This window comes from Gymnoscopelus microlampas (genome assembly GCF_963454915.1).
Source record: "Gymnoscopelus microlampas genome assembly, chromosome: 7".
Lineage (NCBI taxonomy): Eukaryota > Metazoa > Chordata > Actinopteri > Myctophiformes > Myctophidae > Gymnoscopelus > Gymnoscopelus microlampas.
Genome location: NC_139944.1, coordinates 38,231,945 through 38,353,840, shown reverse-complemented (window position 1 = coordinate 38,353,840; position 121,896 = coordinate 38,231,945). Strand labels below are relative to the sequence as shown.

General features: G+C 41.1%; 1 protein-coding gene across 1 annotated transcript; it reads left to right on the top strand.

Annotated features, from left to right (window-relative positions):
• Positions 1–231: 231 nt before the first annotated feature.
• Positions 232–73,021, top strand: cntn6 (contactin 6; the record flags this gene model as incomplete). Its single annotated transcript, XM_084062998.1, has 22 exons — positions 232–292; positions 15,515–15,641; positions 16,757–16,932; positions 17,746–17,841; positions 22,383–22,586; positions 24,578–24,680; positions 25,495–25,679; positions 33,555–33,697; positions 34,406–34,535; positions 35,670–35,820; positions 51,491–51,618; positions 54,045–54,217; positions 56,226–56,343; positions 57,187–57,345; positions 60,046–60,195; positions 61,820–61,890; positions 62,841–63,075; positions 63,917–64,032; positions 69,880–70,060; positions 71,027–71,139; positions 71,966–72,134; positions 72,936–73,021. The coding sequence occupies 22 exons, from the start codon at positions 232–234 to the stop codon at positions 73,019–73,021; spliced, it is 3,075 nt and encodes a 1,024-aa protein (XP_083919124.1).
• Between the last annotated feature and the right edge of the window lie 48,875 nt (positions 73,022–121,896).

The window sequence follows — 121,896 nt, the reverse complement described above, 5'->3', positions numbered from 1 at the left end:
AGGCCCGGGATCTTGGCAATGCTTATTTAGATGAATGAATTATTAATGGCTCACTGATTCTCCTCCAGTTCCAGCCCAGCACAGTTCCAGCAGCAGGCTTATTGTACAGTGAGCATTTTCCACGTTTTTGCTCATCTATGCCTTCTCTTTCTTCCGCAGCCAAAGAAGAACTACACACACACACTCTTTGGCAACTGGATGGGAAGAAACGGAAATCTTTGACCTTGGAAAATGAAGATGTTGTTACCATGGGAACTGCTAATCCTTCTGTCACTCAGCGGATGCCTGGCTGGTAAGAACGAACGTCCCCCAAGTGGCCTTTGATGACACACCTGATCTGCATACGTATATCTCTCACAGGGAGAGTTTGACATCTTCCTCTGCATGTCTGAGTTATCATTTCATTATATCCTCCTCAAGAAGGGGATCATGTCGGAATCACATTTTTTTTTTTGCGGTATGGAGTCATACGATTATACAGTCACACAGGAGATCATAAGAAAAACATTCCCCCCAACTTCTGTAGGCAAAGTTCTTTTAACCCTCTAAGACCAGGAACGCATCTGTGTAACCACTTTAACCATTATATTACACTTTGGCTATTCATTTAAACATTTAAAGCATTTAAAAATCGTGAAAATGTGTGCAAATCTTTAAATATATATTTTTAAAGTGAACATTTATAACTCAAATCTTTACTTCATGGGGGTCCCTGGAACAACATATTTTGAGATGGGGGTCTGCGGCCAAATACATATCATTTTGGGGGTCCTTGACATGGAAAAAGTTTGAGAACCACTGATATAGCAACAGTAGTTTTTCAGAAAAATTAAGACATTTGACAGTCACAAATGTTCGCTTTAAAAAAATAAATATTCAAAGATTTGCACCAATGTTCACGATTTAAAAAAAATAGCAGATCTACAAGCTCATAGCGCGGCACTCGGTGCCGCGCTATGAGCTTGTATATCTGCTATTCTTTAAAGTATAAAATAGTGTTTTTTAGCTCAAATCTAAAATGACACAGATGCGTTCCCGGTCTTAATGGGTTAACAGTAGACGCCTGTCACAAAAGCTATGCAAGCTTTACACAATCCCTTTAAAGACGTTGCTCAGTATCTACACAGTATGTCATCACAATGCCACATTTGGGAACCATCAATTTTGACGTGTTACTTACCCTTTCTTTTAATTATAGAAAAATAAACCTAGAAACAAGTATTAAATTCCATACTTGTAAAATGTAAAGCAACACTTCCATTTGTTATTTAATAAAGAGATCACCACTTTGAACAATACCCATCATCTTCACCTAGCCACTTGCTCCAAATGATCAAATATGTGAGATAATGTAGACATTATTTAAGGATACCTGAGATATGATTCTGCATACAACACTAGAAAGACCAACAGCAAAACAAATTGCACTTCATGCGGTAAATATCAACACATACTGTATAAAATGAATATGTATATGTCATTGATATTTATATTCTGATGCGATCTATGCATACCTCTTTTAATTTGGAACGCATCTGTGTCACTTTTCGATTTGAGCTCAAAAGCATTATTTTACACTTTGGCTATTCAAAAATAGCAGATATACAAGGTCATAGCGCGGCACCGAGTGCCGCGCTACGAGCTTGTAGCTATTTTTGAAAAATCGTGAAAATGTGTGCACATCTTTGAATATATATTCTTTTAAAGCGAGCATTTTTTAATTCAAATCTTTGCTTCGGGGGGTCCCTGGAACAAAAGGTTTTTGAGATGGGGGTCCGCGGCCAAATTCATATCATTTTGGGGGTCCTTGACATGAAAAGGTTTGAGCACCACTGATATAGAAACGTATGTTTTTCAGAATACTGTAGGGATTTAGATGACACTTCTAGAATCAGCTTCATGTCTCAATGGGTTAAAGTGGACCTGTAATAGGAAATGATTTTCTGTTATTTCACGTGTGATATCAGTGCAGTGAGGATTTCAAGTTTCAGTGGGAGTTTTGATAGTGCTCAGGATATGGAGAGAGAATTTGACATGTGGTGTCGTATACTGCCCCAATGTGCCCCATACTGATTAGATCTAGAGTGGCTCTTATGTCCAAGCAGATACTAAAAATAAGGATCTGCTTTGGCTTGTTAAAATTTAATAACGCCAGCAGAAATATACTCTCATCATTGCTAACCTTGTCACAGTATACTGTATCAAGCTGCTCCCTCTCAGCGCTGTCTAGCCAGAAAAACACCATGCAAAGTTGCAATTATTGAGTAATATTTTTCGTAGTCACAAAGGCTGAAAACAATACTGATTCAAGATTCAAGACAAGAGGTTTTATTCATTACATGCTCATTAAAGATTCAAGACGAGAGGTTTTTATTCATTACATGCTCATTCAAGTACAGTATGTGTTGTGAAATAGTGTGGCATACTCTGCCAGACTGCTAACAAATGCCCAACGTAATAAAAACAACCTAGAATACAAGTAGAAAATATAGCTGCAAGCAGCGATAATATGGGGCCAGGAGAGAGAAATGATAATTCCTTTAACAGGTCAGTTCATGAAAGTCCTTGCGGTCTTGTTTCCAATGAGTGCCTGTGAGCAATTAGGGGTTAAGAGTCTTGCTCAGGGACAACCCGGGGCAACCAGAGTCTCTGGCTCCCTAGGCGGGCTCACTAACCACTCAGCTATGGCCACCCCTCAGAGAGAGAGAGAGAGAGAGAGAGAGAGAGAGAGAGAGAGAGAGAGAGAGAGAGAGAGAGAGAGAGAGAGAGAGAGAGAGAGAGAGAGAGAGAGAGAGAGAGAGAGAGAGAGAGAGAGAGAGAGAGAGAGAGAGAGAGAGAGAGAGAGAGAGAGAGAGACAAAGAGAGAGAGAGAGAGAGAGAGAGAGAGAGAGAGAGAGAGAGAGAGAGAGAGAGAGAGATAGAGAGAGAGAGAGATAGAGAGATAGATACGGAATAGATTGAAGAGACATAGAGAGAGACAAATGGAATAGATTGAAGAGACAGAGAGAGAGACATGGAAACGGAATAGATTGAAGAGAAAGACATGGAAATGGAATAGATTGAAGAGAGAGAGAGAGCGCCATGGAAACGGAATAGATTGAGTCATGTTTTTTGCATTTCAACTTAAATGAGTCTGCATCAAGTGAGGCTTGAACCGGCAACCTTACGGTCATGAAGCACTCTTAGGTAGCTGCAACACTACCTATAGTGCTATATCTTTGTCCAGGATGATATTGTCTGTTGAGGATCACAAACTCTTGCCTTCTGTCATGACCCAAGCCCCTGTTTCACTAACACTAAGATCACTCGTTCACAAACCATTTACCAATGAAGAAATTGTACATCTCCTCAGAACCAAAATTAGTGAAAGTAGCCGATCTACAAGCTCACAAACCATTAAAAGTTGTCAGATTGTACATTGGCTATTTTCACAATGAAGTATGTTATACATTGAAAAAACATACTCTCATTGCTATCTGAAAAGTTGTGAGATTGTAGATCAGCTGTATGTAAAAAACACTCAATTAAGTATTTCATGTTATCTTTAACAATTGCAGATGTATTCATTGATAGTCATGTTGTGTGAAATGCACAACTTAGATGAAGTCTGCACCAAGTGAGACTTGAACTGGTGACCTTCAGGTTGTGGGGCACACATTTAAGCGAGAAGCCACCAACAGACAAGAACCTGTGAAAAAGGAGATCACACAGATCATACAGTTTCACGCAAATAGCTGAAAAATCCTGGGTTTAAGTGTTTTTCAAACTGCTCAAGATTGCGGACAATCTAAGGGCGGTGCTTACTGGTCAACGTGATAGATGTGTTCCTCATTAGTCAAGGCACATGTGTAAGCAGGTCTAATGGCTGTCGGCCAAACGAGGCATGACTTTTGCCTGTTTAAAGTTTCAATTTTCAAAAATTGCTATAGCGCCCCCGTTTGACCAATTGGAGTAAGATTGGTTTCAGTGATATTTGGAATGGCCCTTTACATTTCTGCAAAGTTTCAAAGAATGGTAAGTCTGCATGTATGTGTTAGGGGCAGATGAATAATTGTCATAAAACTGCAATATTCATTGGCTCATTAAAGCTTCATTTTTTCACTTATGGAAGATATTTTGCAAACGTTTTTTGGTATAGGTCCAAAGTTCATGTGTAAAAAGTTTCGTGCAGATTACTCAAAAATCCCAGGAGGAGATAGGTTTTAACTGTTTTTCATATAATTCAAAATGGTGGGAGATCTAAAGGTCAGAGGTCAAAAGTCAGAGTGTGAAAGTTGTTCAGCATGAGGAGACGCATGTGTGCATCGAAGTTTCATGGCTGTAGGTGAAACAGGGCATGAGTTGTACCTGTTCAAAGTTGTCATTTTCAACTGAGTGCTATAGCGCCACCTTTTGACGAAAGATTGTGAGATTTATATTTTGATCGTTTTTTCATGACCATCTATCATATGGCCGAGTTTCATAAAAAGCGACTGCACGGTTCAGCCAGAACTGGCAGAAGAAGAAGAAGAAGAAGAAATGGAAATATAGCTGCAAGCAGCGATAATATGGGACCAGGAGAGAGAAATGATAATTCCTTTAACAGGTCAGTTCATGAAAGTCCTTGCGGTCTTGTTTCCAATGAGTGCCTGTGAGCAATTAGGGGTTAAGAGTCTTGCTCAGGGACAAATTTCATTTCATCGACACATTTGCTGACCTGGCCTGGAATCGTACCTGGGGCAACCAGAGTCTCTGGCTCCCTAGGCGGGCTCACTAACCACTCAGCTATGGCCACCCCTCAGAGAGAGAGAGAGAGAGAGAGAGAGAGAGAGAGAGAGAGAGAGAGAGAGAGAGAGAGAGAGAGAGAGAGAGAGAGAGAGAGAGAGAGAGAGAGAGAGAGAGAGAGAGAGAGAGAGAGAGAGAGAGAGAGAGAGAGAGAGAGAGAGAGAGAGAGAGAGAGAGAGAGAGAGAGAGAGAGAGACAGACAGACAGACAGACAGACAGACAGACAGACAGACAGACAGACAGACAGACAGACAGACAGACAGACAGACAGACAGACAGACAGACAGACAGACAGAAGACAGACAGACAGACAGACAGACAGACAGACAGACAGACAGACAGACAGACAGACAGAATAGATTGAAGAGACAGAGAGAGAGACATGGAAACGGAATAGATTGAAGAGAAAGACATGGAAATGGAATAGATTGAAGAGAGAGAGAGAGAGCGCCATGGAAACGGAATAGATTGAGTCATGTTTTTTGCATTTCAACTTAAATGAGTCTGCATCAAGTGAGGCTTGAACCGGCAACCTTACGGTCATGAAGCACTCTTAGGTAGCTGCAACCACTACCTATAGTGCTATATCTTTGTCCAGGCTGATATTGTCTGTTGAGGATCACAAACTCTTGCCTTCTGTCATGACCCAAGCCCCTGTTTCACTAACACTAAGATCACTCGTTCACAAACCATTTACCAATGAAGAAATTGTACATCTCCTCAGAACCAAAATTAGTGAAAGTAGCCGATCTACAAGCTCACAAACCATTAAAAGTTGTCAGATTGTACATTGGCTATTTTCACAATGAAGTATGTTATACATTGAAAAAACATACTCTCATTGCTATCTGAAAAGTTGTGAGATTGTAGATCAGCTGTATGTAAAAAACACTCAATTAAGTATTTCATGTTATCTTTAACAATTGCAGATGTATTCATTGATAGTCATGTTGTGTGAAATGCAACTCAGATGAAGTCTGCACCAAGTGAGGCTTGAACTGGTGACCTTCAGGTTGTGGGGCACACATTTAAGCGAGAAGCCACCAACAAACAAGAACCTGTGAAAAAGGAGATCACACAGATCATACAGTTTCACGCAAATAGCTGAAAAATCCTGGGTTTAAGTGTTTTTCAAACTGCTCAAGATTGCGGACAATCTAAGGGCGGTGCTTACTGGTCAACGTGATAGATGTGTTCCTCATTAGTCAAGGCACATGTGTAAGCAGGTCTAATGGCTGTCGGCCAAACGAGGCATGACTTTTGCCTGTTTAAAGTTTCAATTTCAAAAAATTGCTATAGCGCCCCCGTTTGACCAATTGGAGTAAGATTGGTTTCAGTGATATTTGGAATGGCCCTTTACATTTCTGCAAAGTTTCAAAGAATGGTAAGTCTGCATGTATGTGTTAGGGGCAGATGAATAATTGTCATAAAACTGCAATATTCATTGGCTCATTAAAGCTTCATTTTTTCACTTATGGAAGATATTTTGCAAACGTTTTTTGGTATAGGTCCAAAGTTCATGTGTAAAAAGTTTCGTGCAGATTACTCAAAAATCCCAGGAGGAGATAGGTTTTAACTGTTTTTCATATAATTCAAATGGTGGGAGATCTAAAGGTCAGAGGTCAAAAGTCAGAGTGTGAAAGTTGTTCAGCATGAGGAGACGCATGTGTGCATCGAAGTTTCATGGCTGTAGGTGAAACAGGGCATGAGTTGTACCTGTTCAAAGTTGTCATTTTCAACTGAGTGCTATAGCGCCACCTTTTGACGAAAGATTGTGAGATTTATATTTTGATCGTTTTTCATGACCATCTATCATATGGCCGAGTTTCATAAAAAGCGACTGCACGGTTCAGCCAGAACTGGCAGAAGAAGAAGAAGAAGAAGAAATGGAAATATAGCTGCAAGCAGCGATAATATGGGACCAGGAGAGAGAAATGATAATTCCTTTAACAGGTCAGTTCATGAAAGTCCTTGCGGTCTTGTTTCCAATGAGTGCCTGTGAGCAATTAGGGGTTAAGAGTCTTGCTCAGGGACAAATTTCATTTCATCGACACATTTGCTGACCTGGCCTGGAATCGTACCTGGGGCAACCAGAGTCTCTGGCTCCCTAGGCGGGCTCACTAACCACTCAGCTATGGCCACCCCTCAGAGAGAGAGAGAGAGAGAGAGAGAGAGAGAGAGAGAGAGAGAGAGAGAGAGAGAGAGAGAGAGAGAGAGAGAGAGAGAGAGAGAGAGAGAGAGAGAGAGAGAGAGAGAGAGAGAGAGAGAGAGAGAGAGAGAGAGAGAGAGAGAGAGAAGAGAGAGAGAGAGAGAGAGAGAGAGAGAGAGAGACACAGACAGACAGACAGACAGACAGACAGACAGACAGACAGACAGACAGACAGACAGACAGACAGACAGACAGACAGACAGACAGACAGACAAATGGAATAGATTGAAGAGACAGAGAGAGAGACATGGAAACGGAATAGATTGAAGAGAAAGACATGGAAATGGAATAGATTGAAGAGAGAGAGAGAGAGCGCCATGGAAACGGAATAGATTGAGTCATGTTTTTTGCATTTCAACTTAAATGAGTCTGCATCAAGTGAGCTTGAACCGGCAACCTTACGGTCATGAAGCACTCTTAGGTAGCTGCAACACTACCTATAGTGCTATATCTTTGTCCAGGCTGATATTGTCTGTTGAGGATCACAAACTCTTGCCTTCTGTCATGACCCAAGCCCCTGTTTCACTAACACTAAGATCACTCGTTCACAAACCATTTACCAATGAAGAAATTGTACATCTCCTCAGAACCAAAATTAGTGAAAGTAGCCGATCTACAAGCTCACAAACCATTAAAAGTTGTCAGATTGTACATTGGCTATTTTCACAATGAAGTATGTTATACATTGAAAAAACATACTCTCATTGCTATCTGAAAAGTTGTGAGATTGTAGATCAGCTGTATGTAAAAAACACTCAATTAAGTATTTCATGTTATCTTTAACAATTGCAGATGTATTCATTGATAGTCATGTTGTGTGAAATGCAACTCAGATGAAGTCTGCACCAAGTGAGGCTTGAACTGGTGACCTTCAGGTTGTGGGGCACACATTTAAGCGAGAAGCCACCAACAAACAAGAACCTGTGAAAAAGGAGATCACACAGATCATACAGTTTCACGCAAATAGCTGAAAAATCCTGGGTTTAAGTGTTTTTCAAACTGCTCAAGATTGCGGACAATCTAAGGGCGGTGCTTACTGGTCAACGTGATAGATGTGTTCCTCATTAGTCAAGGCACATGTGTAAGCAGGTCTAATGGCTGTCGGCCAAACGAGGCATGACTTTTGCCTGTTTAAAGTTTCAATTTTCAAAAAATTGCTATAGCGCCCCCGTTTGACCAATTGGAGTAAGATTGGTTTCAGTGATATTTGGAATGGCCCTTTACATTTCTGCAAAGTTTCAAAGAATGGTAAGTCTGCATGTATGTGTTAGGGGCAGATGAATAATTGTCATAAAACTGCAATATTCATTGGCTCATTAAAGCTTCATTTTTTCACTTATGGAAGATATTTTGCAAACGTTTTTTGGTATAGGTCCAAAGTTCATGTGTAAAAAGTTTCGTGCAGATTACTCAAAAATCCCAGGAGGAGATAGGTTTTAACTGTTTTTCATATAATTCAAAATGGTGGGAGATCTAAAGGTCAGAGGTCAAAAGTCAGAGTGTGAAAGTTGTTCAGCATGAGGAGACGCATGTGTGCATCGAAGTTTCATGGCTGTAGGTCAAACACGGCATGAGTTGTACCTGTTCAAAGTTGGCATTTTTCAATTGAGTGCTATAGCGCCACCTTTTGACGAAAGATTGTGAGAATTATTTCTTGATCGTTTTTCATGACCATCTATCATATGGCCGAGTTTCATAAAAAGCGACTGCACGGTTCAGCCAGAACTGCCAAAAGTGGCAGAAGAAGAAGAAACGGAAATAATGCGAATAACAATATGGGTCCATGCTGGAAGCCTGGCCCCATAATAATGCGAATAACAATATGGGTCCATGCTGGAAGCCTGGCCCCATAAATAAAGTTATAATACAAGGTAAATATAACAAGTAATACAGTGTGAATGTGTTTAAGTGTGTGAAGTGTATAACATGTAAATACTCTTATACTGTAGGTGTGCAACAAACAGCATCAAAATGCACCGCAATTGATGTAGAGACTGACCATACTGTGAAGTACGCTAGCATATTATACAGTATATACAATCTTCCCTGGGTTACCGAGGTAGGATACAGTATATACTGTACTGTAGCTACATAAATTATTTTGCAGCCAAATACAAAAATACAGAATATAGAATAGACACAGAATATCAATGGCTGAATAAGTTAGCAACCAGTATAGAATATGGGGCAACCAAGAGGTTAGAGCAGTGATATTCAACTGGCGGCCCGCAGGTCAAATCCGGCCCCAGCAGAGCTTTCTTGTGGCCCCTGGAACACATTCCATATTCCAATGAAAAAATACATTTAACTAATTATTATTGGATGGTTGGTTGACCATTTTGAATGTTTTTCATAACGTTAACCGAATCTCGTTAATGGTTCATCAACCATTAACCGATAAGAATAAAATGTATGCTACTATTTAGAATTGAGGAATGTCCCTCACTCAGCCCCAAATTAAAAGCCATGAGTACTGCATTTGCAGTAAAAACACTGATACAAGAACCCAAATGCGGGTAAATGTAATCTTTGGTGGGTAAGTCACCCATAAGAAAATACACCTCAATTCATATGTACAGTACTCAAGTAAAGTATCTGCCTATCTGGTGTTAAAGTGTATTTAAGTATCAAAAGTACAAGTACAAGTTTCAAAAGCAAAAGTATGAGTATAACAGATGAGTTCTGTGTGCAGTTCATCCATCACAAACAATCCACTTGTAACTATGTCTGGGTCTTACAAAACAACAATTTATTTTGTCAATGATACATCTTCTCCATCTCCATCCACTTCAAAACCCATCATCTGGGTGCACAAAAAAAAGCAGAATCCTTTCATTCATACAAACATGTAAGCACTTATCCTTGCCAGCCTGCCTCCAAAAATACACTTCCATTCCAATGACCCGTCCACAGCAAAAGTTAACATATTGGACATAATATCCATTGCTGTGTCCTATCGGACCTAAGCATTAACCACTAACATTTTGTTAATTTCTGTTGTTCTGTCTTGTGGCCCCCGACTTCAAGTTATTTTACAATGCCTAATCTAGTTGAATACCGCTGGGTTAGAGCATACATGGGCAATTTGCGGCCCGGGGGCCACATGCGGCCCCCACCTTCCGCAGGTTAATATCAGAATACTGATATATTATTGATTTCAGCTGTTACAATTGCAAACATGCAAACATGACCCACTTTAATTACTTCGCATTTGCGGTGTGTTATTCCCTTACTCTCTCTACACATTCCCTCCAATATCACTGTCAAACAAAAGCTTAAAAAAGAAAAGTAAAAATGTATATACATTCATCATGCAGCAGAAGGATGACCATAACTGTAGTATAGTGCAAATAGCAATATTATGTGGTGAACTATAGAAACACTTGAGCTAGATACAATCCAACACAAACGTACCATTTGTGCAAGAGATGTGCAAAAAGATAAAAATACGACAGTGTCTGCTCTGCTGGTGAAAGAGTATTTATAGGTTAAAGACAGTTGACCTGACGGTTGGGTCATTGTTCAGGGCTCGGACAGCCTGAGGCAAAAAGCTCTTCTTTCTGTGTCTCTCTGTAGTGGCTTTGTGTCAGCGCGGAGGTAAAGGCATTTGAAGGGTTCATCCAGACAGAATACCGCCACCCCCGAAATGTGCATTCGCTGGCTGTCCATGATGTTGTTTATACCCTTCCTCATGTTGTCCAGTAGTTCTCAAACTTTTCAGGCCCCCCAAGATAATCGCATTTGTACTGTGTGGACCAACCACCCTGGCAAGCACTTGGAATTGTAGGAGTTGAGGCATTACATTCGGTTCCACAGATACAAATTGTGAAAATAACTGCTCTACATACAGTACATGCTCACAACGCCTCACGTTGCGAGGTGTTATGAGCATGCAGATCAGATATATTGTCAAAATGTTTGCCTCTTTCTTAGCTAATATTTTACTATTTGATTTTTTTTGAATAATTTGTAGTTTGTTGATCACTTTTGATGCAGTAATGGTCTTATTTTCTTATGTTCTTTTTCTTTTTACATGCAAGCTAAAAAGCTAAAAAGCATTATTTTACACTTTGGCTATTCAAAAATAGCAGATATACAAGCTCAAGTGCCGCGCTATGGGCTTGTACATCTGCTATTTTTGAAAAATCGTGAAAATGTGTGCAAATCTTTGAATATATATATATATTTTTTAAAGCGAACATTTTTAACTCAAATCTTTGCTTAGAAATGTGCAGATGCCCTGTATACATTTATACTGTATGTTGGTTTGTTTACTGTTGAGTGAGAGTGTGTGTACATGAAGCAAGTCATCTGGGGACCCCCCGAACTCATCTGGACCCCCCCAAAAATTATTTGGGGACCCCCCTGGGGTCCCGACCCTCAGTTTGCGAACCACTGACTGATGTTGTCAATATCTAGCTTGACGTTAAGCTCCTCCTACTGTAAAGCCTGATTTATAAAGTTGTGTACTCAATATAGCAGACAAAAGCTCACTATGTGTTTTGATGTAACACAACGTGAGCTTGTAGATCACCTATTTTCGTGCGATTTTTTGGCTCCCTCCTAGAACTCCTGCTAGATTTGTTGAAATAACTTTAAGGTCTGCTTGTCATACCCACGCTCGCCACTACTGTGCTAAATGTCAGATTTAGCACAGTAAGATGACTTCTATAGCCTACTGCAATTTGTCTGAATGGCTGTTAAACGATCGGCAAATTTCTGTGTAAGCAGACATCAGTGCAAAGAGTAATAACCAATGTAATTACTAGGTATATTTAAACCACTTACTTCCTCATTTAACGTGGCAACAAAACTGAAACAGCCAACCGAACCGCTAGTAGCAAAGTTTGTCACATTTTGGCTGCTGTAATTTATTAGGTGCATGTGAAGTTGGATGGGGAGGAGGTACTGTATAAGTGCCACCTGGCTGACAGAGAAGGGAGAGAGATTTTTTTTTATTGTATGTTGTTTGTAGATTTTAGGCATACTTCCTGTTGTTCACCATGATGGCTATGTATCGCACATTTGCAGCTTTAAGCTCTGGCTCAGTGTACAGAACAGTATACTGTGTATTGTAACCTGTGTAGCTTTAAGGGTATGGAGAGAGATTTCAAGTTGACAGCCCCCATTGACAGATATAAATTGAAGTCAAGCCAACTGTTTACAAGTCATCAGACAAATGTATTTAAATTTATACAGTATATGGAGTGTTAGAGGGGGGCGGGTGGTATTGTATTGTTATTTATGCCTCCATTTCCATTGATTTAGCATTTCATCTTAAGTCAGCAGTTTCACAGAGGTATACACAGCTAAGCAGCCCAGTAACAGTAAACACAGGGAGTGGAGTGGCATATCGTAGCTGTAGGGCACAAACCTCTTACTGTATCTCCATATTTCTTTTTTACTTTTTATGGGTTTTTACATGAATTAATGCCATTCTTTGTGAAGTGTCACACAAAAGTAGCAAGAATAGCTGATCTACAAGCTCAAAACGCATCACGTCACGACACATTTTGAGCTGGTTGATGTGCTTTCTTTGAAATGTAACTGTTTTGGACATACAGGGCCCTATCGTGCATTCCCACGCTATCCCTTGGCAGTTGGCGCTATGCAATATCCGTTAATTATGCACGTTAACTCATTGACTGCCAGAGTTAAAACATCGTCTATAGCTGCCCTTGCCAGCGATTCCGAGAGTTTTCACTAGCCTTTGAAAAATCATAGAATATTTTTCTTCACAAAGATCCACCCGCCGATCGCTTTATAGACGAGTCTCGTAGAATCGGAGAAAAAACAAATTGTGCCGCCGCGATAATCCATTCCATAGTTGTGGGCAATTGAATGAGGCTTGTTTTCGCCAAATCCTTTAACATTAGATGGGACGGGGCTGGTTTGTTGTGATCACGTTATTTCCGGGTCTGCTGTTCTCCAGAAGTCATAGGATCACTCATAGGTTGGCAAACAGCGGCCTCTAGCGTAAACCATTGAAAACACCACACACTCCGTCAACTCGTCATTGGCAGTGTGGACCTCGGGCCAACTAACGAGTATACTCGTCAGTTGCAGTCAATGAGTCAATGGCGCTCGCCATAAACGATATTGTGCGGCTGCGTTACCGGTTAACCCATTAAGAAAAACTAACTGTTTTTTGAAAAAACGTATGTTACTATGTCAGTGGTGCTCAAACTTTTTCATGTCAAGGACCCTCAAAATGATATGTATTTGACCGTGGACCCCCATCTCAAAATATTTTGTTCCAGGGACCCCCAGAAGCAAAGATTTGAGTTACACATGTTCGCTTTAAAAAATGTATATTCAAAGATTTGCACACATTTTCTCGATTTTTCAAAAATAGCCAAAGAAATCTAAAAATGACACAGATGCATCCCAGGTCTTAATGGGTTAAACATTATGCCGACTCCCTTATTCGCGCCTGGAGGTGTGGCTGATGGGCGTGTAGTTGCGCTATCCGTGAAATTGCTATCGTGCCCAACGCAAAGGCAATCAAAGGCTAGAGCTTATGATCCAAACGTCGGGAGATGTCCGACATTACATAGGCGCCTCAGTGCGGCTGCAGAGCTGAACACCAGCTCTTCTGAATTAAGTGATATGATAGTGAATGTGATTGTCTTTACAATTTTATAGTAATCCACATGAGTGTGACTGTTAATTCCTCGTGTCAATAAGTTGTATTTTTTTATCAGCAGTTGCCAGTTAAGCTGATAAAAGAAAAAAAAAACAATGTTGTTTGATCTGTGTTTGCTATAACACACCAGACCATACAGTTTAATTAATCCAGAACACAATCGATTGCTGTAATTTTAAAGTTCTCTATAACCAGCAATGTGTGAGTGATAATATTAGTATCAAATCAAATATCATTTTATTCCAAGGCAATTGATGTCGGACTGCCTCTTCCATGGGCAGAGAGGGAGCGAGTGTGCGATGGCACTTGGGGTATAATGCATTGCGTGGCCTGCTCTTAAAGGCAATGGCACCTGGCACGCTGGTTGGTTTTATTAATGTACGTCCAAGCCACACCTATGCATAATGTAAGGGGTAGCGCGGGTGTTTTAGGTACAAGGCTGGAGGTTTCCAACCGAACAAGCAGCAACGATATGTCAAAGGCTGTGGCAGTGGCTGTGAACGTACCTACTATAGCCTTTATTAAACCTTCATTTGCATGCAACTTAATTAAATGTGGTATGTGCGAGTTCTAAGTCTGTGTATGATTCTGGGCTTTGTGTGGCACGTGTTTGTATGCGATGCATGCGTCATAGCGTTTGCATTCATGTGCCGTTCTTTTCACGGACTCTTACAATTGGTATGCCTACGTTTACAGTGCAAGACTCACGCGTGCGCGCGCACACACACACACACACACACACACACACACACACACACACACGAGCGCACACACTCACATGCATGCACACTCACAAACTATCCAGGCATCTCCCAAGTGAAATAGCCCAGCTATAAAAGGTTCATTAATTTGTTTAATTTAAAGGACATAGCGAGCAGGGTAAAAATGAAGCACCTCCCTTGGAGGCTGTGGGGAGGGAAGGCTCTCACCTGAGGCAAAGATCTCTCCCACTCTCATTAGGATGATGATGATGATGATGATGGTGCGGGAGGGAACACTTCTCTTTGTCCCCGTCAAGGTTAGAGACTTGTAAAAAACATCTCATCCACAAAATGGGGGGAGAAAAAAAGATACACTCAATTTTCATAGGGCATAAGACTGACTAGCTGTAAGAGAGATACTAGTGTGTGTAGTACACTATAACATCCTGAGTGTCAACGTGTGTGTGTGTGTGTGTGTGTGTGTGTGTGTGTGTGTGTGTGTGTGTGTGTGTGTGTGTGTGTGTGTGTGTGTGTGTGTGTGTGTGTGTGTGTGTGTGTGTGTGTGTGTGTGTGTGTGTGTGTGTGTGTGTGTGTGTGTGTGTGTGTGTGTGTGCGCGAGTGAGTGCGTGCGTGCCTGTGTGAGTGTATGCGTGCATGTGTGTGTGTGCGTGAGCGAGTTTGCTTGGCATGTATTGAAAAAATTAAATTTCACAGGAGTAATTAGTGCAACATCATTTAATTACTCTAGTGTATTGATATTTTGGCTAGAGCTAACCAAAACAATGGGCTTGACTGAGCAGCCATGCGTTCCAAAACAACCTGGATGTTGGTGGGAGTGTAAACGAGCAGAGGGGAAATAAAAGGCAAGCTTATGACTACTGAGTTTATTGTAAATAGCCTATGGCTCAGAAATGTGTGGAGAAAACCACGGGGTCGTGATCAGTTAATTGCTCTCTCATGTAAGTATATTATCTGATTCACTGAAAAGGTTCATGAATTGCAGGCAGGCTGCATACTAAGAGCCATGTTGGCAGATAATTGCATGGGAAACGTACGGTGCTCAGCGCATAATACTGTAACCTTTGAGCAACTTTATGAATAGACAGCCATTTGTTCATGTGTTGATTTGTTTTGTCCTGTCTTGGCTTGTCCCCGACACTATGGTACATTCAATGTTGGTCTTTATTCACACAGACAGGAAGACACGGCACGGCCCCGTCTTCACCCAAGAGCCCAGCGACAGCATATTTCCATTTTCCTCCGATGATAACCAGGTGTTCATCAATTGCAAAGCCAAGGGAAACCCACCGCCACATTATACGTAAGTTTGCCCTCATGGTCGACTATGTGTTTTCGTTTGTGCATTACAATATTTGGATCTACAGTACATGATGATTTATGTAGAAATAGAGACGGGTGTCAGAAAAAATCGATTTGAATACGAATAGCAATTCTACTGTTGGACGATTCAGAATTTATTCTCATTTTCAAAAAATCGATTTAAAAAAATTATAATTATAAAAATTTTTTTTGGGCGGGGGGGATCTTGGATTTACCTTTGTGTGTTTACATTATTATCAGTTGATAAAACCTTTATAATTATAAAAGCTACATAAAGGTACTCTGCTCTCATGCCAGCAGACTGGAGTAGATCCTGAAATCCTATGTTTTCAATCAAGAATCGTTTTGAATGGAGAATCGTTTTGAATGGACAATCGTTTCAATCGTTTTGTTTTTTTTAAGTTGGAATCGTGACCCCAAGAATCGGAATCGAATCGTGAGCTAGCAGAAGATTCACAGCCCTACTAATAAAAATAATAAAAAATAATAATAATAATAATAATAAGTTTAGGGATAAGGGGTAAGGCGGCGCCCAAGATAGGGCCCTTATTTTATGTCCTGTAAGTAAGGCGTTATTACTGTGACAGTATGCCATTAAGTGCTGTTTTCTCTGTGAAGTCATTTGTCTAGAAATAAAAGTACAGTTCCCATTCTTCAACTGTTCCCATTCTATATGTGGAGGTGAAATGGAAGTAATAATGGGTATGTCTCTGTCAATCTCAAATCTTTATAGTCACAGGAAATAATTGGCATAAATCAAGGATGATATTTCCAAACTGACAGCTGAATAGACACAGATAGCGTTAAAAAGGCCTAGATGTGAATGCTATGTGGAAAAAGTGGCTAGTCACCATTAACAGTGGCTGCTATGTTCTTATGAAGAAGGCTAACAACGTATCAAACAAATAAAGATATGTACTTAACGTGGTCTGAAAAGAAGTGTTCTTCCATCAGACAAACCTCTACAGAATCTTCAATGTCCCAAAACCCCTCTATTTCAGAGGAGTTTGCATTAACAACGTTGTTCCCTCCAAACCACCTCCAGAAATGCAGAAAGTGCTCCATGTAAGTAACTTTTCTCTATCCTGTGTGCAGGTGGAAAATGAACGGAAGAGATATAAATATAGAGTTGGGTCCTAACTACAGCCTTGTAGAGGGAAACCTGTTGATCAATAACCCTCATGCTATCAACCATGGAGGAGTGTATCAGTGTATATCCACTAACGCATTTGGGACCATCGTCAGCAGGGAGGCTAAAGTTCAGTTTGCATGTGAGTAGATTCTTACCTTTATTTTGCAATGCATCTCTTCCACAGCTATTTGACACATACAATCTGTCATTCTGAAATTAAAACAAGCTAACCATTCAGGTTGTACACAGCTGTTGAGCTCTGTTTTAAGGCCATCATTACAAAAGAGATGTTTGTTGTTCTGATGTCAATTAAGCAGCTTGCATTGAAAACATCTTTAAAAGAAAACATTTAGAAAATGTGGTCTGGAATTCCCATGTGTTATGAAGCTATATTTCAAATATCTGGTCTTTGTTGCATCATGTCATTTACTACAAACTAAAACAATTATATATATATATATATATATATATATATATATATATATATATATATATATATATATATTCATAGCACAATTATAATTCATCAACTGATAAATGATTTATCTCTGTCTTCATTTTGAGAGGGCTTTTAATCATGTTGTGATTTTATCACCGCTGATATTTTCCTTACTCCTCTTGGGATTCGGTTGGTATTTCCAAGTATTCCGGGTTGTGTTTCTCACTGTTTATTTTCCCTGACAATAAACAGCAGGCTTAGCGTCTAATGAAAAATGAAGGTAATCTCTCCGAGAGGGTCATTTCTTGGTCACCTGGTCCCAGATCTCTCATTTACTTTGTGATATTAATAAGGGACTCAAGGGCTTGACTTCCCCTTAATGTGAACAAATGGGCGGAAAGTTTCTGCCCAGAAACGAATGCCCTCACCTAGAGTATTATCTTCAAGTGTAAAAGTGGGTTAGCTGAAAGTTAACAGAAAGCCCTGCTGTCCTTTATATATCCGCACATACAGTTCTGCAGAACTTCAGCAGGAAGCCACGGAACACGGTGTCAGTGAGAGAAGGTCAAGCTGTGGTTCTGCTGTGTGGACCTCCACCACATAATGGAGGTACTGTATGACACTTTGTCTCAACACTTACTGTCCTCCGCTGATCCAGATTCCTTCTCGCCTGAGTAAACTTTATTGTGCCTCACTGATTGTGTCATTGATTTTGACAGCAAATTTAGTTTTAGTTTTAGTCATAGTCTTTTGAATAAAATTCCATTTAGTTTTAGTCATATTTTAGTCATCTGAAATGTTTTTGATTTTGTCTAGTTTAAGTCGACTAAATATCATAAGATTACAGTCGATTTAGTCGACTAAAATGTATTTTGGTGGTGCCTTGCTGGCGTCGTAATGGCTGATTTTACACTTGGTTGCATGCTGAAAATAGCCGATCTTCAAGCTCACAAGCTTGTGAGCTTGTAGATCTGCTATTTTCAGAGCGCAACACCCGAGCGCAACCAACCATAAAATGACTCGTCTTTTAGTTCTACTGGATCTCCCACCCTAACATTTTAGTCTAGTTTTTATTCATTGACGAAATTGTCAATATATTTATTCTTAGTTTTAGTTATCGTAGCTTAGTTTATATTTAGTTTTTGTTTAGTTTTCGTCAGTGAAAAAAGGTAGTCGACGAACATTTTTCGTCATAGTTTTAGTCGACGAAATCAACACTGCTCCGCTGATCCAGATTCCTCCTCGCCTGAGTAAACTTGATCGTGCCTCACCGTGCCACATTCAATTCTATCTCCCTAAAGCACTTGTGTTGTACCCTCTCTTTGTTTTTATTTACCTCACAGCCCCTTCCATTCCCAGACTCTTAACAATGTCTTCCATTTTCCTCCTCCTTATCTGTGAGACAAAGAACTTTTATGATTGTTTCTGTCAGATCAGCCACTGTTAGCGCACCTGAAACCTATCCAAACCCAGATCGTTCTTTCCTAGCTATAGTTTGTTGCTTCACACTCCTTAACCCATTAAGACCGGGAACGCATCTGTGTGTCATTTTTAGATTTATTTGGGCTATTCAAAAATAGCAGATATACAAGCCGAGATACCGAGTGCCGTGCTACGAGCTTGTAGATCTGCTATATTTGAAAAATTGTGAAAATGTGTGCAAATATTGAATATACAGTATATATTTTTTGAAGCGAACATTTTTAACTCAAATCTTTGCTACTGGGGGGTCCATAGAACAACATATTTTGAGATGGGGGGTCCGTGGCCAAATACATATCATTTTGGGTGGTCCTTGACATGAAAAAGTTTGGGAACCACTGATTATAGCTTTTTTCAAAAAACTGTTAGGATTTACAAGACATTTGTAGAATCCCCCAGAAGCTAAGATTTGAGTTAAAAATATATATATTCAAAGATTTGTACAAATGTTCACGTTTTTTTCAAAAATAGCAGATCTACAAGCTCGGTGCCGCGCTATGAGCTTGTAGATCTGCTATTTTTCGTATAGCCAAAGAAGAAAAAAAAAGATACACAAAAGATGCGTTCCCGGTCTTGATGGGTTAACCTTGAGCCCACTTTTTCTTCCATCCAATCCACATGATCTGTGACCACGCTGTCATCCATAAAGCCTTGAGTGCTCTACTACCCAAACTGTCATTCCTCTCAGTGTGGGCAGGTTATCAGTGGGTAATAAAGGCTTGCTGGTGGCCGAGGCAGCATTTATCCCTCGGCGCAGCTGTGAGTCGGCCGTGGTGTCTGTATGCCGCTGATTAGCAGACTCTCAAAGTGGCCCTGCACACTCCTCTAGCCCTTTAAGACCGGGAAGGCATCTGTGTGTCATTTTTAGAGTTCTTTGGCTATTCAAAAATAGCAGATATACAAGCTCATAGCGCGGCACCGAGTGCCGTGCTATGATCTGCTATTTTTTTTTAATCGTGAAAATTCGTGCCAAAATCTTGGATTATCTATTTTTTAAAGGAACATTTGTCAAATATTTAGTTCCAAGAAACCACAGAAGCAAAGATTTGAGTTACAAATGTCCGGGGGAAAAAATAAGAAAAAAATAATATTTGCATAACTTTTCATGATTTTTCAAAAATAGCAGATTTTCAAGCTCATAGCGTGGTGCCGCGCTATGAGCGTGTATATTTGCTATTTTTGCATAGCCCAACGAAATAAAAAAAAATCACACAGATGCGTTCCCGGTCTTAAAGAGCTAGACATAGCTGTGGCCACCGGCACAATTTCACGCCGGCATACCAAGCCTTTCTCGGCTTTCTTTCGAACGAATCGTATATGGCCACAAGGGATTTCTGATGGCACACTTTGCAGTTTGCCCTCCTAATGCACCCCAGAAAAAGCCTCCATCTATTTATTTTTTACAATCCAAATGTTTTTTTTTTTGTACTGGGTGTTGCCCCGAAGATGCAAGCTGTTAATTTTGCCCAAATGGAGTTCCACACAGACTGGCCCCCCAAGCACAGAAGCCACGCCATTATGAGAATGTCTTGTATTATTCTTAAATTGACATTTGTTGACAGTTCTCACATATTTTATGTGATTTTCACGGGGTAGAACATTTTATATTTAATAAGAGCAGTTAGTGTTTGTTGTCATGAGGTTTAAACCATGTCGGATATCTTTGATGTGTTACATGTCGCAATACCGTGCATCAAAAGGAGGATTCATATGAATCTTCTGTGAGCGATCAATACGTAAGTGGTCCAAAAATTGAGAGCCACATGGAGAGTTAAACTCTGTCAGAGGATGTACGATTATGTGCCTGCAAGTCCTCTGCTGCTTTGAGACTGCAGCTTTTAAGCAGAACCAGCCTGTGATACTCCCTAATCATGAAAGGTCTGTCATTTTTCTGCCCTGACTTTCTCGGTAACGATTTTAATTCCCTGTTTTCCCTCAAGGAAGCAAGTGGGATTGTTAAGTATCTGTCTGCCCAGTCAAGAGGGCTGACTGCACTATGTCATCTGCTCATCTGTTACTGAAGCAGCTCTTCGTGTGTGTGTGTGTGTGTGTGTGTGTGTGTGTGTGTGTGTGTGTGTGTGTGTGTGTGTGTGTGTGTGTGTGTGTGTGTGTGTGTGTGTGTGTGTGTGTGTGTGTGTGTGTGTGTGTGTGTTAGGGCTTTCACGACTAGAGATTTTTACAGGTCGACTAATTTGACCCAGTGGTAGTCGACTAGTCGACTAGTCGAAATTTAAATTACAAAAAAAAAATTACAAAAAAAAAAAAAAAAAAAAATTTTTTTTTTTTTTTTTTTTTTTTTTGGGTGGCACTGTTTTAATACCATCCTACTACTATATTACTATTATTATTATCCTCCTGCCCTTATTTTTATGGCGTTTTAAGGGAAGCGCTTCTGGCACAGCAGCACAGCACCACAGCAGCGCCTCCAAGGATCCCCATTGCCCAATAATAGGCTTTTATTGGGCATGCTTTTGACCCCCTTTTGATAAAAAAATAAAGTCAGGAGGATAATAATAATAGTAAGATGGGCCATTACTATAGCATTAAAAATTAAAAAAAAAAAAAAAAAAAAAAAAAAAGTTTTTTTTTTTTTTTTTTTTTTCAACTATTCGACTAGTACCAACAAGGTCGACTAGTGGTTATACTAGTCGACTAGTCGACTAGTCGACTTGTTGGTGAAAGCCCTAGTGTGTGTGTGTGTGTGTGTGTGTGTGTGTGTGTGTGTGTGCGTGCGTGCGTGCGTGCGTGCGTGCGTCATGTGAGCGCGATGACAGCGCGTGTGGCTGTCATCAAAATAGAATACAACTAGAAAAGTGTGCTCCTCGGAGCACAGGTCTCCGCCAGGCCGGGTTGCCTACCCAGGGACCGCAAACTTTGGAAGGCAGTCATAGCCACTTGGAATGGGATCTAAAATAAATCTAACTTATACATCTTGATCACATGACCCCAGAGATAATGTTCACCGGTTTGTGTGTGTTTTGGGCCGAATCTGTAGGAGTAGTAGCAAAACTTCGGTTTTGAAGACAACGCAAAAAGGCGGAAAATGTAATCCGGCCGGGGCCTACAGTATATGGGTGAGAATGTAAGGACTCCAGGGGGTAAATATTTTGATTGTACCAGCTATTGTTCAAGGGTTATTGTCCAAGACGTTTAATGGACTGTTGTAGCGCCACCATGAGGGGTGGAGGTTCTTCCTTGGCCTACTGTGCGTGTGCGTGCAAAGTTGCACAGCAATCGAGAGCTGCGTTCATGATTTGTGGCATTTTGTGCAAAACTAGCCACTCCTGCAAAGTTTGGAAGGCAATTATAGCCAATTGGAAAGGAATATGAGAAATCTGACAGCTGCATCTTGATCACATGACCACAGAGATATGGTGTTCCAATTTGAGTGAGAGTTTGGACAAAATCTGACTCCTGGTGGCGCTATAACAGGCGGATGTGAACGATTTGTGGCAGTGGTTTTGCTCTGGCCTCCCGGGAGTGTGCGCGCAAAGTTTTACGCCTGATCTAGATAGATAGATAGATAGATAGATAGATAGATTTTAATATTTAGTCCTCGTCTCCACATGCAGGCATATTTGGGAACGTCACTGGAGAGAGTATGATTTTTACTCATAATTCTTTGTGGTCAGTCTCTGCTCTTCTGTTGTTTTGTTTTTTTCAAATAGAGATCAAATATTCATGGATTTTCAATGGACAACGCAGTTTCCTGCTACAGGACACCCGGCGCTTTGTGTCCCAGAGGACGGGCAACTTGTATATTGCTAAAGTGGAGGCTTCAGATGTGGGGAACTACACATGTGTGGTGAGAAACATGATGACCAATGCCAGCGTGTTCAGCTCGCCAACCCCTGTGGTCCTACGGAGAGATGGTGAGCATTCTCCTTGGCAGTGGTGGACACAAATACACAACAATTCAAAAAGTACAAATTATCAAGTGAATTTTATGTTAAATATCGTGTATTGCTGTATTGAAATTTCACCCAAAATATAATAGTAATAATAATAAGAAAACCTAACAAAAAAAATTGTGAAGATAGCACATTTACAAGCTTGCAACGTATTGGCTTGTTAATTGGCTATTTTCACTATATTTGAAATAGGGCTTAGGTGGCTAATTCATAATGGCAACCCGTAACCGTGGCGACTACATAAAAGCGCGAATAAACAGCTGAGATTTGGTGAAATCGAAAAACGGGCTTCGCTGTTAGGTGCATATGGTAATGGTCAATGGCTGTGTGCAATTTCGGATCAATTGCTCCAGCCGCTGAGGAGAACCCGGCAGAGCAATTTTGGCCTCACCACCGACCGTGACAGAGGTTTGTCAAATTATAGGAGGATTTTAAGAAATCCCCAAAATGTACTTGAGTACGTACAGTACTCAAGTAAATGTAGTTGTTACTGTCCACCACTGCTGCTTTGGCCCCCAGCCTGCCGGGTCCTGTCTAGCCTGCCACCTCCTGCTTATCTTGTCTTTGTGCGCTGAACTGACTTGTACTGCAGCAAAGAGGCCAAGTTAAAGAGATAAAGTCTTGAGCGTAACACTGTTTGTTTTTGCTTCTGCTCTCACAATGATGACTTTTTCAGTGTTAACAATCTCTGCACTATACAGAGTTATCTGTGCATGAAAAAAGAAAAAAACACTGTCTGCACGAAAGCACACATACATAGCCAGAATTGCATTTCTTTCGACAAACACTGATGCACGGAACGCACCCTCTATCGCACAAACAAACAGCACTAGGCTTGCCTCACATAAACCCCCATCAGGACTAGTTACAGAACATGTACCACTTAAGACTTGAGCCAAGGCACATGTGTAATCCAAACCCATCCACGCACTAAGCCAAATGCTGTTGTAAACGGCATCGAGATACAATGTTCACAGCTCTGTACGGCTCTGTCGCACCACAGCGCTTAGCCCATTAAGACCGGGGGCGCATCTATGTCATTTTTAGATTTCTTTGGCGATTTCTCATAGAGCTCATAGCGCGGCACCGAGTGCCGTGCTATGAGCTCTATGAGCTTGTATATCTGCTATTTTTGAAAAGAAATCGTGAAAATGTGTTCCAATCTTTGAATATATATACATCTGTTGTTGTTTTTTTTAACACATTGGGTGCCAAAACCGTATATATACGTTTTTTGCAATACTTACATGGAGTGCCAAAACCGTATATATACGTTTTTTGAAAAAAAAAAATATTTGGAAAAAAAAAAAAAAAAATCAAAAAAATCTTTTTTCAATTTTTTTTTTTTTTTACCTTCTAAGCACCAGGAGATATCATTTTCCGAAGATTTTGACTCCAATCCACTTTCTGGTTAACTTATGACTTCAAAAGCCTGTATCTCGGCTCCTAAAAAATGGTTAAAAATCCTGGCACTCAGTGTAGGCCTACTCTGTTTTAAAAAAAACCTGGCACCCAATGTGTTAAGCAAACATTTTTAACTCAATTTTTTTCTTCTGGAGGGGTCCTTGACATGAAAAAAGTTTGAGAACCACTGATATTATAACAACATAAGTCTTTAAAAAAAAAGCTGTTAGGATTTAGAAGACATTTGTAGAATCCCCCAGAAGAGAAGATTTGAGTTAAAAATGTTAAAAAATGTATATATTCAAAAGATTTGCAAAAGAAATCAAGATTTTTCAAAAATAGCAGATCTACAAGCTTGTAGTGCGGCACTTGGTGCCGCACTACAAGCTTGTATGTCTGCTATTTTTGAATAGACCAAAGAAATCTGAAAATCACATGAATGCGTTCCCGGTCTTAATGGGTTAACTTCTAATATGAAATGTACAGGAAATGTAATGTACGTGTGTCGTGCTTGGAGTGACGTGGTTTCTCATCTATTCCTCATGTAGCGGTGATGGGCGAATATGAGCCAAAGATTGAAGTGCAGTTTCCTGAAACCCTTAATGTCTCTAAAGGATCGTCGGTGAGACTGGAGTGCTTTGCCTTAGGAAAGTAAGTGTCAAAATCAGCGCGGATAAGCTGTTCGCCCCTCTCACGTTGAAGTGTCAAATTAGTAAACTGGCCAGACATCTTCTCTTACACTATACATCAGGGGTGATGCAACTTTGATGATGGAGAGGGCCACTATATTTCCACACTCACTCCAGAGGGCCACATTGCATATACTGTCGGGCCATTCTATGTCACACAAAAATAGCAAAAATAGCAGATCTACAAGCTCAAAACGCGTCGTGCTGTGAGCTTGTAGATCAGATGTTTTCAGCGAAGATATTAGTGGGCCTAGAGGGTTTAGGTTTAAAGGACAACTTCGTTTTTTTACAACCAAGGTTTATGTTTTAGCTTGTTATTAAAGTAAATAAAAGATGAGTGTTAAACATTTTTCATTTACTGCTTTCTACAGTTTTAGCAATTTTCGCAATCTTTTTTACAGTGGGGCATTCGGGCAGGTGGCTAAAATATGTATGTTTTACACAATAACCCGCATTTCTTTATTATTATTTACAGTAGCTCTTCTAGCCCCCAATAACTCACATCTGGCCATCAAAGACCACGGGACCCTTTTTATTGTGTAAAAAATACATATTTTAGCCACCTGCCCGAATGCCCCCACCTACTGTAAAAAGAAAATCACAAAAATTGCTAAAACTACGGAAAGCATTAAATGAAAAATGTTTAACACTCATCTTTTATTTACTTTAATTACAAGCTAAAACATAAACCTTGGTTGTAAAAAACAAACAAAGTTGTCCTTTAAGTTGTTAATAAGCATGTGGCTGACATGATGTTTCTTCCCTGACCTCCGCAGCCCGGTGCCTTCCATCTCGTGGAGGAGAGCTGATGGAAATCCACTCCCTGGCAAGATCAAAATCAACCACTCCAACGGAGTTCTCGAAATACCATATTTCCGCCCGGAGGATGCAGGGCTGTACGAGTGTGTAGCTGAGAACTCCCGGGGAAAAAATGTTGCCAGAGGACAACTCATGTTCCAGAGTAAGAATCCCTTTATTTATTTATTTATTTATTTTATTCCATTCCTGAGTTTATGACTGGTAATCCATTTCATTTGCCTGTGTATAGTATAGAGTAGAATAGAATTCAATGTAATACAATGAACCCATTAAGACCTGAGGCGATTCTTAAAAATGTTTTCTAAATCCTAACAGTTTTTTGAAAAAAATCTAAAAAAAAAGCTTGTATATCTGCTATTTTTGAATAGCCAAAATATCTAAAGTGACACAGATGCGTTCCAGGTCTTAATGGGATAGAATAAAGCAGTAGTACTATTACTGTTACTGTAGTAGTAGCATAGTAGTAGTATTTGGGGGACACGCTACAGTAATACATACATTTATTTTATTGGTGTTACAAGCATGAATCCAAAACGTGTGTACTGCCACTGCTAGTTCTTAATTGCTCTACAATTAACTACATAATTCCTTGTTAAAATAATGTTTTGCCTATAGCGTGAATCGGATTAATGGTGTTTGATTTCCTGCATCTGATACAGTCATGTGTAACTTCTGTTATGTGAAAGTTAAATGTCTATGTTGGTAAAGTGACTACTATTTCTAAACTCTGGAGCAAAACAAAGCAGAATAGTAATCTCTTTTAGTAATTCCACAATCAAAGATATTTCAGAAAGTTTTACCAATAACTCCACCGGAGTTTTCCTTACTGTCTTCAGTCATGTTTTTGGCTTTTTGGGGTGATTTCATGTGTCTCTCAGTTCGGCACACTAGAGTGTCCAGGTCGTTGCCATTCCTTGTTTTGCGACTGGAGATCTCCTTCCTGAGGCGGGGTTGCCAGTTTCTGAAGTTGGACTTTAAACAGCTTCCTGGCAAAGTCAAGACACAGTTGAGTGCGCCTCTCTGCTAGGGTGCACAAAGTGAGGGTACGGAGAGCCTCTGTGTATCCCGACTACCTCCGGCCAAGTATGAATTTGCAAGCCTGTTTCTGAACTCTTTCCAGTCTTTTAGTCTGGCCGGCAGTCAAGGAACTGTGCCAGACTGGGACTGCATATACTCCAGCACCGGGCGCACACATAGCCTGTGTAGATCGAAACTTATTCAGGGTCTTAGAACCCAAATGTCTTCAGGCGACATAGGACAAAAAGCTTTCTATTGGCTGAGGTCAACATATGGTCCACCTGGCTGTCCCATTTCAAGCCAGCTTGAATGGTGACCCCCCCAGAACCTCTACTGTGTCATAGACTTCTAGTATGTTTTGGTCAATGGAAAGTGTTGGCAGGGCCGTTTTTTGTCTCATGCCAGTGACATGTACAACTTTTGCATTTTCTTGGATTGAGTGTCATTTTGTGCTCGTTTACCCAGATGTCAAGACCGTTCAGGGTCTGTTGGAGGGTGCAAGGTACCTTGGGCCTCCACGACGGGGCCATATAGTCATATCATCCACATATTTCCAGTGGTGTGGTCCATCCTGGAGGGTGCTGTTAACCCATTAAGACCTGAAGCCGATTCTACAAACGTCTTCTAAATCCCAACAGTATTATTAAAAAAATAGTATGTTTCTATATCAGTGGTGGTCAAACAGTTTCATGTCAAGGACCCCCAAAATTATTTGTATTTGTCCGAGGACTGCCATCTGAAAATATTTTGTTCCAGGGACCCCCAGAAGCAAAGATTTGAGATAAAAATGTTCGCTTAAAAATATATATATATTCAAAGATTTGCACACATTTTCGCGATTTTTCAAAAATAGCAGATCTACAAGCTCGTAGCGCGGCACTCGGTGCCGCGCTACGAGCTTGTATATCTGCTATTTTTGAATAGCCAAAGTGTAAAATAATGCTTTTTAGCTCAAATCAAAAAATGACACAGATGCGTTCCTGGTCTCAATGTTAATCAGTGCTAGGAAGATAGGCCCTAATACAGTCCCCTGTGCAACTCAACATGTGGGATATTCCCAATCAGACAGATGTCCCTCGTAGTTCACCTTTTGCTGCCGATCAGTCATGAAGCTGCAGATCCATGGAATCAGCCCTGAGGCTCAGAAACTGAGCCTGAAACATCACTGGTCCTATACACAAAGTCCATTAAGCTGATTGTTTGTTGTGGAGCGGTTCAGTCGGCTGACAAACTGCATGGGGTCTATAGGTTTGGCGTGATGTCATTAAGAATCCAGTTCCCAGGAAAATGTTCACATATTTGTGAGAGTTGAACTGTTAATGAGGTCGGCCTCAATTCATCTATGTTGCATGGGGAAGATTTTGGTATAGACCAATTATTTGTTTACCAACATTGAGACTGGACGCACAGGTAATTGTTTCACGCAATCAATTCTCAACCTGTTGTTTCGGGGTGCGCTGGTTTCAGCACACCCCAACCCCCTCTTGTGTGTTGGCTAGTGAGGCGCGTCCTAGCGAGACCTGACAGAATGGGTTTCATTGCACGCATACTGGTTGTCTAGGAACGACCCCTTCATCAAATGAACTGTTGACGATGTCAGAAAGAGGAACACTGATCTCACATGCAAAGTCTTTCAAAATGTTGAGGGGTATCCTGTCTGGACCAGGGGGGATTGATGAGATTTGATGGAAGACAATCTATTATATACATCCCACACTGGTGTAGTGTGCAAAGGGGGGTATGGTAGGAAGGAAGGTAAAGCTGATCGTTCCAGAGGTTCAAGTGACTGGGACACCGTGACAAATTTTGCATTGATTGGATTGGCAATTGTCCTGGGGGTTAATTCCTGGGACATCATTTCTGGCCTCCATCATTGGAAAGGTATGAGCAATGGCTCATGGGAGAAGTATTTACTTCATTCTTAAAATATACAGTCTTCCACCTTTGCCGTTTTTGTGTTTTCCAATTATTTTTATGAACAGAATAAAATGTTTTATGGTCATTATTCGCCAGGAGCCTGGCTGGCTTGATTCCAGGCTTAACACTCTTTAATATAAGGGTTTTCTGAAATGTCTATGGAGAAAATAATGGGATTTCTATTGCAGCATACGGTATGCTGCAATAAATGTTTATTTGTTTTACATGTCTCGAAACGCGCCTATAGCGTTTTTACCTACGCCGCAATAAAGGTTTCTTAGTTTCACGTCTCTCTCCTCCTGATGATTTGTCGAGTGCTGGGATTTCCTTTTTGTTTCTTCAATAAAGATATTTATTATAGATTACCTGGGTGCCATTGACTGAGGTTGGATACCGAGGGTAACAACAATTGCCATTCGATAATATGTTTACTACTGTACGTAAGCATAGCTTATTTATTAACAAAACAACAAAGAGAAAATTCACTTTAATTCATATATTAATATTACTGCCAGTGAGGAACTGCCCTGGCAAACAAAACCACTGTGATTTCCCTACAGTCTGGGGAGGGAGTTGGGTGAAAACGCAACAGTTGTTGATGACATATGGCCTCAGGTTTATGCAGCCAATCTGTAAACCAGTGGTTCTTAAAAGTCCAGGGTCTAGGGACTCTCGCAGGGTTCCTTTGGGGGGGTCTAAATTGACCCTTACAAGTCTGTAACTCTGACAGTATACAAATGGAACCAAATGGACCCTAAGGGGTCCATTTGGTTCCATTTGTACACTGTCAGAGTTAAGGTGGGTCCTTGAAATGTAAAAGTTTGAGAACCACTGCTGTAAACCATCGAATGTCACTGTGTTGTCTGCTGTGTTTTGGTTCCTTTGCACCTAGCCCATTGAGACCTGAAGCCGATTCTACATGTCTCCTAAATCTCAACAGTATTCTGAAAAAACGTATGTTTCTATATCAGTGGTGCTCAATCTTTTTCATGTCAAGGACCCCCAAAATGATATGTATTTGGCCGCCGACCCCCATCAAAATGTTTTGTTCCAGGGACCCCCCAGAAGCAAAGATTTGAGTTAAAAATGTTCGCTTTAAAAAAATATATATTCAAAGATTTGCACACATTTTCACGATTTTTTAAAAATAGCAGATCTACAAGCTCGTAGCGCGGCACTCGGTGCCGCGCTATGAGCTTGTATGTCTGCTATTTTTGAATAGCCAAAGTGTAAAATAATGCTTTTTAGCTCAAATCTAAAAATGACACAGTTCCAGGTCTTAATGGGCTAATTAAACTCCAGTGTCTCCTCAGCAGTGGTAGTTCTATCACGTTTTCCATTGGGTGGCAAAGGGGGTGCCAGGATGCTTTGGCAGGGTGGCGTGGCGTGGGGATAAGTGGGGGGTCTGGGAAATTGAGTTTCATAGAATTAATTTCCTGCATAAATCATAAAAAAAAACCTGGGGGCTATTTTGTTTCTGGGTAAAAGCTATTATTTTAACCACTGAAACCCTTACTTAGCAAAACAGACCAGAGTTGGCTCTGTACTTGGTTTCCTTCTACACAAATCTCATAGCCAGAAATAGCCGATCTATAAGTTCACAAGACGTTACAACGTGACGTGTTGTGAGCTTGTAGATTGCCTATTTCTGGAAAATCTTCTCCAGAAGAGCGGGCACTTGGGTTCAAGTGGTTAAGATATCTTTGCAAATAATTGTATTTAGCATATTTATTAACAGTGAAATTGAATGATACACATCCAATGAAACTGGTTCTGAGCTATTGATGGAATTTATTGATGGAAATAAATCTAAGAATAAGCACATTCAATAAAAAAGTGTAATTACTGCATATAATTCAATCCAATGGGTTTATCAACAAATGCTTGTATTTACATCCCCACCCAGCTTTTCCCCTTTCATGTCAACACGCACGCACGCACGCACGCACGCACGCACGCACGCACGCACGCACGCACGCACGCACGCACACACACACACACACACACACACACACACACACACACACACACACACACGCACACACACACGCACACACAGTCATGTAAAGTACCTAAGTACATTTACTTAAGTACTGTACTTAAATGCAATTTTGAGGTACTTTTACTTTACTGGAGTATTTCCAATTTTCAATACTTTTTATTCTACTCCACTACAATCTCAGAGGCAAATATTGTACTTTTACTCCACTACAATTATTTGAAAATGTTTAGTTACTAGTTACTTATAGATTTTTATTATTATTACAAAACATACATTAACCACTTCAGCCCTATATACATTTCGACCATTTGAAAATAGCCGATATACAAGCTCACACATTGTGAGCTTGTAAATCTGCTATTTTCAAAAGGTTTTTTATACATTTTATGCATTTGAAAACTTGGGACATTCTGCGTAATGAGTGTATAAGTATATTTTGATACCAACACTTTTGTACTTTTACACAAGTACATTTTGAATTCTGGACTTTTACTATACTGAGTATTTCTACATTTCAGTATTGATACTTTTACTTAAGTAAAAAAAAAAGGAGTACTTTATCCACCACTGCACACACACAAACACAAACACAAACATACATAGCCGGTCCTGACCTCCCTGGAGCGCTAAGCTAAATTGTGCTAAGCGGCCGTCCTAGCTGACCTGTGAGCCATGTGAACCATTTGCCACACAGTCACACCTGGCTGAGTCTCAGTACAGGCTGATGATCCAGCATCTCCTCTACTGACAAACTTAAAGGACGACTTCACCGATTTTCAACCTATCTTCATATAATTGGTCCTCACTAATACTCATGATAAAATGGTACAATTTTTTCTACTTGGTCTGTGTCTCATAGGAGGGCTGTGGACAGTCCAAAAACCTGTCACCAGTGACATCATCGTTAGGCATGATTTTTTTTCCCAACAAGATTTCACATTTTTCATTTAGATTTTTATTAACACGAGAGAAATGGCTTCTTTTATTGCATTGCAACTTTCCAGGAATAGAAAGCCTGCAGTTTCTATTAGCTTGGATTCCTCATTGATGATGTCACTGGTGACTTGTTTCTGAACTGTCCACAGCCCTCCTCTGAGACACAGACCGAGTAGATTTTTTTTTTACAATTTTATCATGAGTATTAGTGAGGACCAATTATATGAAGATAGGTTGAAAATCGGTGAAGTTTCCCTTTAAGCAAAGCACCAATACATTATGGATAATGTTATTATTATTTTATCAGCTGCATCAGGCCCATTGAAAACCCCCGGATTTCATTTTATATAAATTACATTTTCAAATATGAAACAGTATTTATTCGACACTTGAATGTTACTAATTTTACTGAGAGATGTGCATCCATAATGCCGGGCTAATCATCATTTTAAATTCAATATTTAATCAATAGTCATTTTAAATCCATTGCTTTCCATCTTTGAGTTGTAACCAAACCCTGACTGAGAGACTAGATAATCATTGCCTCCTTTCAAAATGATGCGCCTATGAGTAGTGCCATCCTTCCCATTATATGTCCTGACTGGTCCCTTGTCCCCACAGAGGTTGCTTGTTAGTTTCATATCATGCCAGCGCATATGGACACGGCCCTGGAAGTGGCTGGCAAGCAAGCAAGTCACAGATAGACCAACAGACACACTGCCCAGCTCAGTTAGTAAGAACAGACAGACTAGAAAGAGATGCACTGCAAGCTGGGCACATCAACATTTACTGTTATTCGCTGACATCAAACTTGGACAGGAGCAAACACAAGTTTATGTGATTGCTGTCCCTACAATACAGTGCACTCTCATGGTGTTTTTTCTTTTATTTCCATTACCAGATGATAGTTCCACTAAACCCTCTCGTGAAAGTTGTAAACATTGACACCTGCTTTGACTTGAGGGGGAGGCATAATTTGCAACGCAACTTGCATAGGGAGTGTACTGAATTAGACTGCCTGACTCTACTGTAGTCGTGTCCATCACGGACACAACCTTTATTTTATATGTTGAGGGCAGCGGTGGCATGGTGATTTTTTTTACTGGCAGGACGGTGTTTTAATGACGTCACGTGCGCGCACGCGCACACCGCACGCATTTTATTTTACCTTACATTAGGAAACAAGTTTGTATAGGAAATGTTTTTTAGCTTAGTTTTAGTCTTTTTAAACTAATACAAATTCAAGGAATGCCATGAATTATAGAGCTGAAACTAAAAAAAGTTTGCTTTGAATCTTTCTCTTTCTCTTCAACGGTGGCCGAGGCATTGCTGCGTGCAGATAGGATACTGGTAGCAGCCCAACTGAAGCCAACACGCTGTGTTGCTTACCGTGTAGCCTATAGATGTGAGGAATCTGAGGAAACATTTTCACACTCACTTGTAAACTTGTTATGCAAAGTAGCCATTTGGGTACTTGGCTCGTGAATCTACGGGGGGGGGGGGGGGGGGCACGTTCTAGCGTGCACGTGCATGAACGCGTGTGCACTGTACCGTGCCGTAACTTGCGCGTGAAAAAAAACTGGCCACACGCCGTCCTACTCCGTGTGGCCTCCATGACACCACTGGTTGAGGGTAGCACAAAAAATTGGGGCGATTTACAGAACCTTTGAAGAAAACATGAATTTTCATCACAATTTATTGTCTTTAGTTTATAATAATACATCTACACTTGGGGTTGCATTTGGGGTAGTACTTGCTCTCTTGTAAAACAGCTCACGAATCTTAACTGCTTTGTTTGCCCATTCTGTTTTATTTATCTAATACATTTCACAGATACATATCTTTATCACCTGAACGAATGCCCGGTGATAATCTATACTTATAGACAGGTTTCCTGTTAGTAAACATGAGAGGAATATGACCGCGCAGAGGAGGGGGAAGCCTATGGGTGCGTTTGGAAATTACGCACCGGAGCACACTCGCCTATTAGTTTGTATTGGCCAGTGCGCTCACTGCCGCTCAGGGCTGTATTTTCGAACGCGCCTTTCACCCGGGCATGCGCAGATTGCGCATTCTGCTCTGTGATGACGTCGCGCGGAAATCCGTCTATTACCTGAATAATGTTTTATCTGTTCCATTCTACAGATGTTGAACATCTGCACTGGGTCCAGACACTGAAAGATGCACATATGGCTATTGAGGCTAATCTGCATTGGGAATGTAGAGCCCGTGGTAAGCCTAAGCCGACATACAGATGGCTAAAGAATGGCCAGCCACTCGCAACAGAGGCAAGTCAACTTAACTGACATTGAGAATATCCTGTCAAGTCTAGAGTTTCCTGTAATAAATAGCCACTGCACCTGTCTGTCTGAAGCCATTTTCATCTCAAAATCACAAACACAACACGAAATGTGACCCGCTCCATAGAAATCAATCAATTGGCTGTTGCTTAAGCTTGTATGCCTGTTTTATCTGATTGTGATATTAAGGCCTCTGATGTGTAATATCAAAGCCTCAAGTTAGATTATAAAGATCACCAGCACTCAGTTTAACCCATTAAGACCTGAGGCCGATTCTAAAAATGTTTTCTAAATCCTAACACTTTAAAAATATATGTGTATTCAAATATGTAATCTTCACAGGTGACTTTGATACTGTATGTTATGGCACATTTGTTGCTGGTTACTGCAGATAGCCTATAGCATTGGGAACATTGTGAAATCAAGAAAATCCCGAACTGGTAGAACAGGTCATAGATGTTAAGACAGTTTTGATAATTAACCAAACCAACTGATTCATTTGCTTTTAAGAAGCTTTATTTATTATCAAAAATACACTGGCACATACTCTGGTAAACAATAATAAAATAGTTTGATATACAAAATAGATGTTAATGTTAATGTTAGATTATTTATATTGACGTTGAATCCTTGCAAATACATGAAGTAATTCGAAAGGCGTCATCAAACATGAATCAAAATTGTAATATTTTGCAGGGAAGGGTGCATGTGGAAGATGGGAGATTGGCCATATCCAGCATCGGTCTGACAGATTCCAGCATGTATCAGTGCCTAGCAGAGAATGAACATGGATCCATCTATGCCAGCGCCGAGCTCAAGGTTGTGGGTAAGCGCTTTGTTTTGCTTTGCCTGGTTTACAAAGAAATGAACCACAGACATGGCCATCATCCTGTACACACCCATCATCATGCTGCCAATGGAATGAAAACACTTGACAGAACTGTTACAATGAAACACAAATTAGGTTAGAAGCCTCATCGAGCCATGGTCACAGTTTTAATTTACACGATCGTTCCATGTAATAGACAGGTCAGTGGTGTGCTGATGATTTTCTTCTTATTTTTTGTCCTAATTGCCAGTGATGTGTCTGGCATTTTGGCTTGATGCATAATCGCTGCCCCTCCACAAAGCAAAGCATTAAAGATGGAGTGCCATGATATTTTTCAACCCTAAAACCTGATCATAAGGTATTATTATTATGTAAGGATTTTTTTCAAAAAAAAAAAAGTGTACAGAAATTGTTAAAAAAAATGTTTTTATGTGGACACGCCTCCAGTTCATTAAGTATGCCTGGTTCTCACCTTAGCACCTCCTCCACCACCTTAGCACCACCCACCTGTCCTAGTCCCTCCTCCTCCTCATGCCCACACCTGTTGTGTTATGATAATGAGGGGGAGGGTATGTTTTTTGGGGGCTCTGTGATGTCACTATGCCCTTGTTTTTGGATTGGCACGTTTGACTCTCAAGGTTTCAGCCTCCAGGAAAAAAATCCAAATAGTCAGAGAAGACATGAAACACCATAAAACCACCAGCGGGGGCCTTAATGAAGTTCTATCAACCTCATAGACACATGAAAAACAGAAAAAGTGCAAAACCATGGCACCACCTCTTTAAAGGCTTAGTTCACCCAAAAAACACGTTTTTTTCCTATCAATTAGTCACCGCAGGGAGACTTGAATTCATGGATATTTTTTTGTTTTTGTCGCATTCCTAAGCCAATAATTTGATGACCAGCGGACCGGTAGGCAGCGGTTCCGATATAGGAGACACAAAGGAGGACTCCTTGTGTCTCCTACCGGAACCGCTGCCGGTCATCAAATTATTGGCTTAGGAATGCGACAAATAAATAAATAAATACATGAATTCAAGTCTCCATGGGGTGACTTATCGATAGGAAAAAAAAGTAATTTTGGGGGTGAACTATCCCTTTAATGGGCCTTATGGGTATGTTGTTTCTCAGCCTCCCAGCCGGACTTCAGCAGAAGCCCCGTAAAGAAGTCCACTCTGATCCAGCGGGGGGGCGAGGTGGTCATGGAATGCCGTCCCCACGCGTCCCCCAGGGCCACCGTCTCCTGGCGGAGGGGAGGCGAAGTCCTGAAGGACAGCAAGAGGTAGGGTACAGTGTTGTATTGTATGCATCGCTGCTCGTGCCTTTGTTAGCCTTTGGTTAACTCATTTAGACCGGGAAAGAATCTGTGTCATTTTTAAGATTTCTTTGGCTATTCAAAAATAGCAGATCTACAAGCTCATAGCGCGGCACCGAGTGCCGCGCTATGAGCTTGTAGATCTGCTATTTTCCAAAAATCGTGAAAATGTTTGCAAATCTTTGAATACATATATATATATATTTTTAGCGAACATTTTTAACTCAAATCTTTGCTTCTGGGGGTCCTTGGAACAACATATTTTGAGATGGGGGTCCGTGGCCAAATACATAGAATTTTGGGGGTCCTTGACATGAAATTGTTTGAGAACCACTGATTATAGCAACATAAGTTTTTTCAAAAAACTGTTTAGAATACATTTGTAGAATCCCCAGAAGCAGAGATTTGAGTTATAAATGTATACATTGAACATATATTCAAAGATTTGCACACATTTTCAAGATTTTTCAAAAATAGCAGATTTACAAGCTCATAGCGCGGCACTCTGTGCCGCACTATGAGCTTGTATATCTGCTATTTTTGAATAGCCAAGGAAGTCTAAAAATGACACACAGATGCGTTCCCGGTCTTAATTAGTTAAAAGGGGCTTCCTTTTGTATTTATGCTTATCTCTGGGGCTCATTGTTATTTATGGATCTCCTCAAGGGTATGTTGGATGTCATTGTTGTATAAAGTGCCCCCTGTTGGCCTAAGTTTAGATGGATTTCTAAGAAAAGCACAATGTTACATGGATGTATGGAAGATTTAATCTTAGTACATTCGCACGGCTGGATGTAACATTAACACTACATTCACATGAACTACAAGAAGTTCCACCTGTCTTACTATATATGGAAGATATATGATGAGGAAGGAAACTTGTAGCCCTGCCTGTATCTCATCTTGTAGTTCCCCCCAGTTCTTCAGGCCAGTCAAAGAGCTGGATGCAGAACAGAGATCCAGCAGAGACATTTCTGTCTGCTGAAACGTCAGCTCTCCTCCGTGAGGCAGGATCTGACAGTTACCCCTGAGTCAACATCGTGAGGCTACGATATATGACAGACCACTCATTAGGATTTAAGGCCTAATCTCAGGCAGCAGCTGTGCGCGGCTTGTCTGTGAGTTTCCGTATGCCGTGTGGGGATGCCTGGCCATGCAAGAAGAAGTAATAGTTCAAGTTCACTACAAAAACAAGTCACTTCATGTGTGTATAGCGAAAGAGGAGGGGGAGTAATTGAAGCCACGCTTCACCCTGTTTCGTCGTGGTAACATTGTGTGGGTTCAGGCAGCTAGCTGCCTGGGGAGAGAAAAACAGTATAGGCGATGCTTGGCTGTGTCACTGCAGGCATTCCATATCTCAGGTGCGAGCTCCCAAGCTGTGAGCGCAAAATGTCTGCAGAGAAAATCAACAGTAAACCTCCAGACTTATCGGTTTCGAGACAACGAGGCGATAAACAGAAGCTTCCATTTTTGCCCCACAATTAGAAAGGGAACGCACCTTGCTAGCTCGAGGCCAGTTCTGCCCTGTTGAGTGTCCCTGTACACGATGCTCCAAGACTCCTCAGGTTCCCTCCATTTAAAGAGCTTGAAGTAGGTCAGTGGAAATTAGGGAGCGCGAGCACCTGTGATTTTACTCCCATGTGCAGAGAAGATCAAGTGGGGTAACACCCGCTATCAATCACCCTCCCCAGTGGACCATGCTGAGAGAATAGCTATTGTCCCTGATGCTGGCATTGTGTAGTTCCCTTGTCCCAGTGGGGTAATGTTGGGGAATTGGGGTGCCAGAATGCATGCGTGAATGCGTGCGCACTCACATATTGCACATACGCACATGCATGCTTGCGTGTGTTTGTGTGAGTGCGTTTGTGTTTGTGCATTCACACCCGTGCAAGGAAATGAACTAAATATTGCTAATTGATTTTTTTTTGCAAATAATGGCCTTAAAGTCATACTGCAACCTTTTCAGTTAAACAAAACATTGTAGTTTAGAAAATTATTATTATTAGAATTATTCTAATTACTATTATTTCATTTTTTGTAAGAGAATGCCTGTACAATATATTTTAGTTATCAGCATCAAACTCCTGCTTGCCATCTTGGTGGTGTTCACAAAAGAAAATACAACTGTGCAAGTTGCATATGGTAAGCATGATGGTGAGCAATATATTTAACCACTTTCAACCTGGTTTCCCTATTTTGGGCATGTCATTATTATACTGTAGGCAAAATCAATTCAAACAGTGCAAAAATGTCTAAATAAAAAATAAAATGCAGAAAGAAAAATTCTATTATTCAGTTAGCCGGCTTCTCTCTTGATTAATTTAGATTTAAGAAAACAGACAACTCTGTTGGGTTCAAGCTAAATTAAACTTGACTATCTCAATAGTTTCTCTGTAGATAAAAAGCTCGGTTGATAATCCAAAATAGTCTCCCCCGGTCTCCCCCCAAGGGGATTCTGCATGTACAAAATCCCAAAACCCGGTTCAGCATTGGTTGGAAAAAAACAAAAGTCAATTGTGTGTTGATTTTGCTGTTTTAATTAGTAGGTAGAAGATTTGGAAGGTATGCTATGACCGAATCACCTTGTCTGTTATTGTGCATGTGTCACGCCCACGCCCAAGGGAGCTCACACACTCACACACCTGTGACCACTTCCACACCTGTGCCTGTTTCCACTGAGTAGCCAAGGTTATTTAAGGCCTCACTCTGCCATTATTCTCTGCCTGCTGATCAGACCAGTTTACCCTAGTCTAGCTCGCTCTAACCCAGTATTCGGAATCTGTATTCTCTGCCTGTTTTGACCCCTGCCTGTATCTGGATTTTCCTCTGCCTAACCCTTCTGTACTTCAGCCTACTAGGACGGATTACCTGTGTTTGGATTTGGATTGGACCCTCGGACTACGGCTAAGCTTTACCCCTTTTGGACTAGACGCCTCGCTGACTGACTTCTCTGGATTCCGACCCACGCTTTCCCCTTTGACTACTCTCTGCCTGGCCCTCTTTGCCCCTGGTTGCCTATTCCCCCCCCCCAGCTTTGTTTGAATAAAACCCGTTGAACCTGTGCCTGCTTTTGAGTCCTCTTCTGTTTGGTGCCTGACAGATCAGCAGGCCAGACATGGACTCAGCGGGCGGTTCCGACCAGAACCCGTCACCCCTGGAATTACAGGGCCAACTGCTTGGTACGCACGATCAGAACATTAAGGAGATGCAAACAACAATTCACAACCTTTCTGCTGCGGTAACACAGCTACTTGATACTCAACGAGCCCAGGCCGGCCTGCCACCCGTCGCAGCAGAACCGCCTCCCGCAGCAGCGCCTCCCGCACCTCCAGGCATGGAGCCGCGGTCCAACGAACCGAGAATTCCCACTCCAGCTAAATACTCCGGTGATCCGGGGGGATTTCGTCAGTTCATGGTTCAGTGTGAGTTTACGTTTGTTGCTCAGCCGTCCCGTTATTCCTCTGACCATAACAAATTGGCGTTCATTATGAATCTCCTTGTGGATAGCCCACTGAACTGGGCTGTAGCTCACCTCAGTGTTCTCCCCGCGGCCGATCGGACTTATGATGGTTTTGTGGCGGAGTTCCAGCGTGTGTTTGACCACCCGGGTACGGGCCAGACGGCGGCTCGGAGGCTTTATGGCGTTCGGCAAGGAAGACGGGAGGTGACCGCCTACAACATTGAATTCCTCACTCTGGCAGCCGGTACACGATGGAATGATGACGCTCTGCTAACCGCTTACCACCACGGCCTCTCGCCTGAGTTGCGGGACGAACTCGCCACCCGTGATGACGCTGCCGACCTGAACTCTCTCATGAAGTTGACGGTGAAGATTGACGAGCGTCTCCGTGAGCGGCGCAGAGAACGGTCCTTCCGCCTTCCCAGCGTGGACCGAAACACTACGGAGGCGGGGCCGTCATTCACCAGTGCCAGCCGCGTCACAGCCACGCCCCCATCCCCTGCTCCCTCCAGAGCTGAGCCCATGGAGATAGGACGGGCCAGTTTGAGTTACGAGGAGCGCAAGAGACGGATCCGGGACAACGCCTGTCTCTATTGTGGCCGTCAGGGCCACTTTGCGGCGGTCTGTCCATTAAAAGACAACGCTCGCCAGTAGCCAGGGAATTATTGGTGAGCAATGTTCATTTCCCTAACTCCTCTACTAAATTTCAGTCTGTTATTATAAGCTGCAATAATACAGAGTTGGAAACTCAGGCTCTAATTGATTCTGGTGCTGATGCTAATTTGATTGATGCTAATTTAGTCCACCAATTAAATATTCCTGTCACTTCTGTTGATAAACCCTGTCAGGCCAGTGCTCTCGATGGGAGGTCCATTGGGTTGGTAACTCAGGCTACAGTCCCTATTAAGCTCCGTATCTCTGGCAACCATTGTGAGACTATTTCACTGCATCTTATTAATTCACCTCATGTCCCAGTCATTTTAGGACGTCCCTGGCTTGCTTTGCATAACCCTTCCATAGACTGGTCGAATCGCAAGATCACCTCCTGGGGGCAGTATTGTCTCGCTAACTGCCTAAGGTCGGCTCAACCCCCATCCTCCCCAAGGCCTGCTCCTTCCAACTACTCCCCAGACCTGTCAGGGGTCCCGCCCGAATACTGGGACTTGAGGGAGGTCTTCAACAAGTCTCGGGCCACGTCGTTACCTCCACATCGCCCCTATGACTGCCCGATCAACCTGCTGCCAGACACTTCTCCCCCCCGTGGTCGTCTGTACTCACTGTCTGCCCCTGAGACCGACACTATGGAGAAGTACATCTCTGAGTCCCTGGCCTCTGGGATCATCCTTCCCTCGTCTTCACCTGCTGGAGCTGGGTTCTTCTTTGTGGGGAAGAAGGACGGGGGGCTACGACCCTGCATCGATTACCGGGGCCTGAATGACATCACGATCAAGAACCGCTACCCACTACCCCTCATCTCCTCTGCTTTTGAGCGTGTCCAGAGAGCCTCCATCTTCACCAAACTCGACCTTCGCAATGCCTACCACTTGGTCCGAATCCGAGAAGGAGACGAGTGGAAGACCGCATTCAACACCCCCAGCGGCCATTACGAGTATCTGGTCATGCCCTTCGGCCTCACGAACGCTCCTGCCGTCTTTCAAGCTCTGGTGAACGATGTCCTCCGGGACATGTTGAACCGGTTTGTTTTTGTCTACTTAGACGACATCTTGGTCTTTTCCAGTAACCCACAAGAGCACTCTCATCACGTACAACAGGTACTCCAGCGCCTCCTTGAGAATCGCCTCTTTGTGAAAGCGGAGAAGTGTGCGTTCCACCAGACCACTGTCCCTTTCTTGGGCTACATTCTGTCTGCTGACAGTCTCCGTATGGACCCAGAGAAGATTAGAGCGGTGGTCGAGTGGCCCCAGCCCTGTAACCGGAAGGGTCTTCAGGGCTTCCTCGGGTTCGCCAACTTTTATAGGGGTTTCGTGCGGAACTACAGCACGGTGGCGGCTCCTCTCACTGCCCTCACATCTTCCAAGGTGCCCTTCGTCTGGTCGCCTGAGGTGGAGAGGGCGTTTCAGTACCTCAAGAACCGGTTCACGTCCGCCCCTGTCCTGATCCATCCGGAGCCAACCCGACAGTTCATCGTTGAGGTGGACGCCTCTGATGTGGGAGTAGGAGCAGTGCTGTCCCAGCGCTCCTCTGAAGACCACAGAATCCATCCCTGTGCCTTTTTCTCCTGTAAGCTGGACCCTGCAGAGAGAAATTATGACATTGGGAACCGGGAACTGTTGGCCGTGAAGCTGGCCCTTGAAGAGTGGAGACATTGGCTGGAGGGCGCCGAGCAACCGTTTATTGTCTGGACGGATCACAAGAACCTGGAGTACATTAAAACAGCTAAGCGGCTCAACTCCCGCCAGGCTCGGTGGGCTTTATTCTTCTCCAGGTTCAACTTCACTCTGTCTTATCGCCCTGGATCCAAAAACACTAAGCCTGATGCTCTGTCTCGCATGTTCAGCCCCAGCCCGGAGAACCGCAGTCCGGAGCCCATCCTTCCTTCCAACTACATTGTGGGAGTCTTGTCCTGGGAGGTGGAAGCGGTGGTTCGTGACGCCCAACGTCAGCACCCCGACCCTGGTAATGGACCTCCAAACCGTCTGTTCGTGCCCGCACCAGTTAGGTCTCGTGTGCTACAGTGGGGGCACTCATCTAACCTCACCTGTCATCCTGGTATGAATCGCACCCTTTCCTTTTTGAAACAAGGTTTCTGGTGGCCTTCCATGAGGAGAGATGTCCATTCGTTTGTGGCAGCCTGCCCAGTCTGTGCCCAGAATAAGACGTCTCGCCGGCCCCCATCTGGCCTTCTGCTACCACTCCCCGTTCCGCACCGCCCTTGGTCTCACATCTCGTTGGACTTTGTCACCGGCCTTCCAGCATCGGACGGTAACACGGCCATTCTGACCATTGTGGACCGGTTCTCAAAGTCGGCCCACTTCATTGCCCTCCCCAAGCTCCCTACTGCCAAGGAGACTGCAGAGTTACTGGTGCAGCATGTAGTCCGCCTTCATGGCTTCCCTATTGATGTGGTCTCGGATCGGGGACCCCAGTTCACCTCTGGGTTCTGGAGGGCCTTCTGCACCCTGGTGGGTGCCTCAGTCAGCCTCTCGTCCGGTTTCCACCCCGAGTCCAATGGTCAGACTGAGAGAATGAACCAGGAGATGGAGACCACTCTACGCTGTCTGACCACTGACAACCCGTCCACCTGGAGTCGTAAGTTGTTGTGGGTGGAATATGCACATAATTCTTTGCCTACCTCTGCTACTGGCCTGTCTCCTTTCCAATGTGCTCTAGGGTACCAGCCTCCTTTGTTCCCTGACCAGGAGAGGGAGGTCTCCGTTCCCTCTGCCCAGGAGTTTGTGCGCCGCTGTCGGGGGACCTGGAAGAGAGCCCGCTCCAAGCTGCTCCGCACGGTCTCCCGATACCAGCATCACGCAGACCGTCACCGCGTGCCGGCGCCTAACTACCGTCCTGGGCAGAGGGTATGGCTGTCAGCCCAAGACCTTCCTCTCCGCGTCGAGTCCCGTAAGTTGGCACCCCGTTTCATTGGTCCTTTCCCCATTGTGAAAGTTGTTAACCGCTCTGCTCTTCGCCTCAAGTTACCCCGGACCATGCGCATCCACCCTACCTTCCACGTCTCCCGAGTCAAGCCCGTGGTGACTAGCCCCCTGTCCCCAGCCGCACTGTTGCCTCCTCCTCCCCGCTCTATTGACGGCTCACCGGCGTACACTGTGCGTCGGCTCCTGAAGTCCAGGCTGCGAGGTCGGGGTGTTCAGTACCTGGTGGACTGGGAGGGCTATGGTCCGGAAGAGCGGTGTTGGGTTCCTACCCGTAACATCTTGGATCCCACCATCATCCGTGACTTTCATCAGCAGCATCCAGACCAACCTCGGAGGACGCCAGGAGGCGCCCGTGGGAGGGGGGGCTCCTGTCACGCCCACGCCCAAGGGAGCTCACACACTCACACACCTGTGACCACTTCCACACCTGTGCCTGTTTCCACTGAGTAGCCAAGGTTATTTAAGGCCTCACTCTGCCATTATTCTCTGCCTGCTGATCAGACCAGTTTACCCTAGTCTAGCTCGCTCTAACCCAGTATTCGGAATCTGTATTCTCTGCCTGTTTTGACCCCTGCCTGTATCTGGATTTTCCTCTGCCTAACCCTTCTGTACTTCAGCCTACTAGGACGGATTACCTGTGTTTGGATTTGGATTGGACCCTCGGACTACGGCTAAGCTTTACCCCTTTTGGACTAGACGCCTCGCTGACTGACTTCTCTGGATTCCGACCCACGCTTTCCCCTTTGACTACTCTCTGCCTGGCCCTCTTTGCCCCTGGTTGCCTATTCCCCCCCCCCAGCTTTGTTTGAATAAAACCCGTTGAACCTGTGCCTGCTTTTGAGTCCTCTTCTGTTTGGTGCCTGACAGCATGCAAGAATGACTAGTATCTTTATCAAACAAGACAAAAAAGAAAACGATGAACCAGGTTTTGTCATTTAATACATTGTCAAAATCCACTTTGCTCACGTTCATTTATCTGCTAAGAATGTCACTTTGAGACCTGTTTCACCATGCAATATAGGACTAACCCATAAAGTCAATCGGGAGAATATGTTGTATCAACAACTTTTTTCCCCCCACTGGAGCAACTATTAACCAAAGTTAAATAGTGCCACACAATGTTCTTCAAGGGAATGATGCTCTCCAACAGACCTACTGTTGGTTGTTTTTTGTTTTATCCTTTTGACCTGTACCATTTTAATCGGGTGTTCTTTGATAAGAACAATATATGTGAATAATAAATCACAAAATAATATCAATAATGTTCACTGGTAATGTATGTGTTAGCCATGTTTATGTAGTGTGGCCTGAGATCTTAATAACTTGTCTGTGACCTCATTGTAACGCTGTCATTCTCATTCTCAAACACTATTTTATCGAAAAAACCATAGGGTGCCCTACTGTACTGTAAAGTCTGTCAATTGAAGAGGATCGTGTGCATCCTCACTTGACTTGAAACTTGTCATCACAGACTTGAGACTTAACTTGATACTTGTGCCAAAAGACTTCAAAGCAGCTCTGGTAAATAGAAACATTTAATAGTCAAATTCTCTCCAACAGCCATCCATCATAGTCAAACGCCCAGATGTTATTTTTCTCTCAGTACACCAGTGTTTGCACCGTGTGTGTTCAACTGCAACGCTGAAAACGCTTCCAAGACAGCAATATTTCTTCATAACACGTTACAAATAGAGCCCAGTCAGATGCATTAGGATCAGCCATTATGATTGGGCATTAGCTATAACTTTATAGGATAATAAACAATAACCTCGATGCTGAAAAGGATTGACGTGCGTAGCAGTTATTGTGCACTGTGCAAATTGTGTTGCATGCAGAAATCATTAGAGTGTCATGCACTTTAATTTTGCACATGCACTTTCATTTTCCTTGAGCTTGTTTTAGGCAGCAGTGAGTGTGTTCAGTATTCAAGGAGCACATGACCATGTTTCCAGCCAGGCATTTTTAAATATATTCATTTAACCCATTAAGACCTGAGGCCGCGTCTAAAAAAATCTAAATCCTAAAAAAAAATTGGAAAAAAATAAAAAATAATAATTTTCATGATTTTTCAAAAATAGCAGATCTACATGCTCGTAGCGTGGCACTCTGTGCCGCGCTATGAGCTTGTATATCTGCTATTTTTGAATAGCCAAAGACATCTAAAGTGACACAGATACGTTCCAGGTATCAATGGGTTAAAATCCCCTGCCACAGATAAGACGAATTCCAAAATCATATTGGATGAAGAATCCCATATTGCATTGAAATGCAACTTTCGGCATTTTTAAGCTGATTGCCTTTAAACATAATTTTCAGTATGTGTATGTTGGACAAATTGCCATGCTATCTAATTGCAGAATGATATTTGGATAGAACATCCAAATGCCCATAGCCCATATGTTCTTTTATAAATAACATGCCAAATGATCATCGAAGTGATTCTCATTATCTAGCCTGCATGTTCACTTAAAGTGATCTTATCCCATTTTCAGCTGGAATCCCTAAAGGGCCACCGCCCCTTAAAAAATAGAGTTGCAGTATATATTGATGTTCACTGTCTATAACCTATTTATTTGGTAAACATTTGTCACCTTGCTAAACTAATGGTTTTTCAGAAAAATAAATAAAACTGATCCAAAACAAAACTATGATATTTCTTAATCATTTTACCCAAAACGTTTATAACAAATTATGACTAAAAATACAAATAAAGTCACAAAACCATGTGACTTAGGCCCAAAAAAATCATATTTTGGCCTAAGTCACACTAGGGAGATTAGGGACACCAGGGAGCCATTATACGAAAAGGGGAGGGAACAGCATGATCTTTTTCATTTAGGAGATAGGCCATTTTACCAGAGGAGCTGACTTGGGCAAAAATATAAATTTCCTCATACAATGACTTAGGCCATTAGTTTAGCAAGGTGACGCATTTCCGTCTTTGAATGCACAAAGACTAATTCTGGATAATAAACATTGATGATGGGGTGAATACTGGTATAGTTATACTAGAAAATTTTTGTTGGCACAAAAACCCACAAGAAAAACCCATGACATTTTCTTATTTTTATTCTGACAATGGTGATGCTGAAGTAAAGCCTCACATGGAAAACAGCAACAGGTCACTAGATATACACGTCAGTGCCTGTCCTTCAGTATGGCTTGAATTCATACTGTGAAAATGACAATAATTATGGCAAATTGACTGCACCCAACCACATCACAGGTAATGCAGATTGCACCCACTGTTAGCACTGGAGGGAAAGAACAATCTTCAGTCTTGGCAGCTCCCAAGTTGCTGAAACGCTCCCAATATAAGTCTTATTTTTCTTCTTTTTTTATACTTTATTGAGTCAAAACATGTGAAGACAATACCTCATTAAGTATTTTTTTTTTAATTCTCATGTTTTATGTTCAATATAAGTCTTCTTTGTCAACTAAGATACTAATTTGTTGTGATGAATGGGATCTTACATTGAAAGCAGACACATATGTTAATAATACAGATGGCACCATTATTATGAATGTCACCCTCAAACCAACATTATAATGATTGCTTGTACCAGAGACCAATTAGGTGTTACTTACTACTAGGCATGCTGTGAACTTCCAAACGCACTTCCAAACGCACACACACAGACACACACGCTTTCCCAAATGTAATTATAGCAGTCCATTTCGTAAGTGGAACATGTGATCTCCGGGTTCTCCACAGGTGTAATGTTTTTGTCTGCTGCACGTTATATCTTTTCTGTTAAGCAAAACTTGATTTAGATCCAAAATGGAAAGGTGCGTTCAGTAGAGTGCAAACCTCCGCCAGGAGGAAAGCCCCAACCTCCCTTCATTGTTGTCTCTTGTGGTGCATGTGATATAGTGATGTGCGTATCGATACTGGTATCGATATATCGATCGATTGTCTGAGTATCGCTTGGGTATCGATACTTAAAAAAAAATATCGATACTTTTTTGATATACTTCCGTTTACGGTTTACGGTCATTTCTGGTTCCGTTTTGTACTTCCGTTTCCGGTTTACGACCATTCCCGGTCCCGTGTCAGGTACTTCCATTTCCGGTTTAACGGCATTTCCGTTTCCGGTTTGGTTATGTTTCCGGTTCCGGTATCGGTATCGGAAAATCTGCCCCAGAGTTGTGCGCTTGTATGGATGCTAATAGTTAATGCCTTGTGTCAATTATGTTTGCACAGGGCCAGACTCGGAACACAAATCAGTCCGGGAATGTAAATGACAGCGGCCCAAGTGTGTCCAAATTGACATACAAAAGTAGTAAAGTAGTAAAGAGCAGGCCCCCCCTGCACGCACCCCGTCGCGTCGCCGCTAATAAACAGCTGAGATATTGTGAAATCGAAAAACGGGCTTCGCTGTTAGGTGCACATGGTAATGGCCAATGGCTGTGTGCAAATTCAGATCAATTGCTCCAGCCACTGAGGAGAACCAGGCAGAACAATTTTGGCCTCACCATGACGACAGAGGTTTGTCAAATTATAGGAGGATGGTTAAATATTTCACATTTTTGGTGCCCCTTATGTTCAAAAGTGGAAGTGCTTTTGGAGGTGCACTCTAGATGCCGTGCAATTCAAGTTTGGGGTTGATTGGACATTGTCAGGGCCGGCGCACCCAGTAAGGCGACATAGGCGGCCGCCTAGAGCGGCAGTTTGGAGAGGCGGCAAAAACAGTCAGGAAAAAATAATAATAATGATAATAAATCGGTAAAATCTGAATTAAATAACACAACCCTAACCTAACCCTAACCCTAACCCTAAAACCGAAATAAAGTAACCAAAGACACAAAAAAAAGTATCATAATCCGCCCAGAACCGCAAAAAAAATCGCATGCGCGCGGGGGCGCATCAAAGGAATCTCGCCTAGAGCGGCGATCAGCCCTCCACCGGCCCTGGACATCGTGTTTATGATATGCCTTTTTTTAATGCTTATATTGTCACATGACTGCCGAGAAAAAGTCGAGAAAAAGCTAAGAGTAGAAAAAAATCACCAGAAACTTTTCACAAATTTGAAGAATTTTGTGAAAAACCTACCCATTAGTGGGGGAAAAAAGAGTCAAGGCGTGTCGTGTGCATATAGATAGTTAAAATACATATGAATGAATCAGAAGTGAAAGATCTGTGTCACTCACAGTTCAATATCCTTATATAGTTAACACCCTTGCAACACACAGACTACGCTGTCTGTCTTAGTGTTAACAGACAGCATTGTGCTATATGACTCGTCATTCTCACCAGTCTCCCCACTCTTTTGGAGACTGTGTCTCAAATCAATATGTGCCGCCACGTCTCCATAGCCTTTCCGTAACTCAGTGGACCTTCCTCAACATGTGAGCGATGTGGGATTGATTAGTTATCATATTTTCCAAGGGTTGGTCATGGGGAAAAGGAGAAAGAAGTGATTACACAGGCAGTGCGCCTGGGACGAGAATAGAAATGCTCGTTGGTGGAACGGGATTTGTACCGCCAAGCAGATAGTTCTTTACGTTTCTATTTGTTTTGCAGCTCATTGCCCCGCAGGTCATGTTCTCAGTGCGCCTCCATCACTCAGCGTTTGATATTTTTGTCAATAAATCAGTGCAAAGCACCCAGTGTCAGACATGCTTCTCTGGGTCTCCGCTCGGGCCGAGTGAATACATATATATCCCTTTAAGACCTGAGGCCGAATCTACCAACTAATGTCTTCTAAATCCCAACAGTATTCTGAAAAACGTATGTTTCTATATCAGTGATGCTCAAACTTTTTCATGTCAAGGACCCCCAAAAAGATATGTATTTGGCCGCCGAACGCCCCATCTCAAAATGTTTTGTTCCAGGGACCCCCCAGAAGCAAAGATTTGAGTTAAAAATGTTCGCTTTAAAACAATATGTATAGATTTGCACACAAAAATAGCAGATCTACAAGCTCGTATGAGCTTGTATATCTGCTATTTTTGAATAGCCAAAGTGTAAAATAATGCTTTTTTAGCTCAAATCTAAAAGTGACACAGATGCGTTCCAGGTCTCAATGGGATATTCTGAGGAGCAGCTAAAGGGAAATTGTTTGATTTCTAAGCTGGCTGCTCATAGCTTGCGGCGTTTGCGTTTGATTTGCCGCGGCCAAAAGGTCACATGGGAACGCATTATATCTGCATCATTTATGCATATGTTCACATGCTATCTCACTTGTCTTTTTTGAAAGTAGCGTGCCAAAATAAGTCTTCATGTACTTGCTTGCTGCTTGCTTCTGGAATATAGATTATACATTGCCATCCAGTGAAATGCCTGCTGGTTTCTTCCTTGTTTTTCACACTTGAACAAAGCGCTATCTCATTTAGTCTCTTTTACTACATTTCCACAGGATGAATCCCTTCATAACAACAGGAAACAGGAGGGAAGAAACAATATGATGCATTGTACATTATAACAATGAGGTCAACGTGCGTTACTGTTTTGAGTGCAGCTTTGCAGTTATGCACTGTTCCATTAGATTCAACATCTCAATCCCCCAAAACCTCCCTTCCTGGGACCAGAGAGTGCTTTTCAGTGAGATGCGGTTCTATCTGACTATCTCAGTTTATTGCCTTTCAGGGAGGTCTTTTACTGTGTTCATAGTGACTCTGTACTGTAGAATGATGAAGCCACTGGTGAATATATTCCATTCAAATGCTCTCTCGTCTACAGCGCACTGTAGTTCTGTCCTTATACTGGAGATTGTCTACCGCTGTGTATCCAATTAATAGAAACGTTCAAGCTTTTGTGCCGTCGATTCCATGCAAATATGTTGGTGCTCTGACGATGACAATTATGTTCTGTGTGCAAACGTGCTTCTATTGAAGATGGTGGTGTCTCTGAAGCGGCCATTCAAATAAATCAGAGGGGGAAAAAGTGAAAAAGCTGTGAACGTAATGAATATCATCCTGGCCGGTTTCTTCAATTACTTAAAGAACAAAGCGTACAGTTAAATCCTCAGTGTTCATTTTACACTGAGTGTATAAATGTAACCAAATGGACCGATAAGGGCACGGTCACACCAAAGTTTAATTCTACATATGAGGGTGGATTCTGCCTAATGCTTTTCAATGGGAACGGAGCGGTTTTGTTGCCATTTGCGGATTTCTGCAAAGAAACGCTCTGTTCCCATTGAAAAGCATTGGCAGAATCCGCCCTCATAGCAGTGGTGTGTTCTAGATGTTTTTGGAGTGTATACTATGATTATTGCCTGCCTCCCACACACACGGCACGCGCACATGCACACGTCTATAATTAATTAAATGTAAAACATTTGCACGCGAGCTTTGCGCGCGTGTGTGGCCCCCACGCAATATGCTTTGTACTGATTTTTGGTTTAGCAGCAATATTAAAGAAATACAAATAACTGAAGAAAAAATGCATGTGCAAAAAAAGTGGCCATATGTACAGTCCAAAAAATGATCAGTCTTAGTATCTTTTGTTTTGTCTCCTCACACATTTCAGCAGCATTAACAAACAGTAAGAAAAATGTTTGCATTTGCAAAAAAAAGTGCCCTAGCATAAATGGCAGTTATGGCACTTATAAACATCATCAAATGATGCATACTCGTGCATAGTGTTTAACCCACAAGCCTGATGTAATACTACATGCCTATAGCTTTCCAAACTTTTCTTTCTACAGGTTTCATTGGTGTACATCACAGTGCATGGCTTCTTTACTTGTGTGGCAGAACGATGCCTTGTCACCCATGTTTTGACAAACTGTGTTGGGTTGAAACGATTTGCAGTTCTATGCTGTGCTATGACGCGCATACGCCAATACTAATGAAGTACTCACTGAATGGCAGGTCGTTCAGTTAATGTGTGAATTCCTTCGCCAGCAGCCATTAATTATCACCTCAAGAACAATAGCCACACACATGATAAGCCTTCACATCAGACAGTCAGACCACATTCTTGCTGATTGTATTGCTGCCCCCCCCAGCCCAGCCCCTTCCTGCGTGCAGCGTATCAGATGTGTATCAACCAGTAGCGTCCCCAGGAATTACATTTAGGGCAGGCGAGATTTTTGCGAAAATCGGTGATCGGAAACCGGCGAAAGTGGCCGTTTTCAAGATGTTTTGGCCATTATCTATGGAACGGAAGGTCCAATCTGCTCAGTTCAAAGCTTGTTGGGTGCGTGACTTTGAGGACATTAAGCACGCTATGACACCTTTTCGGGTTATTTGGGTTTTCTAGGGGAGGCGAGATCGTAGTTGGGCAGGCGACCGCCTGCCCTGCCTCTACAGTGGGTACGCCACTGGTATCAACGTATCCGATACGACATCTCCAACGTTTTTTTGGATGTATACGATGGCACCGAAAAAAAATTGCATATACTGCGTACCACGGTAGAACACACCACTGCCTCATAGGTAGAATTAAACTTCGGTGTGACCGCGTCCTTAAGGGTCCATTCTGTTCAATTTGTACACCTCCTCAGTGTTAAATTAACACTAAGGATTTTTTACTGTGGGGCTGATTGGCTAGTGGCTGTGATATTGAATCATGTGTCATGGGTTTCTGTGTTTTCTCGATCTCTCCATCCAGACAGACCATCATGGACGACGGCACCCTGCGTATCACCAACATCAGTCAGACGGACGCAGGGAGGTACACCTGCGTGGCCAGGAACCAGTTCGGAACGTCCAGCAGCACGGGCTCGCTGGTGGTGAAAGGTACTTTTCTGCCCGCAAGGTTTTACTAGCATTTAAGCAGATGGTTTAAACCTTTGTTAACCCATTAAGACCGCATCTGTGCGTAACTTTTTAGATTTCTTTGGCTAATCAAAAATAGCAGATATACAAGCTCATAGCGCGGCACCGAGTGCCGCGCTGTGAGCTTGTAGATCTGCTATTTTTGGAAAAATCAAGATTTCTTTGCAAATCTTTGAATATATATTTTTTTAAAGCGAACATGTGTAACTCAAATCTTTGCTTCTGGGGGGTCCCTGGAACAAAATATTTTGAGATGGGGGTCCGCGGCCAAATACATATAATTTTGGGGGTCCTTGACATGAAAAGGTTTGAGAACCACTGATATAGAAACATTTATTTTTTTTCAAAAAACTTTTAGGATTTAGAAGATATTTGTTGAATCCAATACAAATGTTCGCTTTAAAAAATATATATATTCAAAGATCTGCACAAATTCTCATGATTTTTCACTCGGTGCCACGATATGAGCTTGTATATCTGCTATTTTTGAATAGCCAAAGAAATCTTAAAAATGACACACACGCCCTCCCGGTCTTAACGGATTAAGGGGGGGAGAAAAAATACTAACCCAAGCATGAAATTGATAATAAAATATATAGTCATTTTATGTTCCTGCTGGTTTGACAGAAATATAAGTCATCCATGGTTTTGTCAGCTGTGAGTTATGGTCCAGGCTGCAGAGTGGGGCTCCAACCGTTGGCATCTATATTACTGAGAGAAGATCTTTCTTTCTGTCTGTTTCTTTCCTTTTTTTTTTTTGCCACCAACATTTTAATTTGAAAAGAGCTTGCTTTTGCAGTTTTGGATTTGAATGTTTAAATAATGGGTGATGATTATTCACAGAGAGAGAGAAATGTTTTTTTCCCCGTTGAGAGTTGACATTGTGATAGCGTGTGTTTAATTATTCATTGTTGGATTTAGGCTAAAATGTTCTCTTCCAGATGGAAGTTAAGTGGAGGTCACTTTATTACGCCTTCTCCCACCTTCCATTACCACAGTAGACAAATTAAGATTTATTATGTTCTCTACTTATCTACTTTTTACATTGACACACAGTGCCACATACAGCAATAAATAATATGTTGTAACTGATAATGTGTACGAGGTAAGATAGAACTGTTTATCCCCAAGGGGAATTTCACCAACATTTTGCTTAAACCCCATGTGTATAACTAATTATAAACATACATATAATGCATTATAATCTGCTTACAACACTGTATAATTATAAGCATGCATATAACTACTCATAATGCCTTAGATTACAATAATCATAATACATTATAAAGCATTTCATAATGATTTATAAGGTCAAGTATCATAACACTTCATGATTCCTAGTAACCTTTTTTCTTTAATCCATTAAGACCGGGAACTCATCTGTGCCATTTTAATATTTATTTGGCTATTCAAAAAAAGCTGTGCTATGAGCTTGTAGATCTGCTTTTTTGTATTTTTAATCGTGGAAAATGTGTGCAAATATTTGAATTTGGGAGGGTCCCTGGAACAACATATTTTGAGATGACATGGAAAAGTTGGACATCCTAACATACTGTTAGGATTTAGAAAACATTTTTAGATATGTATTTGGCTGCGGACCCCCATCTCAAAGTCATATATTCCAGCCATCCCCCCCCAGAAGCAAAGATTTGAGTTACAAATGTTTGCTTTAAAAAATATATATACTAAAAAATTTGCACACATTTTCAAGATCTTTCAAAAATAGCAGATCTACAAGCTCATAGCGCTATGAGCTTGTAGATCTGCTATTTTTTAATAGCCAAAAAAAATGTAAATGACACAGATGGGTTAACATTGCTATAGTGCTCTTCAGGTCTCCTCTGGGTCTGTCACCCCCAGCGTGCCCAAGGCTTTTGGGCCTCGCTTGGAACTGTCCTGGGATTCTTTCTATCTTGTTGTCTGCATTTTCGGTCTAATTTGTTAACTCGTATGAAGGAAGAAGCATCCCAAATACAAGTCATATTGAGTGTATTACACAAAGAGTAGCTGCTTTTGTTTCAACCACTTACAGTTAACCCCATTATGGGTAACCGGAGTCCCTCAGGGCTCAATACTAGTATATTTTCTGTTTTCTGCTATTTTCAGCGAAAGCTTTCCCCACAATAACCGATGCTGGGGTTCAAGTGGTTAATGTAGTTTTCTTATGAAAACTGCACAAGCTATTGAGAAGCGCGTCTTATCTCCTCATCGATCGACGACAGTGCCCCCATCCAATTGTCAGCCTTTGTGTGTGTGTGTGTGTGTGTGTGTGTGTGTGTGTGTGTGTGTGTGTGTGTGTGTGTGTGTGTGTGTGTGTGTGTGTGTGTGTGTGTGTGTGTGTGTGTGTGCGTGTGCATGTGTGTCTGCGTGCGCCAATTATGTAACAGAGCCAACCAAGATCATAGTTCCTCCTCTGAGTTTGGACGCCACAGTGGGACAGAGCATCGTGTTGCCATGTGAGGTATTCACTGATTCCTCCCTGGACCCCGTCTTCAAATGGTTCTTCAACGGCAAGCCCATTGATTTCAGCAGGCAGGATCATTTTGAGATGATCGGAGGGGTACGTACTGGACAGTTTCTAATACCAGTTGATAATTACCTGATGTGGCTATAGGCCTCTCACAATTAATACATAATCGTCATAATCAATTCCATGTTAAAAAATGTAATATTTTTTTTTTAAAGGCAAAAATAGTGGAAATAGCAGATCTACAAGCTCAAAACGCGTCGCGATGCGACGCGTTTTGAGCTTGTAGATCGGCTATTTCCACTATTAATGTTCATTTTTAAGTATAAAGTAATTAAATATGTGTTATTTGTCATATCTGCCCTGTGCAACTTTTGTTTACGAAAGCTAAAAGCCAAACAGAAATGAACATTTTATTCATAATGTTCCATTAATTTTCAACGACAGAAACACAATTAAATCGTTAATTATTTGAGTGATAATTAATCGTCTACTTAAATTTGTAATCGTGACAGCCCTAGATGTGGCTTGACATGATCTCACATGAACTGTACAAGATTTATGTCAAATATATATATGTGTGTGTGTGTGTGTGTGTGTGTGTGTGTGTGTGTGTGTGTGTGTGTGTGTGTGTGTGTATATATATATATATACATATACACACACACACACACACACACACACACACACACACACACACACACACACACACACACACACACACACACTAGGGGTGGGACGATATGGGTATCTCACGATACGATATCTATTGCGATATTAGGCCCTCGATAACGATAATGTCACAATATTTGCTATATTGCGATATATTGCGGTATCACGATACTGTATATTGCATGAAATTTCACCAACGATATATCACGATAGTCCTTGTATTCAATTCATAAACACTTAAAATAGCACCAAACAGTTCAAAATCATCATTACACAAATACAGAGTCGGAAAAACAACGTGTCACAAACTTTTAATATCGATTTGTTTTCGGCAGTATATCGATTATTTATCGCGGGAGAAAGTATCGCGATATATCGCGATATCGATATATCGTCCCACCCCTAACACACACACACACACACACACACACACACACACACACACACACACACTATATGGCCTTTTCCCCCTCAACACCAGACACTGTATCAGAGCCTTCCCCAAAGTCGAGCAGTGGAAGAGTATTGTAAATAATCAGAAATTGTGACAAAACTGTGAAAGCCCTAAACTGGGGACATTCTATTTGAAGTTGGATTTCTATCCTTAAGCTCATGTGCTATAAAACTTCATGACAGGAGAGACTAGGCTTTGGGTGAAAAACCTGCAGACAGAGATGAAATCTCCACCGGCGGTGTAGAGGTGATCTTGTGAGTAAATCATCTGACAGGCTCTCCTCCCAACAAAGGAGCGCCACCCTGCTTGATTACAGGATTTATGCTTCTCTAGGAGACAGACACAGACGCGCTAAAAAAGCCTGTATCACACTGAGTGTCATCACTTTCACCTTTAACTCTTTAAGACCGGGAACGCAACTGTGTGTCATTTTTTGATTTCGTTGGGCTATTCAAAAATAGCAAATAGCAGATTGTAGATCTGCTATTTTTGAAAAATCATGAAAAGCTGTGCAAATATTATTTTTTTTCCCCTTTTTTTTGGCGGACATTTGTAACTCAAATCTTTGCTTCTGGGGGTTCCTGGAACTAAATATTTTACAAATGTTCGCTTTAAAAAATATATATTCCAAGATTTTTTCCACGAATTTTCACGATTTTTCAAAAATAGCAGATCTACAAGCTCGTAGCGCGGCACTCGGTGCCGCGCTACGAGCTTGTAGATCTGCTATTTTTGAATAGCCCAAAGAAATCAAAAAGTGACACACAGATGCGTTCCCGGTCTTAATGGGTTAAACTTCAGTGAGCCATTCTTTTTTACACAAAAGGCTCGTGGAAATCGAGCAACATTGTGCTATTTGACTTACAGTACAAAGGGCCAAAAGTCTCTTATATAAGACCCACACTGCAATGCACCAGTGATTCAAAGTAGCTAGTCACCCACCTAGTGATGAAATATGGTCTTCTTTCTCATTAGGGATCCGCTGGTGACCTGATGGTGAGGAACATTCAACTGAAGCATTCTGGGAAGTATGTGTGTATGGTGCACACTGCGGTCGACTCCGTCTCGGCAGCAGCAGACCTGATCGTCAGAGGTACAGTATGCTCTTTTGAAGGAAGTAGGGACTTTGCACATTTCATATTTTCTACTTAATGTATCTTGGTGTGTTTATTGGAAACTCCCTTCAGATGAGAACTGTCTCTGTAGACAGCTGTAGAGTACTGTAGGTTTTTAAGCAGCAGGGCTCTAAGGATGGCAAAGTCCAACACTTTGGTCCCCAAAATAAGATATTTTGAAGACTACCGTACTGACTGGATTGCCATGGAATTGTATTGCGTTTTTATTCAGTCCTATCCTATCCAGTCAACATGGTTCTCCGAATAAGGGAGAAGAGGGATGTAAGATTGTTTTGGCCACCTAGAAATGGCTGTCAATAGTCAAACTTGCACATTGACAGCAGAGAATTGCTGACACACCGACACATCAGGAATGTCATACAGTATACACGGCAACAGTTTCGGCTCCCAATACGCTGACGGGAGATTCCGTCAGTGCCTGCATGGAGTTCGGACAAAACACTGCGCTGAGTAGCTGTCGGCCAAGTGCACCAGTTAACCACCCTCAAACTAGAGGCCTTGTATGAGGAGGCTTGGCCTGTGGCCTCGTGCCTACGACCGAATCACAGTCGTGCCTCTTGTGTGATATGGCTTAATTAATGTGACACCTCTTCTTCCAACAGGCAGTGTATTTTCTCCTAGTGATCGGGTTGATGCATATTTAGCCGGAGTTATGAAGCGCTAAATGCCTTTTCTTTGGAGCCTGCCATGCGTGAAACTAACCTTGATTGATTGCATTTCGCTGTTTACGGTGCTGCCGTGGTAACATAAAGCCTGATGAGTGTTGTTGTTGTCTCTGGGGGTATATTGGGGTGTGGCAGGGCCTCCCGGTGCCCCAGAGAGTCTGCTTGTGAGCGGGATCACTGACACCACGGTCCGGCTGTCCTGGGGGTCTGGAGCTGACAACCACAGCCCCGTCACCATGTACATGCTGCAGGCCAGAACGCCCTTCTCCATAGGGTGGCAAAACGTCCGAACAGGTAGCACGCCAATGTTCAACCTTCAAACATTCACTGGCAGTGGTGTAAAGTAAACTAAATACATTTACTCAAGTACTGTACTTAAGTACACTTTTGAGGATTTTTTTTACTTTACTGAAGTATTTCCCATTTCCCTGTACTTTTTACTTCTACTCCACTACATCTCAGAGGCAAATATTGTACTTTTATTCCACTGCAATTATATGAAAACTTTAGTTACTAGTTACTTTTCAGTTAAATTATGATATTATAAAACATACATTAACCACTTCAGCCCTATTTTATACCTAGGCTATTTGAAAATAGCCGATCTACAAGCTCACAACGTTGTGAGCTCACAACGTTGTGAGCTTGTTGATCTGCTATTTTCAAACATTTTTGTACTTTTACTTTTGGTACTTGAAGTACATTTGGATACCAATACTTGTGTACTTTTACTCAAGCACATTTTTAATTCCGGACTTTTACTAAGTAACTTTTACTAAGTAACAGAGTACTTCTACATTGCGGTGTTGATACTTTTACTTATGTGAAACATTTGAGTACTTTTTCCACCACTGTTCACTGGGTACTGCAATTTTTGCTGATATTTTGTAGTACTTTGTTTGTCATAGTAAAATAGTGTAATGTAAGAAATGTCACAGCGACACTGTACTGTACTGTATGTCTCTAGGGAATTATGTGAAAGGGGTTTTTATTGCTACGCCTACAGTTTCATGTTTTGTCCTTAGACTGGTGGAAGGATACAATTATATGTTCTACAATATGATGTTATTTTGAAGCTTTCAAGAAGAGAACTCACATTATTAACCCATTAAGACCGGGAACGCAGCATGTGTGTCATTTTTAGATTTCTATGGCTATTCAAAAATAGCAAATATACAAGCTCATAGCGCGGCACCGAGTGCCGCGTTCCTGGAACTAAATATTTTACAAATGTTTGCTTTAAAAAATATATAATCCAAAATGTTGCCACGAATTTTCACGATTTAAAAAAAATAGCAGATCTACAAGCTCATAGCGCGGCACCGAGTGCCGCGCTATGAGCTTGTAGATCTGCTATTTTTGAATAGCCAAAGAAATCTAAAAATGACACACAGATGCATTCCCGGTCTTAATGGGTTAAAAAAAAAATGAAATAAATGTAAGTAGGCAATGAGAGAGGAGTAGTGTTAGGATGCCATCTGCCCAGTATGTAACCTACTGTTACCTCGACTACTGCATGACTACTGGCCTGTAATAAGGGTTACAAGACACCCATACAGTATGATCCTAATACATTATAGGAGTGACTTTAAAAAGTGTGGATGGAGTGCACATCTCCACCAGGTCGGGTTGGCTACCCAGGGCCTGCAAACTTTGGTCAATAGAAGTCAATCAGAAATGGAATATGAAATGTCTGGCTGATACATCTTGATGACATGATACGATAATGTGTACTGAGTTATGATCCAAAGGAATCCCGGGGGGAAAGAAAATTTAATTTTATAACCTACATTCAAGAGATATACAGTATAGGCCAAAACTTGAATCTTATCTGTTATTGCACCACCATGAGGCCGATTTGAAAAATGTGGGGTGGCAGTTCTTCCTTGGCCTACAGGGTGTGTGCGTGAAAAGTTTCATGGCAATCGGAAAATGTGGTCATGATTTATGGCATAAAAAAAAGATGGAAGCCGATCGTAGGCAATCAGAATGCAATCTTAAAATTCTGACAGATACGTCCTAATCACATGACTACAGATATAATGTGTACCAATTTCCGTGAATTTTGGCCAATATAGGAGTTGTAGCAAAAACTATATGGCACATGGCCCATATGGGGAATTGCTTGACCCTCACGAATCCGGTGGAAAACAACACTTTGACTGTACAACCTATGGTTCAAGACATATGTGTATCGGCCAAAACGTGAAGTAGCCTGTTATAGAGTATAAGTATTCTTTAGCTTACTAGGAGTGTGTGCCAAGTTTCACACTGATCGGTAAAGCGGTGCCAGAGATTAGATGCTCACAGACGGACAGACAAATAAACAGACAAACACACACGGACAGACAGGGAAAACATAATATCCGGCCTGGTGGAGATAAATATGGTTCAAGACGTGGTCTGGGTGTCTTTGGATAAAGGCGCAATAGAAATGCTCAAAACTTTTTCGCTTTCATTTATTTCAGGAGAGATTCATGTAACTGAACAAACACTTTGTAGAAGTGATTATTTACAGAATATAGAGCTATGTACCTGTTATGACCCCTGTCTAGGGTAGGGAGTGCAACTTAATAATGCAGGACCACAGCTTGTTTCAAAATGAATTTCTTTGATCAATTTCTTTAGCCTAGACTAAAAGTCTTGTTTATTTGTTCTTTGACATTGACATTATTTGTTCTTTGACATATTTTATATTAACACAGAAACATATCACTTAAACCCCCCTTCAAAAGTACTCTGTATAAAACTGACTTTGCAGCAACCTTGACAGTTTGTAGTTATTATTCACAAGTAAATGTGTGAATGTAATTTGGATGAAATTGGAGTAAAACCTGCTTGAAGAGGAGTTGATGATTTTGTTTTGCCAAAAAGTAGTTGGTGGTGTAAGAAAGAAGATTTTTTTTTTTAATTTATATTTGAATGTCACCTTATTCAGTGTTTGTACTATATTGGTTAGGTGAGATATCTGAATTCTAAATTCTTTAATCCTAGTTCCTGATTCTGTACGTGGAGAGATGCTGCATGCAACTGTGAAAGACTTGAACCCGTGGGTGGACTATGAATTCAGGGTCGTAGCAATCAACAACGTGGGCGTAGGAGAAGCCACCATGCCATCGACACAGATCCGAACCAAAGCAGCAGGTAACCCCTTCATTTCATTCTTTCACTTCTTACCAATCACAGTGAGGAGATGTGAGTTTACAGTCTAGTTTTTTTTTCTTTTCTTTTTTTGTCCCAATACTCTGTATGACAGCTGTTCACTATCTTTAAACCTACAGTTTTAACTGGTTTTCACACCAGTCCACTGGATAATGGGGATTTGTCATTGTTAACCAACTCAATGAAGACCCAATCTGGGAACCCATCGTCAAATAAAAATCACACCCTGTGTGAAGGTAGCGGCGCCTTTGATACATTATGTCATCGATATGTGTTTATAATGTGTTTATAGCCACATATCGCCATGTGTTACGTGAAGCTTGACCAATCACTTTGTTGACGGGTCTGACCAATCAGAACGTTGACGGGTCTGACCAATCAGAACGTTGACGGTGAACACGGACAAAGTCAGGTATAGAGCAGGAGCCGCTCTATACCTAAAGGTATAGAGCGGCTAGCGCCGCTAAAAAGGAAGAACAGCGCCCCCAGCGTTTTTCACTTTTGCATTTGACTCTGGGGGGGGTGATTAACTAGACCTATGCTGACTGGAAACCGGGGTTTTGGTCTGTCCTCAGCCCTCCACTTCCAGTGGTGCGCCTATGTTTTCATTCCCACTAACAATATTTCTCCACCGAACACTAACACCATTTCTCCCAAAGAACATGGATCGTTTTGGTTATAAGCCCACTTGTTTCTATGATGAAAGAGCAAGTTAAAATGTTACTAACTTTCCGTGGTTTTGTCGGCTCCGAGGACGCTATTGTTAAATGAGTTTCGGTTTGTTTCCAGTGGGAAGTGAGCGCACAGATGTAAATCCCGCCCACTACATTTGATTGGGTAAAGCGCGGCCTGCTTCCTGATCTGAAGGCACGCCCACTTGTAAGCTAACGCGCACACGTTCTCAACGGGGCTCCCGACAGATTTAGTAGCTCTGAATCTGTTCTTGAGAGATTAATGAAGACCAAATACATTTACCCTCACAGCCTGATTGACACGAACAATGTTAATGATTTAGCAAACACGGTAGACAAGACTAGAGCTAACTGTATCTGTTTGGATGACAGGTTCCTAAAACCATATTTTCACATGCTAGCAATCTTCCTTGTCACATGAAAGTCACGGCACAAGAGGCATTTTGAAGCATTTAAGCACTCATACGTACACTGTTTGCATCAGCACTGCAAATTCTGCCATTATGGATTAATGTCTGCATCGAGATGAAGCATGTAAAACACACTATGCACGCCGTAAAGCAATGACATGAAAGCGTCTCTTTTTGAACGGTTGAGGCGAGCGATTCCATCCTGCTGGTTCAATCAAGAACGGAGCAGGTCCCCTGTTGTGTCTCACACATGGAGACGACATACTGCGCCACTATCAGCAGCTGCATACATGGGTGGCCATGCCACTGTCAGATCATGTGTGTGATTCCTCTGCTAAGTGATTAACCTGGGAAACTAGTGTCATATGGAAATAAGATGCTGTCAATACCTGAGTTAACCTTGCGCAAAGCCTGTCTACTTAAAATGCTGTCACTTTTAGACAGTGTGGAGTTACAACCAAAATGACGAGAATTTTTCGGTTTTTCTATTCTTTGTTTATGTAGTTCCAGAAGTTGCACCCGTAAACGTGAGTGGCGGTGGAGGAAGTCGAGGAGAACTTGTCATCATATGGGAGGTGAGAGATCACAGGCATGAAATGGCCTTCATTGTGACAGACCGTGTTTCACATCTTTTTGACACGAATGGGATTTTGTGTCAGAATCATTTGCAGCAGTGTGGCATCAATTAAGCAGATTTTTTAATTAAAAGCAGAGCCGTAGTGATTTGCAAGATTGCTGATTCCCATGCGGTGTAAATCATAGAAGATACTGGAGCCAATTAATGCCAATTGCATATACATAAATCAAGAATTATGCGATGAAGGACATTTATAGTATATGTAGTTCATTTGAATATTTTATACAAACTTTGCTCAATACGAAACAGTGCCCAATTTACACCTTTTAATGCCTTGTTTTATAAGCTAAACTTTAGAATGTGAACATGTCAGCTGCATTTCCCATGTGGTAAAGAACGCACAGTAAAATCCGCTAGAGTTAACTCATTAAGACCTGAGGTTCCGATTCTACAAAATGTCTTTTTGTAGTTTTTTGAAAAAACATATGTTTCTATATCAGTGGTTCTCAAACCTTTTCATGTCAAGGACCCCCAAAATGATATGTATTTGGCCGCGGACCCCCATCTCAAAATATTTTGTTCCAGGGACCCCCCAGAAGCAAAGATTTGAGTTAAAAATGTTTGCTTTAAAAATATATAAATATATTAATTTGCACACATTTTCTCGATTTTTCAAAAATAGCAAATCTACAAGCTCGTAGCGCGGCACTCGGTGCCGCGCTATGAGCTTGTAGATCTGCTATTTTTGAATAGCCAAAGTGTAAAATGATGCTTTTTAGCTCAAATCAAAAAGTGACACAGATGCATTCCCAGTCTTAATGGGTTAATTTAACTCAGAGAGTGTAAAAAGTGACTCATAAGGTCCATATCTAGGTAATTTTTTTGTGGCCATATTTTACCATGTAACAGAGACGAGGAAAGGCCTATCATGTCTCTCACTTTCTCTAGCCAATTCCAGAGGAACAGCAAAATGGAGAGGACTTTGGATATGTTGTGGCTCTCCGCCCGCTTGGCGCCAGCACCTGGATCCAGACAGTGCTAGCGTCGGCCGACGCGTCCAGATACACTTACAGGAACGACAGCATCGCACCGCTGTCCCAGTTTCAAGTGAAAGTCGGAGTCTTCAACAGCATGGGCGAAGGACCTTTCAGCTCTGTGGTCATCGTCTATTCTGCAGAAGAAGGTATAGTCCCACTTACCTGCTACGTGATTCTAATAGGTGAATGTACACTTAAGGCGATATTTCACTTTCAAAAAAACTTTGGGTCATTTTATCGTCTACTCGAGCTCCCCAGACAGTTTATAAGTTGCTTGATTCAGTATTTAGATATTTGATATTCATTTTATAAGACACGCCCCCTTCCTATACAAACCTTGGTTTTGGTGACTCATCCTGCCCTCCTAATACGCGAGGGGCCCGTGTTTTTTCGATAACTTTTTTTCATTTATTTTTAATATTTTTTTGGGAAAATGAAAAAAAAATAAATGCAATAAAAAAATGTAATAAAATAAATGAAAAAAGTTATCGAAAAACACGGCCCCCTCACGTATTAGGAGGGCAGGATGAGTCACCAGAACCAAGGACGGGTGTTTTTGATGAATCTAACAACAAAAATGGAGTTCGAAGTTATAATGGGTTTGTATAGGAATGGTGCGTGTCTGATAAAATGAATATCAAATATCTAAATACTGAATCAAGCAACTTAAAAACGGTCTGGGGGGCTCACTAAAGCCTGAGTAGACAGTAGATAAAATGACCCAATGTTTTTTTGAAAGTGAAATATCCCTTTAATCTACAGTAAGTACACCTACTCTATTTTGTCCGTCTGTTTCATAATTCACTGTCTGCCCCCTGTGTGTGTGTGTGTGTGTGTGTGTGTGTGTGTGTGTGTGTGTGTGTGTGTGTGTGTGTGTGTGTGTGTGTGTGTGTGTGTGTGTGTGTGTGTGTGTGTGTGTGTGTGTGTGTGTGTGTGTGTGTGTGTGTGTGTGTGTGTGTGTGTGTGTGTGTGTGTGTGTGTGTTCAGAGCCACTGGAGGCTCCGTCAAGGATGTGGGTGCGTTCCGTGTCGGCCTCTGAGATCGAGGTGTACTGGGAGCCCATCCCTCCCGGCTCCAGCAGCGGGAGGATCATTGGATATGAGGTATGAATAAAAAAAACACCTTAATCAGACATTACTCTTAAAAATGATTGGCACTACAATAAGCTGTCACTCATTTAGAAGGTGACTGTCGACGGTGTTGTGTTTGTGAAGTGTTTCAACACTGACGAAAGGCTTGTGTTTGAGCTGCAACTGTTTTCACAGTTTAGCCCATTAAGACCGGGAAGGAATCTGTGTCTTTTTTTAGATTTATTTGCGCTATTCAAAAATAGCAGATATACAAGCTCATAGCGCGGCACCGAGTGCCGCACTATGAGCGTGTAGATCTGCTATTTTTGAAAAATCGTAAAAATGTGTGCAAATCTTTGAATATCTTTTTTTTCTGTAGCGCACATTTTCAACTCTGTTACAACTTCTGGGGGGGTTCCCTGGAAGAAAATATTTTGAGATGGGGTTCTGCGGCCAAAATTCATATCAAATTTGGGGGTCCTTGACATGAAAAAGTTTGAGGACCACTGATTATAGCAACAACAAAAAAATCTTCAAAAAAACTAGGATTTAGAAGACATTTGTAGAATCCCCAGAAGAAAAGATTTGAGTAAAAAATGTTCGCTTTGAAAATATGTATATATATTCAAAGATTTGCACAGATTTTCAAGATTTTTCAAAAATAGCAGATATACAAGCTCGTAGCGCGGCACTCGGATGCGTTCCCGGTCTTAATGGGTTAATCTGGGGAAACGAAGAGAGGTCTGTTCACAGTTGCTCCAGTTTCCTACAGAGCCCAGTGCACCACGTTGCCTGAGTGCTGTTCACAGAGACAGAGAGGTGTGAACATCATGCACCAAGTATTCTCCAGGATAAACAAGCTATGGATGTTGAAACTCCAAAGGGAGATAGATAACATTGGTCCTATAGTTGATAAATTGCGTTTGCTCAAAAGGCCCAGAGGGAAGGCCAGCGAGGAGATGATTTGAGGTTGATCCAAAGAGAAGCAGTGCCGCTGTGCTGGTTTTGATTTCGTCGACTAAAACTATGACGGAAAAATTTGTCGACTACCTTTTTTCAATCACGAAAACGAAACAAAAACGAAATAAAAACTAAGCTACGATGACTAAAACTAAGACTAAATGTATTTAAATTTCGTCAACAAATAAAAACTAGACTAAAATGTTGAGGGACGAGTGGAGAAGAGATCCAGTAGAACTAAAATACAAGTCATTTTATGTTTGGTTGCACTCGGGTGTTCTACAAGCTACAAGCTCACAACGCGTTGTGAGCTTGTAGATCGGCAATTTTCAGCATGCAACCATGTGTAAAATCTGCCATCACGACGCCATCAAGGCGCCGCCAAAATACATTTTAGTTGACTAAATCAACTGTAGATTTAGTCGACTATAATCTTTGATGTTTAGTCGTCTAAAACTAGACAAAAACTAAAACATTTCAGATGACTAAAATATGACTAAAACTAAATGGAATTTTATCTAAAGGACTATGACTAAAACTGAATCAAAATTTGCTGTCAAAATCAACACTGCGCTGTGCTCAGTGAAAAAGCAGCATTTGTGCGTTCAAATTTGAGATTGTGTAAATTAAGAAGGACAGGATCTGTGGTACATTTAGGAAATGTTGTGGTTAGCTAGAATCAATGATTAAATGTCACTAATTGGTGTTATTTGTAGCACAGAATGAAGGTTTCAGGTTTGAAGTATAACATTTCAGGAAGTAATATGTGTTAACGAGGAAGCCATTGTTATAAGAGAAAAGAAAGCCTTCATAGACATAACATGATGGATTTTCTACCTCAAACGGTTGAAATAATGGTTGCAAAATATTAACTTTGATCATTATAATAAATAGTATGTCAGTGGCAGGATAGTGAAAGTAGAGCTCCCTTTGTGGTTTCACTTGGCATCAAATACTTAGAAAATTTGCTTTGCATATTAGTTATGGAGGAATTTCATGAAATAAATGTCCTATGTCTCTGTAATGCAGAAGCAAGATTTATTCAGCAAATGAGTCTCTCTCTCTCTCTCTCTCTCTCTCTCTCTCTCTCTCTCTCTCTCTCTCTCTCTCTCTCTCTCTCTCTCTTTCTCTCTCTATATATATATATATCCCCCCCAAAACCAAACATGTCACTGTGTTTCAGAACCACGGACAGCACCTTCACTTTATCCAGACAAAGGCAGACTGTCTGTATAGGCCTATATCTTCCATCAGATAAAATGATATGTGTAACTTAATACAAATATAACATATGCACACACTTTCAACATAATAATTGACAAGGGAAAACACAGGCAGACATTTTTTCAACAATCGTTATAACACCATACGCACACCAACGATCAACAGTAGTACTTAAAACCCATTGAGGCCTGAGGTTCCGATTCTGCAAAATGTCTTCTAAATCCTAAACGGTTTTCTGAAAAACGTATGTTTCTATATCAGTGGTTTTCAAACTTTTTCATGTGGACCCCCAAAATGATATGTATTTGGCCGCGACTCCCATCTCAAAATATTTTGTTCCAAGGACCCCCGGAAGCAAAGATTTGAGTTAATGTTCTCTTTAAAACAATATATATATTCAAAGATTTTGCACACATTTTCTCGATTTAAAAGAAATAGCAAATCTACACGAGTGCCGCGCTACGAGCTTGTAGATCTGCTATTTTTGAATAGCCAAAGTGTAAAATAATGCTTTTAAGCTCAAATCAAAAAGTGACACAGATGCGTTCCAGGTCTTAATGGGTTCATTTTGTCTTTGGGATAATATGTGAATCCAAGTGTGGACCTGAACATGTTACAGTAGGCGGCCAGTGACTTTGACCAGTTTCACTTTCAAAACCTTTGCATCATGCATGTCACACAAACAGAATGCGGCACACAACACCTATGGTGGAAGTTAAACCGTGGATTTGTGGATATATATCAACAAAACGCATCGCATTCTTTTTGTGTGACATGCATGATGCAAAGGTTTTGAAAGTGAAACTGGTCAAAGTCACTGGCTGCCTACTGTACATCAGCATTGTACATTAACATTCAGCTGCTGAGAGGTTAATTAATTAAAACATAGCTACTCATATCACTTAGAAACTTTTCCCCCCCCTTTTTTTTCGAGCAAAGACGTCTGCAATAACATCACTGAATTCCAGTTCCGTTATAAGTCTCTATCTAAAGACTTGCTATTCAGATGACTGTCTGTTTTGTCTCATGCGGTCGATCTCATTTTGTTTTTGATCAATGAGAGTTTAGCGAACGCTCCCCAGATGCGTTGGTCACCGGCAAAGTTAGACAGATTTGTAAGGCAATGCGTGTGATGTTCCTTTTCCTTATGAGCCGGAATTGTTCCCTTGCCAGATTGTTTACGCTCCTTTATAATAAATTATTTGAAAAGGGTCCATTCCCTTGGCAACGGCATTTTGAGTCTTTTGAGTACTTAATTTGTAGGCTGATTGCTGAAGAATGAATTTCACATTCTGGGAGGGATTGGATATTGTTAAGAAAATCACTGGTCAGTATCCTGATATGCTTGATATCCGCTGCAATACGACATTCGACAATTATAGTGAACACATTCACAGAAAACCATTCTTTTCCTGATATATTTTGTTGACTATCAGGCCCCAGAGGGACTGTTCATTAGCCTGCCTTGTGCCTATATAACGCTCTCTCTGTTTGTCATGTCCCCTGCTCCCACACATCCGCACGCATGCACGCACACATGCACGGCACGCGCACGCACACACAGGCACGAGATGGAAAAGTAGACCGTCACAGAAAATAAAATAAGAGCCTGATTGATTGACGCTTGTGGCCTGCCGAGCCCCCCTGGGCTGCAGCCCTTTGAGCCTGTGCTATAATCTGGGTTCTGCCTCAGCGTTCAATTAACTCTACACATGTAACCACATTTGTACACTCTCAGAGTTAAATGAACAAATCATTATTATCAAACCAGAACAGAAGAAATACAGCCTCTTGAAGCATTTTGATTGAATGCCTCAAATTCCAATTTACACTTGGCATTAGCATGTGTCCTGGGCTTTCAGATTGTGTCTGGATAAAGCTGGCCGTATTAAATTTCTCAGGCGTACAAATATCCAGGATGCATGGAATACAGATAGTAACCTGAGCACTCAAGCCACATTAGGAGGTGGTCAAAGATTTGGCCACATCGCTAAGTGCAATTTCCATCCACATGCATTTACGTCTCTCGCGCCCTGATTGCGTCTAGATAGTAATTTTAATCAGATTACTTCTTGAAAGAACTCATCAGATGATTATTATTTACTATGAAAAATAAATATTGATATGCTAGGGCTCCCCCTTTCTAAATGTGTCACGTCCTCTTGTAACAGTTGGAAAATGCATAATTACTGTATATGCGGTCTTCACCTTAGACAACAGGGATAACAAGCAGCCAGCTCTTTGCAATTATAACAATTTGTTGAACCAGTCCATTATTTATAGCAGACGACACCTGGTGTTGCTTGTTCCCTAATCCTTCCATAAGTGCTTTGTGCACGTTTGTGAGCACTTCCTACTTAAACCCTCACACTGAATGTAAGTATTACTATCATTTATTTATTAATTCTTTATTGTTATGTTTACATAACTTTGAGTTGATTGGATTAGACATGGCCCACCTGTGTCCCTCCCTAGCCTTCTTTAGACCACCAACAGAGCTCTAACTTCATGAACCTTAGAGTCCCTATTCTGAAACAAACATTAGGCAAGAATAGCAGGCCTACAAGCACACTACACGTGTTGTGAGCTTGTACATCTACTATTTGCAGAGCAGACCTATTATAGACCCCTGGGGGACACAGGAACAGGTTTCTGTATATTGTGTCCTTCCCTTTGTGATGAAAATAGTTCTGATGTGGAGAAAAACACTGATATACCAATCTTGTTTAAGACATTGAAATGCACTGGACCACTTGATGCGCGCGCTTTTTAGTGAAAGCGATTGTGCATTCAGTTGTAGATGCCTCCCTAATGCCAATACCATTATAGTTAAACACTTTAAATCCTTAGCGTCCCTTTTCTGGGATGAACATTTGCGGAAATGAGCAGATATACAACATTCACTTAGTTGTTGCACTTACTGCAACAAAAAAAAGCAAGCATGGTGATTCACATTTTCATTTTTGCTACGTGACTGCGTGGTAGCCTGGAAGCCCAACGAATTTGGCACAGATAAAAAAGAAATAGCCCTGGGCAGATTGGTCTGGCTCTCCTCGGTTTGAATTACAATTCGCTCACCCCCAGAGTTGTGGGTGACCACCACTATTCAAAGTGGGATACTTTTTTTTTTTACTGTGATGTTTGAATCTGTTTGTAACTGGCCCTTGGAAATGAATCTTCCACAACAAAGTTCCAGACTAATATCTACGCAGTGATATTAGTCTGGCCATGCCTGGCTAACTGCGTGGGTATTCATGATGCATGTTCACTGGCAATAAAACCATTTCATAGCCGGACTCTTTGGGACAACAAGACACACCTTAAGCCATGTCTCCATATATTGGTCTAGACTAAGCTCACTATAGGCTACTAGGAGGGTTGTTTATGCTTTGAAAAAAAAATCAGTGACCAAAACAAGCTGTGAATCTGCAATAAGAAAAGTGGAGGCTGTGTGTACACCCGCTGAAACATGTACCTGCTATCATTGGCGGGGATGTCAAATTCGACTCTGTCACTCTAGAGGCACAGAATGGGATGTTACTTATCAAGTAGTATAACATCCTGTGAAAAAAAGCTTTTTGAAGTGTGTTTGAATGAGTGACTTTCCACTACTCACTCTAGAAACGTAACACAAACAAAAAGTTTCACAGCTGTTTTTTTGTTTGTTTGTTTGTTTGTTTGTTTGTTTTGGACCAGGTTCTCTGTTTGAAAGAGGGGACTCCAGAGAGTGAAGCCGAAAGAGTCCGGGTCAAGGATCCAGCGGCCCTGCTCTCTGGCCTGCAGGGAAGCACAGCGTATCTCATCTCAGTCAGGGCCCTGAACAGTGCTGGACTGGGACCCTCCACCCCTGTGTTCAACATCACCACCAAGAAACCACGTGAGTCAGTGTTGATTTTGACAAATTTAGATTTAGTTTTAGTCATAGTCTTTTGAATAAAATTCCATTTAGTTTTAGTCATAGTCCTTTGAATAAAATTCCATTTAGTTTTAGTCTAGTTCTAGTCGACTAAATATCCTAACATTTTAGTCGACTAAATCTACAGTTGATTTAGTCGACTAAAATGTATTTTGGTGGTGCCTTGATGGCGTTTTAATGGCTGATTTTACACTTGGTTGCATTCTGAAAATAGCCGATCTACAAGCTCACAACGCGTCGCAGTGCGACGCGTTGTGAGCTTGCAGATCTGCTATTTTCAGAGCGCAACACCAAACATAAAATTACTTGTTTACTGGATCTCTTCTCCACTCGTCCCTCACTAACATTTTAGTCTAGTTTTTATTTGTTGACGAAATTGGCAATATATTTAGTCTTAGTTTTAGTCATCGTCACTATGACGAAAAATGTTCGTCGACTACCTTTTTTCACTGACGAAAACTAAACAAAAGCAAAATAAAAACTAAGCTATTAGTTTTTATTCCCACCAACCATTATTTGAGAAAGATGGAGAGACAACCGCATACATTAATCCTGCTCCAGGATTTTGACATGAACTAAAAAACATGAAATCCACCTTACAAGTTTCCACAAAACAAACATGTCATAGTTGGGGTCTCCAAGAAGCATGATTGCCAAATTAGTCAGTAAACACTGTCTGGTGCCATTAAAGATTTTGGATAAACGTAATGTTTCCTGACTAATCCCTTTGCAACCCACATATCGCATTCCACAGCCTGGCTTTTTGATGTATTGAAAGAATGCTAGGAAATGAAACGCTAATGTTACTGGAGTACAGGGTGATTAAATCCGTACTGAAATACCTTAAATAAAATGAGATAATGATGGAATTAATTCTCTGTATTTGTGATTAACTTGTGCGACTGTATGATTACATATCTTGTATAGCTCCAAGTCAGCCCCCTGGGAACATTGAGTGGAACCTGACCAACTCCAAGATCTTTCTAAACTGGGAACACGTCAAGGCGATGGAAAATGAGTCTGAGGTGACAGGATACAAGGTGAGTGTTTGTCAGAGTAATGGCTGAGATCTGGAAACTGGGGAAACAAATACAGCCTCAGCAGCTGTCACCTCAATAAATGGCTCTCTCATTGCAGTGGAAAGATAGTCTTCAGCACTCCAGTGTCACATTATGGATTGGCCCTGTCTGGCCTTTCAAAATTAAAAGATCTGTTCCAGGTGATAAACTGAACAGCGTCGTTATGCCACAGAGGGAATTCAGCTTCATCCAACCAGCACAACAACAATGAATCTTATTATTCACTTTGCATACTTATGTAAAAGAGAGCAGCCGTGTCTTTGATAATGCGATTCACATATTGTTTTGTTTTTCACTTTTATTATGTTTGCACATTGCCCAGAGATACATAAACTTGCTCCTTTCTGTCGACACACGTTTGATAAAGAATCTTCCGGAAAGCCCTGTTGTAAGGGTTCTACATTGTGTGCTGAGCAGAACAGTTTAATAATTCAGCAAAGGTGCTTCAGTGAATTAAAAACATACATTTTATTTCCTCCATTCTACTTAATTTGCTGCAGTGCATTGGCTTCTTTTGACCTGCTCTGAAAGTGAACCCATGAATACATCTGGTATTTGCACTAAGCCGAAATACTGTATTATGAAAGGTTCTGTACACAAAGGTACACAAAGGTACGGTATATAGAGGATGGTATTGGATTGCACACACTGCTCTGCCATTCTAGGTATCTGCCGGGAGCTTGTTTTACTTTTCACTGTAAAATGTTACTGTGTTGGCTTCTTAATATTAGGATTTTAGAATGATGGCTCTGGGGGACCCTTGCTTCTTTCTCTGTTCCATCTCCAGGTTGAGTACCGTCAGAACTGGTATGGCAGAACTAACGTGCTGGAGACCAATAAGACCAGCGTGGAGCTCCAGATCCCCTCTGGAGAGGACTACCTCATCGAGATCAAAGCCCTCACGGACGGAGGCGATGGCAGCAGCAGCGGTCCCATTCGGATACCAAAGATGTCAAGTGAGAGACAGAGCATTTCTTAACAGTGGTTTTCAAAGTGAAAGGAGGGGGGAAAGATTGTGTTATTTAACCAATTGTCATTTTATTGTCAATTGCAGTGTTGATTTTGACAGCAAATTTTGATTTAGTTTTAGTCATAGTCTTTTAAATAAAATTCCATTTAATTTTAGTTATATTTTAGTCATCTGAAATGTTTTAGTTTTAGTCTAGTTTTAGTCGACTAAATATCATAAGATTTCAGTCGACTACATCTACAGTTGATTTAGTCGACTAAAATGTATTTTGCCGGTGCCTTGATGGCGTCGTAATGGCTCGATGCGTTGTGAGCATGTAGATCTGCTATTTTCAGAGCGCAACACCTGAGCGCAACCAAACATAAAATGACTTCTAGTTTTTATTTGTCGACGAAATTGTCAGTATATTTAGTCTTAGTTTTAGTCATCATAGCTTAGTTTTTATTTAGTTTTTATTCAGTTTTCGTCAGTGAAAAAAGGTAGTCGACGAAATCTGGTCAATTGTCAAAGACTTTCAAAAATGTAGATTAATAATACATTTCTAAGCAATGTATCAATGTGGCCCGCAGCCAGGGTCCTTGGCATGGAAAGGTTTGGGAACCACTGTCGTAACATGATACATTTACAAGCAACTTCACATCTGCATGCATACTAGATTATCATTTTGCTTATTCAATGCTAAAGCTCCATTGTGAGACCTGGACAGAGACAAAACAGTTTTTTTTTGCATGACAAGGTTCTAGTACAGTATGTGCCATAATATTAAGCTGATTTTCTTCTTTTACAGGTCTCAACTCAAAAGGACATGTACATTCAGATCCAAGCAAGATATGTTTTTTTATGTTTTCTATATGTTCAATGTTGATTTTATAGATTACAATGCCTTTATATTTAGCTCTGGCTATTAGAGCAATATATCCTTATATTTTGGGCTGTAACCACAAAATGTACTGTGGAACCATTTGCACCAGCCATATAACCCATAAAACAAAACAAAAACATCACCTTTGATTTCAGCACCAGTATGATGCTCAAGTGTTAATGACATGTTTTGAAAGGAATAAGAACGTTTATTAGCTTTAGTTCGAGCCCACTTACATTTGATTATTATGAATGCAGGAGTCACTGGAGTATTTTCTTGGTTGCTCATCACCATGTTTTTGCCTGATCTCAACTCTAAACTCACTGCTCACAACGGTATAGAAAAGAACCACCAACTGGTGGATGCTGCCAGAAATTCAATGATTTGGTTTCTGTTCTTATCATTGTATTCACATTTATTTTACACATAAAGAAGCGCTTGGTTAATGTCTTGCAACTTGAGAAACGAGTTTGCAGCTTTATGGACAAGGGTCCAAAAGGAAAACTGCTCTAGACTAGAGGGTTGACAAAGGTGCCTTATTGCCTTAAGCTTAAAGTATATATAGGCTACTTTTCTTTGTCACCCAGTCTGAAAAGCATTATTGATTGTAGATTTAATTTGCATAATTAAATGTCCTTAATTTAAAAATATAGTTTATTTACATTTTGATAGGAGTGTAACAAGGAGATCCTTTGCCACCACACAGCACGGATAGAGTAGGTGAAGGCAGGAAGTTCATTAGATACCAAGCGAGTGTAGGGGGGAGGAAAGAAGTCTAAGACTAATTAGATCCATCACTTACACCAGTCAATTAGGTATGTTGATTGTGTTATGCTACGACCATAGACATAATAATACATTATAGTACAGATAGGTCCACAGTGCCCTATACTTCCATGTTCACTGCCACCTACTCTACTGGGAACCTGATGACACGTACGTACTGCTATGGATACCATTCCATCCTATACGTCGGCATCAAACCAATGCGTCACCGAGGCCCTCGTTAATTGATAACTGTTTCCAATCTGGCCTCTTCACTGTTTGATACGGAAGTGCAGCGATGATGCTACTGTATGAATAATGTGCATTCTATATTTTTCTATTTCTATGGCTATACCTTAGCAGCTTTGGAACCTAAACATAGGTTTTGCGTTTCAATGAGCATAGGTTTGAAAAAAAGGTTCAAACGCAAGATCTTTCTCACACCTTTACATTTAAATCCACTCTTTAATGTGCTCTTTGATGTGAGCGTGAGACAGATATGAGAGTCACACAAGCAAAGCAAAATACATTTGGCAATGGCACATCAAAAACAGACAAATTAAAGAGGACAAAGGAGAAGCGCTTGTTATTGAGGTCTGGATCGATGGAACTACCCGCTGCAAAGGACTCTACACAAATCTGTCATCATGAAATGAGTGATGCTCTCAGCATCCTGTTTGAAGAGGTTCAATCAATTTCTTCATCCTTTAACCCTTTCAGACCGAGAACGCATCTGTGTCATTTTAAGATTTCTTTGGGCTATTCAAAAATAGCAGATCTACAAGCTCATAGCGTGGCACCGAGTGCCGCACTACAAGCTTGTAGCTATTTATTTTTTTTAAATCATGGAATGTTTTTAAAAGCAATTTTTAAAGCAAACATGTTTTTACTCAAATCTTTGCTTCTACATGTCTTCTAAATCCTAAGAAAAAAACGTATCTTGCTATAATATCAGTGGTTTTCAAACTTTTTCATGTCAAGGACCCAAAAATTATATATTTGACCGCGGACCCCCATCTTAAAATCTGTTGTTCCAGGGACCCCCAGAAGCAAAGATTTGAGTAAAAAAAATCGCTTAAAATATATATATATTCAAAGATTTGCACAAATGTTCAAGATTTTTTTTTTTAAATAGAAAGAAATCTAAAAATGACACCGATGCGTTCCAGGTCTTAAAGGGTTAAATCGGGCTGTCAAGTGGACACATGAATGTTGTTAGTCAGTGTCCAAAAAGCACACTCCGACACCGACGGAACGATAACAGTGTCGAAAAATACACCCTTTAACCCCTTTGATACCACTTTTATTACTAGGTGTTCAATACACTGTGCACTGAGGCGCTATTGGGCTGATGTTTTAACATATTGCGTCAGCTAAAAAGCCAGTGTGCAAACAAACACACGCACAAATACTATTATTGAGTAAATATATTAAGAGTCGTTCTAACTTTAAATTGTTTTCTAAAACACATCACAACAACGGTAAGTTGGTACTGTATATTGTTTGCCTTTCCTGTAATAGCAGCTATTGTCAGCAATTTAAGAAGCAGAAACAGAACAGGGTGATAACAAAAGTGGATCAAACATATCCAGGCTACCAGGGCCACACAAGGACATAGCCCTCAGACCATTTACTGTAATGTATAAAACAGGTATACCTAAATGTAACATCATGACAGTCTTTCTAAGTTGCCTTTTTATTTAATTATGCTTGTTTACTGTACTGTATGTCTCAATGAGTTTATGTTAACTGTTGATATATCAGAGACATTCTTTCATTTAAATGTTGCATAATGTTTCTTCAAAAAATCCAGTTGTGTACTGTAGGTATCGCATTTAATGATTGTTACTGTAAACAGTGTAAAGAATCATTAAGGTTATGTTCACACTGGCAGCCGAAATCAAATTTGTGGCCCCAGATTGGAATCAGATGTTTTAAGTATGAACAGTGAAAAAAAAATATATATATATGTATATATATATATATATGAACAGTGAAAAAAACACATGGAAACTAAAGATCAATACTGTACATGATCCTTCCGACGTCGAAAAAATAGTCCATTTCAGACGGGCTTTCCGAACTACTGTAGTTGGGACAGTCAGGCCATCTTCTGGGTTTAGACGTAGGAAGGAGGTGCATGTATTGCGCTTCAGTTTTGCGAAGGAGATTTAAACCGTATTCCTAGGTGGTTTCAAATGCAATGTTTACACTGAAGCGTGATTTATACTGTGTTGCACAATTGTGTATGATGTCTGAATACACAAATCTAATCTGAAGTAACGGTAAGGACAGTCAGTCCAAAAGATTAGATTTGAGAAACAAATCAGATTTGCCTGCAGTCTGAACAAAGCCTTTTATTTGGTAATACCTCCAAATAGTGGTTTGCTTTTGACGAAATATTTAATGCCAATAGCATTTATTTAAATTCTTTTTTTTTCTCACATTTTCAATCAATTTATGTTCATTTTGTGATGACAATTTCAGAAAATGTGTTGTATTTATTGAGACTCCCCCCCCCCCCTTTTTTTGTTGCAAATAGTTTGTTACTTGTTGCTTAGCAAACTTAAGTTGCTTTAGAATCTTAATACCGTTGTATTAACATGCAAAATATCTCTATGAGATGATAAGACTCAATAAAAATTCACATTGAAACCCTCCAACTAGTCAGCTATTGTTTACACTTTTTCCTTTTATCAAATCCCCAGCTTTGGCCATGGCTGTGAGGGTGATAAGCTTGTGCTGATTGGTCGGCTTCTGTATCTTCCCAAGGGGTTTTATAAGGCAGCTGATCAATCAGTGCAGCTAAATTGCCATGTCAAACATGGGAGAAACTCGGGCCACCAAACACGGTTGCTGTGGTAAAATCATGGCTGAGGAACTCCTGATTTGAACTCGGTTGAGCGCAGTGTCACGTCCCGAAATGAGCCAATCTACAAGCTCACAACGTGTCATAGTGTGACGCGTTAAGAGTTCATCCAGACGCAAAGGAACCAAAACGCAGAGTGGGAAACTGTTACCTTCATAATGTTTCAGGAGACAAGCAAAACAGGCTTCCATTCTTATAGCACAGGGACAAAGCTTTCTCCAGTGTTGATTTCGTCGACTAAAACTATGACGAAAAATGTTCGTCGACTACCTTTTTTCACTGACGAAAACGAAATAAAAACTAATCTTCGATGACTAAAACTGAGACTAAATATATTGACAATTTCGTCGACAAATAAAAACTAGACCAAAATGTTAGTGAGGGACTAGTGGAGAAGAGATCCAGTAGAACTAAAAGACAAGTCATTTTATGTTTGGTTGCGCTCGGGTGTTGCGCTCTGAAAATAGCCGATCTACAAGCTCACAACGCGCCGCGCTGCGACGCGTTGTGAGCTTGTAGATCGGCTATTTTCAACATGCAACCAAGTGTAAAATCATCCATTATGACGCCATCAAGGCACCGCCACAATACATTTTAGTCGACTAAATCAACTGTACATTTAGTCGACTAAAACTAGACTAACAGTAAAACATTTCAGATGACTAAAATATGACTAAAACTAAATGGAATTTGATTCAAAAGACTATGACTAAAACTAAATACAAATTTGCTTTCTCCCTATTATACCTATCTTTGTCACCGGCAAGACACACCCTCCCCTCCCAAGAGTGTGCCAAGCCGCAAAACAACACAGTAGCTCCCCAGACCAACCCAAACGGCACCCGGCTGTCCTTTACCCAGAATATCTGACAATCAATCGCAGGTGCAGCCAACTGAACAATCAGTCACTGGCTTCAGAGAGACAGTATCCACGACTACTGCCTCACTACACTCTTACCCCACTTATCGAAGGGGACTCGTCCCACCCCGAGTCACCCAAAAGATATCTGGTAATCATGACATAACGCTAAGTGCCCTCAGTGGTCTCAACTCCCCGTTGCTCCTTAGGGGTCCTGAGGGGAACTGCTCCACTGCTGGGGTGGGGCAGGTGGAACTGGTGAAGCCCACTTATTCCTGCCTTGTCAGGCATGTCCTCCCTAGATCCTGATGTGGATGTCTTCATGGGCTCCTCTGCACATCCTGCATGGCGCTGCTGGTAGACCTAACTGGACCCCCCCAGTGGACCCTGGGCTGAGCACGCAGCCCGCTAGGCTACTGGCCTGCAGGACCACAGGCCTCCCCCTCTTGTATTGCTGGAGATTCTGGGCATTGGGGAAAGATAAGGTTTAATCCGACTGAAATGCACAATCATTTGTACCCCTCCCTGCACCAATGACACTTTATACAACACTGTTGTGACCCTGTATCTAATCCTGCATAGGGGAAATGTCTTTGACTTAAAGGTTGGGTCTATAATGCATTATAATGCACTTATAAGGCTTCATATCACTTCATAATAATTGTTTCTAATTATGCATAACAACTTATATCAAGGTCTATGAAGTATTATAAGTGTGCTTTGATGTCATCTCCTGGTCCCGCCTTTTCTGTCTGATCAGGCTTTCGGTCCCCATGTTTTGCGGTATCATAAAATTAAAACCGCAATAAATCCAATAATTATATTTTATTGTCATTCATATGAATGTACCCAATAAAATTACTTTCAGTGTAAACGCAACATGTTTAAATAAAATCAAATAATGCCCATTTTTCATAATCACAAGGTTATATATATCAATGCTTGTACCCATTTTTTGAATACCACATATTTGATGTGTACAAGTTGTCCTTCCTTACAAAGACATTTTTTACTTCATCCTTTGAGATTTGTTTTTGTCCATCTTAGTCAAAACAAAGTTATTTTAATATTATTTAAATATTGGCGTTACATTGAATGACTATCTTGTTACCCTGAATGACACACCGAGTAACACTACAGTCCATAAATACTGATTATATGTGATTCCTTAAGCAATAACAATTATGGCCCTATGAACTATTATTACTAACAACACTATTCTTTTTCTTTTAACAATTTTCTGCTATAAAAACTATGCATAATAACAGGATAAGATGTTCAAAATGTGCATACTTGACTGGGGAACAAGACTAAAATACACATGCGGACTGATTACACATTAGAAACACCTGGGGAAGACATGAACATGAACCATGAAAACTAGAACAATAACATAACACAGAAATACAAGACCTAGACAAGACAGGCAAAGTCTGTGACTGACAATAAGCTGATACTACACACTGGGCTTGTTTTGTTTACTAAGATAAGCAAAAACAAATATCAAACGATGAAGTTAAAGATAGTTTCATAGACCTATATATAATTCCTTAAATGCCATAAATAGTTTAAAAATGACAATATAGTTATTGTGTTCATACAACATACAACAATTAGATTTAAAAAAAATACTTTTGTCATTAACATTTTTGCCCGGACAGTTACACTGAATAACATTTTGACACTTGAGAGCTGAATAACAGAATCACATTAATTTGAATTAATTCAAATATTTCTGGGTCAAAAGAAGGGTATAAGTTGAGTTATTTGATATTATATTCATACATAAGTATGTTTTCCGTTTTTTTGATGGCCTCCGGACAACAAACGTCTCGTCTTTGACCCACACACACGCACACACACACACACACACACACACACACACACACACACACACACACACACACACACACACACACACACACACACACACACACACACACACACACACACACACATTATATATACATTTATTTATTTATTTTCTGTAGGAGCCTCACAGAACTAGGCTACTGATACAAGGGTTGTAGTACCCATAATCTGCAAAGAAGCACCTTGAGCTACTTGGGCCTGTAAAAATTGCATAAACAGTCACGGTTCGCTGTTGATAAAGCCAGTCTCCAAACTGAGAGCCGTGGCAGATGCATAATCTTTCAAGTAAATAGGATTATTATGCAGAAGTAAAGCATCATCTTTACGCAATGCAATGCAGGTATTTGAAGGAGCTGTTGCCGCTCTGACTTTCAGTCAGTGCAAAAATCTCATACAGTTTGAAGAGTTGGAACCTTTGATGAAAGTTGTGTGTGTGTGTGTACACTCAAGTAAGTTTCTATCAGGAGCGAAGATCCAGTCCTGAGCCAATTAAATTCACAATGGATTAGGTAGTTTATCTTTAGCATTAAAGACTTGTCTTGAATGATCCAAGGCGAATCATGACAGCCTCCAGAGCTCACTGCAACCTTTTTGACTTCGGCTCTTGTCAAAACGAAGGTGTCTCACTGTAAATATGCCACAAACAGCTTTATATGCCACTCACAATTGTGTAAATAGCATACTTTTGAGTTTAGAACCTCACAGTGAAAGTCAAAGTTACATTCCAAGTATACGATTGATACTGTTGATATTAAGTAAGTTGATATTGAGTAAACTACAACATGCAATATGTAAAACAAACAAATTATTTAATTAAACATAGTTGATTTTATAAACACTAGAGGTTCGGTACACCTACCGACTGATATGCCCATACTGTATATGGAGATCTCTCTGTCAGTTCTAATCCCTTTTATACCCATTGTCATCAGTATATGCCCATATATGGGCATGCCCCCTTTTACCATGACGAGTCCGACACATTGAGGTTAGACAACACTCTCCGTATTTGGGCGTAGCTGCATGCATTGGGAACTCCTTATATGGTTATGGCTGAGTCATGGTGACGTGTGCGTGATATCAGAGGTCCGCCCGCCGGCTCGCCCTTAAGCCAAATTTAAGATTATTACATGTTTTCTTACATGTTCACAGCCACTTCACAAAACCCATGTAACAGCTCACCTTACACTTTTTTTTATGTGAAATGTGGACCTCGTTTGGTTTTAGCAACTGTTTTGGAAAAGTTTTGCAACCTTCATTCCCACTTTGCAAAAAGTGCTGCACAATCTCCTTTAAGCTGGCTGTTCTGGTAGTGCAAAAAACGACATAAATATGCAAAGCAATTGGAAAAACCAGAGCCTCATGGCTGGTAGCTAATCCTTTATTCATGGAAAAATCTCTTGAGAACCTTTATCATTCAAGGAATTACTTCTTTACCTTTTGCCTATAGGCTCAAGCATGTCATTTCATATCATGTCATGTCGCCTATACACCCGCTGCTCATTATCTTCACACATTGACACCAGACAAACTTGTGCCACTTGATAAGACCACTGCGATCTCTCATGAACTGTAATGTCAGCGTGTTTTCTCTCTCAGGGCAACACACTTACACACACATTGTACATTGCAGAGTACTGTAAGTGAGTGACCTAGCCCATTAAGACCTGGAACGCATCTGTGTCATTTTTTTATTTGAGCTAAAAAAAAGCATTATTTTACACTTTGGCTATTCAAAAATAGCAGATCTACAAGCTCATAGCGCGGCACCGAGTGCCGCGCTATGAGCTTGTAGATCTGCTATTTTTTGAAAAATCATGAAAATGTGTGCAAATCTTTGAAAATATATATATTTTTAAAGAGAACATTTTGAACTCAAATCTTTGCTTCTGGGACCCCCTAACAACACATTTTGAGATGGGGGTCGGGGGCCAAATACATATCATTTTGGGGGTCCTTGACATGAAAAAGTTTGAGCACCACTGATATAGAAACATACGTTTTTCAGAAAACTGTTGGGATTTAGGAGACATGTAGAATCGGCCTCAGGTCTTAATGGGCTAAAGGATGTTGTTTTTGTTGTTGTTGTTGTTGTTGTTGTTATTTCATATTCAGCTCAGAAATATGATTTGTTGTTCATACTCAAGTTGCATTGGGATGGGGCTGCTGTGGGGGTTGCTGACAATATTTTTCTGCTATTGTCGGTGGTGTAGGCTGTGAGATATGTCAGAAAGTGACATATCTCACAGCCTGTGTGGACCTGAGCTGAGCTCTAAAGTAGGGATAAAGTGGTGTGATGGACAGAAGATTGGCTGCGAATTAAAAAGACTATGAGCCCTCTGCAAGCACCACAGGACAGCTGACAGACAGCCTGTAGAGCGCACTTCCCAGGTTCACAGGGAGAAGGAAAAAAAAAAAAGTTGTGTGTGCCTGAGAGACCACTAGTACTGGAGGCTTGGACTGACAAATGTGGGCGTCATCAATTCCTTTGGCTTAAAGGTGACTTTAATGTGGATGTGAACATAGAGTCCACCATTCTTGAGGGAATCTTACCATTACGATGCAGCAACTGTTTTTGTGTGCGTCACATTTCCTTGTGTACAACATGCAAATGTCTACAAATCATTGTGTGTGTGTGTGTGTGTGTGTGTGTGTGTGTGTGTGTGTGTGTGTGTGTGTGTGTGTGTGTGTGCTGGGGACGACGACACTACGATCGTATGCTGTGTGCAAAGGTTTACAGTGAGTGTGGATAACACTCTTTGAGAAGGATGCTGCTGTATTTGAAGTTAAGCCCAGACTGTAGTATATCTGCTACAACACAGGATCAGAGGACTGCCAAATTCAAAAGAATATTTGAGAATGTGGTTGGTGCAGAGTCATTATGGCTATTAAAGGCTTGGCTTTGCAGGGCCATACCTATAAATGCAAGCTATATCAAATGTTAAATTGGTTTGACAATGATCGGCATTTGTGAGCTATAGACCCCTCTTATTGGTTGGTATTCTTATACCTTTCTGTAACTCATGCTTGCTTTCAGGTTTTCAGTATCTACAGTACAATAATGCTCCCTTATCTGTTACTCGGTCAAGACCTCCCTGCCTTTCAGCTTATTAATGTATGTATGCCATTAACCTTAGAAACCCCTGGAGTCTGGATACCGCCTTGTCCGGCAGGAACATTCACTCCGCTGTAAATAATTGATTGATGAAACATGAGTTTCTATCTTATCATGTGTTGACTACCTTTTATGAATTCTGAGGGCTTTTAATACACATGCACGGCACAATCAAACTGGACACAAGCAATCCGAGTGATCTGTTTGATTTATGCAGTTTAGGATTAAATGTTGTGTGATCATTGTTGCTTTCGTCAAGTGATGTTATTGTTTTTTATTTCCTATTCATTATTTGTCATATACCTACAATAATGCCCCCTGTTGTTATCTTATTGTTTGCTCTGCAATCTGTGTGTATATTTAATAGTGTGATTATTTGTCTATACATTTGAAATAAAAACATTAACCTCTCCACAAGAATTAACTGTTTCAGCAACCAAGCTAAATTATACACTGGAATGTAGCGTGTAGAGGTCTTATGTGAAGGTAACCCTTTCACAGGTCCCAAATGAAAAGATGCCCCAACCATATGGTGAGCATAAACAAATGAAATATTTCCTTAAACCTTGGGGACTGTGTAGCTCTCATCGTGTTCATTAGCCCCAAATGAACTTTGAAGGTGAGAGAGAGAACAGTGGAACAGAAATCAAACAAACAGTTTGACTTTCCCTCTTTATTTAAAAGGTGTGATTCAGTCACATGTCGTGATATAGTGTGAAGACCGGATTTAGAATTTCCACAACCAACCAAACACGCAATCCAAGTAAACCCCTAAATGCTGTGTCGATACATAGTAATAGCTGTCTACAGCTGTTGTACAGTAATTTTCTAATTATGGATGTTTAAAAACTCTTTTAAAGCCCCATTCTGTTATTTGCTCCTTAGAGAAAATGGAGTAATTGAGTGGAACACACCAATAGATTAATCACCTATTTTTTTTTACGCCTTGGCAGCAACTCCTTATTATTGTTGGCAAGAGGGAGGCAACACTATGTGTAAGCATCGATATAATTTGATGAAACGATCCCAGTTCTCCCAATCCACCGCTAACTCTCTAAAGAGAAGTGGGCTCATTTGTTCCAATTTTCCCCCAGTTCCTGTGGGCAAATCTCGTTACAAAGAAAATTGTGTCGAAAGGAGAGTACGCCTCGGTGCTGTGACCTCAATTAACGTTGTCATCCTCTGTGTCTGAATAGTGTTCAACCTTTTGGTGGCAGAAAACATCTCCAAATCTGTTGCATGTCTTGCTCTACCTTCCTTTAGGGGACATACTCCTTCAGACACTTTCTCGGCCGGCATTTTTTCCATTGTCAGCTGTTCAAAGCGCTGATCTTTTCAAGGGGAAGATCCAGTTAGACCACCGGCTCTGCAGGGTTCTTTGAAATGTTTTGGTAATTAGAGGATGTCTTTAAGAATATAACATCAATTAGACCTCAAGGATCTAATAGTTTGACTGCACGTCTTCTGATCTGTTGGCCCACACATTTGAAAGGTTTATTCAAAAGGAAAAATAAATATATACACAGAGTACACCTCTCAACCCCTGGTGCACACATGCCAAGCAAACACTAAACAGAATTAATATTTCCTCTGCTGGCTTTAAGATTCTCAATTTTGAATGCTGGCTCTTGGCCAGATTAAATTTGGCAGAGCTTGGATCAGTGACCAGCATGTGAATTCCTTTATATGGATAACTAGACTGATGAAAGCAGACCCAATCTAAATGAATCTGATGGCACACAACATGCATGCCATATTGTAAGCCACAAAAATGCAGTTATCCACTTAAGCTCTATATTAAACTTTGAAACATTTTCAAAAGTAGCAACAAAAAAAAAGCTCACAACATTTGAACTTTGAATTTTTGGGGGATTTTTTTATATATTTATTTATTCGATTTTTTATATTTTAAAATATTAGACATACATGACGGAACAAAATAAAACAAAACATGTCAAAACCCCCATACCCCACATAGTACAAAAGTCTAACAATGCACAACTACAGTATTTGCATTGTATTTTGGTGATAAGCATGAAAAACTAAAATATACAACAACACAAATCTCTGGTAGTGTCAGGAGTCAATAGAGGAGCAATGGAAGAAGGTATGCATGAAAGTAAATAAATAACATAATAATGAAAATAGTGAGAGCTATAAATAAATGAACATGGTAATAATAATATCCCTTCTTACCCCTTCCACTCTCTTCTCATCCACAGATTCCACACCACTCCAACACAATCCACATTATATGAGTGTATAAGTACTGATATTCAACCAATCCTCAGTAATTCACTGCCCATAATTGTAATGTAATCTGTTGCCCCGACCCCAAATCCTTTGTAAACACAATGGTTTTCCCTTCACGTGATACATCATTTTTTTTATGGGGTACAATAATATAGGAGCTCTTTTAACTTTTTCTGTTGCTATTTTCAACAACAGATAAAGTTGTCATATAATTAGAGTGCAAGAGTAGCCTACAAGTACTATTGTACGTGCAACAAAGTAACTAGGATAACGAGTAACAACATTCATCAATCTAAATAACATTATCTGGTTTATATGTAAATATTGAATGAACAGGAAGTGCAGACTCAAGATAAGTGAGTACAGTGATCTGGCCAGAGAGAGAGAGAGAGAGAGAGAGAGAGAGGGAGAGGGAGAGAGAGACACACAGAGAGACACAGAGACAGAGAGACAGGGAGAGTGCATGCACGCAAGTGTGTAAGCAGGAGGAGATTAAGATTTATGAATTTCAATGTGCTTAATTGAAGGAAATGCAGCAAGGCGTCCACATTTCTTTGACTGACAGATGTTCCTTGGAGGCATTCATCTCGAGAGAATGACTGCTGTGGTCAGGGGAGCCCAGCGGCTTGACTTGATGATGATAGATGACGCCAATGGGACAGGCTTACCTCATGGATCAAACGTAAAAGAATGTGACACTGAAAAATGTCTTGACCGAAAAGTTTCATTTTGATTGAATAGTTCTGGATTAGACCCATCATCTCACTCAGGGAGAAGTGCGTGACAGCCACGACATGACTGAATTCCCACACTTCCTCAGCAATAGTGGAGCACTGCACTGAAACGCAAAATGTTTTAAGTAGCCTAGTCGTTTTGTGTCTCATTAACTTGCAAAGAACATTGCAGCATTAATAGGCTATTATTATGTAGTGCCTTGAATGGAATCTCTCTCCCCTCCCTCAGAAACGCAATTGCTGTGGGCTTGGTTTCTGAAGTTTTCTGAGGACTTTCTTATTCAAATTGCATTGGTCTCTTGAAATGAGAAAATTGCCGGATCTTTTCTCTATAACTATACACTACACTAAGTTACTGGGCTACGGTGGAAAGTAGCTTGATTTTGTATCTCCCTCCAGGCCATAGAGGAGCAGTCATCTGCGAAGGCAGTAAATGCAATTGAAGCGTCACTGAGCAAACACATCCAACCGATCTATGGTCCAGTGACAAATCAGAGAGACTGCCCAGATAAAAAATCTATTTTTTGATACCTCCATTGTCTCTCAAAATAAATGTGAGTTGTGAGTTTGTTTAGAAAAAGAAATATTTTACGCAAACACCAGGCAGAATCATAGTGTTATTCCATCTCAGTGTGCACCATGAGCGACCGTTCAGAATCTAGTTTAGACTGTCAGACGTAAGCTTGTTTAGCTGACCAAAAATATGCTGACCACGGTGGTCTTTAGAGCTGGCCAAATATTTCAGCATCGACATCGCAATATACTCCTGCAATAGTTACATGGTGATGCAATGTACAGTAAGCCAAATTGGGCCAGCACTCATATTGCGCTAAAACTAAAATATAAATAAATAAAATAAATAAATAATAAATAAAACTAGCAAATTGAACTAGTCTAAATGGTATGTGTGTGTGTACTCTATCCCGAAATGACCGACCAGGATATATACAGCAGTACACAACATTATACTGCTTCATTGCTAAATATGTCTTTAATCTAGAGACAGCTTTCTTGAGGAGACACTCATCTACTTTGATTGATTGATTGAATACTTTATTAACAGTTTGTGGGGAAAAAAGCACATAAAGTACAATTCTATACAAGGTCTGCTAAAAGGATTAAAACCCAAGAAAGCACTATGGCTTGTTTCCATTGGGGTGCATGTGTATTCCATTCATCAAAACATTTAATGACAGACAAATGTACTCAGTCTTGCATTACCGTTAACCGAACACTTATTGTAAACTGTTATAGCTCTACAAAGTTTCCCTGACCCCGGTAACAAACTACTAGCCTGGGACCAGACGAATCTGCGAGTGCAAAAATAAATTGCACTCTGCGATTTGGGTCTGGTACCGCTCCATAGAGAATCCATTTCCTGCTCCAGAAGACGTGTGTAACCAATCAGGGCCCAGTATTCGAATATGGGAGACTGTAATTGGTAGTTGGTTGTAGGTCTAACCAATTGCGTCAAGGGCCATTGTTTTGATCCCGCCCCTTGGGAAAAAAAACTTCCTCATCGAAGCACCAGACTCATATCCACGCAGTGATATAGTCTAGCTACGCCAGGCTAACAAACTACAGGCCAATTTCCATTCTTTAAATTTTCAAAAACACCTACAGTATATGGCTGCAGCCGAATGAACAGACTGCCTGGACGGGGACCGCTCATAATTGTGACATCCCATTATTCCCACCATTAGTGTGAGGTTAGGGTTAGGGATAGCAGGGACAGGGTTCGTTATAATGGGGCCATCAAACAGAACAGCTTCCAACCACAGACACTTTAAAAGGGAGTAAAAAAGACAATAAACTAGAGACAGTACAGGGTTTTAAGTATCTTTGAATCGCTTTGGACTCTCAGCTAAAGTTTTACAAACACATTAAAAAAAAGATTGATAGAATTGTTGGGGCCAAAACCTTCAGGCAAATCAGACACTGCTTAGTTACCATTTTTTTGTTCGGCTCTAATGATTATTCTTTTTCCTTATCTCTCCTACTGCATAACCTCTTGGTCTCTGGCATCAGCCTCAGTCATTAAACCACTAACATCCCCTCTACAACAAAGCCATCAAAGTTCTGGACATGAAACCACTAAGATTTCATCATTGTAATTGTTGCTAAGGCGACGATGACAGCGCGGCATTATGCCAGATTATGGACACGACGCCAGCGTGACGCCATCTTACGATCGTATGACATCATATTCCTCACATAAAAGCAGCTGTGAGACACAGAGAGCGCGTCGAGCAACCGTCGAGCGGCAGTTAGATACAAAGTCTGATAATTCGTTAAACTGAGAGTTAGATAAAGAACCTCATAGAATCTCCTAGAATCTCCCAGACGATTAGGTCTAGTGAAGACAAAGACAAAAGACAATAAAAAGGGGAACCGTTCAGCAGGGAGTGTTGGGCGGGAGGAGTAGGACGAAGGCTCTACGTCCTCCCGGTGGGGGCTCCTCACTGGCAAGTGAGCCAGTAGGATAGAACAGCAGTGACAACACACAAAGATGTGTGTGGGGAGGAATCAATTGGCAACAACTAAACTTGGGAGAAGAAAAAGGGGGTAAAAAGCAAAACAATTAAATAATTCATGACTAATTTGGAAGTGAAACAGTGAGTTCATCTAATGAACAACATTATCGGATTAAATGACTTCTTGGTTAGTGTGGTCTTGTGTGAATGTCCTATATGTGCACAGTCATGTTGTGTCGCACATTTTACTCCCAAACCAGACATTTCAAAAACTACTGGCTTGATTGCATGGAATTTGCTGTGCACCTTCATTCTCCCCATGACGCAATGGCCTTTCCTTTAGCGCCATTAGGCCAAAATGCCCACAAGATCTCTAACTATCTAAAAGGGCAGATTGCCATGAGCGTATTCCTACTCCCTGGAAGATGAACCCTAACTATTTGAGTGACTTCATCTTCCAACCTTCTAGTGACACCTATAGGCCAAAACATTAACTTTTCACATCAGATATCTCATAACCCAGGGGTCTTCAACGTTTTCAGCCCAAGGACCCCCTAGCTGAGAGAGAGATGAAGCAGGGACCCCCTCTATACTGTATAAAATTGCGTTTTAGATTCAACTTTTCTTGTTGACGTTTACTGTTCTTTTCCCCTCTACACCTATACCTCTTTGCCAAAAATAGCGCTGCGAGGCGTTGTGAGCTTGCAGATCTGCTATTTTTGGTTAAAGTTCTCCTCAGAAAAGGGATGCTAGGGTTCAAGTGGTTAAGGTAAAAAAAATAATCATATCACACAAAGATTTGGCGGACCCCCTGTAGTAACTCTGAGGACTCCCTAGGGGTCCCGGACCCCCTGTTGAAGACCCCTGTCATAACCAATTTGACTTTTAGACTCAGTCTTGTTTACCACAATATATCACAAAACAAACAGATATGTCAATGTCAGTGTTTTCTTCAGTCCTAGTTTTCAAACTCTTAACAGAGAGCAGAATGTCAGTTTTTCAGGACTGGCCTTGATGTTACAAAACACATTTCCTGTTACGTGTTCTTTTACTTACCTGCAGTAAGTAAACAGCGGATCAGTGAGCGGGGTCAAAATAACAACAAGCTGTACTGAACCAATTCTTGGTATTCACATTTTCTTGTTGATTATGTTGATTATGATTATGTAGACATTGAGTTGTTTTCATGGTTTGGCTCTGCAAGAGGCTACCCATTAAGGGTCTGTGTGTGTGTGTGTGTGTGTGTGTGTGTGTGTGTGTGTGTGTGTGTGTGTGTGTGTGTGTGTGTGTGTGTGTGTGTGTGTGTGTGTGTGTGTGTGTGTGTGTGTGTGTGTGTGTGTGTGTGTGTGTGTGTGTGTGTGTGTGTTTGTTTCACGTGTTTACCAATACAGTAAGTGTCACCAATAAGAACAAACTCTTACATTTGGTATGCAAATTAATTCATATGACTATAAATATATAATTTCACAGACATCACCAATTCCAATTAAACCAATTCCACCAAGGGGAATTGGTTTAGTCTTGACTCTTGGTTGACAGTTTTGGGGATTTGTAACTTTAATGCTTGAGTGCCAAATCAGGACGAAATGAAAAAGAAGCTAGGTCTAATAAGAGGAGAAACACAAAATATAAGGGGTCATTGCACCTACAGTATGTCATCTCTTTAAGAGTATACATGTAATTAAATAGGCTAATATAACACTTTTCCTGTCTTCTGTTGAACTAACTTACATAACATTGGATGTATTTCCACACATTTTCATCATGATAACGTGTTTAGCGTGCAGCAAAACAATTAAGTTATACCTAACTAGGACATTATTGATTTGGTGAAGGTACATTGAGGGGACATCATAATGGTTTTCTGTGATTTATTGACTAGGTTCTGAGCTCAGAAAGGGGAATTTCCTATCCGGTAAGCAGTCAGTCAGTCAGTCAGTCAGTCAGTCAGTCTTGTGACGATATAGAAAAAGTCATTCATGCATTCATCACATAAATGTCTTTGGGAGACCATTTGAAATTCCCTGTATTCAAGCCATTGCAATTGATAATATCATGGAATGCAGCGCACATATGTTATACGTACTGTATTAAAAGATTCCCATTGTAAGTCTGCTTTGCATACGCTATATCTCTGTTTGACACACGAGGAATGAATGCACAGCAACTTCACTGGGTTAATGGTGCTGAATTAGTAAAAGCAAGGCACGAAAAAAAGAAACCTGAAGTGTGGAGTCAAAAAGGTCATTATGAATGCAGTGCATGCAAATGAGTCTTGAAAAACATCCTCTGCGAGGGTACCGGTGCATGTCTTTGCACATTATCAGCCTCATAAATGCACATGTTGAAATGTTGATCTTACATAAACTGAATCAGCAAATTAATGTGAAATTCATGCAATTGTCCTCATTATGTCACTGTGATCCACAGCGCGAGTGTTCTGCTGGCATTCTCTGGGGCATCTGTTTTTTTTATCAAGGCTCCACTCTTCACATCCCCACACTGGGAACCGTCACTTTGCGCTTGCGAGTTCAGAGCCATATTGTAAGAGAGCCCAGACATACACCCGGGGAGTCATCATCAAGCCGTTACAGCCCGAGCGTCTGTTGCATGGAGTGGCATGGAAGGACCAAAAGAAATAGAGGGTAATTTCTAAGATGTGGCTCTCAGAAGAAATACAACACTTCCCAACATAACGCTGTGGGATATACTGAGGCACTCTTATTCACCGTGAACACGCTGAATTGTGCTGCGTTGTGTTGTTGCTGAGGCATGTGTTTCTTTAGCCCAGTGATTGCATTAAGTGCTGTAGTGAGACATGTTTACCCCACTGCCTTTGAGGATATCTACCAGCCGGTGTCTGCGCCTCGCTCCATGCGTGTGCCGCTGTATATGGAAGCTGGTTCGGGGGGGCGGGGGAGGGGTAGAAGTGTGCCTGTCGGAATGAAAGACTGGGCCGGGGAGGTTTATAAATAAAATTGACAGCAGGCACCTTACTGAACCATGACTTGAATGTTTAAAGGGTGGCAGCGTTTTTTGTGGGAGGCCAGGCCAGGGAATTCTCTTGCTCAAGTGCACCATCTCCTCCTCACTAGGTATAAATATGAAATAGGGCGGTCCCATCAGAGCAGCGCTGCTGCGGGATTACATGATGTTGTTGTATAGTTTGTGTCAAAGGTGTGTCGGGCGGGGCTTTGGGGGCTGGGCAGGGGGTGGTGGGGAGTTAAGGGGTGTGGCTTAACACATATGCGGGCATCTGAGATGTACAGAATATTAGGTGATCAACTCAAGTTTAGCAATAGAGTTTGACAATATGAAGGAGTTGATTGTCATAAGAAGGTAACAAGAGTGAGACTATAATAAATGACAAAGGCGAAAAAGGAGGGCAACACCATTCTTTACGAAAAAAAGCGAGGAAATAAAATCACTGTTGAATCTTTTGTGCTTTCAGTTTCCCATCTCATGATGGATAACCTTATCTCAAACAAATAACGGTGCTGTCAAAGACTCTTTGATGTACAGTAAGAGGGGTGAAAATTACTTGGGTAAATCAATACTTATCAAATTCCATTATCACCTTGAGACCCCCATGTGAAATGTTTGTGTGTGTTTCATTAAATGCAGACCGAATCTGCTGCTGTTGCACAATTCAATGCACGAACTATGTACAGGAGACTGATATGCCTGCTGCAAGGCCTGGAGCCACCCAACAACTATACAGGTTATTTAGAGATAGCTTAAAAGAAAATCACTCTGCTCTTGAATGTCAAAATCCTAAATCATTAGGAATTTATTGTCTCCTGGCGAGAGACTGAGAGTATGTTTTGCACCCTGTCCGTCCGTCCGTCCGTGTACCGCCTCAAAATTGTACTTAAGTACAGCACTTGAGTAAATGTACTTAGTTACTTTACACGACTGGCGACAGTTAATGCTTTGAATTTGTCCTCCCAGTCATGTCAGGAGGACACGTACCATGGATGGAGGGTTAAATTTAGCTCAGTCAAATGAAAATGAAAAATTAGGATGACCTAAAGTCTCACCAAGGGATCCCACTGGGAACATACTGTAATAGGTTTCACATTACTAAATTGCTCAGTATACTGTATGCATGCAGTGCCAAGACTTGGGAATTTGAGGAAATCAAAAACAAAGCCATCCACAGCCACAGAACTAATGAGCCAGCCAAAATAGTGAACTGTAGACTCTTGAAGAATCAATTCTGCACACACGCACGCACGCACGCACGCACGGCACGCACGCACGCAGTAGTACACACACCCAGGGTTGCCAGATCTGCTTATTAAAATTTCCCCGCAAGATTTTATTTGAAAATAGCAGATCTACAAGCTCACAACGCGTCGCATCGCGGCGCTTTGTGAGCTATTTTCAAATAGCTGATGTACATGTTAAAGTACTCATGTGGCCCATAGTAACTTCTTTTGGGCTGGTTTGTTGTCGGCAATATTATTGAAGGAACCGTGCACACAATAATCTCAGGCCTGTTAACATTTCCATACATGCCTTATTAAGCCTGATTTATATACGGATGCACACTGGTCTCCCACACCAAAATAGCAAATCTACAAGCTCACAACACATTGTGATGCGTTGTGAGCTTGTAGATCGGTTATTTTTGGCACAGGACACCATTGTATGACTAAGCACAAAATGTGGTATTGTATTGTCATGTGCTGTCATAACGCAAAATGATGACAGTGATTTCAGCACTGCATTTATTTAAATATATCATATACTGTCTATCATATACCGTCGGGATCTGAATGCATAATCTCAATTTGTAAAGTTGTGTAACAGCACAACTTTCTGTCTGCGAGGGAGTGAAAAAAAAAGTGCAAGGTCACCATACTGTATGCAGTGATGATGAATCCCCTTCAAAACAGACAAAATATTTAGCATTCTCAATCTCGTCAGAAAAAAAAACGTAAAAATGAAATAAAGGTTGTGTGTGAAAATCTTTCTTCCTGCTGTGGTCTTATTCAATACAATATGTGTTATTAATGAGTTTAAAGTTTAGTAGATTTTGCTCAATGTTTTAAGCTTGGGAAATGTCCTTGGAGATAATTGCTCTATCAAGTCCGTGTCCACTGAAGACTCCACAGGCTGACTTCTTGTACAGAGATGCATGTGGCGGCACTTTCACACAGGGCCTCCGGAGGTGAAAGTGGTCTGCTTCTTGCTAATTTCCTTCACTCTGCCCCTTTGTTCTTCCAGCCTCACTGTCAACTGATTAGTACATTGTGTCCCAGTCCACTTATTACACTGCCAGCCACAGGGATACGCTCCAATAATTCCTCAGTAGGAATTGGGCAGTTTCTTCTTGCATTCTAACCACCACAGTTTCTAACTGTGTCTCTCTCAGTTAAAAAAAGGACACGGTAATTTGGAAATACGAGCCAAGGGCATTCACCTGGGATTTTGTATCAAGGCAATTGAAAGGCTAAAAATGTATCAAAAACCCCTTGGTCATAAATTTGATTGACATAATATAGGGCCACAGAAAGGTCTACTCTTTCCTGCGAAAAGGAAATTTCATCCAACATTTTTCAAGACATAGAATATAGTTTTAGGTTGATATATAAGTAGAAGAAGAGAGCACTTTTGTTCAAACACACTCAATAACACACAAACTGCTATGGCACCTTAGGGTAATATCATACCACTTGAAAAATCATAAGTGGATATTTATTGAATTGCTGTCACATGCTCATATTTCTATTGAAGCAAAGAAGCAAAGCATCACACAAAAAACTCGAGTGACCCGGGGATATGGCTTTGTCCAAGAATGACTGTTATGTTTTTATATGGGACGACGGTTACGCAGGAGGTAGAGCGGTTCTTGTCTGGGAATCCGAAGGTTTGCTCCACCGCTGCTGCTGCTCCTTGCGTCGTATTGAAGTGTCCTTGAGCAAGACACTGAACCCCTCCTAACGAGCAGGTTGGCTGCCTCCGCTGTCTGTCTGTGTGAATGTTAACAATACATTGTAAAGTGCTTTGGAAACAGGCCTTAATGCAGACCATCCTTCTATAAATGCACACAATCTGTGTGTTATGTGTGTGTGAATCTGTCCTTCACACGTCTCAAGAACCACCGACCGATCCACTTCAAACTCGACATGCGTATGTATTACAAAGGACCCGAGTAGGGGTGTGCCGATACACTAATTTCACGAAACGATACGATACGATATTTGGCTCACAACTTCGATACGATTTCGATACGATACGATACGCACTTTTTTTATTATGAAAATATATGGAGGAGAAAAAAAGAAAATGCAAACAAATAATTCTGTTTTTGCATTATTCAGACATGCAAACTTGTAGCTTTTCAGCTACAATAGCCGTTTTGAATCCAAATAGTATGACACCTGACCCGAAAAAAAAACATGTTGTCACTCTTTTCACTTCGGGGCTGTTTGCATGCCTGATTATTATGATTGTAAAAAAAAAAAAAAAAAAAATTTTTTTTTTTTTTCAAAAACGATATTTTTTTTTTCCAAAACGATACATATCGTCGCGAAAACGTATCGCGATATATCGCGGGACGATATATCGGCACACCCCTAGACCCGAGGGAAGGCATCGGATCGACGCCGGCGGTGTGGAGCGTTGGTGTGAAGGCCGCATAGCGGCCCGAACTCTAGATGTGAAGCAAGCCATGCGTATAGCAGCCCGATCGAACCTCTAGTATAATATACCTGTATATGGGCAATAATATGCTAGACTCTAGTAACTAGAGCATACATGGGCAACTGGAGGCCCGGGGGCCACATGCGGCCCCCACCTTCACTTAATGTGGCCCGCAGGTTAATATCGGAATACTGATATATTATGGATTTCAGCTGTTACACTTCCAAACATGCAAACATGACCCGCTTTAATTACTTCAGTCTATAATAGTAGCTTGAATAACTAGAATCAAAATTCTACTGTCTTTTTTATGTCCAATGTATTTGTATTTAAGTTCATAAAGTTAACATAAGTATAACTAAATGCATTTGAAATTAAATAAAAATGTTACTTTTCAGGATTACAATTCAAAAACAGCAAAACTAGCAGATCTACAAGCTAAAAACGCATCGCACTAGGACACGTTTTGTGTTTGATATATTGTGTTTGGTTAATTTGTGTGTGTGTGCATGCGTGCGTGTGTGCGTGCGTGTCCCCTGCAAAACTCGAGCACTGTGTAACCCAGGTCCCAATTCTGTGTCAATGCTGTGTTAAATGTATTGGTGTCACTGCTGTGCATTCCTGTGGGTGGGGATTCCATTCACAGCATTCAGCAATCACTAACTAGTCAGCAATCATCACTGACCAGTCACACCTTGGAGCAGTAGCAGGTCTGTACAGAGACAATAGACAATAGGTAAGAAGAGGTCCAATTTCTCTCCAATATGGCTGCTGTGGATAGAGCCTATTGTCAAATCCTTAACTTTACCAACTTTGATATATTGTATGATCAGTAAAACAGTTTTTTAGATTTCCACCTCTTATGCTGATTGCTGGTGTTAATTCATAATACTGTGACTGAAGTCAGATTGCAGAATTGGTGAGTGAAACATGAGTTTGTTTTGTTTGACACGTTTATTTTGTCTTTAATTAAACGTACATATACTTATATAAATATTTTGAAAATAGCAGATCTACAAGCTTACAATGCATCATGGGCTTGTAGATTGGCTATTTTCAAATGACCAAAATGTATATAGGACTGAAGTGGTTACTGTATATTTTGTAATAATAATAAAACTCTACAAAGTAACTAGTAACTAAAGTTTTATTAAATAATTGTAGTGGAATAAAAGTACAATATTTGCCTCTGAGATGTAGTGGTGTAGAAGTAAAAGTACTGCAAATTGGAAATACTCCAGTAAAGTAAAAGTACCTCAAAATTGTACTTAAGTGCAGTACTTGAGTAAATGTACTTAGTTACTTAGTACTTTGATCTGTGTGTGAAGATGATAGATGATGGCGAGCTAACCCACTTTGAGTGACTCAAACCTGATCTTCAACACTACTCTGGACAACAGCTCTCTTTGTCCTGCCAGGGCGCGTAGGACTCCCCAGCTCTATCACACACACACAAACGCTTGCCCAGTACCTGCCCATCTAACTTGACTTTTGACACTTTGACTGAACACTGACTGGCTTACCTGGGCTTGAGGATTGGGAAGTGACGGGTCAAAGACTAATATGGTTGCTTTATTAAAGGAGCATTGTTTGGATCATGTTGAATATATTGTGAATGACCATACTGTGTTATGTTTATTTTTCTTTACTTTTGCTTATTACAATACATGGTACCATTTTAACTGCAAATGGCTGTCTCTCAAGTGCTCTTCAGTGTTGTCAGTGCAATGTCCCTCCATTATCAGTAACTAGTCCAGTGTTGGCAATTACATACTCACTCATATTCAGTAAGCACATATGCTACAACTCTCTGACCGATCTACTTCAAACTTGGCGTGTGTATCGCAGAGTACCCGAGGGTATGCTAATTGTTTTGTCAAGTTGGAACTGGCCGTCATAGCCTGGCCTCCAAGTACTATGATAATGGGTATTGCACTAAGTACTCTGGCAAGAAGCGGGTACTACGGGTATGGCATAACCGGAGGGGCATGCGTTCCCTCTTGTTTTCAATGTTTCCAACTGGCACTGGTCTAGTACAGGGTTGCCAGATCTGCTTATTATAATTTCCCCGCAAGATTTTATTTGAAAATAGCAGATCTACAAGCTGATGTATATGTTAAAGTGCTCATGTGGCCCATAGTCGCTTCTTTTGGGCTGGTTTTCCTAGACCTGGTTGCTTGTTTCTCTCACAGAATCTGGCAACACTGGTCTAGTACTGTATAAACGTAGACTATGGTTATTCTGATGTAGTCCCTGTATACGATATAGGACATGGCACCTAACTTAACAAACCCACAGTCGCAAATGAAATCTGAGATTTGAGAGCAGAGCAAAATTGCCCAGTGACCATAATAAATGAATAGGACTGCACATAAGAAGGCTGAGTGGCATCTTGGCCTATTGAGATTGTTCTATGTTGGCACCGTACATTAATAATAAGAGAGCCGTGAACTCCATGACAGGAAACACATGGCGGGGGATTTAACTCGTTCAGAAACAAAGGAACGCGAGACGAAAGAAAATAGAAAAATCAGTTTTAGCAGAAGTACATGTAGTGTATGTATTCTGGGATTTTGCCTTTCACTCTGGGATTTTCCTTCAGTTTGAGCAGCTTTTAATGACTGAACCATGCTGCTGTTAGACATATGTACCCTGATCTTAAAGAAGCCTTCTTTTTTGACTACAGGGTGTGCATGGGTGTGCATGGGAGAGCTCTGTCAGCTGTGTTCCACTGACAAGCTGTGGCTCATTGGCTGTCGCCGAGTCTATTGTCAGGGACACCATTATGAACCCTCTTCTTCGCAGTCCTGACAAGTCCTCCATCATGGAATTCAGCCCCCAGCTCCTGGGAGAGATCTAGGCCTGGCTGTCGCCAGAGGCTAATCTACCCAGGCAATCTACTGTTTTAGCCACTCCATGGCACAGCCTGGTGCTGACCTGTTATTAGACTTATAAGGAATATGGAGAAGTGCCTTTGACACCCTGGTGGACCTCAACATTTCTGAGGTTCCTAATAACATGAATACTGTGTGTGTGCAATCTGGGAATCCATGCGGTAAAAAAAAAAAAGTTGCCTCTGGGGGCACCACCTCCTTTTTTGTGTAGAAACGGGAACTCGGTTTGGTTCCTCCCCTTTCTTAGTCCACTTCCTCCTGGGTGCTTCTGTGTTTATTCCTACCTATAACAACATTACATATTCAGGGCACAACAACATTACATGTTCAAGGCACAGCAACATTACATGTTCAAGGCGTGTGCGTGTGTGCGTGTGTGCGTGTGTGCGTGTGCGCGTGTATGCGTGTGCGTGCGCGCCCGTCCGTCCGTCCGTCCGGACCTGACTTCAAGGACATAGATCCTATGCTGTTTTACAGCAGCAGATCTGAGCCAGGGAGGACTGACACTGGAACAATCATGTGAGAGGGATTAAGGCCATCCAATCAAGTCAGGGATCACTGAGATTATTTCAAACTGGGATGGAAATCTGGACTGACTTCTACCAGACTAGCTGGCAAAGACGCCAACACACAATGATGATTGGCAATATCCAATGAGACTTGAGCTCACATTAACAAGATCACGTATTTTATTGATCAATGTTGTAAACGTAGTAACTTTGTTCAAGTTTCTACGGTATGGGACCGATGTGCACTAGTCCTCACATTTTGTTGTGTACAGCTACACACAACAGTGTCATGTACAGTAAACAGTTGTGTACTATACATGAATAACAGTGATAATCATAACTAGTTTATAACCGTAACTGGTAAACAAGTCTGTTTTTGGCTTGAATTTATTGCAGTAAATTTTATACAGTCATTGTAGATCTCACAATATAATTTGCCTTTGTCAGATCTCATCTACATCTGTTTCTTAAAGATTTTTTTTTGTGGCTTTTATGCCTTTATTGATAGGACAGTAGGCTGTCAGGAAATGGCAGCCTACTGTCAGGCTACATTGAGCCTAGGTGCCTGGACCGCTACGCTACGCCAGCGACCCGGGCGATCTATATCTGTTTTTTTGACTGTGATAATACACAGCCAGCCTTTTAAGGCCCATTTACATCTAATTGGCTATCAACATGCAACTTGTATCTGGACATGTTATCTGTACCCTGGAGGACACATTGCAATCTGATCTGTCAAGCCATTTGTCATGGTGGTCTGTCACACACTGAGATCAGATCTTAAGCCAGAGTCAACCAGGTGTAAATGCAATCTGTATACCCTCACTCTGCTTGCATTGGTTAGAAGGTATCCGAGTAGAACCATCACCGCTGCAGCAGACATTTTCCTCAAGTTATTCAACTCATTGGTAGCATTTAAGGTCACATTAACCCATTAAGATCTGAGGCCGATTCTAAAAATGTCTTCTAAATCCCAACAGTATTCCGAAAAAACACATGTTTCTACTGTATATCATTGGTGCTCAAACTTTTTCATGTCAAGGACCCCAAAATTATATGTATTTGGCCGCCAACCCCCATCTCAAAATATTTTGTTCCAGGGACCCCCAGAAGAATAGTTAAAAATGTTCGCTTCAAAACGATATATATTCAAAGATTTGCACACATTTTCACGATTTTTCAAAAATAGCAGATCTACAAGCTCGTAGCGCGGCACTCGGTGCCGCGCTATGAGCTTGTAGATCTGCTATTTTTGAATAGCCAAAGTGTAAAATAATGTTTTTTAGCTCAAATAAAAAAGTGACACAGATGCGTTCCTGGTCTTAATGGGTTAAGATTGCTACCATTAGCCGATAAGACATTATACTTGCGACATCTGGCCAACAAAGGCCCCATTTACACCCCGGTATTAAAATGCATCCTGCGTGATCAGATTGTAATCAGTCAGGTGTAAATGCCCAATAACCCAAATCACCTTGGGTTGACGATCAGTGTCTCTGACTCCAAAGTACTTGATAAGAGGCAGAATGTGACATGGGCATTGGGATGCTGCACGGCATTACATCAACCTTAAACCTGGAACTGAAATCTGTGTCATTTTTGGATTTGAGCTAAAAAGCATTATTTTACACTTTGGCTATTCAAAAATAGCAGCTATACAAGCTCATAGCGCGGCACTCGGTGCTGCGCTATGAGCTTGTATATTGCTATTTTTGAAAAATCGTGAAAATGTGTGCAAATCTTGAATATATATATATTTTTTAAATCGAACATTTGTAACTCAAATCTTTGCGTCTGGGGGTCCCTGGAACAACATATTTTTAGATGGGAGTCCATGAGGATTCCTATCTAAAAATGGGGGTCCTTGACATGAAAAAGTTTGAGAACCACTGATATAGAAACATACTTTTTTTCAGAAAACTGTTGAGATTTAGAAGTCATTTTGTAGAATCGGCTTCAGGTCTCAATGGGTTAAAATCATGTATGTTGTTGGATACATGCACTTGTAGTATACGTGTGTGTGTGTGTGTGTGTGTGTGTGTGTGTGTGTGTGTGTGTGTGTGTGTGTGTGTGTGTGTGTGTGTGTGTGTGTGTGTGTGTGTGTGTGTGTGTGTGTGTGTGTGTGTGTGTGTGTGTGTGTGTGTGTGTGTGTGTGTGTGTGTGTGTGAAATGACTGTGATGGTCATGGCAGGAATGTGTTGTACTACGTGTAGCGTAAAGCTGTCATCGTAAAGCTGTCATCCTATCATGGTGGCTGTGGCATTGTTTGAGCAATGGAGCACAAAGAGCTAGGTGGACTAGAGGCTCGGACTAAATGTAACTGTATGGCATAGGCTAGCAGAACTGGATGACAGAAAATTATATTATTGCATGTTACAATGTTCTAATGTTCTTCACAGTATGATCAAGTACTAGGAGGCAGGCCCGAATAATAACTTACTATTTGGGCTGTATTATTGACAACAAACTGACTGAAAAAAAATGGCATCAAAAGTGATCAAGACAGTCAATCAAAGAACAAGGGGAGGATTTCCTCTTTAGTCAACAAAAGTGCTCTGAAGACTCTAGCTGGAGCCCTCATTCAATGCCGTTTTGACTATGCGTGCACCTCTTATGGTTCTCCAACCTCTCAAGTCACTAAAAACTAAGCTTCAGAACTCCCAAAACAGACTACTTCTCAGTCTTAAGCCCATAATAACAATAATAACTTATTTATATAGCACTTTTCTAGACACAATGGAGTCACAAAGTGCTGCACAAACATAGGACAAAATGCACAAAAAATATATAATTTCACAAAGGTAATAAACAAGTGAAAATAAAATGAGCTAATAACCATGAGCAAAAGGTGATGAAACAAAGAAATGCCTATTTACAGCAATGCTTTCTGGTTTGATTTTGAATGCTTTCTGATTTGACGTTTGATTTAAAAGATATAATGGAATCAGTGAGGTGAATTGTCTCAGGTTGAGCATTTCAGAGTGGAGCTCGAACGGCAAAGGCCCGATCACCCTTAGTTACAAGGCGCGAATTATGGACCTAAGAGAGCCTGGCCTGAGGACCTCAGGCCAAAGGGAGGTTCATAGGGGGGTAAAATGTAACGAGGAACAAGACCCTTTCGAGCCATCCTCCTATAATTCGACGAAGCTCTGTGTGGGCGGTGAGGCCAAAATCTCTTCTGCCCGGTTCTGCTCAGTGGCTGGAGCAATTGATCTGAATTTGCACACAGCCATTGACCATTACTATGTGCACGGAACGGCGAAGCCCGTTTTTCGCTTTCTCCAAATGTCAGCTGTTTATTAGCGTTTTTGTGTTCACTGGCTCCCGGGTTGCCAAATCATTTGCTCCCGGGTTGCCAAATCAGTCCTCCTATAATTCTACGAAGCTCTGTGAGGGTGGTGAGCCCACCCTCGCGACTCATTCTACTACTCTGCCACCAAAATGTGGATTACCCTGACACCATCCATTAAAGGACGTGTGTCACTGGTTTCTTTCAACATTGGCCTGAAAAAAACATCCATCAGGAGACCACAAGGGGGAGGTAAATGTAAATTACCATCGTTTTTCCTTTTTCTACTTTTGTAAATATAATGTTTTGTATTTGTTTATGTATTATGTATGTACATTTTGTATGCTATTGATTAATTGAATACATAAGACCACAATGGAAACAAGTCCCCTGGACCTTTTTTGTGTTATCCTTGCAGCCTTAATGTCTGACTGTACCTGGTGCTGTTTACATTTCTGTAGTATTCAATCAACACTGTCTGATGCAGTAGTTCATTGGCGCAGGATGAGCATGAGGATTGGGAAGGCTAATACAATACTTGACCTACTATTATACTTCTTTTATCGACCATGGAGGACAAAGTTATTATGGTCATAACAGCAATTCTATGCACTGACCACAAACACTACGCACAGCTCATAATTTAACACAGTAAAAGTATGCAGACTACTAAAGTTACATGCGTAGGCATATCAGAAAATTGGCTGCCGGTGGTTATAAATTGTGTTTTAATACCACCAGGCCAGGATGAATTGACTGACCTTGATGAAATAAAATGCATTGATTTAACCATGCAACAGAAAGGCCAAATAACAACAACATAAGGCTATATACTGTTTAAAAAACAAAAACAAAGAATACATTTATTAATCAGAGCACTTGAATTTATGAAATCTCTGTCAACATCAGCAGGGGAGCATAGAAACAGCTGTTTGCTTCTCTCTCTCTCTCTTCCCTCATTGCTCTTCTGTCTGTACATTGCTTTAATGGAGGAGAATGGAATTAAGGACAAGCGTTCTATTTACAACCATGGAAAGCACACAGGGACATGCGGTCTGAGGTAATGCATTCACACACAAAAGATGATGGGCTTTCTAGGTCTTCACTTTGGAGGGAAGAAGAAAATGCCAGGAATATTATCATTGAGTTCCATTATGTTAATGGTGTTTTTGTTTTTCTTCGTTATTTTGTTTTGCTTCATAGGATGAGTCAGGAGGACAACATTTTTTTTTAAAAGTCCTTTACTTCTTAACCGTGCAGTGAGATTTAGTCAACATTGACTACATTCAGGTAAGTTCGGTAATACGTGCAGTAAGTAAGTAGCCCTGGGAAGCAATGTGGCCCATACTTGTAGGTCAGGAGTCTCGTTTCATTTCCGTAGAATACGCTAGTATGTCGCAATCTCAAGGTGCACACTCTACCCAAAGCCAATGAGCTGGTGAGAAAATGCAAACGGACACGAAATCTAAAAACGCATTTTCTCGCTTTTCTCTACCTGAAGGCTTGGCTACATGTGTCGCACCTCATCATGGCCGAGATACATATATTATCATGGGCATTCGTCACTGGCAGAGGTTAGATATGGGAAAAATAGGTAAAAGAATTAGAGCATAACATTTAAAGGAGGGGAGACACATAAAGTGCATAATATCTCATTTTGCATAATGTATACTAATTTAAAACATGCGAATTGAGTCATGAAATGTATGTATAAAAGAGCATCAGTATTAAAACGGTTTCAGCAACGGCCAAAAGTCTTTGGTCTTGTTCAGCCGTGTGATTGTTGCGAGACAAAAACTATTCAGAAGTCGTTCTTGCATAATGATGCACAGCCCAAAATATACCCCCGGCCAAACACGTATAGCCGGGGTTAAAGTGGGCAAGCCTGTTTTATACCCCAGGGTATATTCTCGGCTATAGGCCAGTTTATTATACCTCGGGGTATAAAACAGGCTATATACTGTACCTCTCTCACCGTCAGGTCGTCTGCATACTTAATGATGAAGTTGGAGCTGTGCGTGGCCATACAGTCGTGTGTGTGTGTGTGTGTGTGTGTGTGTGTGTGTGTGTGTGTGTGTGTGTGTGTGTGTGTGTGTGTGTGTGTGTGTGTGTGTGTGTGTGTGTGTGTGTGTGTGTGTGTGTGTGTGTGTGTGTGTGTGTGTGTGTACACTACAGAGATTAGAGGAGTGGGTTCAACACACAACCCTGAAGGCCGCCTGTGTTGAGGGTCACAGGGTCTGATGTGATGTTGCCCATTCTCTCACCACCTTGCGGCGGCCCGATAGAAAGTCCAGTATCCCGCTGCACATGGTCGGATGTGTAGGCCCAGATCGCTTTTTCCAGTCTGGTACGGACAACGGTGTTAAATGCAGAGCTAGCCCACAAAGACCATTTGATTTGCAGTTGTCCTTCCCCTCATGTCAGCCAGTGAGGGCAGGCAGTGTGGAGAGCCAAGGCAACTGCATCGTCGGTAGATCTATTTTGACGGAATGCAAATTGCCACGGATCCAGTGTGGCAGGCAGCACGGAGCAGATGTGGTCCCTCACCAGTCTCTCAAAGCACTAACTGACAATTAGAGTAAGGGCGACCGGTTTCCAGTCATTCAGGCACGCTACTTTAGAGTGCTTGGGGACCGGAACCATCATCCGCACCTGCAGTTCGGTAATCTTGTTGTTCAGCGATTGGATGTTGGCAAGCGGGATGGCAGGAAGGGATTCCTCATCCGTACCAGGATTACAGCACGTCTGGCTCCTGTACCTTATCCTCTCCGGTGTTTCTTTATGACGGCGTCTGGGTGGCACTTTTGACTTCACCAGTGAGCCACCCCTGCAGTGAAGACGTGCAGAGGTTCTGTTCTGTAAAACTTTGTTGAGTGGAGAGCCATCGTCGATCTGATTTGTAGAAGTGTTTACCTGTTATGTGTGTGCAGCTGTAACTATGTGTGTGAAGTTAAAAGAAGTAAGAAGAAAAAGAAAGAAGAAAAAGAAAAGGCCTAAAGACTGCAAATGCTCGAGGGTACACAGCTGCAGTTGTACGTTGGCGCCGCCATCTTCGGATAGAGAGTTGGCTGCAGCTAGGGCCCTATTGGCAGCCAGCCTCGCCGTTACACAACCATTTCGTGAACTGTCAGGGGCCTGTGTCCACAGCCATTTTTGAGTGGCAGAGCGTGAATATAATGTCCAGAAGATACACATGCGTCCAGCATTGGTTGGCGGAGCACTCTGGGCATCTCAAGTAGAAACGGTTCAACTTTTGATTAAGTGTCACTTTGCAGAGGGTTGGAGACACATGCCCCAAATCATTGAGCGGAGGCGTCTCGCTCAGTGCATGTGTATGAAAAGAGCTGGAGAGACAGGGAGACCCCTGTTATTGAATAAACACTTTATAGCAATGAAAATAGAGAGCAATTTAACAAGTTTATAAAAATATATATAAATACATTTACATAATTTGGTTAATATGATTAAGTTTAGATGCCAGTAACATGTGGGTAATATTTATGTGTATTAAATATGATTTTATTCGGAGGCAATCAAAGGCTAGACCTTATTATCTAAACGTCGGGATGTGTCCAACATTGCGTACGGTACCTCGGTGCGGCTGCAGAGTCATTGAACACTGCGGCACTTCTGAATTAAGTTTACTGTAAAGTGTTACAGTTAATTCCTTGTGTCAATAAGTTGTTTTTATCAGCAGTTGCCAGTTAAGCTTTTCAAAGACAAATAAAATGTAATTCTATTTGTTTAACCACACAGACCATTCAGTTTAATTAATCCAGAACACAAGCGATTGCTTTAATTTAAAGTTATCTATAACCAGCAATGTGTGAGTGATAATTCTCTGTATCAAATCTTATTTTGAATCCAAGGCAATCAACGTCAGACGCAGACCGCCTCTTTGTCTTCAATGGGCAGAGAGGGACAGAGTATAGATAGCGCTGGGTTTAACGGCTTGTGCTGCCTGCTCTTAAAGGCAATGGCATCTGGCAGGCTGATTGGTTTTATTAATGTAACGCCCCAAACCACACCTATGCATAATGTAACGGGTAGCACAGGTGTTTTAGGGATAAGGCTGGTGTCGCAAGATAGCAACTTGCCCCTTGCTAAATCCCCGAATTGTATAGTGCTGCAAAATAGGGCCCTTGGGCTTTTATTCAATCAAAAGGACTCCTTGGCTGAAAGAATTGTCACACGACAACTTGTCACACACAACTGTACATTTCCGATTTGTATTATGTCCAAATCTACTGTACCTAATTTGCTGTTCCACTATGCATTTTTAAATACATCGTTAATTTAGTGGTAAGTCCACCTCATTATTCCTACAGTATGATTTTAAGGCAAAAGACAATGGGTGCTCAACAGAAGGGGTGGGGGGTACATACTGTACAACTTGCATTGTGTGGCATGCTGTGCAGAAGAGGAATTGGACCTATTGAGGCAAGTATAAGAGGAGCTGTCAGATATGCCACACTGCTGGAGCCTACCACCTACCAGATCATGCTGCTTCCTGCCAAGTGCCAACATATTCAATGCAGATAAGAGCCTATCTCCACATAACAGATGCACAGGTAATTTAGCCGATAAGGAAGCAGGTAAAAAAGAGATTTCTTGTCTGCCGCAACATTGAGTTGAGCAAAATATAGATTGTGTGAATATGGAGTATGATTTTCAAATATGGGTATACTGTAGGTTAGGTTTGAATTATTTCAAAAATATCCCCATTGAAAGCATCCATTAGCAGGGCTTATGTCAGACAGCCTCCACTGTTCTGGCATATTCATGAACATAAGGTTAGCATCCACTCAGCACTGACCTATGGCTTTTCTCAAAAGAGCACTTTGACAGTAGCAAGACTGATGAACTAAACACCTTGGTAACAATTGTCCAGAAAGTGTATTTTCTACAGAAATCAAATGTAAACACAATCTTGTCATTCCACAGTAACATACTGTGGTTTGAGAGATTGATATTTTGTGCTTGCGTGTGTGCGTGCGTGCGTGTGTGCGTGCGTGTGTGGAGGACCGAGGTGATCGACGGACCAGGAAACGTCAAAGAAGACATGAAGCCAGTACCCCACCCCCAGTCAGTGCCTTCACCGGCTCTGCTTGTGGCAGACAGTGTGGATCACGGATTGGCCTACAAAGCCACATAAGGTGGACTCACAAGAAATAGAGATGGAATGTCATCATCGGACAGGAAGACAACTTTACAAGTATGTGTGTGTGTGTGTGTGTGTGTGTGTGTGTGAGAGAGAGAGAATAGGTTATATTCAGCTTGTGGGTGGCTATGAGTTGGAATGTCTATCTGCATTTGAACTGCAATATGAAAAGCAAAAAAAACTCATTAATGGCAAACTCACAAATTAGAGCGTAATCAGTTAAATCAGAAACCAGATACCTGAGCGTACTTGTTTTAATGAACAATTTGAACATTATATCATAATTATGTCAACTCAAACATTGCTAAAGTGAAACAATTGTTTGTACCTGATGTGAGGAGATCATATATAGTGTGGGATAAAAGACTATCTGTGTTTTTCTCCACAAAATGTCAACAATGCGAAACGATGATGAAAAACGATCCTCTTTAATTTCACAGACATTGAGGTTTAAATCCCAGTTTTTACAGTGTGGCTCCTAGGGGCCGAGCCGTTAAGGATAGGGTCTGCGTGCGTGCGTGCGTGTGCGCGTGCGTCCGGGGCAAATCTTGCAAACATCTGGGCCGATCAGTTTGTTCAGTAACAGCGGTCTCCTCATCTCTCTATTATCTCTTTAGTGAACAGAAAATATTTTTTCAGGTGGGTCACCAATTTCATTCAATCAGGAGAGAGAACCCATTTATTGGGTTAAAAAGGTCCAATTCCAATTTTTTTCTAAATTTTTGTGAAAGCAGATATATGCATGTGATTTGGAACACTACACACCAGCTTCATATGGTGCAGGTGTGTAATTGCTATTTTTTAAACATTAGCATCATATGGAGGTGGTGGGAAAAAGTAGCAGTAGGTACAATGTGACTTACGGTGCTGTTTTAAAGCCCAGTTTGTGCAGCATCGAAAGGTTTTTTACATGGTTAAAGAAGGATATAACATTAAATGACATAACACATTAATTCCCCAACACATTCCCTATGGCGAATAATAACAACAATAAAGCAACATCGAAGGCTGCGGACTACACTCTACCCGACGTGCATTTTCTGTACCTTAGCAAGAAGTACCCGACGGTCGACCTTTGGGCAGTATGAGAAAAAGGTTTTCCTCTGGTCCCTCTTTCCTTTCTTTCTTCTTTTCTTTCTTGTCTCTGCTGGTGTAAAATGGGTGAAAGCAAAGCAAGGCTCACTCCACCGTATTTGTTTGCTCTGGCAGTGTGCAGAACCAAATGGACCCAGCCATTCCTTAAACATACACATAAATAATATAGCACAGTGCAGTAGGGGGCGAAACTCAAAGTTTTGTAGACCACAACGATTGTTTTTGTCTAGTTTGTGGACTCAGGTTTAGTGACTTTTATTGTGTTTTTTTGCTCAGTAACAGGACAGCTCGGCACTGGTCACTGGTGTTGCAGGGACACAGGGACAAGTAATGGAGTCCAACCACTCCGCTTAGTTCTGGCTCGAGAAGCTTGTCTCATACATGGGGTCTGGCACTCTCTCCTAATTAGGAGAAGCACTGAAGTACACCGCATAGACTCCTGCATGTACTCCGGTTCTTTGTGTATATACAGAACCGGCGTGGAGATCTGCAGTCTCACTGTCATCGGTTTGTCAGGATGGTGAGCTGGGTGGCCAGGGTCCAATTGAAACGCTCCACCAGCCCAATCCTTATCCAGTGCCGCCACTTTGGCCCATCTGGGGGGCGTTGGAAGGCCTCGACCCAACCGTGGACGTGGTTGAGAACCACCCACGTCATACAGTTTTTCAGTTTTCTGAAAAACGTATGTTTCTATATCAGTGGTTCTCAAACTTTTTCATGTCAAGCACCCCAAAAATGATATGTATTTGGCCACGGACCCCCATCTCAAAATCTGTTGTTCCATGGACCCCCAGAAGCAAAGATTTGAGTTAAAAATGTTAGTTTTAAAAGAATATAAATATATTAATTTGCACATATTTTCTCGATTTTTGAATAGCCAAAGTGTAACATAATGCTTTTTAGCTCAAATGAAAAAGTGACACAGGTGCGTTCCAGGTCTCAATGGGTTAATATGTCCTCATCTCTGAGAACTGCCATCGTCAGCGCTGGTTCTGACAGCTGGCCGTCATCTGTGTGTAACCCAGCTGTCTGGACCTCCCGGCGCTGACCTACGTCGCACTATGGACGGTTGGCTGGATTTGTGTACCAGCGCCTTTGCCTGGCTGTTGTCATGGGTGGCTGGCTGTACCCACTTTTTCTGGAGGAGTGCTGACATTGTTGGTTCCATTGCGATAATGACGCTGAAGAGCTATTGTCATTGAACCCATATGGATGCAGGCCTGTGTGATTTCCACAGCTCCCCATTATTCTAGTAGATCCACTCTTGATGATACATTCATCCTGGATGTCCGCCAACCAGAAATCATGTTGCTGACTTTTACTTGCCACTGTTATCTGGAGCAGTCTCTCGTCTTTCATCTGTGCTTTGTTCTCACGGTCCAAATACACAACATCGTGCACAGCAGAAATGTCTAACCTCAGGTACTTACCGCACCGGATAGATATACAGTATGTGTAATGTAGATAAATTGAGTTTTTTATTATTATCACTCTTCCCCTTGCTTCCCATTGCTCTAATTCTTCTCTTTTTATAGAAATAATAAAAACGATGGAGCTTGCACAGAAACAAATTTCACCCACTGTTTAGCACCTGTAAACCTGTGATGTGACAATTGTTGATTCTGATGATACAAGGAAAAGAAGATCTGCACACTGTTCTCAAGCTCCAAAAAACATACTTTTTGAGTGGTGCCAACCACTCCTACATTTGACTTTGTCCGTGTGTCAGTATGTCCGTCCATCCGTCCGTCCGTCCGTATGTCCGTCCGTATGTCCGTCCGTATGATTGATCAAGCTTCACGTGACACGTGACAATATTGTCACGTGTCACGTGACAATATATTGTTGCTCATTGCAACACAAGGATGCAACCAGTTACACTTTCAAAGGCACCACTCTCTTCACACTGGGTGTGATTTTTTATTTATGCAACGTTTCGACCTTCTAGGTCTTCATCAGGCAAATATTATTTGCCTGATGAAGACCTAGAAGGTCGAAACGTTGCATAAATAAAAAAGTATGTTTTTGGGCAAATATCATTTGCCTGATGAAGATCTAGAAGGTCGAAACGTTGCATAAATAAAAACGTGTTTTATTTGGCAAATATTATTTGCCTGATGAAGACCTAGAAGGTCGAAACGTTGCATAAATAAAAAAGTATTTTTTTTGGCAAATAATATTTGCCTAATGAAGACCTAGAAGGTCGACACATTGAATAAATAAAAAAGTAAGTTTTTTTGAGCTTGAGAACAGTGTGCAGACCTTCTTCTTCTTTTCCTTGATTCTTCCCTTGATGTCCAGCACCTGGCCAAAATGCAGGCGTGGGATGTGCACACAATTTTCTCTGCGATTCTGATGATACACCATTGCTGTCAGGCAGGATTCCACTGCAGACCAGGATTGGCTACATTTGGCTTCCAATGTTTGTGGGAGAGCGAGATCAAGGCCTATTTTACAAACTAGAAAAGGGCACTCCACGGAGAGCATATCTCTGCCAGGCTGGGTTGCCTAGCCAGGGCTGTGTAAGTCGTGGGTTGTAGCTGACAGGGTGTGAGGAAGCTGGGGGTAAATAGCATTTCCCTACATGCAGTGCAACTTTCCGCATTTGTGGCGGCCCCTACGGGCAGAAGTGAAAGTGCAATTGGAGGTGCGTTTTGGAACGTGTGTGTTTAGGAAGTACTGCACATACAACTCATGTCTCTTGGATTATACTTTTAGAGTTGTGGTTAGTGCTGTGCGATTAATAAAACTTCGGTTTCGATTTTGATATGGGCACTCTTGATCACCGAAATACAATGTCATACTCTGTCCCAGTGTGGGTATTATGCCAAAACACTGGAAGCAAACTCAGTCCGTGGATGCAAAAGCAAGTGTTTATTTATTCACCTTTTTTCAGAAAGTCCCAGGGAAAACAAAATAAATCATATAATACTGGCCCTATTGGCACTAGGTCTGCTCTCTACTGCAGCCCTTCACTGACTGTCTGGGTAGGGGCAGGCACCCTTCTTTTAAAGGCTAAGCCCCTCCCATTGAACCAATCTTAAATTGACTCCTCAATTTACCCTCAAAGCAGTCAATTCATCTATGTCCAAAGACATTACACTTCACATTTAACACATTTAAAGTGTCATCACATTACAAAGGTTTCCCACAATCATAACAATTCATAATAGTAATTAGAATACCCAATTTACTCAAACCCACAGTTGGTATGGTGCAGCAGGTATGGACTGAGCATGCTCACTACAAACAGACAGGCACTATAAAAGGCAGCTTGCAGCTATGCTCGGGTCCTTTGTCACTGCCCAGAACCAGGAAGCACTGTGGTAAGAGAAAGAAAACAACATTCAAACATTTGCAAAAAACATTCCCTGCAACTTAAAAATAAAGAACAATTTTAACCTTCCCCTGTGTTGTGTGAAATCATTTGTCATAATGTGAAAGGAACAATAATACAGGAAACAACATACTAAAAGCTGTTAAATGGAGTTTAGTCTGTGCACCCACCAAACTATCCTAGCATGCTACCTGGCTATTGTGTATATGTTGTTTTGTGTAGTGTTTTTGTCATTATGAAGTTTCAGTGGCAGGGTGAACTTTAACAAATTCAATAAATGGGTCTTATCAGTACAATCAGGGCTTTCATCGCACATTAGATGAACAAAATAAGAACATTATATGAAAACCAACAAAATATTATGAAAAAGTATCTAGTTACATCATGGTAAGTGTGCAAAAGGCTCAAGTAGTACTTGAGCAGTGACTAATCACCATGAGTCACCCACCAACGAGCACCTGGTGGTTGGTTAGTCACTGCTGAAGAGTGTTTAATTGATTGATGTCAGCACAGTGTTGTTTAATTTGTATGTGAGTTCAGTTCATGATTGCTTTCCAAAGGGTGTGCGCCTGTGACCACAAGTGAGTCAAGTTGTATAAAATGATGTTTACTTAGGTTTGTTTGAATTATATAACATTACAGTTGACCTACCACTGTATGTTGCATGATTGGTTTATAGTTGACCAATTTGTTACTGTTTGTTCGCTAAATACTGTATTGATGGTGATTGTTTGTTTGATATTATTTAATGTAGAACCACACACTGACCAACCTGTAAATTGTGCCTGTGCATATATTAAGTAAAGACCTTAGGTAACTACACAACCCAACCCTCTACCAAAGTGTCATTTTGCTTTTAGTATTTCCAGAAAGAATATTTATTTATAATAAAGGTGATTGAAAGGGCTCATGACTCTCTCTACAGTTTCCACCTCCAGTGCCTATTTGACACTCTTCAGTCCAACATACATAGAATACAAAATCAATAATCTTGAGGAGTGGTTGGAGAGCCTTTATCTTCTGGTGGCTGATGATTTGGCTATGTGAATTATTCATCAGCAGAAAGCCATGTCCTGCGCTGGTGAGCGCTGAGGATAGGAATAACAGCTTTACCTTATCACTCTTAATCTTAGAAGCTGCAGTAATGCAATTCCTAACATTTAGCACTTAATGGTGTGTCTGAGAGGGAACATGATCTAAGACCATTAGAGCTGTTTTGTGCTGAGGTTCAAAACAGGCTTTTCTCTTCTTATCTTTTGCCACAGAGCTCACAATAGCAGCAGAGAGCCATGAAAGGTGTGAGACCTACCAGTCAAATGGAGTGGGGTAAGTTCCCAAACCCTTTTCTCTACTCTGCTTGTGTATCTTGCACATAGGCACTGTAGTGTGTTGTAAATAACATTGCCCTACCTAGCGTACTGTACACAATTAACTTGACAGCTGTATTATTCAACCGTTGTCCATCCAGTGATGGACTGTAACGAAGTACATTTACTCGAGTACTTTACTTAAGTACGTTTTTGAGTACCTGTACTTTACTTGAGTATTTGTGTTTTTGAGTGGTGCCAACCACTCCAAGGACTGACTGACCGTGTGTGTTTGTCCCTCCGTCCGTCCGAGCACGGCCTCAACAGCTGCGGCTGATTGCAAATGCAACAGAAAGATGCAACCAGTTACACTAATTAAACACAAACAGGAGTGCAACACCATGCGCCACTTAAATACACACACACACACACACACACACACACACACACACACACACACACAGAGGCTGGCTTCGTGTGCGCGTCCACCGGTCCAGGGTGTGTCTAATGACATAACAATAAACTATACAATGACTGATTACAGATTGTTGGGTGGGTGTGTCTCCAAAATGTAAACAACTGTATCATCAGCACTCAGTGGTTGATGCCCAGTGTGTCCAATGTTGTTCTCTTCTACACAACACAATCAACTTTCTGTTGAAAAGCATAAGTGTTCAATAGGTCCCAGACACTGAAGAAATTGTAACAGCAAGGCAAAAAATGTTAAAGCCTTTATTGAAGACTTCATCAGGACATGTTCTGATGAAGACCACCTGTGTTTTAAATCATCTGTCTTATCTACATTAAAGGCATTTTTAATATACACATTTTCCCCTTGCTGTTGTATATATACAGTACACTTCCTATTCAGATATCTCTTAATTCCCATAGTTCCAAGAGCACCAGACATGGTTATATTTTGTTTTGAAACGTTTGACTCACTTGAGTACCCCTTGCCTTTCCTGCTACTGTAGAAAAGCAATTGGAATAAAGAAACGTATTGTAATACATCAAATGACAGCAGGATTTACGGATTGTAGCTTTAAGTTAACAGATTTAAATAGATTATATACAAAGATTAGTAAATGTATCCTTTATCCTATGTCATAAAGAAGGTCAATACAGTATATAAATCTAGACAGTAATCATGAGGACATACTGATAGTATAAGTTAATGTGTGTAAGAATAGAAATAGGTTTAAGGTTTAATAAAGAGAGGTTTTGTGGCATTTAATAAAAGCTTTAAGTGCCAGTTTAGTTTCTGCAGACACAATGTCATTTAGCAGGAACAAACATTGAAGGTGCCTTGGAAAAGTACTTTATAAAGTCTAAAGAAAATACATGGACAATTTGGAAGGAAAAGGTCATTGAATCACTTTAATGGCAAGAAACCTTTCGGAACTAATGCTCCTTTAGATCTACTTCATCAGAATAATTTGTATATGGGGCGACCTGATAGGCAGGTGATTATAGCACATTTAGTCACCGCTGCAAAGCAATAAGACAGACCAGTCGAGTGCTCCAGTATATTTTATTTGGGTAGTCTCTCCTGAAGTGCCCAGGTATTATTATTTTCTCTGATGTAAGTTGTCCCTGTTGAGCACCGACTAGCCCTTCTACCTTCTACACAGGTTCAACTATTTATTACATTAATAATAATTCAGAAAACAACTGTTGCATGTTAGAGGCTTTGAGCTTCATGTCAGTGTCTGCTTTGTTTAGTTCAATCTGCAACAGTAACTTGTCTTAGTATAGAATCAGGACTATTAGGCATATGTGTTTTGTCTAATGTTATATAATGGCATCACTTGTGTTGCTGTTTGTAAATGCATGTTGGGCATGTTGACTATACAACATGCACCATTACAGTGAATTAGACTCAATTATTGTTGTGGCAAGAATCCTAACTTAACGACCCCAATGAGGAGTTCCCCCAGAAGACTGATTACAGAGGTTCACAAGGTTGTTCTGCATATGCCCAATTACGTTTTAATGATGACTAGTGGTGCACAGCCAAATAATGCACTCCTTGTTTTGTAGCGTCTGCTAGTGTTCACCAGTAGGCTATGCTGCTTGTTCATCAAGCAGATGAGGGGAAAACATAACACCGTTTCAACTGTGTCAAAGAAGCCGGTGGCTTTTTAAATTAGCCTTTTCAGTGAAGCCATGCAGGCAATTACTTTCCACGTCATGCCATGTAGTCTGACTGTGTGACGATACCGATGGATACGTTGGAGCGGCATTGGTGTCGATGGGGCTGAGGCTGAGCCACATGGGTTTATCTTAACCCATTGAGACCGGGAAAGCAACCACTTTAACCATTCTTTTATACTTTGGCTATTCAAAAATAGCAGATATACAAGTTCAACTTGTATATCTGCTATTTTAGAAAATTCATGAACATTTGGGAAAATCTTTGAATATATATATTTTTAAAGCGAACATTTGTAACTCAAATCTTTGCTTCTGGGGGTCCCTGGAACAATTTATTTTTAGCTGGGGCTACGTGGCCAACTACTTGACATGAAAAGGTTTTAGAACCACTAATATAATTATATATTTTGTTTCAGTGACCCCCCCCGAAGCAAAGATTTGAGTTAAAAATGTTTGCTTTTAAAAATATATATTGAAAGATTCGCGTACATTTTCGCGATTTTAAAAAGATAAATAGCAGATCTACAAGCTCGTAGCGCGGCACTCGGTGCCGCGCTACGAGCTTGTAGATCTGCTATTTTTGAATAGCCAAAGAAATCTAAAAATGACACACAGACGCGTCCCCGGTCTTAATGGGTTAAGTTTAGCAGGTCCCATGTTGATGCATGTCCCCCCAGTGCGTTCTGAGCATTACCACCACACATACCCTCCACGTACCCTTGTTAGCGTGTCCTCTAGAAGCCGGGCCCGGCTGACACCCAGGGAACGCTCAAAAGGCGCTGCACCTGGAAAGGCGTGATGAGATGAGATGTGCTACAGTGAGCAGGGAAATGAAGATCAGCGCGTCACTCGAGGGCGATGGGGTGTCGCGCCTTAACACAGTACACTTCTTCCCCTACCTGCCGACTCTCTGATGCTGTTTATGATCTCTCCTCGATATGTGAAAGAAAAAGAAAGAAAAAAAACCCCCCACTGTATTCAGTGGAGCAGTGTGGGTTTATCCTGGATATACGCTGCTATCATTTCTCCTTCTCCTGTATACACGGCTCAGAGGTTTAATCTCAAGAAAACTCCATGTTTGTTATTTTTCCTCAAACATTGTATATATTAGACAACAGCCTTTGCAAGTCTGCTTCCCTTGTTGTAATGTAATAATAGTTATATGATAATTATAAATTATTAGGGGTGTGCCGATATATCGTCCCGCAATATATTGCGATACGCGATATGTATCGTTTTGGAAAAAATATATATTGTTTTGAAAAAATATATATCTTTTTTTGCAATAATAATAATACAACCCCTCGGCACACCCCTATAAATTATTCTTTTGCACATGTCGATGATTTTCACAGCAGTCATTTTGGCCACCAACACAACTGAACAATAACATGAATTGTAGGTTTCATTTAGGTGTTGACTGTGTGCCAGTAAACGTCATGCCGGCACAGAAAAACGCCCTAAATGAAACACACCCACAATTGAGCATGTGCATGACTGTATAGTTAAACCTTTAAGGACAGTTTCTCAATAGCTTTATCACTTTATACTGACATATTTTGACAAGCAGCTTCCTTTCTTCCTTTCTTTGAGATTTAGAACATAAGCTACTTAGTATGTGGCAAAGAGAAAGATGTAGTTTACTGCTTACTATATCTAATTTACCATCAATGACTTACTTGATATTAACTTGGCAATATAATCATCCAGTGTATGCTTGTTGAAATGACAGCATACATTTTATTTGGTCTGTTGAATGCAGCTGAATGCTAAGATAGTAGGGTGATACAGTACAGATTAATTCACTGTATATTAGTGTCTGTAAGTACATACCACCCAGACTCTTGGTCCTGTGTTTAAGTGTGTCGCGAGGAAAAGATTCTACACCGAAAAGAGCATCTTATTGGGCACAAGAGGCCATGTCTCCCTATAAAGCAAGCAAGTTGCTAATGACTTTTTCAGGAACTAATTTTCTGCTTTGTGGCACAGCCTATAAAACAGGGTTATTTTCTTCCACCAAGGGAGGAATAGAGATTTAACTGTCTTTTCTCTTTATTGTCTCCACCAACGGCAGCATTTATATGTTGCACATGCCACAAATTGAAGAGGGTCTCAGTCGACTTGGTGGCTTGTGGCCCATGTTGTGTTTATACATTCTAATTAAGAGCAAAGGAGAGAGCAAAATCACATGGATAGATTCTGAAAATGTATCACACACACAAAAAAAAACACTGTAATATACCAGAAATGTTTCTATAACTCTATAAACCTGTGGTCATTCTTTAATTCGAGCTAAAGAGCATTATTTTACACTTTGGCTACGAGCTTGTAGATCTGCCATTTTTGAAAAATCGTGAAAAGGTGTGCAAATCTTTGAATATATATATATATTTTTTTAAAGCGAACATTTTTAACTCAAATCTTTGCTTCTGGGACCCCCTGGAACAACATATTTTGAGATGGGGGCCAAATGCATATAATTTTGGGGGTCCTTGACATGAAAAAGTTTGAACACCACTGTTATAGAAACATACGTTTTTCAGAATACTGTTGGGATTTCGAAGACATTTACTGTATAGAATTGGCTTCAGGTCTTAATGGGTTAATTGTGCGACGGTGTCTCACATGCAACCAGTACAGTATAATGGATCCATCCATACATCCATAGATCCATCCATCCATCCAACGCCAAAAACTGGTACCTAAATCTACTGGCTGGATTGCCATGGCATTTTATGTGCACCTTCATCCTCCCTGGAGGATGAACCCTAATGACTTTGGTGTCCCATGTCCTTGATACTAGTGCCAGCATTATGCCAACATGTCCAGCCAGTTAGTGCACTAACTACATGCTCCTAATGAATCGTGAGAACACAAGTTTGAATCCGACTCTCATCATGTCTTGCATTGTCTCTGCACTAAATGTCCTGTTTCTCTACACTGTCCAAATCGAAATGAAGCATAAAACGCCCCACCCAAAAAATATATAAAGAGCCAGCGCTGCCTCTAGTGCCCGCTAGCAGGGCTTTTAGTCTTGTTCTTTAACTGCCACCAGCTTTGCGGTAAAGATACACCACTGTGACAGCATTGCAGAGTAGACTAAATTAATTTAAAATGCTGAGCTCTTAGTGCCCCCCGTGATGGACCTTAATTCGCCCTACCCGCTAAGATTGTCATAACTCTGATCCTAACCCCTGAGGTTGGAAAAAAAAACAATGACTGAGTGAGCACACAAGATGACATCATTCTAATCGCATACATGGGCGACTGACGGCCCGGGGGCCACATGCGGCCCCCACCTTCACTTAATGCGGCCCGCAGGTTAATACCGGATTACTGATATATTATTAATGTCAGCTGTTCCAATTGCAAACATGACCCACTTTAATTACTTCAGTCTATATTAGTAGCTGAATGACTAGTATTAAAATTGTCTTTTTTATGTCCAATGTATTTGTATTTAAGTTCATAAAGTTAACATAAGTATAACTAAATGCATTTGAAATTAAATAAAAATGTTACTTTTCAGGATTCCAATGCAAAAATGGCAAAAATGGCAGATCTACAAGCTCAAAACGTGTCGCACTGCGACGCGTTTTGAGCTTGTAGATCGGCTATTTTTGCTACTTTTGCGGCCATGTGGCCCTCTGGAGTGAGTGTGGAAATATAGTGGCCCTCTCCATCATCAAAGTTGCCCACCCCTTTTCTAATGTGTTCAGAATGGTGAAGTTTATGGTAAATGCATTGACCGGGTTTGCATAAATTGTGTAAACGCACAGTATTCCAGGAACCATAAAGAAAGGAAAAGGGAATCTAGTACACGGTAAAATGAAATGTCATTCTGAGAATGGACTCGAAATGTAACTCGGAATTGTATAGTGTAATCTAATAATTTATGCAAGTTGGTGGAGGTGCTTTGAGATTTAGCTATGACGATAAAAAATAGAAGCAGCGTGCACTATGCACATTAGACCAAGCGCTTACGGGTGCCTTCAGCTATTGTCAGTCAAACTATAACCTTACTGATGTATTACTGCAGCACTATGACTTAATTATGACTGCACAGGAAATATTGTCTGTTCCTAGTAATGACCGCACTGGCCATCGATAAAAAGGCTTGATAAACGCAGACTTCCTGGGCATGGATGGATAAATACAGCCTGACTAATGAGAGCAGTCTTGCCGAGGATGACAGCTCTGCTCTATATCATGTGCTCCGCGTGGTTCGAGGGCACTGATGTCTTTGAAAACCTCAGTGTGAGTTCTCTCCTTCGCGGTTGGCTTTCACACACAATGGACATGTCCTCTGAGAGAAAATAAAATCAGCTCTCAGGGCGACCGTAATAAGAGATGCCATTTTCATATGATCTGTTTATTTTTCTCTACTCTCAGGTGCACTCTTAAGAGAAAAGTAATAACATTGATATTTACTGTATACTGTGTACACGCACACACGGACGCACGCATGCACGCGCGCGCGCATGCAAACACACTGGTAGAGATGTGTTGGTTTATCTTTGTTGTCCAATGTACAGTTGCCCACTCCTTCACCAAAATAACTGTTTCAAATTAAGTCATTTTTTCCCAGTTATTTTATTATTTATATAACTGATATGCATCATCCATTATATTACTTTTTATCTGTTTTTGTGCACTGTGAAGACAATTTTTGTTCATTGTTGAGTACAACTGGATCTATTTCATGGTTTAGAGGAGTTTCTATCCTTTCATGAAAAGACAGATTGTATGGAGGTTCAAATGTCTTGGCAAGGTAGTCATTAGCAAGGTCAGAATGAAAGTGGACTAACTGAGAACTCAACCAAAGCTGCAGTAATTGGTTGAGGGTTATTTCTTTCCAGAGAGGAAGTGACATGAGATGTTTTTAACTATGTGCTTCATTATAGCACAGAGAGGTGTACAGTAAAGCATGGAGAGAAGATAAGTAGTAGTGATGGTCATCTTACTATGTTAAAATTGGCTTAAGGCCTCTGACGTCACTCTGACTCAGATAGTGTATACACCGTATAACCATAAACAAACCCCATATGCCCACACATAGACAGGACCACAGCCACTCTGACTCAGACATAACCATAAACAAACCCCATATGCCCACACATAGGCAGGACCACAGCCACGTCACTCTGACTCAGACATAACCATAAAAAAAAACGATACACCCATGTATAGGCATGTCACTATGACTCAGACATAACCATAAACAAACCCGACACGCCCATATATAGGCATGTCACACTCGTGCGGGTATGTCTGAGTCTCAGACATACCCGCTATGCTCATATATAGGGATATGGAGATCCGGTTGTCCAGAGCCACATATCCGACTGCTATGCAGTGTACATGGCCGGTATATGGGACCGGCCAACTTCAAACTCGGCGCGCGTATTGGCAAGGACTTGAGGGAGCGCGGTGCCCGCCGCCGAGTTGTTCGCATATGTGGTTGTCCAGAACCACCGATCCGACTGATATGTCCATATATGGGCATACTAATGATATCAGGTATCTTCATATTTGGGCATAAAAGGGACAGGTAGACAGACAGATACAGAGATCCCCATATATGGGCACAAAAGGGACACAGACAGACGGGTACAACAGGTACTCTGACAAAGCCCCGACACTATGACTCAGACATATTTCTCGGGTCGGCGGTGCGACGTTGGTGTGAGGGCTGAGTAGCGGCCCGAACTCTACATGTGACCTCTAGTAAATTTAATTACCATACCGGTGGTCTGGCATGCATGTTTAGCACACTGAATACATCACACGGTATACCTTGCTGTTCACTATTTTCCAAAGCATACCATTGGATTCCATTCATTTTAGCACAAGACTTCTAACGTCCTTCAGATAAATGTATTTCCATTCATAATCCATAACTTCACACGTTATTAACAGTAATTAACCATTTAATTATTTTTGGCCACCAGTGACATGTTCATTTAGGTAACATGTTAAAGAGACCATGCTGTTTTTGAAAAACATAATAATAATATATATTTTAAACCTGTTTCATAAGGTTGTAGCTTTTACTGCAGGAATATCTTTACCCAAACACGCTCAATCTTTTCCCACAATGTGCCTGACTTTAGGAAAACCAAAAGGATCACTTGTGGTTGTGGTATGAAGCCATTGCCACACAACTGACCTTGCGGGTTCTATGTTCCCCAGGTTCTATGTTCCCCGCTTACAACCCAAGGTAAGCAATGCTGTACTTCATCCAGTGGTTGACCTTCTGTTGCAGTGTGATTCCCCAACGTTATTGTCATTGTTCACCCCACATAATGTATTGCCTGAAGAACTCGTCCGCTATTTTCATGTCAGCTGGGAATGGTCTCCATTTTCTCACTAATTATTGCTCTTCTTGCATATTGACTATTTTAAAAGGAGTAGATTTTCTTAAATCCCATTTACTCTAATTAAGGCTTACAAGGGGATAATTGAAGAGATCTAAGGTTGAATTAATTAGCTGAAACTGACTTACAGTATATAATTCAATTAGCAAAAAGGGAACCAGATATAACCCTGGGGGTTTGCTGGCGGGTATTGATTCACAGTACTATTGCTAAACTACTACTTTTTTTTTTTTAAATTATCAATCTGACAACTTGTTTGCCATCTACTGGCTTCTCTCCCAAGAAGATATTGGGCTAACACATACTGTACACTGTATACACACACACACACGCACACAGACACACTCACACACACACATTTCTTTTTATAGCAGGATAAGAATCCCTTGTATTAATGCACAGACAGTATATGTTTCAAAGGGCAATACATTGTTCTTGTAATGTGCTGCATACCACAACAATGAAAGTTAACAGCTCTGACCATTCCACAGTATCTTTTTCTATTACCTGCTTTATAGGCTTATTTATGTACAGTTCTGTACCATAAGCACCTTCAAATCATCACATTTCCCATTTGTCACTTATTTCCTCAAAGGTTGCTCAGCTTTAATGCAGTTTCACAGACCTACATATTAAGATCCGAGGCCGTTTTGTGGCTGCAGGCTTGCAGCATAAGAAACTTTCTTAGAAACTCCTATAAAATGCACATGGCACATTGGACACAAGTGGTATCTATACACACATTTCCAAATGATTACATTAACCTGATTAAGTACAGTCAACTGTTACCTTTGTTAGATGTGTACGGTATTGAAAGTTATACATCATTTTGATTAATCCCTTTTCAAAAACATGCAACAGTTCTAGAATTTAATTGAGCCACATTTAATGAATCTTTGTAGAAGATTAGAGCCATGTGTGACCCTCATCTGCCTTAAAAATGCAATCATCCGCTGGTGAAGATTACACTTTTTCTTAAACAGTCTAAATTGTGGTGCAACACATCCAGTAATTTGTTAAGAACCATCTTTCCACTACTGAGATACATAACAAACTACAATCTCCCTTCAGCATTTGAATATCATCTAAACCATGGGCAACTGGCGGCCCGGGGGCCACATGCGGCCCCCACCTTCACTTAATGAGGCCCGCAGGTTAATATCAGAATACT